Source organism: Nelumbo lutea, chromosome 3 (assembly GCF_056320005.1).
Source record: "Nelumbo lutea isolate HS-2025 chromosome 3, American lotus-T2T, whole genome shotgun sequence".
NCBI classification, from domain to species: domain Eukaryota; kingdom Viridiplantae; phylum Streptophyta; class Magnoliopsida; order Proteales; family Nelumbonaceae; genus Nelumbo; species Nelumbo lutea.
Genome location: NC_142686.1, coordinates 65,877,100 through 66,008,242, shown reverse-complemented (window position 1 = coordinate 66,008,242; position 131,143 = coordinate 65,877,100). Strand labels below are relative to the sequence as shown.

The 131,143-nt window shown below is 41.7% G+C and overlaps 2 protein-coding genes and 2 long non-coding RNA genes across 6 annotated transcripts in view; 3 read left to right on the top strand and 1 right to left on the bottom strand.

The window, feature by feature from the left end:
* Nucleotides 1-24,693: 24,693 nt before the first annotated feature.
* On the bottom strand, nt 24,694-59,357 carry LOC148865371 (uncharacterized). The gene is made up of 2 exons (XR_016109271.1): nt 58,699-59,357; nt 24,694-24,915 (listed from the first exon to the last, which is right to left on the bottom strand). It is a non-coding gene; the product is annotated as an uncharacterized LOC148865371 (long non-coding RNA).
* Nucleotides 37,893-40,098, top strand: LOC148865372 (phloretin 4'-O-glucosyltransferase-like). The gene has a single exon (XM_088981350.1). It carries the CDS (start codon nt 38,611-38,613, stop codon nt 40,024-40,026), a length of 1,416 nt encoding a protein of 471 aa, XP_088837476.1. The 5' UTR covers nt 37,893-38,610; the 3' UTR covers nt 40,027-40,098.
* A 21,104-nt stretch (nt 59,358-80,461) lies between the features above and the next one.
* Nucleotides 80,462-81,528, top strand: LOC148865370 (uncharacterized). The gene is made up of 2 exons (XR_016109417.1): nt 80,462-80,713; nt 80,800-81,528. It is a non-coding gene; the product is annotated as an uncharacterized LOC148865370 (long non-coding RNA).
* Nucleotides 81,529-128,717: 47,189 nt separating this feature from the next.
* LOC148865369 (uncharacterized) overlaps nt 128,718-131,143 on the top strand; it is a 3,597-nt gene continuing 1,171 nt past the window's right edge. For 2 of the 3 annotated variants that reach the window (XR_016109484.1, XM_088975976.1), the window contains exons 1-3: nt 128,718-130,268; nt 130,364-130,419; nt 130,503-131,143. The exon at nt 130,503-131,143 is cut by the window's right edge. Coding sequence is in view for 2 of the 3 variants with exons in the window: in XM_088975976.1 (XP_088832102.1) it covers nt 129,807-130,268; nt 130,364-130,419; nt 130,503-130,518 (534 nt within the window). In the remaining variant the exon portion in view is untranslated. The remainder of the gene's footprint in view (nt 130,269-130,363; nt 130,420-130,502) is intronic. The other variant, XM_088975977.1, reaches the window with a different exon arrangement.

The window sequence follows — 131,143 nt, the reverse complement described above, 5'->3', positions numbered from 1 at the left end:
TTTACATATTATCAATTTATTCTACCTGGAAATTGTGCTACAAAGTTGAACACACCCAATCCCAAGCCTATCTCGAGATGTTGGGCTAAGCTTGGGTTGGACCTGAGTTAGTAAAACCAAGCTTAACCATAAGTTGGGCCAAGCCTGAGCTCAAAATTTAAGACTTAGGATAGGGGTTCGGTTGACCCTCAACCCAAACTAACACACCCAAGTTGCACCCCTAGAAGCAACATTGTGACATTCCAAACTATATTAGTTTTTATTTTTATTAAATTGTTTTAACTTTTGCTAGTTTTTTATTTAGTATTATTTTTTGGTATTTTTAAATGGATTAGGGGTTTTAAAACTGATAGTAATTTAAGTTTAAAACTAATAATTTTTTTAATCTTTTATTTTTCAAAAATTTGTAGTATAATTTTATTTTTTAAATGAATATCAAATTGTACGATTTATTTTTAAATCTAATTTTTTCTTGATTTTTGGTTATTTTTATTAATGAGCATGTATTAATTTGTATAAACTTTATTTTTTAAATAAAACATACATTAATGGAAAAATATTAAAATATTTTTTAATAATTCATATTATTTTATCTAAAATTTTTATTATATTATTAACTTAATTAGTTAACTATTTGTTTGTGTTAATTAATTAGTTAAATAATTAAATTATAATTAGTTAACTAATTATACAATCATCTTATTATTTAATTAAATTTGTTAAGTTAATTAATCATATAATTAAGCTCCTATGTGCATACTTAATAGTTAGTGTAAGATTAAACATGTAGTACTTTTTTACTACCACATCATTCATGAAAGAGGGCTCACTTTGCTTAGATTTTTCCTTTTCTATAATTTTGTCATGTGAGCTCTGAGAAGCTCATGGCTGGCTTAAAAGACTCACCACCCATTTTTTATAGAAAATAGGCCATCGTTCTCAGCTTTGAAAATCAATTTTATTTTCTTGATAGTGACTCCATTCTCCATGGGAAAGGCACTCAACTAAAGAGATTTGTGATTCGAACGAATTGAGAAGGGAAGTTATTAGGCATCCCTCTCTCCAAACTACTGCTATAGCCGAATATGGGAGTTGTTTAGGCTTAAATTGTAGCAAAAAACTAATAAAATGTTTGCTAAGAATTCTTGAAATTTGGAGAAAAACACTTCAAACTTCTCTTAAAACTAATTTTGAGGTGATGTTATTAGGACTTAAGTATTGAATTCCTTGGGACCCTCGCCTCTCTACCTCTTTATTTTAGCTTAAAAGGAGTGGAGAGTGCAAATTCTCCAAGGTTACAAAATTTCAAGCAAACCAAAACCAAACTAAGAAAAAACGATCATGAATCTAAGATAAATGGTAAAGTGAGAGGTTTGCCTCTTGTGTGTGGCTTTCTCAATGAAATTGCAACAGTTGAACTAAATAAGAAGGGAATTTGAACAAGCTTCCGAGCTCGTGGTAAGTTTCTATAATTGAACTTTTAAGGTTAAGACAAGTCCGAAACTGTTATAAACTTGGAGATTTCTTGCAAATCTTGAACCTAAAACACTAAAGGTAAATTTGAAGTTTAAGGCTCAAATATTTAGGGATTTTCAGGAAAATGGTATCTCTAGAAAGGCTAGGAATGTTTCTGGAGATCTCTTCCTTTTTGTTGCCTCTGAAAAATCGCCCCTAGCTAGAGCTTGATTTCTACCCTATTTCTAGAGAGGGAAGGAAGGGGCAGGTCTAAAACTTGTCCACCAAGTGTCTAAAGTTTTAGAAAAGCCTTAACATGTAAGGAAACTCAATTGGTCCCGACATTTCAGATTTTAAAATGACCGGAAAATCGGTTCCTGGATTGGGTTAGAAAATTTTAAACCTGGTTCGGCCATGGAAAATATGACTTCTAACCCTTCCAACATTGTGAAGATGTTATAGTAACTATTATGGATTTCTTCTAGGGTATGGATCTCTGTTTGAATTACACTTGCATATATTTCCTTAATTCCTAAATGCCAGAACCCACAAAATTTTGTTGATTATAGACATATCAGTGAATGTAAGTTCTCCTATAATATTTTTTCCAAGATCATGGTTGATAGACTAAGTGGTCTTCTTCCCAAGTTAATCTCCCCATAGTAGGTCGGTTTTATCAAGGGCCAAATCGTCCTTGATAACATCAATCTTACTCAGCAAATGATATAGGAGATTGACCGTAAAGGAAGGGGAAACAATATTATCATTAAATTAGACATGGTAAAAGGCTATGATAGGCTTGGCTTTCTCTTCAAGATGCTGCCTAGATTCGACTTTTCTAATTCTTGGATGATCTAATTCGTAAAGTTGTCATCAATTGATGGTCTCTCTTAAAGTTGGAGACACTTTGCATGGTTATTTTAAATCTACCAGGGACATTAGTTAGGGAGACCCTTTATCTCCCTACCTTTTTATCATTGTTGAAGAGGTGTAGAGTCAAGGTAATTCTCATTTATTCATTACCAATCCTGAGCTTTTCTATCATGTACCGAGAGGTTATTGAAGAGGTGATGCTGCAGAAATTTACCCTTTGAAGCAACCCTTTGTCTCCCTACCTTTTTAGCAATCTACCCTTTTATTTATTTAAATAAAAAAAAAACAATTGAAAGTACACATCTTATGTTGGCAATAGCCAATGTTGGGCCACATTAACCATGCACCATGAATTAAGAGATTTCCAACTTGCAAATGAATGGGCAACTTATTCTTTAAACTATTTTATTATTTTTTAAAAAATATTTTAACCTATTTTCATTGGTTCAGTTCTTGATCATTAAGGTAGTAGAGGGTTTTCTTTTCCTTATTCCCACTATATGGTGGGTTAATTTTTCATTTCTGTTACCTTAAAGCCCACATCATTGGATGGCAAGATATCTGCAAGAATAAGTGATATTTTTTATAGAAGTTCATTGTAAGGTTTTTAGCGGTTGAAGGAGCTAAAGTTGGATTTATCATATAGAAGTTAATTCTTGCAAATGTAACAAGAATTCAAATAAAATTTTGATGAAGGTAACTAATAAAAATTATTAATTTCATTAATGAACCATAATAAATAAGAATAATAAGAATTTTATTAGTGATAAATAAGAATAATAAAAAAAATAAGAATTTTATTTATTCTCGTTACCTTTGCAAGAAAAATTGGAAATATATTATATACTATTATCATCAAAAAATTTGTCACATACAAAGCATTCACACAAACACTAGTCTAATTACAAGCTAATCCAATTTGTATTAGGACTTTATCTTTAAGTTATATCTTAACTAATCATATTAGTAATGGGATATAGGCCAATTTTCTTTAATGGTTCACATCCCAAGGTGTTGCGTTGGTACTGAATATTGTATAGCATGAGACCCACAAAGGTTTCACACAAGTTCATAAGGATTTGGCCCCACCTCTAGACGAGGTTAGGCCAAATTCATTGCTCAATGGCAATGAACCCCTAACCCAATCAGCTTGAGCTCATTTCTTATGCAACTATGCAGATAAGATATATGGACAAGAAAAGATGAAATTATCACTTGGAATATATGAGGCAAAAGGTGTAATTGAAATTAGAGTCACAAAATTTGGAGGAAATGTTTAGAGGTGTATCTAAAGACACTGTTTTTAGAACGTTATTTGCCCCCACTTAGTTTTATTGAGTTTTCTATTAGATTACCGGCAAATTTGCTCCCATGATACAATAGAGCCTTGGGTGAAAAACTGCGACCAATAAAGTTGAAGAATCTCCAAAGAAACCTTTAGTGAGATGGTAGCAGATTAAACTAACAAAGACAACAATAGTTCAGTAAGATGAATTGAAAAACTTGTGTGTCAAGCGACTTGGTTTACACCCTTTAAATAAAATCTAGTGAGTCACTTTGAAGATGGATGTGTTGCTTTGAAGGGTCTCTTTGTATAGTTACGATTTCAAACTTTGTGACTTCTCAGTTAGTTAACGTTTAGTGACCGTTAATGTTAAAATATTGTCCCTTGATCACACTCAATCAAATCATGATTGTTGGATTAAATTAAAACATCAACGGTCATGCTTAATCCTTCAAACCAAACACACATTTATGTGGCTCAAACTAAATGCACTTTTGAAATTTCATAAATTTTTACAATTTGCGATTTATGATTTTGTAAATCGCACATCTTTTGATTTGCAATATGACTTGCGATTTTGGAAATCACAAAGCCTATGAGTTGTGATTTTTGCAACTCGTAATGTCTATGATTTATGATTTTACAAAACTCATAGTCTGCGATTCTAAAATTGTAGTCTGCAACTAATGTGTCATTGCAAACCTTCTCATCATACTAAAAACATATTCAACTCTCACAAGCCACGTGGATGCGCAAAAAGTGCGAGCAAAGTGTGCCTCCAAAGCGCTTCATTGCAACACAAACACAGTAGCAAGCCTCTATACTCTTCTTTATAACTTTAATGTAAACAAACTCCTACTTAAAAGCTCAAATCAGTTTCAGTAATCTTTCAATGTGGGACAAGGCTTAAAAGAAGAGCAAACAAGTTAAAATAGAGTTTTTGTTGGGAATTTTAAAACCAATTTTCAATGTGTTCATGTGAAGTAGGATTTTCCATGTAATTTATCAATCAAACCCCATTGGATTTTAATCTTTTAGAGAGATTAAAGTCCATGAATCCCCCACTTTGATTGATCAATTACATGAGTCTCTCTCAGTCCAATTATTGTAATATAGTTATGCATACAAGAAGGTGTTTTATAACTTAAACCTTCAATTAGTACAGACATATCAAAGTCATGTCAAAGTTACCGGTGGTAAGACCTTAAACCAATTACTCTCAAGACAGATCGGAAATATCTTACACATAGAAATGTCTTGTCTGTACAAAATTTTCAAATTTTTGCTTAGCACTGTTATAGACATATTCTTCTTTCCTAGTTTCATGAACAATCCCAAGAGCAAATACAAGCTCTCATAAGAAGTGACACTACTTCTATGTTCACATAGGTGAAGTTCCACTATGTGTTTCGTTACTTGACACATTTTAGAATTTGATTAAGAGTTTAACTCAACCTTTCATTGTAACGGACAACACTATTTATGTTGTGATGTGAAATCTCTCAATGTTGTTATTATTATTATTATTATTATTATTACAAACTCGAGGTTGGTCTCAATCTTCTTCTTGTTATCTACAAACTCAACCCCATTTTTAATTTCAGTTACAAAGACAAGATCCTTGGATGTTCAGTATGGGTTTTGTTCAACTTTAACCCTGACCTGAAGGTACTCCAGCCTAACCAGAACCTGACTGAATGAAATGGAAATACACATACCACCCAACCCTATTGGATCATAACCAATTCCAACCCAACCTAACTCAAGAACAATAGCTCCATTCTTAATAATGGCTAATATATACACATTTTTTCAATGTCACTGTTACTTTGAAGTTTTGTGAATATTTCATTGTGAATAACTATCACTAGTTGTGCACACCTAAAGGTTTATGGTGAACATAATTTCAGGCTTCATTTAAAGAAAGAAACATAATTACTAGTAATAATGGAGCCCAAAATATTACACTTGTTTCCTGAAGTATCAGACCCAATCCCACCGAAGTAATCAGTTGAAATAAACCCTATATATATATATATATATATATATATATATATATATATATATATATTACAGCATGTAATCTCAGTACATCGCTCATATACTTCTGCATCCAAATATAAGACCGAATAACCAAACTCCCCCAAAAAAATCAATGTTAAGCAAAAAACTAAATGAATTTTCAGCAATGGAGAAGTGAAGATGAGAAATGCAGCACATGCTAATGTGAAGTTGTGATCTGTAAATACATAACTTGAGGAAGGAATATAATTCTTGACTTGTTGCTTCTTTCTAGGGACACCCTATCTTTTGTTTCAGGAATCAGGATTGAACCATCCCTACCACACCCTCTTCCCATGTGTAACCAACTGAACTCTTGCAATGTCTGCAAGGAGGAAGTGTTTCCCCTCAAAGAGCACCTGAGTTTGGGAAGTTACCCAACACAGATTAAGCTTGACATTGAAGGTAGTAGTGTAGGCAATCTAAGAAGATTATGTATAGGTGTGGTCTTTTGGCAGTTAAAGCCTTTGTTGTCATGAAGAATACCTCTTGAGGTGGTTAAATATTATTGAAGAGGGAATGGAGATTAACCTTGAACATTCAATGAAATTCTCCTAAACATCAATAAAAGTTGTTCTTAAATAACCAATAAAAACATCAATAAACAAATACTAATAAAACATAGGATTAATATATGTAATGAAAGTTGAGTTAAGATCTAAGATTAAGAAGTTCTACGAGATTTTAAGGGATGGGAGAAGGTTGGATTGGGTTGGGTTAGGGTTGAAGGAATTTATTTAGGGTTGGGTAGATCAGGTTGAAGGTCGGGTTGGTATAGGGTTAGGTTGGGGGTTTAGAACTTAGGGTTGGGCTAGGGTTGGCTTCAACCCGGCCCGGCTTGCAGCCCTAATTATGATCATCAACAGATTCTTGGTTGGATTTCCAGTGGACTAGGTATAATGTGGGGTGAATCATACAAATTTTTTGTTTGGTCTCAGTCATAAATTTTTCTCTATTTTCTCAGGAGGAAGAAACTAGAGAATAAGCACACCTTAGTTTTTTATCGAAGTGGTAATAGCATACTTGCATATTATACATTTGATCTTGAAACTGACTCATGCTAAGCTTCATGGCTTTGCATTTTCTTTAATATCATTTGTTTCATACATATGAATATATGCAAATACATCTAAAAGGGAGCCACCAAAATAATTTTCTTTTTTGATCAGTAACTGTGAGATTTCAATAATTAGAGAATGAAATTACAATTATGCAGAGCAGACTAGACATCCCAACCCAAACCAGAAAGATTACAACACAACACAAAACATTTGATCCCTGGAAATCCCTTGCTTGCTGAGGAATCTGTGAAACCATTAGCAAATTGTTTAACCCATCTATAAGTTGCCTCTATTTTATTAGAAATACACCATTTTCTCTTGAAGCTTGCCTCTACTGAACCCATACTCCTTGACTTTTACTATTGGGAAACTTATAAAAACTTTCCCTGAGTTTTCTATGTACATGTCAAGCAAGGATCTCATATTCTCAGTGTGATTACAATTTTGGAATTGAGCAAGAAGTCACTAGTCTCGAGGGAAGTGGTGCATTGTGGAGTGTAGTTTGGTTTTGATTATCCCCCCCCCCCCACCCATGTATTTTTCTTTCCAACTCTCTTGGAAATACAAGAGGTTAGTTTTGAATACCCTCTAATCCCGGCTAATGTAAAGCAAATTCTAGCAACAATAGATACCTGTACTACATTTCATGCCTATGGCCCCACTACAAGTGGAGCCCAATAAACACATTCAATCAAGAAAGCATCCTTGCTACCTAAATCTTGAAGTTGGTAGCTATCAGAGTATATGTCCACATGTATATCAGTTAGGATAGAGTCCATCCTTAGGATAACAATTATCCTCAGAGCATTAGGATAATTGTTATCCTAATGAGATGTTCTCTTAGGATAGTCATTATCCTAAGAGATAATCACTATTGTTTGTTATTTCTGAAGGACTCTATCTAAGATAGAGTTTCCATCTATGTAAATCACTTCCTATTATAAATACAGTTCAAGGCCAATAGCCAATTCACTGCGCCCAATTATTATTGAAAATCTTTAGTTTCTAACTTGGTATCAGAGCTCTGTCGATCCCATGGCTTTCAGCAGTTTCAGTTTTGAGTCACAACACTCAACAGGTGCGTCCACCTCCAACAACACAATAGGTTCGAATTCAACTCCTAATAGTGGGATTCACTATCTTCCCATTAAGCTCTCCAACGACAATTACTTGCTCTGGAAGGCACAATTGCTGCCGATCCTCTACACAAATAGATTAATGGGGTACGTAGACGGGTCAATTGCTGCACCACCACAATATATACCAGATCCGGTCAATGGTAATTGGATGATTCTCAATCCAGCACCTTCAAAGTGGTTTGAGAAAGATCAGCTAGTCTTATCCTGGATCATTGTGTCACTCACAGAGAACATGTTCGCTCAAGTTGTAGGACATCAGTCATCCCGTGATGTTTGGAACACTCTTGCCAAATCTTTTGCCAATTACTCATGCTCCAGGCTGCTTTAGTACAGGAGACAACTTCAGAGTCTCAAGAAAGAAGGTATCTCTATTTTTGAATATGTTCAGAAAGCTAAATCTATAACTGATAGCCTTGCAGCTGTCACAGAACTTGTGAAGAAGAGTGATTTGATTCTTTATATACTAGCTAGATTAGGTTTAGAATATGAATCTTTTGTTACTGCCATTACTAATAGGTCCGATATAGAGGACCTTGATATTGATGATGTTTTAGGCATTCTTCTTGGCCATGAAGGCTGGTTAGAACAGAATGCTACTCATGTTGATGCCACACCCCCTGTAGTTAATACTACTAATTTTAAAAACAAGAATCAAAATAACAATCAATATACTACTTCTGGGAACATCCACGGGAGAGGCAGGGAGCATGGTTCTTTAGACAACCGCACAAATAATGGTGGTTGAGAATGTGGCAGTCAAATTATGTGTCAATTGTGCAACAAAATGGGACATGGAGTGGTAAAATGCCGTCAGCATTATCATCTGAATTACAAAAATGAGGAACCAGAACCAGCCACCTACAACAGCAACACTGCTCCCATTCAGTCTACATTCGATCCAACTTGGTATCCAGATAGTGGTGCCACGCATCACATGACACCTAACACTGACAATCTGCAAGTTCGATCTGAATATGGAGGATCAAATCAAGTCAAAGTTGGGAACGGTTCAGGTTTGGAAATCAAAAACATTGGTCCTTCAACTCTTCATACTACTACTCATCAATTTGCTTTAAATAATAATTTCCATGTGTCAGAACTTTCCAAAAACTTGTTATTTGTTCACAAATTTTCTCGTGACAACAAATTATTTTTTGAATTTCATGGTGATTAGTTTCTTGTGAAGGATAATACAAGAAACATCCTGCTATGAGGAACTAGTAGAGACGGTTTATATCAGCTTCCAGGAGAGGTGACCAACAAAAATCAGCCTTCTGCATTAATTGAAGATAATGTTTCCATTAATGATTGGCACAAGCAGCTAGGGCATCTATCCATGCGAATTGTAAGGCAAGTCGTCACCTAGTTCGGACAGCCATATGAAGGTCAATTGAGTTTCAGTCCTAATTTAATTTGTGAGTCTTGTCAAGTAAGTAAGAGTCATAGGTTATCTCCTCCCTTGTCTCCCTCAGTTGTTTCTAGTCCTTTAGATTTGGTCTTTTCAGATGAATGGGGACCAGTCCCAATTTTATCTAATGCAGGGCTTCGTTATTATGTATTTCCATTGATGCTTATAGTAAATTTTCTTGGTTGTTTCTGTTACAACGGAAGTTGGATGTCTTTGATGTACTTTTGTCTTTTAAGCATCATGTTGAAAATTTATTTAATACCAAAATCAAGGCCCTACAATTTGATTAGGGTAGAGAATATCGGAAGCTTTCTACTTACTTGGACTCCATCAGCATTACTCATCGACTTACCTGTCCACACACCCATGAACAGAATGATTATGCTGAATAGAAACATCGGCACATCATTGAAGCAACCTTGTCTCTACTGGCTTCCTCGTCACTCCCCTTTTCCTTCTAGTTAGATACTGCCCTTACAACTGTTTATTTAATTAATCAGCTTCCAACTGGAACTCTCCAACACAAATCTCCATATGAAGTTCTGTTCGGCTCTCCTCCAGATTATCGGTTTCTCATATTTTTTGGGTGTGCTTGCTATCCTCTGTTAGACCTTACAATCGGCACAAGTTTGACTATCGATCTCAGCAATGCATCTTCCTTGGCTACAGTGACAAACATAGGTTATATCTATATCCTAGAACTAGGAAAGAATATATTTCTCGACATGTTGTTATTGATGAGCATCATTTTTTGGGGTACTTTGTGGCTTCTCCTTCAGGTTTTGTACAGCCAACTGGTGTGTATTTGCAGCTGCCTACCATATCTTCACCTTTCACTTCTGTTTCACCGGTTCCCACCTCACCGGCTCCCACTTCTCGGTTACAAAATGAGTACTGTTGGTTTGGCACCATCTGGCAACTCTCACTATTCGATAGCTTCATCCACAGGAATATCTTCCCCTGAAGTTGGACCTCGTGGAACCCGTCCAGTGCAGGACATTCTTGAGGCAACGGTTCTAGTTGCTCCCCAGCATTCTTGGCAACATACTATGGATACTCGTTCTATGGGCGGATCCCTTCCTCCTTGTTCTCATCTCATGACCAGGTATCCCTTACAAAAATCACTATTAGCTCAGTCACGAGATGTGTTAGACAGTTATGCCCTTAGCTCCAATCATATTGATGTACCTTTTGACATTTATTGTAAATGAATAAAGTACTAATTGATTCATGTCATTGTGGTGTGTTTCTGTGAAATACCCTTAAATTGGACACTTCATGAGACTCATGCTAGTTTAGAATCTATACAACTGTTGGAAAGATTTGGGGAGATTTATCCTGCCAAGGCTAACACTAATGTGCCACCCAGTTGGTTGGGGTCACTTGTCTGGGCTGTCAGGGTGAGACCTGAAGTACATGCAGTGTGGGCTTTCTTGAAACCCTGAACTAGACCAAAATTCTAGCATTGCCCTAGACCTTGGAGATAGATGGGCAAAACTGGAATGTTACACCTAACCCTAGACTCGATTATGATACTACACTAGGTGTTAGATTGGGCTGTCTTTGATATGCCAATCAGTGAGATCCTTACAGGGGGTCCAAACCTGGGTATGTTGGGACAGTCCGAGAATTCATCTGAGTGGGTAATCATAGTAACAAGATAAGCCCCTTTGTCGGACAAAGTGAATGATCGGGGATGCACTCTCTCTAATGGAAACCTAAAGTGTCGGCAGTTGATTTCAACCGTTGAAATTTGATTTTGCAAAATACATTGATATAGAGATATACATACATATATATATATTATGGTTTCAAAATGTTTGCAAAATGTTTTAATTCCCGGGATCCATGTGAGTAGAGAGTGCAGCACTGTACCTTGTAGCCGAGGGAGAGGTCCTCTCTTGTCAGGTAGTGCTTGATCATTAAGGGCTGAGAGGTTAAGTGTAAGACCATTGAGGGTAGTACCTGATGAGCTAATCTTGCATCTGCCAATAGTCCTTGGGTTTTTATAAGGTGGCTTGACCCAATGACCATTTAGTGTAAATGTTGGGCTCATTAAAAGCCCATGGTGATGGATTCAAGGGTTCACTGTCTCCAACAGTGAATTTGGCCAGACCTTGTAATAGAGGCTGGGCTGAACCCACGTGGCTGATGTATAGATCAATGTTTGGGTCCCATGCCATAAAGGATAGCCAACTGGGCAGCTGGTTAAGATGTTATGTGAGCACATAAACTTAATGGGCCTAAAGCCCATTCAATCTAGCTTAATAAGATTAATTAAATAAGGGGTGGTTCTGGGATTTGGATCAGCTGAGAGGATAAGGGATTATCCCTATCCACTCAAAGAGTCTAGATCCAAATAAAGATTTGGATCAGGAAACTCCTAATTTGATTAGGAAGGCTGATCTTTATCTATAGATAAGATAAGGGATTATCCTTATCTCTTAAGGAGAGTCCAGATCCAAATATAAGATTTGGATTAGAAAACTCCTAATAGGAATAGGAGAACCTCTCTTTAAGGCTATAAATAGGAAAGCAGGGCAGACCTCCAAATACACTCACAGTCTACTGAATTAAGAGAGAAGACAACTTACAGTTTGACTGCTCTTGTCTTCTGCTCTTTTCTTCCTGTTCTTGCCGCCACTACCCAGTTTGATCTTCACCTGTGGGAGTGATCATGAACCATTCTTGATATTGCTTTTTGCTAGAAGAGGCAATATGAAGTTGTGCTCACCAATCCTCTACTAAATTCTTGCTAATGAATTATGTTCTTGCTGAAGAACCGTCCTACTGGTTCTGCTTCACCTCACACCGTGTCATCTTCAGTGGGAACACATTTTGGTTTTCTCCTTGGGTGTGAACACCTTCATTGGGAGTTACTGTTACTCCGTATCAGGTATATCTCTCTCCTCCCTTTTGGTTTCAGATCTGGTCCGGTTTGTTTCAAGGTTGATCCTTGAAAATGCAGTTTTCTAAAATAGGGAATGTGATTCCCAGATGGGAGAGAGAAATTTTTGAAATTTCACCCAACCTTCCTGCAGGGTTTGGCCATCCATATGATGAATCTCTCATCCCTTCAGTGGTGTCAAAGTCAGGTTCAAATCTTGAACCAAGTTAAACCAGATCTGGATCTATGAAAATGGGCAGAAGGCGTTGTACCTGATTTGCACAGTTAATTTTTTTTTTGGGAAATTGGTTCCTAGTTTTGGGTGATTGATCTGAAATTAAATCTTTATTAATTCGATTAATATTTAGAACCGTTCTATATTTTTTTCTTGATTTTTAGGTTGTTCGTATGGTGGAGATCAAATTCTTTAATGGTGCAAGAAATCTACGCACCTGTTGTTCTATTCATTCTTGGTCTGTAATTAATTATTTTTAATTTTTAGACAGAATGCATAGGAATTTAAATCTGATGTAATATTAATAGAAAATAGGTTTTCTATTTTATTTCATTTGAAGATGAAGCAGAAAGCATAGAGGAGAAATTTTTGCAGATTTGGGTTCAACCAACTGTGATTTGCAATTTTGGAAACTGCATACTGCTATATAATCTTTGTTTTGCACGGTAACAGTCTTACGAAAAACCCTCCTACTGATTCTTGATTGTCTTGTATCAGTTATTTAATTTCAGATCATCTTCTTGAATTGAATCTTGAATTAAACATCAAACCCTAAACCTGTTCGAACCAGATTGGACCAAACTGGTTGGACCGAATCTATGGTTCGATGGGGGCTATTCTCAGCCCTAAAATTTCCAATATGGGTCGAAGAGTTGATGATTAATTGCAAGATGCAATTCAGCCCACATCTGTAAAACCCCATTTTAATCTGTTAAAATTGCTTTAGCCCAATTAATCATGAATTTTATATGGGCCAAACTGCTCTTTGCAGTTCAGCCCATATACCTAGATAATATTAATTAATAATGTTATGGGCTTTAAATGGGCTTTGCATATGGTTTTATAGTTATTTAATTGATTGGATCAATTATGGGTTTTGTGCATGTGATGTGTGGATGTGTGATGTGCTACGCTCATGGGCCATAAGTATTTGGCCCATGCGAACTCGATAGTGGCTCTTGTGCACACCATGGCTGAATGCACATCATTGCCATGGTGTCCTTAAGATCATTGGATGATCTCCCAGTATGGTGGGCCCCACAACAGCTTCCTCTCTAAGAGGAACCATGTGGAACCCTAGCCGTTAAGGGCTCATCTAAATCTGGCTTTATGAAAGCCAGTGGGAACCACTGTTAGACAATGTATGCCTTTACCTCCAATCAGATTGATGTACCTTTTGACATTTATTGTAAATGAATAAAGTACATAATTGATTTATGTCATTGTGGTGTGTTTCTGTGTAATACCCTTAAATTGGACACTTAATGAGACTCGTGTTAGTTTAGAATCTTCACAACCATTGGATAGATCTGGGGAGAGTTATCCTGCCAAGGCTGACACTGATGTGCCACCCGCTTGGTTGGGGTGGCTTTCCTCAACTGCTAGGTGAGACCTGAGGTACATGCAGTGTGGGTTTCTTGAAATCCCTGAACCGGACCTAAATTCCAGCATAGCCCTGGACCTTGGAGATAGATGGGCAAAACTGAAATGTTACACTTGACCCCTAGACTTGATTATGATACTACACTAGGTGTCGGATTGGGTTGTCTTTGATATGTCAATCAGTGAGATCCTTACAGGGGGTTAAAAGCTAGGTATGTTGGGACACTCCAAAAATTCATCGGAGTGGGTGATCATAGTGATAAGATCAGCCCCTTTGTCGGATAAAGTGAATGATCGGGAATGCACTATCTCTAATGGAACCTAAAGTGTCGGCAATTGATTTCAACCATTGAAATTTGCTTTTGAAAAATATATTTATATAGAGATATACATATATATATATATTTATTATGGTTTCAAAATGTTTGCAAAATATTTTATTTCTTGAGATCCATGTGAGTAGAGAGTGCAGCATTGTACCTTGCAGCCGAGGGAGAGGTCCTCTCTTGTCGGGCAGTGTTTGATCATTAAGGGCTAAGACGTTAAGTGTAAGACCATTGAAGGTAATACCTGACAGGCTTATCTTGCATCTCTGCCCACAGTCCTTGGGTTTTTATAAGGTGGCTTGACCGAATGACCATTTAATGTAAATGTTGGGCACATTAAGAATCCATGGTGATGGACTCAGGGGTTCACTGTCTCCTATAATGAATTTGGTCAGGCCTTGTAACAAAGGCTAGGCTGAGACTTGTGTTGGATTAGAACATTCACAGCCCTTGTGCTGTGTTTCTGTGTAATACCCTTAAACCAGACACTTATGAGACTTGTGTTGGATTAGAACGTTCACAGCCAGTGGGTCGGTCTGCGGAGACCTATCCTGATAAGGCTGACACTGATGTGCCACCAAATCGGTTGGGGTGGCCTGTATCTGCCACCAAGGTGAGACCCGAGGTACATGCAGTGTAGGATTATTTGAATCTATGAACCGGACCAAATTTCTAGTATTGCCCTGGACCTTGGAGATTGATGGGAAAACTAGAAAGTTACACCTGACTCCTAGACTCGATTATGATACTGCACTAGGTGTCGGATTGGGCTATCTTTGATATGCCAACAGTGAGATCCTTAGCGGGGGTCAAAACCTGGGTATGTTGGGACAGTCTGAGAACTCATCTGAGTGGGTGATCATAGTGACAGAATCAGCCCCTTTGTCGGACAAAGGTAATGATCGGGGATTTAGTCTCTCTGATGGAAACCAAGACTGCCGGTAGTCGATTTCATTCGTTGAGATTTGTTTTGCAAAATATGTTTTATATGAGATATAAAAGTATATATATTATGGTTTCCAAACGTTTGCAAAAAGGTTTTAATACCCAGGATCCATGTGAGTAGAGAGTGCAACACTGTTCCTTGCAGCCGAGGGAGTGGTCCTCTCTTGTCGGGCAGTGTTTGATCATTTTGGGCTGAGAGGTTAAGTGTAAGGCCATTGAGCGTAATACCTGATGGGCTATCTTGCATTTGCCCACAGTCCCTGGGTGTTACAAGGTGGTTTGGCCCAGGGACCACCTAGGGTAAGTGTTGGGCCCATAGAGCCCATGTGATGGGTTTCAGGGGGTGCACTGTTCATAACAGTGTATTTGGCTAGGCCTTGTAACAAAGGCTGGGCTGAACCCATGTGGTTGTTGTGTAGATCAATATTTGGGTCCCACGCCATACAAGGAAGCCCAACTTGGCAGCAGTTTGGAAGCCTAAGTGAGCACATTACCTTATTGGGCCTAAAGCTCATTTCAAACAAGGTTGATTTGATCAGTTAAATTAGGGGTGAATTCTGAGATTAGATTAGAAGATAGGATGGGGCCTTAACCCTATCCACTCAGAGAGTCCATATCTGAATGTGATTCAGATATGGAAACCTCTTAATAGGATTGGAGGGAGATGATCTAATCTGCAAATAAGATAAGGGTTTACCCTTATCACTTAAAGGGAATTCTGATCTAAATATGATTTGGATCAGCAACTCCTAATGGGATTAGGGCTGATCCTTTTAAGCTTGTAAAAGGAGGAAGGTGCGGCAGCCTTTAGAAGAAATACACATTCACATCCTCTTCAAAGCTGAAATCACAGAAGAAAGAATTGAGCACCTCTGTGCAAATTCTTTCTTGCCGCCTCCTTCCTGCCGCCGCCACATTTGCCAGTTCGATCTCCTCTTGTCAGTAGGAGTGATCAAGATAAGATCTTGATATCAGTCCTTTGTGAAAGGGCTGATTAGAAGTAGTGCTCACGTGTCATCTAGGTATTCTTGCGAAGAATCTGGTTCTTGTGATGAACGCTGCTAATTCTGCTCCACCCTGCATTGCGCCATCTTCAGTGGGAGCAGTTTTTGGTTCCTTCTTTGGGCGTGAACACCTTCATTGGGAGATACTATTTCTCTGTATCAGGTATATCCTCTTCCTATTGCTTCTGTTCAGATCTGGTTCGGTTCATGGTTCAAGATTGATCATTGAAAAATACGATTTTTCTAAAATAGGGAATGCGATTCCCGGTAGGGTAGAGAGAAAATTTTTGAAATTCGCCCATTCTATTCTACAAGATTCGGGCATCCATACGATGGATATGTCATCCCTTCAAAGATTAACTAAAAGAGTGTGGTTCTGGGATTTAGATCAACAGATAGGATAAGGGGTTATCCCTATCTACTCAAAGAGTCCAAATCCAAATAAAGATTTGGATCAAGAAACTCCTAATTAGATTAGAAATGTTGATCTTTATCTACAGATAAGATAAGGGATTATCCTTATCTCCTAAAGAGAGTCCAGATCCAAATAAAATATTTGGATTAGAAAACTCCTAATGGGATTAGGAGATCCTCTCTTTAAGGCTATAAATAGAAGAGCAAGGTGAACCTCCAAATCATCTCACAGTCTGTTGAATTACAGAAGAGAGACAACACAATTTGACTGCACTGTCTTCTTCTCTCCTATTCTTGCCGCCCTTCCAGTTCGATCTCCACCAGTGGGAGTGATTAAGAACAGTTCTTGATATTGCCTTTTGGTAGAAAAGGCAATCTGAAGTCATGCTCACCTACCCTCCATCATATTCTTGCTGAATAATTCGGTTCTTGCTGAAAAATCGTCCTGCTGATTCTGCTTCACCACACACCGTGTCATCTTTGGTGGAAGCAGTTTTTGGTCTTCTCCTTGGGCGTGAACACCTTCATTGGGGGATTATTATTACTCCGTATCAGGTATATCTCTCTACTCCCTTTTGGTTTCAGATCAGGTCCGGCTTGGTTTCAAATTTGATCATTGAAAATACAGTTTTCTAAAACAGAGAATGTGATTCCCACATGGGAGAGAGAGAAATTTTTTAAATTTCGCCCAACCTTCCTGTAAGGTTCGGCCATCCTTATGATGGATCTCTCATCCCTTCAACCACTTTGGTTTAACCTAAATTAAACTAGGGCATAGTCATTCGTTCCCTCCTGAAAATATAAGTGCATGTGATAGGAAGATTCATATAATGAACTCTCTAAAGGCCATCCATCATTACTGTGAAGGTTGACTGTATTGGTGGGTGGGGACGCACCATAAAATTGGGCTATCCATCTGCTAATGTAGTTGGCTGGATTACTTCATGAGATGATAGGGGCGTCATAGACCGATGTAGGAGGGGCCTATCCTAAAATGAAAGACTCTCTCACGGTACCTTCGCATTCACGAACATGATGGGTGAACACTTACTACACAAAAATGTTTAACCTAAAATGGCTATGAACCTTGTCTGGCAGAAGCCAAAGGGAAAGCTCATAAGATGAGTGGATGAGATCCTTCACAGAAGGTGGTGGGGTTATGCAGCTGAAACAGTTGGCTCCATGCACCCTATGTGATTTTCCACATTTTCAGAGACACAACTGTCTCCGTCATTGAGATTAGAGGGAATATCAAAGATGCCTAAAATGGAAATGAAACATAGATTCAAAGCTATATCTATGTGATGACATGAATCAATTAGGTTGTAGACTTGCAAATCTGCCTTGCCTTTACTAGAAATGGCAAACGGAAACTTCACCAAACTGTTGGATGACAACAAACTCAAGGGCCCTAATTATGCTGACTGGTTCCAAAACCTTATGCTAGTCCTAACATCCAAGAAATTAGACAAATTTGCTAAAAACCCTGCTCCAGATTGTCTAGGTGATAAGGCTTCTGAGGCCAGACAAAGGGAGTATCAAGAATGGGAAGAGAAAAATTCTCTTGCCCGATGTTATATTATGGCCTCTTTAGATAATTCGATACAACGACAATTCGATAAGATCGAAGTGTCCAAGGACATATTGGATAGTCTAAAGACTATGTATGAGGAGTAGAACTGTTCTATTCGTCAGAAGGTCTTAAAATTGTTTATGACTGAACAGATGACCGAGAACCAACAAGTTTATGGCCATTGTCTAAAGATGATGGGTTATTTCAATGAACTGGAGGCTCTTGGGTCAGGGCTGGACCATGACACCAAAATTGATGTTGTCCTCAATTCCCTATCTCCCTCCTTCAATCAGTTCATCATGAACTATAATAAGAAAAATCTAAATGTTAGCCTTCGGGAACTCAGCAATATGTTGCAGAGGGCTGAAGAACTGATTAAGAAGGATAAGCCAATAGCCATGCTTGTTGAAAGTGGCAAATAAAGCAAGAGAAAGTGGAAGGCTAAGGGAAGGCTCAAAAGAAAATTAGCAAAGCTAAGAAGCAAAAGAAGGATAAGGCATCAGATGTCTATCACTTCTACAAACAGATCGACCACTAGAAGAGGAATTGTCCACAATTTTTGGAGACTAAGAAAAAGGTAATTTCAAATCTTTTATCATAGAGACCAATTTGTTGGTCACTTCTGCTTCCTGGTGTATTGACTCCAAGGCTTCAAATCATGCCTGTAACTCACTACAGGGGTTCAAGATAAGTAGAATAATGAGTGACAGAGAAGTGACACTCTACTTAGGGACTTCTGCAATAGTTGTAGCTACAGCCATAGGAATTGTAAAATTAGTTTTCAGAAAAGGAACTATTGTACTTAAAGATTGTCTTTTCATACCCAATTTAAGAAGAAATTTGATTTCTATCTCAAAATTATGCATGGATGGTTATTCTATCTTATTCAGTAATGTGATTATTATTAAACAGAATAACAAATTCCTCGCATACGAAGAACATGAGAACGGTCTCTATGTTCTTCATCCTTCTATAGAAACAAACATTATCGAAACTACATTGAAAATAATCCCCAAGAAGAGGACCCGTGATACAGTGAATCCCATGTGCCTGTGGCATTACCGACTTGGCCACATTAATGTAGATCATATCACAAGGTTCGTAAAGGATGGTCCTTTGGATTTTCTAACTGTAGAAGATCTTCCAACTTGTGAACTTTGCCTTCAAGGTAAGATGACGAAACGGCCATTTACCGGTAAGCCTAAAAGATTTACAGGCACACTTGACCTTATACATACTGATGTATATGATCCCTTGAATGTTAGAACACGTAACTAGCATGTTTATTTCATAACCTTTACTAATGATCATTCACGGTATGGTTATGTGTACCTAATGAGACATAAGTCTGAATCTTTTGAAAAGTTCAAAGAATTCAGACAACAAGTCAAGAAACAGATAGAGAGAGAAATTAAGACCCTTCGATCAGATCGAGGTGGTGAGTATCTCTCTGACGAATTCATGGACTACTTAATGGACAATGGGATAGTATCACAACTAGCTCATCCTGCTATACCACAGTTAAACGGTGTGTCAGAAAGGAGGAACCAGACTTTATTAGATATGGTTTGATCACCTTTCGTACACTCGGAGCTACCCACATCCTTTTGGGGTTACGCATTAGAGACTGCGATATACATGTTGAACCGAGTCCCAACCAAATCCCTTCCGAAGATGCCCTATGAGCTTTGGACTGGTAAGAAACCAAGTGTAAGACACTTGAAGATTTGGCGTTGTCTTAAAAGAATGACTGATGACAAATTAGAATCGAAACCAATCATTGCCTATTTATAGGCTACCCCAAAGGCTCTGTGGGTTATTTATTCTATTATCCAAAAGAGCAAAAGGTGTTTTGCAGATGAAATGCCCACTTCTTAAAAGAAGATTACATCCTGGATAATCATCATCAGGAAGTTGTTCTTGATGAGGAGAGCCCAGGGGTAGTGGGAGATGTCCCACCTGTTCCTGAAAATAACCAACCTAAGAGATCTATCCGGGATTTTAGGCCTCTAGTTCGTTTCGAATATTACCAAGAAAGTTACTTAGTGGAAGCCACAGCTAGTGAGGAGGATCCCATGACTTATACGGAAGCTATGTTGGACATAGATTCCATGAAGTGGGTAGATTTAATGAGAGCTGAGATGGACTCAATGGAAACCAATGGAGTCTGGACTCTAATAGATCTGCCCCCTGGGGTAAAGGCAATTGGTTGCAAATGGATCTATAAGAGGAAGAAGGGCCCCGATGGTAAAGTTGAGACCTATAAGGCTCGTCTAGTGGCAAAAGGGTACACTCAGAAAGAGAAAATCGATTATGATGAAACCTTCTCGCCTGTGGCAAATGGATGTTAAAACTGCGTTCCTAAATGAAGATCTTAATATAGATACCTAAATGCAACAACCACAAGGTTTCATAGTTGTAGGTTAGGAACACATGGTATGTAAACTCAGCCGATCCATATATGGACTTAAGCAAACTTTCAGGAGTTGGAACATCTGTTTGACTCTACCATCAAACAGTTTGACTTTGAGCAAAATTCGGATGAGCCTTGTGTTTACAGGAAGACCAGTAGTGATAAGGTTATGTTCTTAGTTCTGTATGTAGATGACATTCTATTCATTGGGAATGATGTAGGAATGTTAACTACGGTGAAAGTGTGGCTTTCACAGCAATTCTCCATGAAAGATCTTAGAGAAGCCTCATACATACTAAGTCTTCGACTCTATAGAGATAGAACAAAGAAGATAATAGGATTATCACAGTCTGCTTACATTGACAAAATAATCAAGAGATACAACATGGAGAACTCCAAGAAAGGAAATGTTCTTTTCAGGCATGGAGTCACTCTCTCCAATGGTATGTCTTCCAAGACTCCCGAAGTGATTGAGGGCATGAAAGAGGTTCCCTATGCCTCAGCCATAGGGAGCATCACGTATGCCATGCTGTGCACTCGTCCTGACATTTCTCAGGCAGTGAGTGTGGTAAGCAGATACCAATCTAACACAAGGCAGGAGCATTGGACCTGTGAAAAACATACTAAAATACCTTCGAATGACAAAATAGTTTTATCTGGTATTCGATGGTAGTTCACTACAGATCTAAGTGTATACTGATATCGATTTCCAATCAAATTCAATTGATAGAAACTCTACATCTGGTTAATATCCGTAAATTAGCTTCCACTACTAGGGAACAAGGCATAGAATCCACTCAAGTGTCCTCACATGAGTATAAACACCCTGCATGGCATCCAGTCATACATTGAGTATATCTTTCCATGAATTTAACATTCAAGCATGGGAGATATTCTTATGTGCAGCTGGAAACCATGTTTTCAGGGTGTTTGCATGATTTTTTGCTTTTAGGAGATCCAAGCTGGTAGTAGGTTAGGGTGATGGTTCCACTAAGTTGATTGGGATTTTTAGTGGATTGTCCAAATGGATACCCATGTATTGACTTCCTAGTCCCAATTTGTTTTCCAAATTAGGTTCTTGTATTACATACATCCTCAAATCTTTCTAGATCAGTCAAAATTCATTAAATCTAGCTACTTACTGATTGCTTGAGCTCTAGTTAGAAAAGTACAATGACTGGGGATGGCCACACATTTGGCGCTCCCTTACAGTTGGACTAAGATTCATAATTAGAGTTTTTGTTTGGTTTTTCTTCCTCTCCCTTGGGAGTGAGTGACCAGTAACCTTGAGTATTTCTAACTCTTCATTGATAATAAGGCTTTGTAGATCTCTGAGAGAGGTCATACTTAAGTCATGATGGAGGTGTAAAATGCCTCATACTTTGTGCATAGTCCACCTAATGTTTTCGAAAACAATTGTGGACTACACTAGTAGAAAAAAATTATGAGCAAGGAACACATGTAGTTTGAAATGTGGGTGCATAAAGAGTAGAAACGAACGAGGTAGAGCAATCATGCCATAGACAAAAAGCATGCATTAACAGGCAATAGGCACCATGCAAATAGCTAAGTTAGGAAAATGCATATCTATGATTATGCAACCGTGTAGAAAGAACACTATCTATACATTTCATCACCCATATCTTAAATTGAAAATGTTGAAGGTCCAATAAATATAAGCCCATTGGCTTCACAAGCTAAGCAAACTAACCACACTAATAGAAAACCATAGCCTGGGTGGATAGCCCAAATATCAGAAGTGATTTTGAAAAGCATATTTTTTGTGAATGTCTTAATGCTAAGCTATTACCCTTTTCTAGAAAAGCCACCAATTTGATCCAACCCACAATAACTATGGGTAGGCTAACAATGATATAAAGGGGTAATTCACAACAATATGAACCCAAATGCACTTGGAGTAGGGCTTAAAATGCAAAATTTCTATAATATTATGATGAAATTGTTAGACAGCTTTGTATGCCCTTAGTTCCAATCAAATTTGATGTACTTTTGACATTTAGTGTAAATAAATAAAGTACATATTTGATTCATGTTGTGTGGTGTATTTCTGTGTAAGACCCTTAAACTGGACACTTAATGAGACTTATGTTAGTTTAGAACCTTCACAGCCATTGGATAAGTCTGGGGAGATTTATCCTGTCAAGGCTGACACTGGTGTGCTGCCAAGTTTTGGGGTGGCTTGTTTCAGCTGTCAGGGTGAGACTCAAGGCACATGTAGTGTAGGATTACTTGAATCCTTGAACTGGACTAGATTTTCAGTATTGCCATAGACCTTGGAAATTGATGGCCAAAACTGAAAAGTTACACCTGACCCCTAGACTCGATTATGATACTGCACTAGGTATCAGATTGGGTTGTCTTTGATATGCCAATCAGTGAGATCCTTAGCGAGGGTCAAAACCTGCGTATGTTGAGACAGCCTGAGAATTTATCTGAGTGGGTGATCATAGTGACAGGATCAGCCCCATTGTTGGACAAAGGTAATGATCGGGTTGAGAGGTTAAGTGTAAGGCCATTTAGAGTTGCACCTGATGGGCTAATTTGCATCTGCCCACAGTCCCTTGGTTTTTATAAGATGGCTTGGCCCAGGGACCACTTAGTGTAAGTGTTGGGCCCATAGAGTTCATGTGATGGGCTCAAGGGGTTAACTGGGTTTTCCAGTGAATTCGGCTAGGCCTTGTAACAAAGGCTAGGTCGAACCCATGTGACTGATATGTAGATCAATGCTTGGATCCCACGCCATATAAAGAAGACCAACTAGGCAATAGTTTGGAAACTTATTGAGCACTAATTACTTATTGGGCCTAAAGCCCATTTTGTCCTGGGCTGATATGATCACCCACTTAAGGGGGCGTATCTGGGATTAGGGTTAGCTGAAGGATTAGGGTTCTAACCCTATCCACTCTTGGAGACCAAATTCAAATGTGATTTGAATCTGGTAACCTTTTGATAAGATCAGGAATGGGCTGACCTAATCTGTAGATAGGATTAAGATTATCCCCTATCCAAATACAGATTTGGATTGGGATAGCTCCTAATAGGATTAGGAGATTTCTTAATCACTAAGAAAGGAGGAAACCCTAATATAGAATTACAAGAATTTGACCTAGGGTTTTGTAGTAGCAACTTCTGCAATCTGAGATAGGATCTCTTCTTCCTAAGCTGAAATCTACTTCCACGCCATTTTCAACTTTAGGAACTCCTCCAGCCGTTGCCACCTTACTGCTTGATTCGAACTCCTCTGAAGGGAAGATCAAGAAACTGGTTCTTGAGATCAGTCCTTGCTGAAAGACTGATTTGGTTCGGTGCTCTAAGCCTCCAACGGATTCTTGCGAAGAGTTCGGTACGTAGGACGTACACTATTGGTTCTGCCCCACCATCGCTGTGTCATCTTCAGCGGGAGCAGATCTTGGATCTTTCTTTGGGTGTGAAAACCAACGTTGGGAGATTTTGATTCTCCGTATCAGGTATTACCCTTCCCTTGATCTTTGGTTCAGATCTGATCTACTTTGGTTCAAGTAGATCTTTGAATATTTGATTCTAAAATAAGGGAATGCGATTCTCAATTGATTGAAGGGAGAAAAATTTTTGAAATTTGCCCACCTATTCCGCTGCTTTCTTGGCGTCCATACGATGGATTTCTCCCTCCTTTCAGAAATGTGAGATGTTTGTCTTATGCATTGATATCCAAGAAAAAAAATTAGCATAAGTAATTCATGCCCCTATATTTGGAGTTGCTTAGATAGTGATTTCAAAAAAATAGGGAAAAGAAAGAAAAAGAACAAAAAAAGAAGAAACAAAAAGAAATGAATGATAAATATTGAGTAAAAGTCTCACTAGTTAACCCAATCATACGTTAGAACTTCACTTATGAATATAGATATGTTCTAATGGCTCCCTTACTGGAGTTCACATCAGCGCCCCACAATGCCCCACAGCACATCCCAACCATGTATTGGGAACATCAGCCAATGATGTCCATCTCTTGTATTTATCATTGGAAGATGTTCCGAATACATGGTTGGGATGTTCCCAATACATGATTGTGAAGGTCCTTTTGTAGCATGTATATGGCTTACTTTTTCTTTTATTAGCAACACATGCAGATGGCTTACTTTCAGTAATTGTTCCTTATTGTTTGTTGTCTTCTTTTCGCTGATAACTCCTCATTTCTAAGACATAAATGCAGAAAAAACATGCTCAAGTAATCTACTGGTAATTTTCATCATTCCTAATGAATGCAACAATACTGGAATATAATTCCAAGTGCATGTTTCTAGTACAAATATTTAATTTGGATGACACAAAGTTGTATCAATATTCTATAAAGCTCTGAAGACAAAAATCTTCATAAATGAAGTCTTGTTTAAACTCAAACAGTCTGCTGAAGTTCTGTTATTCTATCGACATTCTTTATTCAATGGGCCCCATCCTGTGGTGTTGATTGAAAATTTCTTTACCAAACCATGTTATAATGAATGAATGAAAAAATAACCAGCGAAATTAATATTTAGAAACCGGTGGGCTGAATAGAGCAATGGATTTGAGGCTATAAATTATAATAATAATAGTAGTACAACTATTATGAACTTGGACTTGTACACTACAACCATCATATCAGAAGATGTGACCTCCATTGTTCCTATTTAATTAACAAGCAGTCAATGTCCGGATTCCTGATGGACCCTTGATTTAGCTAGATAAGGTTGTCATAGAAGAGCGACCATGTTCAATGCATATATAGATGGCAGCCTCAGAATCTACGTTAATTTGAAACAATCCAGTAATCAATTTTTTTCATTTTTTTAATTTTTAATTTCGGATTGGATTGAAAGGTGTAATGCTTTAATGGCTTCTTGAGTGGCTCCTTTTTCTGTCTTTATCTTAGGTTGGAAGGCTTTGCCATTAAAGTGCCGAAGTGGATAATGGCGAATAGAAAGCGAAGGACGGGTCATGTCAAAGGCGTTGGATCAGTTCCTCTGCCAGCCGGAGGAAGGGGACGAGGGAGGGGTAATATTGGGTTTTAAAAGAATTTCAATATCACTCATCTCACGTGTATGCCGGTTTTGATGAAATATTAATGGAAATTAACAATAGGGGTAGAGTTAGTCAATTATCAGAAAGAATAGGGGTAGCCTAATCAATTTTCAAATAGTAAATGTAATTAGTCAATTAACTAAACTATAAGGGTAGTTTAAAAAATTTACCCTTAGTTTATAGGAAAAATTATAAAAATCACCCCATATTTCTGATGAGAGAAAAGGGTTCCTAGAAAAATGGTAGTGGCTACGAAGGAGATGCTTCCTGGAAAAAGGGTTCCTCGTCTTTCAAGCATTTGATGTTGTTGCGGAGCTGCTTCCTAGATAAAGGGTTCCTCGTCTTTCAAGCATTCGACGCTGTTATAGAGGGAGAACAGAAGCCATGGTGTTTTGAATCTGGGACAAGGTGGTGGGCCGGCAACAACTACAGAGGTCGGAATAGGAGCTATGGTTTCAGGCATTCGTCGTCGTTGCATTTAGCGCCTCTCTCATTCTCTTCTCCAAAACCGCTGCAATTGCAGAGGTTAGAACAGGAGCCATGGTCTTCCAGGCATTCGTTGTCATTGCATTCAGCGCCCCTCTCATTCTCTTCTCCAGAACCGCTGCAACTATAGAGGCCAGAATAGGAGACTTACTCTTTCAGGCATTCATCGTCGTTGCATTCGGCACCTGTCGTTATCTTCTCCAGAACCGTTGCAATCGCAAAGGTCGGATGTAGAGGTCGGCGCCACTCCCATTCTCTTCTCCAGAACCGTTGCAACTGTTGAGGTCAGATGTAGAGGTCGGCACCCCTCTTGTTCTCTTCTTTGGAATTGCTGCAACTGCAGAGGTCGACACTGAATTCCATCTTCGTTTTTCTGCAAAGCTTGGTTCATCCCGCAAGCTACTTGTGAAGCTTTGTTCACCTCGTTTTACAAGGTTTTGCGACCTCACATAAAAGAAAATACATCCAGTCATCATTTTCCGTTCTCCGACCAAGAGAATGAGAGGGAGAGGATGAGATCACCAAGAGAATGAGAGGAAGAGGATGAGATCCGAGTAATGTATAGTGGAGAGTAAAATATTCATTTTCATATCTCTCTTGAGGCACATTAATGATTACGAAGGATTAGTCAATTGTGTATTAGCTAAATCCTAAGGTAGTTTTAAAAATTTATACTTTATACAGTGTATTATATCATATAATATATAAAATAAATTTATATACAGTTATTTGTCATTTATATATAATTGATGGAGGGTGATTTGGCCCGACCTCACAGCACGGGTACACGTAGGTGTGACCTTGCTCAAACAGTGACTCAACATGACAGCGCGACGAGCGTGAGCATAACTCGGAGGGAAAGTCCCATCGAGTTCAGCTCGGCAACTCGGCGAGTAAACTACTCGTCGGGAGCCGCCTTACCCGCACCTCCTCCTCGGGGTTAAGGCACTTTGGGGGGTCCTGAGTTCGGGGCGCCCTGACCCCTTTTAAGACCCGAGCTCCTCCCAATGGACCTTGGGCCACTCCTAGGCAAGAACGCACCGATCCTTCTCCGGACACCCCGAGGCCCAAGCACCTCAGGTCAGCTAGCTCAACACAATCGGCTGCAAGCGGCCTGTCACTCAAAGGATAACCCGACTCAGGGTAGTTCGGTATACCACAGGAGGACTTCCTGCTCGACCGCCGTACCTGACAAATCTGTGGACAGCAGGCATGTCCCTCTCGCCGCGCCTGCCACCTTTAGAAAGGTGTCCCACACCTGACAAATACGTACCCTACAATGATAGCCCCGCGTGTGCCATCTCAACCTTGCCTGTAATGGCTGTGGAAGACTGACAGTGGTTGTTATACCTGCCCTGTTAGAAGTCAGAGGACCTGAAGCAACGGAATTCGGTTATAAGGGGCTTATTCTCAAGGAACAAGGTATCTTTGAATCACCTGCGTAACCTGCACTCTTAGCCTTCGTTCTCCTTTTGCTTCTTGCACACGATTCTAACTTAAGCATCGGAGCATTCCCACCGGGAAACCCCCCGAGAGTTCTTCTTTCCTCTCGTCTCAGATACCTCTCAGGAGCCACGCGAGCACCAACTAGGAGTGATCAGATTGCGCTATATCATTTGGCACCATCTGTGGGAAACGCTTCAAAAGGCCTTTCTCTCTAAACTTTCTCAGTTCTTTTCTTCCTTGAAACAATCCAATGCTCATGGCTTCCTCTAGCAATGTCGGACGAAGCACGGAAATGGATAACTCCAGGGAACAACCCCAGCTTCCTACTATCTGTATCGGACAGTTCATCGTCCCCCTCTCAGTGGACGGAATCCCCAGCTTGAATGTGCCTCTCATAGTGTCACCTGTCGTTGCCCCACTCCCTGCTACAGTCGGAGTGATGTTCACCGAACCTTCGGTCGTGCCTCCAGCGGCTAGCCCAAACCAACTGGAAGAATTGATGCAGTGTATGCAGGCCATGCAGGCCCAAAGGCAATAGTTCCAGCAACTTCAGCTCTATCAACAACACATACTGCACTAGGTCTCCCAGTATCAGTATCAGCAGCAGTTCCCCTAGCTGCCTCAACCTCAACTTCAGCAGCTACAGTTCCCGCCTTGGCACCCAGCCTCGCAGCAAGCTAAGTCTCGCCGCTACGACGAGCGCCCCTCTAGCCAATGAGAGGTCCCCCAATACCTCCCAAAAAAACAAGCCTCCCCACGCAGCAGACGAGAGAGACCGGCTACCCCGATCTCACCACGGGCGGACAGGTTGGGAGGACCCCAACTTGCCAGGTCTTCGTCACCTCAACAGTCAAAGTTTGAAACCCCGCTCCTTGAGAACCGGTTTGAGGTCTTGACAATAGACTCCAAGCAGGACCCCTCTGTCCGCAACCATCACCAGCAGATCGGGCTACTCCCTGCACAAACCATTCCGGATAGTGCAGAGGTGAGCAGCACGAACGCTGAGCCCACCAAGAAGCAGAGACGCCGCCGGCGAGCTCGCCGATCTGTCACCCGCAATTTGCCCGAGCTCATGGGCAAAGAAGAGGTAAGCTCGGTCGAAGTCAAAGCTCCCCTCCTCTCGGTTCCATCCCCCTGTCTTTTGAACTCCTGGCAATCCCAATGCCCAAAGACTTCAAGCTCCCCACTCTTGACAAGTATGACGGGTCGTTTGACCCAAATGATCACGTAGATGCCTTTCAGTCATAGATGCGCCTAGCACGAGCCAGTGAGTCGTGCATGTGCGTGGCTTTCTCCACTACTTTTAGGGGAGCAGCCCGCACGTGGTACCAGAACTTGGCACTTGGGTCAATAAGAAGTTGGGCACAGTTCGCACAAGCCTTCACGTCCCACTTTGTCACCAGCAAACGGTGCCCGCGAAATAAAGAAAACCTCCTCAACATAGTGCAAAGAGAGGGAGAGTCCATCTGGGGCTATATCAAGCGATTCAATGATGATTGTATGTAGATACCATGCCTGGACCCCGTCATACGCCTTGCAACAGCCAAGAAAGGCGTGACACACAAAGAGTTCAAATGGCACATGGTTGTCAACCAACGAGCGACCATAACCGAGTTTCTGAAGCTTGCGGACAGGTTCATAGCCACCGAAGAGGAGATCAACAAAAAGGGCGAGGGCGCACCCGAAAAAAGAAAGAGGGAAGGAGAGCTTTCTAGTCAAGGGGACAACCGAAAGAAAAAGGACACAGCTCGGGGGGCAAGGCCGGGTCAGTTTTCCCAACCTCCTATAGCGGACTGAGCTGATTACACCCCACTGAACGTGAAGCGGGCTGAAATCCTGATGGTGATCAAGGATGCCCTGTACGTGAAGTGACCACTTCGTTTGAGGGGAAATCCCAATGAAAGAAATAAGAACCTGTATTGCAGTTTCCACAAAGATCACGGTCACAGTACTGAGAGTTGTAAAAACCTCCGCGATTCGGGCTATAACCAAATCAAGATGGACCCGGTAGACGAAGAAAAGACTGCCTTCATCACGAAATTTGGCCTATACTGTTACAAGGTTATGCCCTTCGGTTTGAAAAATGCAGGGGCAACCTTTCAAAGGCTTGTAAATAAGTTGTTTGTGCTGTTAATTGACAGAAAAGTAGAATGCTATGTAGACGATATGGTCGTCATAAATCAATTCTCACATGAATTAATACAAGATTTGCATTCTATTTTTGAAATTCTGCATAAGTTTAATATGAGACTGAACCCAAACAAGTGTGTGTTTGGTGTGACATCGGGCAAGTTCCTAGGATACATCATCAAATGGCGCGGCATCGAAGCCAACCTGGATAAAATTAAGGCCATTTTAGATATGAGACCACCCCGGAAGTTGAAAGAGGTTCAGAGGTTGAATGGCCGCATAGCCGCCCTGAGCCGCTTCATGTCTAAATCGACGGACCGCTGTCTACCGTTCTTTAAGGCAATTAAGAGCAAAGGGTTCAAATGGACCCAAGACTGTCAGCTCGCATTCGATGAGCTCAAGAAATACCTCGCTATTGTGCCAACCTTAACCTGACCTGAGGAGGGCGATGTTTTAGAACTGTATCTCTCGGCGAGCGACGAAGTGGTCAGTTCGGTGCTAATAATGGAAGTAGATCGGGTCCAATGACTCATCTATTATGTTAGTAAAGTATTGCAGGGAGTAGAGATGAGATACCTGGAAATAGAAAAGCTAGCATATGCACTGGTAATTGCAGCCCAAAAGCTCCACCTGTACTTCCAAGCTCATACTGTTATCGCCCTCACCGACAAACCTCTAAGGCAAGTATTGCTTAAGCCCGAGGTCTCTAGTCGGTTGACGAAGTGGGCCGTTGAGCTCAACGAGTATGACCTCCAGTACAAGCCACAAACTACCACTAAGGCCCAAGCCTTAGCAGATTTCATAGCCAAATGCACATTCAGCTCCGAAGTTCCCAGGCCGGTTGAGCGCAAGGCTCCCAGCTCGAGTGAGCCCGAAGCTCATGGGTCAGTCGAGTCCGAACCCCGTGAGGTAGCAGCCAGTGTGGCACCTCTCCTAGCTCGGCCAACCGCGAGCTGGGATGAGGAGCTCTGGATCCTCCACATAGATGGCTCCTCGAACCAATAGGATAGCGGTGCTAGAATAGTTCTGCATGGCCTAAGCGGTACGAAACTGGAATACGCACTACGCTTCAAGTTAGCGGCGTCTAATAGTGAAGCAAAGTATGAGGCATTGATAGTTGGACTAGCCATAGCCAGAGAAGTAAAAGCAAAGCACATTGTTATCTGCAGCGACTCCCACCTCGTGGTTAACCAGGTCACCGACGAGTATGAAGCTTGCGAGCCAACCATGATTGCCTACTCGACCAAAGTTAGAGAGGCCTTGCTCGACTTCCAGTCACACTTCATCAGATAGATCCCTAGGTCGGAGAACACTGAGGCTGATGCCCTATCCAAGTTAGCCAGCACTAGCGACATCACCATGAGAACCGTGTACATAGAGGACCTGTCTCGGCCTAGCATTCTCAAGGGGGCAGAGGAGGTCGCTCTTATCGTTCAAGCAGAGCCGAGCAGGATTAACTTGCTTGCGAGCTTCTTGCTACATGGGACCCTCCCTGTGGATCGCAATGCGGCCAGAAGGGTGTACCGCTAGGCAGCCAAATACATCATTATAGATGAGCGGCTGTACAGGAGATCCAACACGCTCCCCTATCTGCGTTGCTTGCGGCCTACCGAATCCGAACTTGTACTCCATGACACTCATGAGGGGTTGTGTGGCGGGCACCTGGGGGCAGGGCCTTCACCCAGAAAGCGCTTCGACAAGGGTATTATTTGCCAATAATGAAGGCAGATGCCATTGAACTCGTTAGAAAATGTGACAAATGTCAGAGACATGCCAATATTCACCACCAACCCGCTGCCGACCTCAAGTATCTCACCAGTCCGTGGCCCTTTGCACAATGGGGCATCGATCTACTCGGGCCATTCCCACCAGCAATGGGTGGAAGGAAGTTCTTAGTGGTAGCAGTGGACTATTTTACCAAGTGGGTAGAAGCCGAACCCCTCATAACAATAACAGCTCGAAATGTCCAAAATTTCTTTTAGAAAAACATCGTATGCTACTTCGCACACCCTCAAGCAAATAGTTAGGCAGAAGTCACAAACAGAGCCATCCTCCACGGATTAAAGGCATGGTTGGACCGGGCTAAAGGATTGTGGGCAAATGAACTACCCAGTGTTCTATGGGCATACCGGACCACTGAGAAGATTGTCACGGGAGAAACACCCTTCAATCTCACCTACGACACCAAAGTAGTGATTCCCGCAGAGATCGAAGTGCCAACGCTACGATTAGAGGCATACAGTGATCAGACAAATGAAGATGAGCTACGTACCAACCTCGATCTAGTCAACGAAGTAAGGGACCTCGCGCACATCAGGACAACAACCTACCAGCAAAGAGTAGCTCGGTACTATAACGCCAAGGTCAAGAAGCAGAATCTCCGCGTTGGTGACCTGGTCCTTCGTAAAGTTATGGTGCCTGAGCCCGGCACTGGCAAGCTTGGGTCCAACTGGGAAGGCCCTTACCGAGTGAAATGAGTGCTCGAGGAAGGAACATACGAAGTGGAATATTGTCAACCTAAGACAATACTATCTGTAAGACTCGAGTAGGCCACGAGCCACTCCCAAAGCCTAAGGGCCAGAATACCGAACTAATATGACCTCGGCACAACAGGACCCAGTCGCCTCTACGGCATGGGTAGACTCCGAGAGTGAGCCACGAGCTGCTCCTCCAACCTAAGAGCTGAAACACCGAGCTAATGAAGAAACCTCAGCAGCGCACAAAATTGAGTCACCCCATCAGCATGAACCAAGTACTTGCAACGCCTGAGGTGTAGGCGGCTCAGGCACGAACCTTACAACAAATAGCCCGCCCTGGCATGCAAAGAGTTGGACCCATTGAGGATAATAGACGACAACCTACCTCGGGTGCAGACAGGTCGGGCATGCGCCCTACTATGTCCCTCACCCCAACATACACAAGGCTACCCCTACTAAACAATTCGGGGCCACGATGGCCGTTAAGGAACACTCACTTCGGAAGTTCAACTCGACAGGTTGACAGCTTGGAGTGAGATAACCATCTCGACAAAAATGAATTGCGCAAACTTTTGACAAAAGGAAAAAATTTCTTCATTTCGGAAATTTCATTATATAAATTTCATTAAGAACGCCTTGATTACAAGAAAGAAAAAGGGAAAAGATTAAGTTACATGTATAAAGAGAAAACTATTTCGGGAGCTCGTTGCCTCTATTAGTAACCCCCCCGGGGACAATATCTGGACCAGCATCCTCTGCATCACCTTCGGTGCCCTCATCTTCGGAATCGGGGTCATCTTTTGAATGACGCACGATGTTGTCAGTAATCCGCGAAGTAGTGATGGCGCTCGTTTCCAGCTCGGGGTAGAGGTGCCTGATCAGCCATCGACTGAGCTTGAAGCCCTTACAGTAGACCTCCATCATCATGTCGTCAAACCTTGAAGAGTTGACATAGTCAATGATGGCCTGAGTCTTGGCCTCCTCGAGAGCACCCTCGAAGATTGCAGTCTTCTCTCTTATGTCTACCCGGAGGTACCCCACTTCATGCTCCAGCTTCCCCTTCGCCTCCTTGAGACCTTGCACTACAAGCTTCAAGGCATCCCATTTAGCCTTGAGACTATTCACCTCGAGCCCTAAGGTCTCCTGACCGACCTTGAGGCCGTTCACCTCGGCTCTCAGCTTGTCTTTGTCTCGGGCCAGCTCCCCCTTCTCTGCCATTAACGCCTCAATGAAGCTCTTCTGAGCCGAGGCACCACTCTCCAGACGGTGGACCTGACAGCGAGCTGCCCTTAACTCAGTATGGGCTGTGCAAGATGACTTCTCAGCCTCTAGAGCCCACCCCAAGTGCCGAATGGTGGTGTTAACCTGCAAAAGGGAAACCACTCAAGAGGGAAATTAAAAAAAAAAAAGGAGAGAGAGAGAAGAGGAAAGACTCACCACCATAGTATGAGTGGTAGCTCGGGCGCCGAGCTGACTAGGAGTGAGTCGGCCCACTCACTGACCTCCCTCGGGTATGCAGCCAGCTTACTCTTCTTCAGGCTACACTTGGGGTTCAGGACGGTTTGGCTCCCTTGACCCTCCGAGCTAGAAGTCGTCATCTCCACATCACGAGTGGAACTCTCAGAGGTCTCGGCAGCAGCCTCGGCAGGATGAGCCCCGGCAGCAACAACATTGGCCTAGGCAACGCTTTCACCAGTAAGTCCGGTGGAATTGACAGCAGGCTCGGTGGGCCTAACGGCAGGTCCCATTGACACCTCGGGCCCCTTAGGCACGGCCCCTTCTTCCAAGTCAATGACAGGCGCGACTACCACCTCGGGCCCCGAGGCTGAAGTCTGTGGAGGTTGGGGCTCGGTTGAAGCTCGCGGGGACTCAACGCACGCCTTCTTGGCTACGCGTTTCTTCCTCTTCATCTAGTGGAAAAGCTTCTGGTTGTCTATTTTCTCTGCCTCCATGGGACCTGTAGCAAAACACGACATCAACAACCCGAAGTAAACATGTGAACAAAAAGCCGAAGTGAAGGAAGACCTACCCGGGCTCAAGCTCGCTTGGACGAGCTTCTCCTCAGAAGTGAAGTCTTTATAATTCAACTCGAGCTGAGCCAGTGACTGGAGCGCCTTCTTGGTCTTCCCGTCAAGGATGACACCAGGGTCTTGAACGGCTATCCTCCAATCGGTGGGGAAGGGCCACCCCATACTGCTCCGGACTACAAAGTAGTTCCGCTTCCAAGCTGGGACTTTGCTCGGGAGCTTGTGCATGAGTTTGAAACCCGGGCGGGGGGACAGGGAATAGGACCACCTATGCCCAGGGAGAGCGCCCGAAGCGCTCTTCTTTATAGCCAAAATTGTGCTAAGAATATCTAAATCTATAGAGAGGGAGCGATCAAAGCAAAGAGAGATGGACCCCACCACATTCCGTATGGAGTTTGGGTGGAGTTGGTCCAGGGTGATGTTGAAGTGTACCAACACCTCAACGATTAGAGAGTGAAGAGGAAGTCGGAGGTCGGCTATCAGTTGTTCCCTGAAGATCATTATCTCGTTGGGACCATGCTCCAATGGGAAGTTACTGGTGGAAAGGCTATATGAGTATTCATTAGGGAGGTGGAACCTCTGTATGAAGTCCTGAAGCCTCTCCGAAGTCATTATATAAGGGCCAAGCTGGTCTGGCTCCCGACCTCATTGGGAGGTGGACGCCAGGTGACCCCAAGCCACTGGTACTTCAGGTGGCTGGGCAATAGAGGAGCCACCCCGAGCCGAGGTACCCACCTCGGGATCGTCGATAAGGCTATCTACACTAGACGACATAGTGAATGAAAAGGAATAAACAAATTGAAAAGGAGGGAGGAAGCTCGGGAGGACTCACCAAAAGAAATGCAACCGGATTGGGAGAGTAGGATGAACTGGAATACCCGAGCTAAGAGACTTCCGACGCGAGGTCAAACACTAAAGACAAGAGCTTTGCGACGAAGAAAATGGCCAAGGGGCCCCCTATTTATAGCCACAGTTGTGGGTTCCTCGAGGCGAAAATGGTTTAGCGCATTTTTTACGTCCACGAAGTCCAAATTGCGTGAGATCCGTGCGTAATCCAAATGCGACTCGAGTCTTTTCTGATCAAACCGAGCACCAGACAAGCCCAGCTAGACAGAGTGCGCGACAAAGCGGCATGAAAACTGACGCCAAATCCACCCGGCGCGTCATGACCTCCCCGCATTGGGTCATCGCCGCCAGTGCAAGGAGTGGGGGGCAATTGATGGGGGGTGATTTGGCCCAACCTCGCAGCACGGGTACACGTGGGCATGACCTTGCTCAAACAGTGACTCAACATGACGGCGCAACGAGCGTGAGCATAACTCGGAGGGAAAATCCCACAGAGTTCAGCTCGGCAACTCGACGAGTAAACTACTCGCCGAGAGCCACCTTACCCGCACCTCCTCCTTGGGGTTAAGGCACTTCGGGGGGTTCCGAGTTTGGGGCGCCCTGACCCCTTTTAAGACCCGAGGGCCACTCCCAGGCAAGAACGCACTGATCCTTCTCGGGACACCCCGAGGCCCAGGCACCTCGGGTCAGCTAGCTCAGCACAACCGGCTACAGGCAGCTTGTCACTCAAAGGATAGCCCGACTCAGGGTAGTTCGGTATACCACAGGAGGACTTCCTACTTGACCGCCGTACCCGACAAATTTGTGGACAGCAGGCATGTCCCTCTCGCCGCGCCTGCCACCTTTAGAAAGGTGTACCACACCTAATAGATACGTACCCTACAACGACGGCCCCGCACGTGCCATCTCAGCCTTGCCTGTAACGGTTGTGGTAGAATGACAGTGGCGGTTATACTTACCCTGTCAGAAGTCAGAGGGCCTGAAGCAAAAGAATTCGGTTATAAGGGGCTTATTCTCAAGGAAAAAGGTATCTTCGAATCACCTGCGTAACCTGCACTCTTAGCCTTTGTTCTCCTTTTGCTTCTTGCACACAATACTAACTTAAGCATCGGAGCGTTCCCGCCGGGAAACCCCCTGGGAGTTCTTCCTCTTTCCTCTCGTCTGAGGTACCTCTCAGGAGCCACGCAAGTGCCAATTAGGAGTGACCGGATTGTGCTATATCAATAATCTTTTATATATGAAAAACATAATCCAGAATTAGGCCCAACCCTACTAGGACCCTTTGTAAACTTCGACTCAGTTATATGTTAATCCTAGGCCTGGCTAAACATCAGCCTAGACTATAGCCCTTATCATAAGTGCAAAGCCCACACCAATTCAGCCCATGATGACCCGTAATTAGAGTTGAAAAATATAAACCTAACTTCAGAATATTGAATTTGAGTTGAGGCATTGGCCAACTTAGTCCAACTGGAACCTAACTCAACCTCTTGTTTATACATGTGGCATGTATGTAATGTGCGTAAAGAAGTTTGAACCTAACCCCAAAACATGTTCGGGCTTGGGGTTATAGTTCAGGTTGAGTTAGGGTTAATTTACCTAACCCAAGGTAACTCTGCCCTACTATCGCACCTCTTGCTTGGTCCAGGAATCCAATATCAAAACTGAAAAGCCGACCCTAATAAGTAAAAACAGATTTGATGCATGGTCGAATGAACACTCGTAATTGAATAACGCTCTACGCACTCATTGGCTCAAAATCATCTCAAAGGTAGGCTACTGCCTATACCAAATGAGGGGCCAGTCATTGGACCACCGGTCAATTTGAGCGGGAGACGGGAGCGTAGGTCAGGGTCTGTATTCTATGAACGACAACCCAAACTCAAATCTGGCCTAAAATATACCCTTGATTCCACCTTCCCAACTAATCTTCGGACTAAAATGGGCCGTATATTGCTGGTTCTGATTGCCTGTCTCTACGTCTCTTCTCTTTTTGATTGGTAGCTGTATCCGTACCCTTTTTTATATCTCGATCTTTTCTAGAATTTGTTTGGAATGGAACAAAGACGTGCCTATGACTTTGTCGGTCTTTGCAGGAGTTCAGCCTCGGTCAGGCAATACCCATCCTAACAGCCTTTACAGCCTTGCATCAGTAATATTTCATGGAGAGATATTTGCAGAGGCTTGTCTCTGTCCCTTCTAACTTTCGTACTTCATAATGGCCACATCTTATGGAATGAATTCGGCTGTGTTCCCCACCTTTTCCTTTAAACCAAATACAACAAGCTAACCCAAAAAAGCTAGGGTCACCATATGACCGTCTACATCACATGGAATTGGGATCTGTTGTGAGCGCCTCACTCCGACCTCACAGCCACATCAGTACAAATAGGGAAGATACTTTCACGTCGGTGTGAGGCATACGCTCGGTGAGGAGTAGATACGGACGGGATCATCACCTGAATCAGATAATCACACATCGCTTAGTCATAGGTTCATTCTAGCTTTCTATTGGCTGAAAGAGGAATTTGCTTTGGCATTTATGAACATATTATCAAATACCAAGAATAGATTTTAGAAATTTTCAGCATTCTGCCTTCAGGACCAATTCCAATAATACCACAACTATTCACTACAGTACCGTAGGGCAGGGCTAAAAGCGAAGTGGTCTCAACAAGAAATTATTTTATCTAATTCATCAAAGCAGGGCCACTTCAATGAATCAAATGCTTTGATTTTATTGTTTCAGCGTTTGTTATCAGAATGCATGCCCTAGCCTCCCCGTGAATTTTTGAATGGGAATGTGGTTGTATCTGGGTGTCTGCAGGGATACAGTATGGCGAAAAATCTTTAGCTCCTTTTAAAGAACAGGGAATGCATGTTTTATTCATCGAGATGTTCCTAATGCACGGCTGCAATGGGGACCAATCATTTGAGGAGCAAATCCCATTCCCTTTAATATCCAACAAAGTTCGGTTTAATTATGTGGATAACAGAAACCATAATTGTCGTAATCTTCAAAGTTCGGTTTAATGACGCATCCGTCTAGATTTCTTGTTCACCACGGGACGAATGAGTGATGGGGTTCTCTTCTTAATCTTCAAAGTTCAAACCATAATTGTCGTAATCGATAGTCTTTCCAACTCTTTCTGTGCAACACTTGCATTTATTCTTTATATCTGCCAACCAATATTCGTGTACTAGAATGTGATAATTTCCATCAAGTATCAACCAACCATTAACCATCACGAATCTTCTGGCATCGACGCATCATTAAGAGTAGTGGATCACAGACTTCTCCAAATAACTGTCAATTTCAAATTTGTTCACATATGCATGAAAGAACAGATAAACTTTTGTTGTTAATTTCAATTGTTTTATCAATTTAATGATCTGTGCGCTCATCATAAGTTCTACTGAGTGAAGAACACAAGAAAACAAGAGTCAATCCGTCACCACACACGTCATTACTGCTACAAGCTAGCCCATGTTCTGTTTAAACTCCGTGCTCTTAGGGACTTGCCCGCTATAACTCATCACAAATTTGTACAAAGCTCAAAGCTCAAATCCAATCCCAGCTCTCCACCATAACCACAGCACACTTGAATCTGCTCATCAAAATAAACCACACAAAGCACTTGAATCTGCATTCCAGGATCCAGGATCCAAGCTCTAGCTATGTCGCACCCCCACTTCCTGCTTGTGACGTTCCCTGCTCAAGGCCACATCAACCCAAGCCTCCAGTTCGCCAAGCGCCTCATACGCATCGGCGCTCAAGTCACCTTCGCCACCAGCGTCTCTGCTCACCGTCGCATGTCGAACGCCTGCAACCTAGATGGCTTAACCTTCGCACCCTTCTCAGACGGCTATGACGACGGCTTCAAACTCACCGACAGCGTCGAACACTTCCTGTCCGAGCTGAAACGCCGTGGTTCAGAGACTCTCAGAGAGCTTATTCTCAGCCTAGCTAGAGAAGGCCGCCCCGTTAGCTGCTTGGTTCACACCCTCCTCCTACCGTGGGCCGCAGACGTCGCACGTAACCTTGATGTCCCCTGGGCCCTTCTCTGGATTCAACCCGCAACTGTCTTCGACATCTACTACTACAACTTCACAGGCTATGGCGACCTCATATGTAACAACAAAAATGACAACTCGTATACTGTAGAACTACCAGGTCTACCACCACTCACCAGCCGAGACCTTCCCTCCTTTCTCCTTCCTTCCAATACCTATGCTTTCGCTCTTCCAGTATTCCATGAACAGATCGAAACCTTGGAACGAGAAACCAAGCCACGAGTACTTGTAAACACGTTTGATGCCTTAGAGCCTGAAGCACTGAGAGCCGTTGAGAAGATTGATTTGATTGGAGTTGGGCCATTGATTCCGTCGGCTTTCTTAGACGGCAAAGACCCATCTGATAAATCTTTTGGAGGAGATCTGTTCCATGGTTCGGCAGACTACATGGAGTGGCTGAACTCGAAAGCGGATTCATCTGTGGTCTACGTATCGTTCGGAAGCATCGCTTTGTTACCCAAGCGGCAAATGGAAGAGCTTGCAAGCGCGTTGATAGAGAGTGGCCGGCCGTTCTTGTGGGTCATCCGGAAGAATGAGAATGCTTCAGAAGAAAGGAAGAAAGAGGAAGAAGCGTTTCTGAGTAGGATCGAAGAGCAGAAAAGAGAAGGAATGATAGTGCCGTGGTGTTCTCAGGTTGAAGTTCTCTCACACCATTCGGTGGGTTGCTTCCTGTCGCACTGTGGGTGGAATTCAACGTTGGAGAGTCTGGTGACTGGGGTTCGGGTGGTGGCGTTTCCACAGTGGACGGACCAAGCGACGAATGCGATGTTAATAGAAGGTGTTTTCGGTACAGGGGTGAGGGTGAGAGCAAAGGAAGGAGAAGGAGATGGAGTAGTTGAGAGGGAGGAGATCATGAGGTGCTTAGATATGGTGATGGAAGGAGAGAATGGAGAAGAGATGAAAAGGAACGCCAGGAAATGGAAAGAACTAGCCAAGAAAGCTGTGAAGGAGGATGGTTCTTCTGATAAGAATCTCCGGCGGTTTGTGGAAGAGATAAGAAAAGATTGTTCGGTAGTTTAGATTGTATTGGTTGTAAATTTTGTCGCTTTGCGTGTGATAATGTGACACTAGTTTATGTGCTTTTCATCCAAACGTGTCTTAGACAGAAATTATTCATAATTTTATTATTTTTGTCAAAATAATTAAAAATAAAAATAATGAAAAATGAAGACGTAAATGAGTCCCAACTCCTAATACACTTAGTATTTCATTTTTTATTGTTTTTATTTTTAATTAATTTGACAAATAATAAAATAATGGATAAATTCTTTCTAACAGAGCAAAAACATTCGGATGAAAGACGCATTAACTAGGACATGTGTTATACAACTATTACATGTTCACTCATTGTGCTTACCTAATGTGCTTACTACCTCCGAACCCTCGACAGGATATATAAGTTAGTTTATACATCACTTTTTCTAATTGTAATTAATCTTCTTTTCTTACTTTAGAAGAGTTCTTATTCTTCTTGCGAAGAAGCTATAGGAATGGGAATTTTTGAGAAATCTGGTTTGAAGAAACTGGGTTGAAAGATCTTGATTAAAGGACCTCACATGGGGGACACTCTTTTGATTTTCAATTAGAATCTACTAAACAACAAACACTGCCATTAATTTTAATTTTATCCAACACCATCAATCCACTGGTGCATGGAAGTTGGAACCATGAGAGGGAATAGAGTACAAAGTGTTGAAAGATTTCCATTAGGCCATATGGCAAATTTCTCTATTCTTCCCATGGTTATAGCAATTAGATTGAGGGTGGTTTAACTTTGGCTGTTGAGTCTGGGCACGTCCTGGGCAATTCACCTATTCATGCCCATTTTTGGTTTTTAGTAAAAATAAATTAATATGTAATTACTAATATACCCATTCTCATGATAACGTGACATTTCTAGAAATTCTCTCAACAGTATAGGCTGTTGGACCCCAACATCTAAAGTTTTTCCAATTGAGGGTACCATCACTATCAAAACTTTATTTGGCTGGAACAACACAACATTCTTTCTGCATAACTAATCTAATAAAGTGGTGGTATGGTACAGGGGAAGTTGCCCAATAACATTAGGCAACGTTATTAAAACCATCTCGTTTAAAACCGAAAAGTTCATTGATTCAAAGCTATACCACAAAGACCATGAGAAAACCCAAAACTTAAAGTCCACCGACTCAATGATCAGTATATCCTGCCCCTGAAAGGATGAGAGATCCATCACATGGACGCCCAAAGATTGCGGAATAAGGGGCGAATTTCAAAAAAATTTTTTCTCCCTTCAACTGAGAATCACATTCCCTATTTAGAAAATCATATTTTCAAGGATAAATCTTGAACCTTAAACTGAATCAGATCTGAACCAAAAGGAATGGGAGAGAATAATACCTGATACGGTGAAGTAATATTTCCCAACGAAGGTGTTCACGCCCAAGGAAGGATCCAAAGACTGCTCCCACTGAAGATGGCGTAGTGTAGGATAGAGCAAAATCAGCAGTGTTCTTCCCAAGAATTCTGTCCTTCGCAAGAATCAGTAGGATAGAACGTGAGCACAGTTTCCTTTTCAATCCTTTCTCAAAGAACTGATGTCAAGATCCAATCTTGACTTCTCCCACAGCTGGATATCGAACTGGCAAACAGGGCGGCAAGAACAGGGAGGCGGCAAGAGAGTATTCGCAGGGTGCAGAATTCTCTCTTCTTGATTTCAGCAATAAAGAGGATCTGATGTGTTTCTTGGTCTCTCTAAAGGTTGCCGCCCCTTCCTTCTTTTGTTAACTTAAAAGATCAGCTCCTAATCCCATTAGGAGGTGCTTATCCAAATCATATTTGGATCAGCCTTCTCTTCTAGTGATAAGGATAAACCCTTATTTTATCTGCAGATTAGATCAGCTTTATCCTAATCCCATTAGGAGGTTTCTAGATCTAAATCACATTCAGATCTGGACTCTCTGAGTGGATAGGATTAAGACCCTATCCTATCTGCTAATCCATCTCAAAATTCGCCCCTTTAATTAACTAAATAAATAGCCCAGTTCGAAATGGGCTTTAGGCCCATTTAGCTTATGTGCTCACTTAACCTTCCTAACTGCTGCCCAGTTGGGCTTCCTTGTATGGCGTGGTACCCAAACATTGATCTACACATCAGCCACATGGGTTCGGCCTAGCCTTTGTTACAAGGCCTGGTCGAATACACTGTTAAAGACAGTGAACCCCCTGAAACCCATCGAATGGGCTCTATGGGCCCAACACTTACCCTAAAAGGTCCCTGGGCCAAGCCACCTTGTAACACCCAGGGACTGTGGGCAGATGCAAGATTAGCCCATCAGGTATTATCCTCAATGGTCTTACACTTAACCTCTCAGCCCTTAATGATCATACACTGCCCGACAAGAGAGGACCTCTCCCTCGGCTGCAAGGAACAGTGTTGCACTCTCCACTTATACGGATCCCGGGAATTAAAACCTTTTGCAAACATTTTAGAAACCATAATATATATACTTTTATATCTCATATAAAATATACTTTGCAAAACAAATCTCAACGGTTGAAATCAGCTGCCGGCAGTCTTGGTTTCCAATAGTGAGAGCGCATCCCCGATCATTACCTTTGTCCGACAAAGGGGCTGATCCTGTCACTATGATCACCCATTCAGATGAATTCTCAGATTGTCCCAACATACCCAGGTTTTAACCCTCGCTAAGGATCTCACTGATTAGTACATCAAAAACACCCCGATCCGACACCTAGTGCAGTATCATAATCGAGTCTAGGGGTCGGGTGTAACTTTCCAATTTTGCCCATCAATCTCCAAGGTCCAGGGCAATACTGGAAATCTGGTCCAGTTTAAAGATTTAATTAATCCCACACTGTATGTGCCTAGGGTCTCACCCCGGTAGCTGAGACAAGTCACCCCAACCGACTTGGTGGCACCACAGTGTTAGCCTTGTCAGGATAGGTCTCCCCAGACTGACCCACTGGCTGTGAACATTCTAAACTAACACGAGTCTCAATAAGTGTCCAGTTTAAGGGTATTTCACAGAAACATACCAAGGGAACATGAATCAAATATGCACTTTTATTCATTTACAATAAACTCATAAAGTACATCAATTTTGATTGAAGCTAAGGGCATACAAAACTGTCTAACAGCTCCCACTTGCACTTAGGTCCAATCAGGTACTAGCTGGAGTCCCATGCTTTCCACGTGTTTTTCAAACACTTTCTGTGTCAGTGGCTTAGTCAATGGGTCTACCACATTCTCCGCTGATGCTACTTCTTACTATCATCCTCCCGTAGGTCCAGTGTTGTCATACAACAATGGAATGGGTGATGTGCTAAATTCCAAATTCATGAATGAACACCTTCATTCATAAGGCAACCTCACTTACGGCAATGCGCTCGGCTTGGGTTGTGGACTATTAATTTGCAACTTAGGACCCCTGTTTGCTGACATTCAGGAAACAACACACGATCCTATCGTGAAAACATAACCAGATGTAGACTTTCTATCATCTGGGTCTGACTGGAAATCGGCATCTGTATACCCTTGGATCTGTAGTGAGCTACCGCCGAATAGTAGACAAAACTCTTTTGTCCTTCAAAGGTATTTAATTATATTTTTCACAGCAGTCCAATGCTCCTGCCCTAGGTTGGCCTGAAATCTGCTTACTACACTCACTGCCTGATCTATGTCAGGACGAGTGCACAGCATGGCATACATGATGCTCCCTACGGCAGAGGCATAGGGAACGTCTTTCATGCCATCAATCTCCTCAGAAGTCTTGGGAGACATCTTCTTGGAGAGAGTGACTCCGTGCCTGAAAGGAACAATTCCTTTCTTGGAGTTTTTCATGCTGTATCTTTTGACTATTTTGTCAACGTAGGCAGATTGGGATAATCCTATTATCCGCTTCGATTTATCTCTATAGAGTCAAAGACCCAGTATATAGGAGGATTCTCCAAGTTCTTTCATGGAGAATTGTTGTGATAGCTATACTTTCACCGTAGTTAACATACCTACATCATTCCTAATGAGTAGAATGTCATCTACATACAGAACTAAGAAGGTAACCTTATCTCCACTGTACTTCCTGTAAACACAAGGTTCATCCGGATTCTGCTCGAAGTCAAACGATTTGACGGCAGAGTCAAAACGGATGTTCCAACTTCTAGAAGCTTGCTTAAGTCCATAAATGGATCTATTAAGTTTACATACCATGTTTTCCTGACCTGCAGCAATGAAGCCTTGCGGATGCTGCATATAGATATCTTCAGTAAGATCTCCATTCAGGAATGCAGTTTTGACATCCATTTGCCAAATCTCATAATCATGGTATGCTGCTACAGCTAGTAGGATCCTAATGGATTTAAGCATGGCCACAGGCGAAAATGTTTCTTCATAATCGATGCCCTCTTTCTGAGTGTACCCTTTCACCACCAGATGAGCCTTGAAGGTCTCAACCTTACCATCGGGGCCCTTCTTCCTCTTGTAAATCCATTTGCAACCGATTGCTTTTACCCCGGGGGGGGATCTACTAGAGTCCAGACTCCATTGGTCTCCATTGAGTCCATCTCTGCTCTCATGGCCTCCACCCACTTCTGGGAATCTATGTCCAACATAGCTTCCGTGTAAGTCACGGGATCGTCCTCACTAGTCAAGGTTTCCACCAGGTAACTATCCTGGTCATAACCATAACAGACTGGTGGCCTGGATACCCGAGTGGATCTTCTAGGTTGGTCACTACCTGGAAGTTGTGGGACATCTCCCACTGCTCCTGAGCTCTCCTCATAAAGAACAACTTCCTGACGATGGGTGTCCAGGATATAGTCGGTTTCCAAGAATTGCGCATTACGACTACAAAACACTTTCTGCTCACTTGGGTAATAGAATAGGTAACCTACAGAGCCTTTTGGGTAGCCTACAAATAGGCAACGGCTGGTCTTGGATTCCAACTTGTCTGCACTCGTTCTTTTAACGTGTGCTGGACAACCCCAAATCTTCAAGTGTCTGACACTTGGTTTCTTTCCGGTCCAAAGTTCATATGGAGTATTCGGAACCGATTTGGTTGGAACCCGATTCAGCACATAAATCGCAGTCTCTAATGCGTAACCCCAAAAGGATGTGGGTAACTCAGAGTGTATGAGAAGCGACCGGACCATATCAAATAAGGTCCTATTCCTCCTCTCCGAAACACCGTTAAGTTGAGATGTAGCAGGAGGAGTTAATTGTGATATTATCCCATTGTCCTTTAAGTAGTTCCTGAATTCGTCAGAGAGATACTCGCCCCCTCGATCTGATCGAAGGGCCTTAATTTCTCTCCCTAACTGTTTCTCGACCTCTTGTCTAAACTCTTTGAACTTTGCAAAAGATTCAGACTTGTGTCTCATTAGGTACACGTAACCGTATCATGAAAAATCATATGTAAAGGTGATGAAATACACGTGTTGATTTCGTGTCCTAACACTCAGGGGACCACATACATCAGTATGTATTAGGTCAAGTGTGCCTGTACATCTTTCAGGCTTACCGTTAAATGGCCGTTTCGTCATGTTGCCTTGTAGGCAAGGCTCACAAGTGGGAAGATCTTCTACAGTTAGAAAATCCAAAGGACCATCCTTTACCAACCTTGTGATTCGGTCAACACCAATGTGGTCAAGTCGTTAATGCCACAGACACGTGGGATTAACTGTATCACGAGCTCTCTTCTTAGGGAATTAAACCGATGTAGTTTCGGTTATGTTAGTTTCTAGAGAAGGATGTAGAACATAGAGACCATTCTCCAGTTCCCCGTATGCGATGAATGTGTTGTTTCTTTTAATAGTAATCGTATTACTAAAGAAGACAGAATAACCATCTGCACACAGTTTTGAGACATAAATCAAATTTCTCCTTAAATTTGCACATAAAGACAGTCTTTCAGTACAATTATTCATTCTCTAAAAATTAATTCCACGGTTCCAATGGTCGCGGCTGCAACAGTTGCAGTAGTCCCCAAGAAGAGTGTGACTTCTCCTTCACTCAGCCTTCTGCTTACCTTGAACCCCTGCAGTGAGTTACAAGCATGAGTTGAAGCCCCGGAGTCAATACACCAGGATGCAGAAGCTACCAACAAATTGGTTTCTATAACACAAGTTTCGAAGTTACCTTTCTTGGATTCCAGGTAGGCAGGACAGTTCCTTTTCCAGTGGCCGGTCTTCTTGCAGAAGTGACAGGCATCCGATGCTTTGTCTTTCTTCTACTTCTTGCTCTTAGTGGCTTTCTTCTGAGGCTTCTTTGCCTTCCTCTTTCTCTTGCCTGTCTTTCCAGTTTCAACAAGCATGGCTACAGGCTCATCCTTTCTAATAAGTTCTTCAGCTCTTTGCAACATATTGCTGAGCTCTTGTAAGCTGACATTCAGCTTGTTCATGTTATAGTTCATGATGAACGGATTAAAGGAAGGAGGCAAAGAGTTAAGGATAGCATCTATCTGGGTTGCAAGGTCTAGCCCGGATCCAAGAGCCTCCAGTTCGTTGATGTATCCCATCATCCGAAGACAATGGTCGTGAACTTGTTGACCCTTGGACATTTGTGCGGTCATGAACTGTTTCAAGACCTTTTGTCGAGTAGAACGATTCTGCTCTTCATACATTGTCCTGAGACTGTCCAATATGTCTTTGGCAAGTTCGATCTGATCGAACTTCCTCTGTATCGGGTTGTCTAAGGAGGCAAAGATGTAACACCGGGCAAGGGAGTTTTTCTCCTCCCATTCTTGATAGTCTCTCCTTCGGGCCTCAGAAGCCCTATCACCCGGACGCTCTGGGGCAGGATTCTTTGCCACTTTGTCCAGCTTTTCAGAAGCTAGGACCAGCATAAGGTTCTTGTACCAGTCAGCATAGTTTGGGCCCTTCAACTTGTTGTGATCAAGCAGTTTTGCAAAAGATCCGTTTGCCATTTTCTGATAAAAGAGCAAACATCAGTCCACAACCTAATTTGATTCATGTTCATTTCATAGATATGGATTTTAATCTACGATCCATTTCCATTTATTCGTCTCTGAGATTTCCCTCCTCTCTCAGTGACAGAGACTACGGGTTGTCTCTGGAAATGTGGGAAATCACATAGGGTGCATGGAGCCAACTGTTTCAGCTGCATAACCCCACCACCTTTCTGTGAAGGATCACATCCACTCATCATATGAGTTTTCCCTTTGGCCTCTATCAGACAAGGTTCAGAGCCGTTTTCAGGTAAACCTTTCTATCCAGTGAGTGCTTACCCATCATATTCGTGAACGCCAAGGTACCGTGAGAGAGTTCCCATTTTCTGGTGAATCCCCTCCCACATCGGTCTATGACGCCCCTATCATCTTATGAAACACTCAGACAAGCCCAACAACAAATGGATAGCCCATTTTCTGGTGCGTTTCCTCATTACTGAAGGACCCATCCTCATGCTAATGATGGAAGGCCTTTAGAGAGTTCATCATATGAATCTCCCTATCACATGCACTCATATTAGCTGGAGGGAACAAAATTACGCCCTAGTTTGATTTAGGTCAAACCAAAGTGGCTCCCACTGACTTTCATAAAGCCAGATTTCGGTGGGCCTTGAATCGGCTAGGGTTCCGCACGCAACCTTTTGATGAGGTGTGGGGCCCACCACTGAGGGAAGTCATCCAATGACCAAAAGGGACACCATGGCAATGATGTGCATTCAACCATGATGTGTGCAAGAGCCACTGTCGAATGAGCATGGGCCAAGTACTTATGGCCCATGTACGCAGCACATCACACATCCATACATCACATGCAGGGATAAATTGATCCAATCAATTAATTATCTGTAAGGCCCATTGGAAGCCCGTTAAAATTCCATAATATTAACCATTAATATTATCTAGGTATATGGGTTGAATTAGGGTTACCCAGTTCGGCCCATATAGCTTTATCCTTTAAAATGGGCTTTTGCAGTTTTAACTATTTAAAATTGGGCCTTTATAGGCTGGGCCGAATTAACCATTTAATTAAGTATCAATCCTTAGGCCCATTAGTGGGAAATTAGGGCTGACTTTCAGCCTTGACTAAACCCTAGAATTGGTCCAAACAGTTTTGAACCAATCTTTGTTCGAATGGGTCTAGGGTTTGATTTTTAATTAAATCCTTAATTCAAGAAAATAATCTGAAATCAAATACTGATAAAAGGAAATACAAGAATCAGTCAAACAGGGTGTTCGCACAATCCTTCCTGCAAAATAGAGGTTAGATCACAGAATGCAGTTTCACAAACTACAAATCGCAGATAGCATTTATCTCATCTGCGAAATCTCCTTCTTTGCGAAATCTCCTTTTCTGCACCGCCAACTTCGATCCAAAATAAAAATGAATAGAAATCATATTTCTATTAATAATTACATCAGATCGAATACCTATACATTGAGTCTAGAAAATAAAAAAAATATTTACAAATCCAAAATAAATCAAGAACTGCAAAATCGCAAGTTCCCTGTGCAAACCAAGAATTCGATCTCCTCTTGTACGAACAGCCCATAAATCAAGAAAATTATAAAGAACAATTCTAAATAATAATCAGATTTATTTAAAATTAATTTTAGATTATTTGCCCATCTGTTTTGGGAACAAATTTCCCAAAAACCAAATCTGTGCAAATTGGGTAGAACGCCTTCTCCCTAATTGCGCAGGTTCAAATCTGAAACAGAATGATTCAAGATTTGAACCTGTGGCTCTGATACCACTGAAAGGATGAGAGATCCATCACATGGATGCCCAAAGATTGCGGAATAAGGGGCGAATTTCAAAAATTTTTTCTCCCTTCAATTGGGAATCCCATTCCCTATTTAGAAAATCATATTTTCAAGGATAAATCTTGAACCTTAAACTGAACCAGATCTGAACCAAAAGGAATGGGAGAGAATAATACCTGATACGGTGAAGTAATATCTCCCAACGAAGGTGTTCACGCCCAAGGAAGGATCCAAAGACTGCTCCCACTGAAGATGGCGCAGTGCAGGATGGAGCAGAATCTGTAGTGTTCTTCCCAAGAACTCTGTCCTTCGCAAGAATCAGTAGAATAGAACGTGAGCACAGCTTCTTTTTCAATCATTTCTCAAAGAACTGATGTCAAGATCCAATCTTGACTTCTCCCACAGCTGGAGATCAAACTGGTAAACAGGGCGACAAGAACAGGGAGGCGGCAAGAGAGTATTCGCAGGGTGCAGAATTCTCTCTTCTTGATTTCAGCACTAAAGAGGATCTGATGTGTTTTTGGTCTCTCTAAAGGCTGCCGCCCCTTCCTTCTTTTGTTAACTTAAAAGATCAGCTCCTAATCCCATTAGGAGGTGCTTATCCAAATCATATTTGGATCAACCTTCTCTTCTAGTGATAAGGATAAACCCTTATCTTATCTGCAGATTAGATCAGCTTTATCCTAATCCCATTAGGAGGTTTCTAGATCTGAATCACATTCAAATCTGGACTCTCTGAGTGGATAGGATTAAGATCCTATCCTATCTGTTAATCCATCTCAGAATTCGCCCCTTTAATTAACTAAATAAATAGCCCAGTTCGAAATGGGCTTTAGGCCCATTTAGCTTATGTGCTCACTTAACCTTCCTAACTGCTGCCCAGTTGGGCTTCCTTGTATGACGTGGGACCCAAGCATTGATCTACACATCAGTCACATGGGTTCGGCCCAGCCTTTGTTACAAGGCCTGGTCGAATACACTATTAAAGACAGTGAACCCCCTGAAACCCATCGAATGGGCTCTATGGGCCCAACACTTACCCTAAGTGGTCCCTGGGCCAAGCCACCTTGTAACACCCAGGGACTGTGGGCAGATGCAAGATTAGCCCATCAGGTATTATCCTCAATGGTCTTACACTTAACCTCTCAGCCCTTAATGATCATACACTGCCCGACAAGAGAGGACCTCTCCCTCGGCTGCAAGGAACAGTGTTGCACTCTTCACTTATATGGATCCCGGAAATTAAAACCTTTTGCAAACATTTTTGAAACCATAATATATATACTTTTATATCTGATATAAAATATACTTTGCAAAACAAATCTCAATGGTTGAAATCGGCTGCCGGCAGTCTTGGTTTCCAACAGTGAGAGCGCATCCCCGATCATTACCTTTGTCCGACAAAGGGGCTGATCCTGTCACTATGATCACCCACTCAGATGAATTCTCGGATTGTCCCAACATACCCAGGTTTTGACCCCCGCTAAGGATCTCACTGATTGGTACATCAAAGACACCCCGATCCGACACCTAGTGCAGTATCATAATCGAGTCTAGGGGTCGGGTGTAACTTTCCAGTTTTGCCCATCAATCTCCAAGGTCCAAGGCAATACTGGAAATCTGGTCCAGTTCAAAATTCAATTAATCCCACACTGTATGTGCCTAGGGTCTCACCCCGGTAGCTGAGACAAGCCACCCCAACCGACTTGGTGGCACCACAGTGTCAGCCTTGTCAGGATAGGTCTCCCCAGACTGACCCACTGGCTGTGAACATTCTAAACTAACACGAGTCTTAATAAGTGTCCAGTTTAAGGGTATTTCACAGAAACATACCAAAGGAACATGAATCAAATATGCACTTTTATTCATTTACAATAAACTCATAAAGTACATCAATTTTGATTGAAGTTAAGGGCATACAAAACTGTCTAACAGCCCCATCTGGTCTGCAACACTATATACTTGGTATGTGTTGGGTGTGGATCCAGACTATATAAGTGGTGATTTTTGTTCAGTTCCTTGCTTGAACCCTAATTCATCCTTTAGCATCTGATGAAACCATTCCGATCTCTCTAAATTATCAAAAACCGAAAGAACCCAAATCTCAAACCAGAATCCTCAAAATCCATTATTGAACTTGTTTGACCCCAATGGAATAGTTCTTATCAGACCCCACCTGCACCGTAATCATTAAATGATACAACCATCTCATTCAAAACCTTAAAATACCCATTCAGGTCAAATTTCATCTCTTAAAATAGATTTTAAACCTTAAAACCATTAATTAAATGATTTTAAACCTTAAAACTCCTACAAAATTTCATAGCTAAATTCCTTTTTTTGGCCTATAAACAATTCAAGATTCCATTCCCAAATCTTATATTGGACAAGCCAATGTGACCCAAGATGTTTTTATCCCTTAGATCTCCTATTCTACCTATCTAATTGAAAATTTGTTTTCTTCGTTAAACTCATGACATTCCAAAATACTTAACCACCAAATTTGAATTTAAAATTCCCTTATTTACCACTTTATCATATAAAGATTTCATTTCGAATTCGCTTATTGGCCGAAACACTTGTAATCTAGATTCCTATGATACCAACATCCCTTAGCCCATCGAGTACTATAATTAAATTATAGACATCCAAAAAAGCACCTACCCATCAAATATTAACTTAAAATTCCACCATTTATCCCTCCATCATATAAAGATTCTAGTCTGAGCCTTCTTAATGGTCGAGACATCCATCTTCTAGATTCCATTGATCCCTACATACCTAAGCCCATTAGGCACTACCATTAAACTCATGACATCCTAAAATACCAACCCACCAACTTTCATATCAAAATTCCTTCATACGGAGATTTCATTCTGAACCCTTTAATTGGCCAAAACATCCATAGTCCAAATTCCATTGATCTTAACATACCCGCACCCATCAAACATTTCCATTAAACTTTTGCCATCCTAAAATACATGTCTACCAAATTTTAGATAAAAATTCCCTCATTTACCTCTCCATTATATAAAGATTCAATTTTGAACCCTCACATTAGTTGAAGAAACACTTATAGTCCAAATTCTAATATCAACATGTCAAACCCATTAAACACTACCGTTAAACTCCTAACATCACAAAATACTCACCCACCAAAATTTATCTTAAAATTCCCTCATTTACCCTTCCATCATACAAATATCCCATTTTGAACCTTCTTATTGCTTGAAACACTCGTAGTCTGGATTTCCATGATCTTAATGAAGATCATGGAACAGACCTGAACCCATCAAACATTGCCATTAAACTCTTAACATCCCAACATACCTAACCACCAAATTCTAACTCAAAACCCCCCATGTTTATCCATCATTTGAACAACAATTCTATGTCGAGACTTTTTATTGGCCAAATATCAGCACCCGATTTTTCCTCGATCTTGTGGCCGAACCCCAAGTCATCCCTAGACAACCAATCAAACCATTATGATCTTTCTGAAACACTAAAAAACCCAATGTGCTCGAATCCCAACCCCAAATCCTTGAAATTCACTATTTAACTTATTCAACCCTAATCCGATGATCCTGATCAAACCTGCCAACACCATGACCATCAAACTAAACCCAACCATCTAATTTGGAACCTCGAAATACCCGTCAGATCAAACCAAAGATCCAAACTCCAGACTTCCATAAACCATCAAATACAGATTCCATTTTATCAATTCTAATTAACCAACAACAATAAAGCTTAATGATTGTTCAATACCACTTCACTGATTACATGAGACTTTACCCCTGGTCCTAGGAATGGCAATGGGGCGGGTATGGGGAGGAGCATCCCTTCCCATCCCTGCCCCGTGGCTAAAATCCCCTAACCCATCCCCGGTATCAGAGTAAAAATTCAACCCCCATTCCCGATGGATCCTGACATATCCCCGCCCTAGTGACGGTATTACTGTTCGAAAGCACATGATTGTTAGATACGAAAATGGCCAAATGAAGACCTAATTAAACAAGCCATTGATACAGACTTTAATTTAATTTGTGAACAAGCACATTATGCTGAAAGAACATGGAAACCTAATTAAACAATCCACTTATTCGACTTTAATTTGTGAACAAGATACAGATTTGCACGCTTGATGACTTGAGTGAGAAACCTGATTTTGAAACCAGCCATTTGGAATTTGGGTAGTGAATACAAGGAATGGCCGAACCCGGTGGACGAACGGAGGGATTTGTGAACAATTTCTCTATCTTCTCAGTTCTCACTGTTACAAACATTATAAAAGGGAGAAATCGAGAAACAGAGGGAGAAACTGGGCAAACACTGCGATGCTCAACGGTCGGCGGACGAACAAAGAGAGGAAGAACAAAGAGTGAATCAGGTTCCTCTGTGCTATGGCGGCGGCGACGGCACCCGGCGATCGACGACTCCTCTTCTCTCCAGTTGACAGGAAAAGTCTGTGAAGACCAGAAGAGTTGAAGTCTCGAAGAGTGAATCAATGAAGTCTGTGAAGAGAGAAACAAAACCTAGGCGGCAAGGAAAAATGTCAATAGACTCAAAACCTAACCTATTAAGTATTACCTAATACCTTTTGACTTTTTGTAATTCATAACCGGGGTCAAGGCGGGTTCGGGGATTTATATGCAGACCCCATCCCCTCGTCCCTGGTCTAGGGCAAAAGAAAAATCCCCGAACCCGACCCGTATACATTTTGTGATCGGGGAAAATTCGCCCCGTTTGGGGCGGGTCAGATCAGGGACCTGATTTTGTGGGTAAAATTTCCATCCCTACCTGGTCCTAGTAATTCATATTCAACCAACCTATAAGTTCTGTTTGGTTTGTGGGAAGATCTGTGTGGGATGGAAAAGTGTAAAAATTGAACTTTCCATTGTTTGGTTTTATTGGGATGGGATGGGAGAATGTAAAAGGGGATCCAAATGACACTGTTCACCTTCCTCCGTCGTTCGAGATAAACAGAGGCGACGACTAACTCCTTCATCTCCCACCTCTCCCACTCTCTTTCTCCTCTCTTCTTCTCTTCTTTTCTTCTTCTTCTTCTTCTTCTTCTTCTTCTTCTTTTCATTTCAACCTCTCTGTTTCCTCAACATACACATCGATAGCCTATGCTTAAACTTGGGGGTCGGAAATTCTTCCACCTCATCTAGCTTTAGTCTCAGCAATGATGTTTGGCCTTCCCTCAAACAATCAATGGTTGGCACCGACGTGACCCGTGCATCCCCATTGCCGGCTTCGGACATGATGCACAACACCCCAATACATGATGCACCTATTCTCTTTTGAGATACATGCAAAACAGAACCAAGAAATGCTGAGTGTGTGTCTCTCCTCGTTACTCAGCTTTGTCATTTCATCTAGCTCGGTTGAGTATCCTGCACTAATAATTAGTTGTTGCTCATAAGATCGTAGTTTCTAAGGATTTCAACTTGTCGAAGATGCATATGGGACTTTTAATGCCGAATTCTTCTATCCGAAAGGAGAAGTTGGTTTGGATTTTGGCCGTTGCAAAGGATTTTTGTTGTCATGTTGATTCCCTTATGTTGGCGGTGGCATTAGTGCTAGACACTTGCATTGGTGCCGTTGAATAGGACTGTGTTGCCAAATTTCTCTGGTTTCTGCTAAATTCATTTTGCAGAAACTTTTTGGAATATATGGGGTGGTCGTTTACACTGGCGGATTTCTCTGGTTTACACTGGCGGTTTTCTTCTATCTAAATCGGATTTCTCTGGTTTATGCTAGTGGTAACATGCATTCTGGAGCAAGGAATGTGTTGCTGTTAACGCATGTGGACCTTTGGTGTGGTCGTTTACGGGAGGAGGGAGATGGAAACTCGAGTTTTCTCACCGGGGTCGCACCGTTTTGGTACAACCCCGAATCCGTGATTTTGGGATCTCGCATTCCACTTTTTTCTCATCCCATCCCCCTCTTTCTCTCAAAACAAATATGAGAAAAGGGAATATTTTTGGAATATTCTTTTTTTTTCTCATCCCCATCCCACAAACTAAACACAGCCATAGAGTTTCACGGCATCCTATTTGACCCATAAATAATTAAAGATTCTGTTTCAACCACACTAGACAACTCCATGTGATGAAAACACCTTTAGAGCTTAAATCTATCATCTTACCCATCCGATTAAAGATCCATATTTTCTATTAAGTTCTAGACATCCTAAAAAATCTATCCATAAAATTTTACCCCAAAATTCCCTCATTTACCCCTTCATCAAACAAACATTCCATTTTAAGCGCTCTCATTGGCCAAAATACTTGCAGCCCAAATTCTCATGATCCTGACACCTCCAAGCCCATTAAACATTTACATTAAACTCTAGAAATCCTAAAATGCATACCTATGAGTTTTCAACTCAAAATTCCCTCATTTACCCCTTTATCAAATCAAGATTCCATTTCATACCTTTCATTGACCTTAACACTCATGACCCTAGATTCCTTTGATCTTAGTTCCTTTAAACCTATTAAACTCCTAACATCCTGAAACATCTACCTATAAAATTTCAACTCAAAATTTTCCCATTTACCCCTCCATTAAGCCAAGATTTCATTTTAAGCTTTTACATTAGCTGAAACATCCACAGTCTAGGTCTCATTGATTTCAACCACTTTGAGCTCGTTAAACACTGACATTAAACTCCATATGTCCTAAAACACCTACCCACATAATTTCAACTCAAAATTTCTCTGCTTACCCCTCCATTACACAAAGATTATTATGTTTTGAAGATTCCCATTAGCCAAATTATTCCCCCTCCAAATATGCCTGATTCAGGCCCAGTTGGGCCAATCTGACCCCACCAATTAATCTAGAATGCCCAAAATCCTACCTTGTCAATTTTCACTCAAAAATACTTTGGTTTGCTCCCTCAACTAAAAAGGTTCGATTTCGACCAAACCCATTGGCTTGCACACCCAAAATCCCTACTAACCAAACCAGATAATTAGACTATAGTTAAACCATGACCAAACCCTAGCTAGTTCCATCAAACCCTTAACCTTGTTTCCTCCAAAAAATTGGCCAAAACTAATCCAACCTAGGAACTAATGAACTGGTCCTAGTTTTGTATAACCACTCAATTTTATTTTATTTTTTTAAATTACCTTGTATGTAAACTTTTGCAGGCCATAATTTTGCACTTAGTTGTCCTATTGGGGTTATCTTTTTTTTTTTATTATTTTGAATAACTTTTTTCTATCTATGTGTTCCAAGATGTTGAAGGCACCTTACCATTGGTCTTGGTTTGGGTTTAGGTCTTTGGTCCAATACTTCCAAAGGCCATAATTAACTTTTTGCTTAGTTATCAAGTAACCTACTTTTTATTTTACTTTAGGTACTTTTTGTGATCTATGCATTACAATACTGTCCTAGAGCATGCCCTCAGGTTCGAGTTCAAAGCATCCAACAACAAGGCTAAGTATGAAAATCTGATAACCAAGCTTCAGCTCGCCCTGATCCTCAGAGCTAGGCAAGTTGAGGCCTTCAACGACTCTCAGCTAGTGGTCAAACAGGTTAACGACCAGTTCAAAGAAAGGGTGCCAACAATGGTGAGCTACTTACAAAAAGTGCAAGAGCTCATTCAATGACTTGAACACTTCACTATACAACAAATCCCTAAAGCCAAAAACATCCGAGCCGATGCACTTTCAAAGCTCACCAGTTCCCTATTGTGGATGCATTCGTAGGGAGGACGTATCGCCACCGACAACAGCAGTGAAGAGGGGCCCACATGGCAGCAGCTTATCTTATCAGCTCCCAGTAGCTTATCTTATCAGCCAACAGCTTATCTTATCTTATCTTATCCTTAGCAGTCTCTCTTATCTGTTCTTATTTGTTCTTACTTTATTTATTAGAAGAGTAGTAGGAGTTTGATTTATCTTAGGAGTTTGATTTATCCTAGGGAAGACTTATCCTTCCCAAGTAGGAGTCTTATCTATAAGCAGTTGAATTCAACAAGGAGTCTTCCTACAAGGAGGACTCTCACCTCTTGTAATCTCCTATTTAAGGAGCTACGATTTGAGAATAAGGACATCCAATTTTCAGTTAAGAAAAGAGTTGAGGAGAGTTAGGGTGATCTCTTGGACAAATCACCCCTTAGGTTGCCACGATAGGGTCTGCATGCAAGGGGAGGGGCAAGGGGAAGCTAGAGGTTCTCCCCGTGGACCGACCCATGACAAGATCCTATGCCCGGGCCCATAACATTTTGGTATCAGAGCCGAACGTCATGGGCAATATGAAGCAGTTGATGCCACCTTCGCAAACTTTAGGGATGCACTCTCCTCCACCCCCACGCTGTAGTTACCAAATTTTGACCTGGAGTTTACGATCGAATGTGATGCATCCGGTATAGGTATTGGAGGAGTACTACAATAGCAAGGACACCCAATAGCCTTCTTTAGCCGCAAACTGGCTGACCGGCATCTAAAGCTACCAGCCTACGAGCACGAGTTGATTGGACTAGCCAAGGTTGTGCAACACTGGAGGCCATACTTGTGGGGAAGATCCTTCGTCGTCAAGACAGATCACTATAGCCTCAAGTATCTACTAGAGCAGCGGCTTACCACTCTGCCTCAATAGCACTAGGCGAGCAAATATAGTCCAGAACGACCAACCTAAATTGGTCCATTCACGACGGGCTAACACTATACAAAGGACAGATATATCTCCCAGCCGACTGTTCCTTAATTCCCTCCGTCATCTCTAGCATACATAACTCCACACATGAAGGCATTCAGAAGACATTGCATCGCGTCCAAGCCGATTTCCATTGGCTTGGTATGAGGACTTCAGTTCGGGACTTCATCCATAACTGCTCCACGTGCCAACAACAAAAATGGGAAAACCTGCACCCGGCAGGCCTTCTCCAGCCTCTTTCACTCCCAATACAAATCTGGGCTGGTATCTCTATGGACTTCATTGAGGGCCTACCCAAGGTCGGCAGGAAATCGGTCTTATTCGTGGTGGTGGATCGCTTTTCCATGTATGCTCATTTCATTCCCTTGTCCCACCCGTATAATGCGATTTCAGTTGCCCACGTCTTCTTTACACACATTTCTGCTTGCATGGGCTACCTGAATCCATCATCAGTGACAAGGACCCGGTTTTTACTAGCACCTTTTGGAAGGAGCTGTTTCGGTTGTAGGGTACAACCCTAGCCTTTTCCTCTGCCTACCACCCTTAAACAGACGAGCAGACAGAGGTGGTAAACCGTAAAATAGAGATGTATCTCCATTGTTTTGTGGGTGACCAGCCACGGCATTGGGTGGATTGGCTTCCTTGGGCCGAATACTATTACAACACGGCCTATCATTCTTCTCTTGGCATGACACCATTCCGGGTCATCTATGGTCGGGACCCTCCCTGCCTATTGTCTTATGAACCCGGTTCGACGTGGTTGGAAGGGATTGGTCGTGGCCTACAAGACCACGATGCCCTCTTGGCCGAAGTCTCTCTCCGCTTATAGTAAGCACAGGCACACATGAAGAATGCCTATGATCAACACCATCAGGAATTAACTCTCGAACTCGAACAGTTCGTGTGGTTGAAGCTCCAGCCCTATCGACAACACTTCCTCAGATGCAGAGCTCCCCCAGAATTCCAGTATTGCCCTAGACCTTGGAGATAGATGGGCAAAACTAGAATGTTACACCTGACCCCTAGATTCGATTACGATATTGCACTATTAAACAGACTAGAAAAGCAAAAACAAAGAGATCACCATCTGTAAATCGAACTCTAGCCAATTCCATGAGAACAAAAGGGATGAAGAGGAGAAAAAAATACTAAGAATTTAACTTAGATGTTAAACACAGATCACCAAGGCATATTATTTTCCTTTGGATGCGTAAAATGATCTATTAATAGAATCATGGTTTGAACCTGAGAATTTCAAAATGAGAACTGGCTAGAGAATTACCGCATTACTCCTTGGGTTCGGTTGACTGCTCTTATCAGTCTCAGGGCGGAAAAATCCCTCTCCGACATAACTTTTTTTCTCAGAAGCCTTTTTGGTTGATAAATCCTCCGAAATACGATTCTTACTCTGTAAGTCAAACTCTGTTGCATTTTCTGTAAGTTCCTCCGCCTCAGACTTACAGAAGACATCAGTATCTGGGGGTGTAATCTGAAACCAATCTTCCCACAAGAAGTATTATTGCTTCCATTATTTTTCTCCTTTCCATGAAAAGACTCCTCATTCAACACCTCAGCTCCTGCCGTTTCAGACTCAGACAACTGGGGCTTTAGGACATCCTCGCGTTCTCCACTGTCGCCATTATTGTCCAACAGACAATCAATGGAGGTTGAAGTAGGAGAGAAAACCCGTCTGACCCGAAGACCCTTGATGGGAATGTGAGTAATTTCACCGAGGAAAATTTCTTCGCTAGATACTCTAGGGTTTCTCTGAACCCAGCTGGAAAACCGGATAATGATGTTGTGGAATCAGATCGAGTTCGACCGGACCTGTTGCAGTGGAGGAAGATCTCCGACTTGCTCCGAGTGCAGATCCCTGTCTTTGTGGCGGGAGTTAACGAATAGAGAAGATGGAGCATTGGAGGGAAGAGAAATTGGCGGCGCGGGGATCCGTGCGATGCACCAAATTTCTTAAATTAAAGATAAATAATAAAAATATTTTATATAATAATTGATAGGGAAAATATATGATGCGGAAAAGATATGGTATGAAAAGATCGACCAATCATTCATTCAGATATTATATATTTTCTATATCATAGTGGAATTCTATTAATAATCACTAGTGGTGATTCCTCGGAAAAATCTAAAAAATTTAATAATTTTATTTATCATTAATTATTATTAAATTAATAATCAAAATTTATCATTAATTAACTAAAAGTTTTCAAAGTTATTATAAATATCTAAAATTTTAATAATTGTATTTTTCATTTAATATTGATTTATAGAAAATTATTGTTAATTTAAAATGAACAAATATTTTTAATAAATTTAGTTTTATTAATAATTTGTAGTAATTTTAATAATTGTTATTTTTTTATTATTTTTAAATGAAATTTTGATTAACTTTAAATAAATAAGATAATTGCAAAAGATAATATTTTTATTAATTTCACTAATAATTTACAATTATATAGGAATGGCAACGGGGTGGGTTCACGGCGGGGCACCCCATCCTTGTCCCTACCCCCTAATCAAGACATTCTACCCCATCCCTGCCCTGTCCCCAGTGTCAGGCTAGTTCAAGGCAAGGCAACCACACCTCAATGTCGGGCGAGTTTAGGGGTAAGGCACCCCACTCCTCATAAAGGATGGGGGATCCTTGAATTTCCTCGCCCTGTCCCCAGTATTGGGTAGATTCAAGTAGAGGTGTAAATCAAGTCATGCTAGATCGACACGACACGACCCACATACAGCCTGCACAAAATGTGGCTTGTGTCGTGTTGGTCCATGGGGCACCCTGGGTTATGCATCCCTCCCTTGGGAAAATTTGGGGGGCTAGTTTGGCATGGTCCATGGTACAAGCCCGCACGGGCCTGTGTTTTGCCACAGGCCAGGTTGGTCGATGGGTTTAGCCTTGGGCCAGGCTAGGCCGCGAATTGGATCAATCTATGAGGTCCATTTAAAAAAAATGTAAAATGATGTTTAAATTTTTATTTCATATGATTTTTTATGTATCTAATTGTTTATATATACAATTAATCATATTCACGGGGCGAGTAGCGCAACAGCCCACCCTAAGGGCTTGAGCTCGAGCTTTCTCAAATAAACCTGACGCAGGCCCAAGCTCGGCCCGATACTATTACATATACAAGATAGTACTTATGTTATTGATGTAGTGCGATCTGGTCACTCCTAGCTGGCACTCACGTGGCTCCTGAGAGGTACCTGAGACGAAAAGGAAAAAGAAGAACTCCCAGGGGGTTTGCCCGGCGGGAACACTCTGATGATTAAGTCAGTATTCTGTGCGGGAAGCAAAGGAAAAATGAAGGCTAAGAATGTAGATTGCACAGGTGGTTCGAAGATACCTTGTTCCTTGAGAATCAACTTCTTATAGCAAAAATCGGTTGCCCTTGGCCCCTTGGCCTCTGACAGGGCGGGTATAACCGCCACTGTCAACCTGCCGCAGCCGTTACTGGCAGAGCTGAGCTGTCACGCGCGGGGCCATCACCGCAGGGTACGTGCCTGTTAGGTGCAAGACACCCTCTAAAGGTGGTAGGCATGACGCTGCCTGATGGGGGACATGGCTGCTATTACTAGAGTTGTCGGGTACGGTGGTTGGGCAGGAGATCCTTCTGCCCTCCTTCATGCAGCTTGTCGAGCTACCACATATTGGGCTACTTTGGGGTAGATCGGTCCTTGCCTCGAAGCACTGAGGTGCTCCCTCTCAGGTGGGGGAAAGCTTGCGGTTCCTTTGGGGGAGCCTGGGCTCTCTGAGCTAGGCGGGAGTCGGTCTCACCGAGGTGTTAGTCCTCAATGAGTTGTCATTCTTTGACTTGGCGCTTCCTTCCCGTCGGGTCGAGATCATGCTGCCAGGCTGGACCATTCACCAAGCCAGGTATGTGGACAGGGCCCCAGTGCGGGGAGTTCACAGTTCACCGGGTAAATTTGGCTCGGTTACTCACACTGTCGTTAGTCAGTTTAACGGCTGAACCAGTTGGGCATTCGGTTCTTTTACGGGGGGAACACCCACGTCTCGTGCAACTCACGCATGGACACCAGACACTTTATGCTGCGCGAACGCCAAAAAATGCGCTAAATTAAATTCGCCTTGAGAGTCCCGTGGCCGGTCTCTTTGAGGTCCGTTGGATTGATCCAATCTTGACCATTGGTCTCTGGGCCTCGCGTCTATAAATAGCGGGGTTCTGACATTCTCTTTGCTGCTAAGCATTTTTCGCCTAGAGCTCGCCTCTAAGGTCTCCAGCTCGGGTCTTTCAGCTTGGTTTCACCTATTTCCGGTGAGTCCTTGAGTCTTTCCTTACTTCTTTTCTCAAACCGTTTTCCCTTATGTCTAGCGAGAGTAGCTTTTCGGATGAGCCCGAGGCGGGCACCTCAGGCCATGGTGACCCTTCCTCGGCTTGACCTTCCCGCAAGGCACAGGCAGCCTCGGGTAAGTTGGCGTCCATCTCTCATCGAGGTCGGGTGCCAGATTAGTTCGACCTTCCCAGAGAGGCTTCAAGACCTCGTCCAACAGTTCAACCTCCCTTCTGAATACTCCTACAGTATTTCTACCGGCAATTTCCCCTAGGAGCACAGTCCGAACGAGATCGTGATCTTCAGAGAACAGCTCATCGGTGGGCTTTGCCTCCCTCTTCACCCCCTTATTCCCGAGGTGTTGGGGTGTTTTAGTGTCATGCTGGATCAGCTCCACCCCAATTCTATTCGGAATTTGGTGGGAACCATTTCCCTCTGCCACGAAAAGCAATTCTCCTTGGATGCGGACATACACTACTCCATACTACTGATAGAAAAGAGCGCCTCTAGCGCTCCCCTCGAGCACGAGTAGGTCTACTACTTGTCTCCTCGCCTAGGCTTTAAGCTACTACATAAGTTCCCGAGCAAGGTCCCGACTTGGAAGCGGGACTACTTCGTGGTTCGGGCCAGCACAAGGTGGCCCTTCCTCACCAGTTGGAGGGTGGCTACTCAGGCTACCAACATTGCCCTCAACCAGCAGACGTGGGAGACCTTCCATTCATGGGCTCAGGCTGAGCTCGACCATCAGGAATACATCACCAAAGAGAAGCTCGCTCAAGCCGGTTTGAGCCCGGGTAGGTTTATTTCTATCTTTTGGCGCTTCACTTTTACTCGCATGTTGTCTTTGGATTTACTGACACCAACTTTGTTGTAGGCTCCATGGATGAGGAAGAGAGAATCACAGCCACCAGGCTCCTCAACCAAATGAAGAGGAGGAAGAAGCGGACTGCCAAGAGGGCCGCCAAAAAGGGCCGTGTGGGGTCACCAAGGACTCCCTCCCAAGAACACGATCACTCCCGGGCTCCTGCCACTAAGGCCGAGGTCAACAATGCCCCTCCAGTGATAGATCTACAGGATGATTTTCCACCCCAAAAGCCTGAGGCTGCGAAGAGGTTGGTGAACGAGCCAACCGAGGCTGTTGTTGAGGCTCCAAGCTCTACCAGGGCGGCTGTTGAGGCCACCAAAGAGTTAGCTCACAATGTTGTAGATGCAGCGGCGTCCAGTTCGGGGACTGGAGAGGAGGAGTCCATCTTGGATCCCGAGGTCAGCCTCGGCCGAAGTAAGAGGGGGTCATCAATGCAGAAGTCGTGAGTTGGGCTGAACTCTCCCCAGGTTAGCTCGGGGGCCGCGCTGCAACCCACATCATGGTGGTAAGTTCACGTTCTGTGGGCCAACACTCTATCCCCCCCCCATCTTTCTTTCTTCTCATTTTTTTTTTTGCTGACCATTCTCCTTCTGTCAGGCGAACACTGTCATTCACGCCTTGACTCTACAATTTGACAAACACCTGAGGCGTGCTTTGGCTGCCAAGGAGTCGTCTCGCGTGGCTCATGCCGAGCTGAAGGCAGCACAAGACAAGGTCCATCAGTTGGAGGGTGCCGCCGCCGCTCAGAGGAGCCTGAATGACGCCTTAGCGCAAGAGAGGGAGGAGATGGCTCGTGAACGATACAGACTGAAGGCTGAGGTAAACGGGCTTTGAGTTGGTCAAGAAGCCCTAAAGCTCGAGGTGGAAAGCCTCAAAATGGCTCAGGCAGCTCGAGATGCAGGTCCTCAAGGAAACCAAGGAGGCCTTAGAGCACGAGGTGGAGTCTCTCAAGGCCGATATCGAGGAGAAGACGGAGATCTTTCACGATGCTCTGGAACAGACCAAGGTTCAGTCTGTCATCGATTACGTCAAGTCTTCAAGGTTCGACAATGTAATGTCAAAGGCCTATCGTAGGGGGTTCAAGCTCGGTTGATGGTGGATAAGGTGTGCCTACCCCAACCTAGATATAAGCGCCTTCACTTCTTTCAACATCACGGATGATATGGCACGTCAGGGCGCGGATGATCCAGACTCTGAAGATGATGGCGGCAACGGGGAGGCTGATGCCACCGATCTGACTGATTCCTCTAAGGAGACCCCTGAAGAAACCACGAGTAAGCTGATGAGCCTCCCAAATAATCAAGTGCTCCTTATATTTTGGGCCTGTGAGCTCGATCCCCTTCTCTTTTGTACTATACGTATTTAAGTAATGTAATGAAGGAATATTTTTTGCCAAGTGCTTGTGCAATTTGTTTTTTGCCGGAATGGTTGTCTCACTCCAAGTTGTTATCCTATCGAGTTAAATTCTCGAAGTGGGTGTTCCTCAACCGCCATCAGACTGAACCACCTCTTAATGTTTAGCAAGGGTGATGCGATAAGGCACACCGAGGTAAGTGACATAGTAGGGTACATGGCCGACCTATCTGCACTCGGGTTAAGTTGACATCAGTTGTCCTTGCTAGGGCGGGCTATTTGTTATAAGGTTCACGCCTAAACCGCCTGCACCTTGGGCACTACAAGTACTTAGTTCATTCTGATGAGGCGACTAAGTCTTGTATGCTGCCGAGGCTCGTCATTAGCTCGGCGTTTTAGCCCTTAGGCTGGGGGAGTGGCTCATGGCCCACTCTCGGGGTCTGCCCATGCCATAGAGGCGGCTAGGTCCTGTTGTGCCGAGGTCATGTTAGCTCGGTATTCTGGCCCTTAGGCTGGAGTAGTGGCTTCTGGACCATTCTCAGAGTCTGCCCATGCCATAGAGGTGACTGGGTCCTGTTGTGCCGAGGTCATGTTAGCTCGGTATTCTGGCCCTTAGGCTTTGGGAGTGGTTCGTGGCCTACTCAGTTCTTACAGATAGTATTGTCTTAAGTTGACAATATTCCATGCCTAAGTTACTTGTTTCCTTTCGAGAGTCTTGAGCATGTACGTTCCTTCCCCGAGCACACGTTTCACTCGGTAAGGACCTTCCTAGTTGGACCCGAGCTTGCCAGCGCCGGGCTCAAGTACCACAACTTTACGAAGGACCAGGTCGCCAACACGGAGGATCCGCTTCTTGACCCTGGCGTTATAGTACCGAGCTACTCTCTATTGGTAGGCTGCAGTCCTGATGTACGCGAGGTCCCTTACTTCGTCGAGTAGATCGAGGTTGGTACATAGCTCATCTTCGTTTGTCTGATCACTGTATGCTTCTAATCGTAGTGTAGGTACTTTGATCTCTGCAGGAATCACTGCTTCAGTGCCGTAGGTGAGATTGAAGGGTGTTTCTCCTGTGGCGGTCTTCTCCGTGGTCCGGTAGACCCATAGAACACTGGATAGTTCATCTGCCCACAATCCTTTAGCTCAGTCCAGTCATGCCTTTAGTCCACGGAGGATGGCTCTGTTCGTGACTTCTGCCTGACCATTTGCTTGAGGGTGTGCGACTGAAGTAAAATTCCGTCGGATTCCCATGTCTTGGCACCAGTCTTGGAATTTGATATCCTCGAACTGCTTGCCATTGTCAGAAATCAATACTCAAGGTAATCTGAAGCGGCACACGATTTTCTTCCAAAAAAAGTTTTGAACATTTCAGGCTATGATCGTTACAAGGGGTTCGACTTCTACCCACTTGGTGAAGTAATCCACTGCTACTACTAAAAACTTCCTCCCACCCGTTGCTAGCAGGAATTGCCAGAGTAGATCGATGCCCCACTGTGCAAAGGGCCACGGGCTGGTGAGATACTTGAGTTCAGTAGCGGGTTGGTGGTAGATATTGGCATGTCTCTGGCATTTGTCACATTTTCTAACGAGCTCAGTAGCATCTGCCTTCATTGTTGGCCAATAATACCCCTATCGAAGTGATTTTTGGGCAAGGGCCCTACCCCCCAAGTGCCCGCTGCACAACCCCTCATGAGTGTCACGGAGTACGAGCTCGGCTTCGGTAGGCCGCAAACAACACAGATAGGGGAGCGTGTAGGATCTCCTATACAGTCGTTCGTCTATCATGACGTATTTGGTTGCCTAGCACTGCACCCTTCTAGCTGCATTGCGATCTATAGGGAGGGTCCTGTGTAACAGGAAGCTCGCGAGTGGGTCAATCCAGTTCGGCTCTGCTTGAACGACGGGAGAAACCTCCTCTGCCCCCCCGAGAATGCTAGGCTGGGGCAAGTCCTCTATGTACACGGTTCTCATGGTGATGTCGCTGGCGCTGGCTAGTCTGGACAGGGCGTCAGCCTCAGCGTTCTCTGACCTTGGGATTTGCCTGATGAAGTGTGACTGGAAGTTGAGCAAGGCCTCTCTGACTTTGGTCAAGTAGGCAATCATGGTTGGCTCGCGAGCTTTGTACTCGCCAATGACCTGGTTGACCACTATCTGAGAGTCGCTGCAGATAACGATGTGCTTAGCTTTTACTTCTCTAGCTAGAGCTAGTCCAGCTATCAACGCCTCGTACTCCGCTTCATTGTTAGATGCCACGAACTTGAAGCGTAGCGCGTACTCCAGTTTCATGCCACTTGAGTCGTGCAGAACTATTCCGGCTCCACTGCCCTATTGGTTCAAGGAGCCATCTACGTGAAGGATCCAAGGCTCTTCATCACAACTTGGGTTTGGCAAACTAGGAGAGATGCCACACTAGCTGCTACCTCACGGTGCTCGGACTTGATCGGCCTGGGAGCTTTGGGCTCACCCGAGCTGGGGGCCTCATGCTCAACCGGCTTGGAGACTTCAGGGCTGAATGTGCATTTGGTGATGAAATCTACTAAGGCTTGGGCCTTAATGGCAGTTAGCGGCTTGTACTGGAGGTTGTACTCGCTGAGCTCAATGGTCCACTTCGTCAACCGACTAGAGACCTCGGGCTTAAGTAAGACTTGTCTCAAAGGTTTGTCGGTGAGAACAATAACAGTGTGAGCCTGGAAGTACGGGTGGAGCTTCCGAGCAGCAATTACCAGTGCGTACACTAGCTTTTCTATCTCCGCATATCTCATTTCTACTCCCTGCAATATTTTACTAATATAATAGATGGGTCGTTGGATTCGGTCTACTTCTTTTATTAGTACCAAACTGACCACTTCATCACTTGCCGAGAGGTATAGTTCTAAAATATCGCCCTCTTCGGGCCGGGTTAAGATCGACACACTATCGAGGTATTTCTTGAGTTCATTAAACATGAGCTGATAGTCTTGGGTCCATTCGAACCCTTTGCTCTTGATTGCCTTAAAGAACGGAAGACAACGGTCTGCTGATTTGGACATGAAGCGGCTCAGGGCGGCTACGTGGCCATTCAACCTCTGAACCTCCTTCAACTTCCGAGGTGGTCTCATATCTAAGATGGCCTTAACTTTGTCCGGGTTGGCCTCAATGCCGCGTTGGTTAACGATGTATCCTAGGAACTTTCCCGAGGTCACACCGAATACACACTTGTTTGGGTTCAATCTCATATTAAACTTACGCAAAGTTTCAAAAGCAGACTTCAAGTCTTGTATTAATTCATGTGAAAATTGAGTTTTGACGACCATGTCGTCTACATAGCATTCTACTTTTTTGCCGATTAATGACACAAACAACTTATTTACAAGTCTTTGAAAGGTTGCCCTTGCGTTTTTCAATCCGAAGGGCATAACCTTGTAACAATATAGATCGAACTCCGTGATGAAGGCAGTCTTTTCTTCGTCTGCTGGGTCCATCTTGATTTTGTTATAGCCCGAATAGGCTTCCAAGAAACTTAGCAACTCATGCCCTGAGGTCACGTCCACCAAGCAATCAATTCTGGGGAGCGGGAAGCAGTCTTTCGGGCAAGCCCAATTTAGGTTGGTGTAGTCGATGCACATGCGCCACTTGCCGTTGGCCTTCTTTACTAGGACAGGGTTGGCTACCCAGCTCGGGTAATGGACTTCTCTTATGAAGTCAGCAGTGAGGAGCTTTATGACCTCCTCGTTGGTCGCTTTCCACCGCTCCGGGGCTAGGTTGCGTTTCTTCTGTCTAACGGGCCTAACTACAGGATCAGTATTAAGCTTGTGAGTTATAAGGCCGGGGTCTATACCGGGCATTTATGCCGTGGACCATGCAAAAATATCCAAATTTTGAAGTAAGAAACTTACCAGTTCGGATTGTAGAGGTTCCTGGACAGAAGCACTGATTTGAAGCGTTCGAGCAGGGTCTGTCGCTGAGGTCGGGATTGCGACTATTTCTTCTATGGGTGCGGCTCATTCTTCAACTTGCTCCGTAGGCCGCTCCAGTTCGAGGTCATCGGCTACCTTGGTCTTTCCCTTCAGGGCAGTGACTTAGCACTTGTGGGACTCGAGCTGATCACCCCGCGCTACCCCCACACCGAAGTCTGTAGGGAACTTCATAGCCAGATGGTAGGTGGAGACCACCGCCTGCAGGATATGGGTGATCGACCGACCTATTATGGCATTGTACGGGGAGGGGGTCATGACCACTAGGAAGTCGTGGCTGAGTCTGACTATGCAGGGCCATGTGCCGACTTCCACAGGTACTGTTATCTTCCCAAGGGGCCGGACTTCCTCTCCGCTGAAGCCAACCAAAGGAGTGTCTGCATGCCTCAAGTCACTTTTCTGCAACTGAAGCTGGTCGAACGCAGCTTTGAAGAGGATATCTGTCGAGTTGCCCGAATCAACGAGTACACGCCTGACCTCAAAGTCATTGATCCTCAACTTTATCACAAGTGCGTCGTCGTGGGGGTAATGGACCCCTCGCACATCATCTTCCGTGAAGACAATCAGCTCTTCTGTCCTTGGCCACTTCGGAGGATTCTGTTCTTCTTGGGTGGCTTTGGGAACTGACGTCTGAGCTGCTGTTGAAGTGTAGTCCGCGACGATCGACCCTCCCACTATGACATGGATAGTGCCCCAGACCGGCCTCTCTTCCAAAGGCTGCCTCTGCGACTGCTCAGCCAGCCTGCTGCTGGACTCGGGAGCGTCCTTACCGTGCTCCCCTTGCCGACCTGCTTTATTATTACTATTGTTGTTTTGTACAAAGTTTCTTAAATATCTGCGACGGATGAGTTCTTCAATCTCGTCGCGAAGATTTTTACAATTTTTGGTGTTATGACCGTGATCCTTGTGAAAGATACAATATAGATTCTTATTTCTCTTGTTGGAATTTCCCCTCAAACGGGGTGGCCACTTGACATATGGAGCGTCCTTGATTGCCATCAGAATTTCAGCCCGCTTCGCGTTCAGTGGGGTGTAATTAGTTCGGTCCACTGCAGGAGCTCGGAATGACTGACCTGGCTTTGCCCCCCGAGCTGCATCCTTTTTTTTCGGCTGTCCCCTTGGCTGGAAGGCTCCCCTTCCCTCTTCCTCTTTTCGGGCACGCTCTCGCCCTTTTGGTTGATCTCCTATTCGGTGGCTATGAACTTGTCCGCGAGCTTAAGAAATTCAGTTATGGTCGCTGGTTGGTTGATGACCATGTGCCATTTGAACTCTTTGTGCGTCACACCTTTCTTAGTTGCTGCAAGGTGCATGGTGGGGTCCAGGCATAGTATCTGCATGCAAGCATCATTGAACCACTTGACGTAGCCCCGGATGGATTCTCCTTCTCTCTGCACTATGTTGAGGAGGCTCTCTTTAGTTCACAGGCACCGCTTACTGGTAACAAAGTGGGATGTGAAAGCCTGCGTGAACTGCATCCAACTTCTTATTGATTCGGGCGTCAGGTTCCGGTACCATGTGAGGGCTACTCCTCTAAAAGTGGTGGAGAAGGCCATGCACATGCACGACTCACTTGCTCTTGCTAGGTGCATCTGCGATTGGAAGGCATCTATGTGATCATTTGGGTTGAACGACCTGTCGTACTTATCAAGAGGGGGAAGCTTGAAATCTTTGGGCATTGGGACTGCCAGGAGCTCGGGAGATAGGGGGATTGAACTGAAAGGATGGGTGACTTGACCTCGCCCGAGCTTACCTCTTCTTTACCTCCGAGCTCGGGTAGGTCGTGGGTGGCAAACCGGCGAGCTCGGCGGTGGCATCTCTACTTCCTGGTGGGCTCGGCATTCGTGCTGCTCACTTCTGTACTGTCAGGAATGGTATGTGCCGGGAGCTGGTAATGGCTTCGGACAGAGGGCTCTTGCTTGGAACTTGCAGCTAGGATTTTGAATTGGTTTTCTAGGAATGGAGTACCAAGCCTTGAGGGCTGAGGCGACGTGGGCCTAGCGAGCTGAGGTCCTCCCGACCTGACTGCCCGTGGCGAGATCGGGACGGCTGGTCTTTCTTGTTTTCCACGGGTGGAGGGTTGGCTCCTTGGAGGGTTCCGGGGGGCCTCTCCTTGGTGAGATGGGTGCTCCTCCTATCGGTGAGACCTAGCTCGCTGTGAGACTAGGTGCCGAGGGGGAAGCTGTGATTGCTGAAGCTAAGGTTGAGGTAACTGGGGAAACTATTGCTGATACTGATACTGGGAGGCCTGGTGCAGCACATGTTGTTGATAGCGTTGAAATTGTTGGAACTATTGCATTTGGGCCTCCATGGCCCGCATGCACTGCATCAAGTCCTCTAGTTGGTTCAGGCTGGCCACTGGGGGCACGAACGAAGGTTCGATGAACGTCGCTCTGACTATAGCAGGGAGTGGTGCGACAACGGGTGCCACTGCAAGAGGCACATTCAAGCTGGGGATTCCGTCCACCGAGAGGGGGACGATGAACTGTCTGATGCAGACAATAGGAAGCTGGGGTTGTTCCTAGGAGTTATCCATTTTTTTGCTTCATCCGACGTTACTAGAGGAAGCCATGAGTGTTGGGTTTCTGGAGAGTGAAGAGATGTGAAAGTTTGGAGAAAGGCTTTTCGAAGTGTTTCCCACAGACGGCACCAAATGATGTAGCGCAATCCGGTCACTCCTAGCTGGCACTCACGTGGCTCCTGAGAGGTACCTAAGACGAGAAGGAAGAAGAAGAAGTCCTAGGGGGTTTGACCGGTGGGAACACTCCAATGATTAAGTTAGTATTTTGTACGGGAAGCAAAAGGAAAATGAAGGCTAAGAGTGTAGATTGCGTAGGTGGTTCGAAGATACCTTGTTCCTTGAGAATCGACTTCTTATAGCAGAAATCGGTTGCCCCTAGCCCCTTGGCCTCTGACAGGGCGGGTATAACCGCCACTATCAACCTGCCACAGCCATTACTAGCAGGGCTGAGGTGGCACGTGCAGGGCCGTCACTGGTTTAAATATGTATAAATTTTTCTAATTCTCAAGCAACTACTAACGCAGTAAAATGATAAGAATGGGTTATATCCACAAGGAAGCAAGGGAAAAATTAATATGTACTCAAATCTGAACAAGAGAATATAAGAGGGAAGTGCAGAAATATAAAAATTAATTAATTAAACTGAAAAAGATAGAATTTGAACATTGCAAAAATTAAAAGTGCAGAAAAGTAAATAAATGAAGGAAAAGAAATAAAAATGTCTATAATCCAATCAGAGGTAGCAGTATCTGGATCTCTCTTTTGACCCTCGAACTTCTCGAAGTAGGGCTTCTGTTTTACCTGGCCGAATTCTAGATCTATAGAAAAAGAAAACGAAATTTAAGCAAAATGAAAGTAAAATGCAGAAAAGTAAAAACAGAACTGGAAACGAAAAAGAAATTAAATCTAAGACTAATGGTTGGGATTTGATTCCAGAGGTGGCAGTAGTGGCTTTGGTGAACTAAAAGTAGGAACCCCTCCTCTTGCCTGGGCATCCTCCTCTTCCTCTACCCTTGAATTTCTCAAGATCAACCTTCCATCTTACCTGGGAGTAGAATCCAATCCTTTCTCAGGAGCTCTTGGGTCCTTTTTATAGAGAATGGTGGATACAATTGAGATTAGAGAGAAAGAAGGGGGTGGCAACTAGGTGGATGGCTGATCCTAATGCTGAGAATAGAAGGAGAGGGCACCCAATATTATGTAGGGCTGAGATTTGGGCACCCAGAAATAGATGGTGGAGATTGAGGCGCCTAGGGCTGAAAGGTGGAGATTAAAAGAGGTGGGTGGCGCCCTATAGTGGATGGCTGAGATAGAAAATGGAATGGAGGGCTGAGATCTAGTGGTTAGGGGCAGAATTGTGAGGGTTAGCAGTTAGGTTGTGCCCTAGGGTTTAAAAGCTACAATAAGAGTGCCCTAGAATGAGTGGAGGAGATCAGAAAGAGTGGAGGGTGGAGATTAAACAACTGGGGGTGGCTAGGGTTTGCTGAGGCGGAAATGAATAGGTTAAAAGGCGCCCTAGGGTTTGCTAAGGAGAGGGGAGCATTCTAATACAGTAGGTGGGAAGCCAAACTGGGTTTAGCAGATAGGAGGTGCCCTCCTATTCTTAGTTTTTCACAAAAATACCCCCTCTCTCAGCTGAACTTCACACCAGCTTCCTAAAAACTATAATTCACCCATGTAACTTCCCCCAGTCACAACATTGAATTTAACTAGGAAAAAGGCACACTTTGACTATTCTAAGGCCAAAATTACCCCTGAATTGATGCCCTTAAGGCATCAAAATGCAGAGTTATCATCCAACTTAGTAAATATTTACTTAGATGGCTATAGCGTTTCATCTTGACTCTTATTATAAAGATCGCATCATCATAGAGTTTTTATCTTAATTCATATTTACCAAGTTAGTGTCATAGTACAATTTCCGAATTTGTATTCTATTAGGAATTTCTTTTTTGAAGAAATTTAGTAGGATTATAATAAGGAGTGCTCAATTAGATTAGGAAACTTTCTTGTAGGAGCCAAAAGGGTGTAATGAAGTCTATATAAAGAGTAGGTAGACTAAGCTAGGAGGTTTTGTTGATTTTTTTTTTTAATTATTCAGTGAAGAATTGTTTTTCTTCCTATTTTTTGGCTTTAAATCTTCTCTAAATGTGATTTGTTTTTGAAGTAAACCATTTTATATCAAAGACAAGTTTGATCCTTCTTTGGATTTTGGTTCCTAAGAAGAAACAAGTGACTCACATCTTGGAGGAGGAACCCAATAACAAAATAGAAGAAGAGGTGGTAGAGTTGAGAAGACAAGTTGATGCACTTGTTCAAGAGTTGAAATCACTACATTCTCCTTATAAAACAATGGACAGTGACTCTGATGCAAGTGCATCTACTCATTCCTTTTCATTAGAAAGCAAGCAACCAGATTGATTGTAGTTGTAGGTGGTGATCATAGACGACGAAAACTGGTCTCAAGATTGAGATCCCGGAGTTCTATGGAGGTATGACTCAAAAGGAATTCATGGACTGGCTTTTCATGGTAGAAGAAGTCATTGAATTCAAAGAAATTACAGAAAACAAGATTGTGCCATTGATAACCACTCGGTTTAGGGGGTGTGCAGCAGCATGGTGGCATCAGTTGAAGGTTATGCGACACAAAAGAGGGAAGGAAAAGATTAGAATATGGGAGAATCTTAAGGCAAAGATGAAGTCAAAATTTCTACTCCATGTCTATACTCAATTACTTTACTAAGAATTGAAAATTTTAAGCAGGGAAATGATACAATAGATGAGTATACAAGAAAGTTTCACTTGTTAGTGGCCTAAAATGGGTTACCTAAAATTGATGACCAAGTAGTGGCTAGGTACATTGGTGGCCTGTGACCAAATATTCAGGATGCATTGGATTTATTTGACCATTATGATGTCCTTATGGCTCATCAACACGTTTTAACTATAGAAAGGCAAAACAATAGGCCTAACCCATTGGGTCGAGCCGAAGTTAGTGGACCAAACCAAAATTAGGTTGGTTCATTTGGGTTGAAATGTTACAAGTGTGGTGAATTGTGCCATAAGTCTATTGAATATGCATGGAATGATAAAAAGAAAGGAATGTTGTTTGAAGAAAATGAGGGGCAACCCCAAGGAGAAGTGTATGCCTTTTTAGCTCCACCTGTATTTAACTCTTATGGTAATGGGACTTTAGAAGGTGAATTGGTGTATGGCAAAGTAAGTGAAGCCTTAATTATACAAGGGTCATTCTTAACATCAAAGGATAAATCAAAGGATTGGGATAGAAATAGTATGTTTTATACCACCTCTACTATAGGGGGGAAGATAACAAACCTTACAATTGATAGCGAGAGATGTGAGAATGCTGTGTCAAAGAAGTTGTCAACAAGCTAAATTTGAAAACCCAACAACATTCTCCCCCATACAAGCTTGCCTGGTTGCAAAAGGAAAATGAGGTAATAGTTACACAATGAAGTTTGGTGGGATTTTCTATTGGCCAACACTATAATGATCATGCATGGTGTGATATTGCACACATAGACGCATGCCATCTACTACTTGGGCGTCCATAGCAATTTATTTATCAAGCCATACATGATGGATGGAAGAATACATGTTCTTTTGAGTTTAAGGGGAAAAGACTAACGCTTTTTCCTTCACAAGAAATAATACCTATGCCAAAACCCGGAAAGAGTGCTAGTCTCCTTAACATGACTAAATTCTCAAATTCCTTATAGGAGATTAATAATGTGTATACACTAGTTGAAAAGGGTCCTAAATTTAAGGGCATGACAAGTCCAAGTGTGAAACTGAAGAACCTTCATGAGAAAACTCATGACAAGTTAGAATCAATTAATGTCAAATACAAACAACACGTTGATGAAAGGAGAAGAAGAGTATTTGATGTAGGCGATTATGTTTAGGCCATTTTGATAGAGGACCATTTACCAGTTGGACAATGTGGAAGGCTATCCATCAATTTACATATCTATGATGTCTTCAATGTCAAGCACTTGGTACTATATGTTGGTGATCATGACTTGAATATAGGGACGAATTCTCTCCAACCCGGGGAGAATGATGCAGTAAAAGATGAGGCTAATAAGTTCTATGCAAGTTGAGACAACTACAAGACACATAAGAAGTGGAAGTGACGCCATAAGCTCAACTTAGTAAATATCTATTGAGTTTGTAATAATGATCTATTTTGATTCACATTTACCAAGATAGCATCATCGTAGAGTTTCTATCTTAATTCATTTTTATCAAGTTAGCATTGTAGTTAAAATTCCAAATTTGTATTTAATTAAAACTTTCTTTTTTGAAGAGATTTAGTAGGATTCTAATAAGGAGTATTCAATTAGATTAGGAAACTTTCTTGTAGGAGCCATAAGGGTGTAAATGAAGTCTATATAAAGAGAAGTTAAACCAAAGTTAGGAGGTTTTGTTGATTTTTTCTTAATTATTCAGTGAAGAATTGTTCTTCTTCCTCTTTTTTGGCTTTATTTCTTTTCTTTAAAGCTTTTCTAAACATGATTTGTTTCTTAACTACACCAGAAAGACCTACCCTTCAAGCAACATGTGCTTTTCCAAATTCTTTATACAATTGTCTATTTTTATTATTACAACTTTTGATGTTCTGTTTGTTAAACTTTTCCATTTTGCATTTTTTTCATTCTATTGAACCTTTGTTGCCTAAGGGCGATGCTGCACCTTTTTCTTGTTCTTCATGTTATTTAGACATCTTTTGGTTTGTTCCATGGTTGTTGGCATCTAGAGTTGAATCCGTCAAGAGGGAGAGGAAATGACGCTTTGAGATACCTATAAATTCTTGGTAGAGCAACTTTATCTCATTGAAGAACACATGACTCACACCCATTTTTAAGTAGTCCACATGCTATGTTTCTTAAATCTAGATCCTAGATATCAGAACTTGCAAAAAAGGAAAGAAAAATAGACATTATTTAAACGTATATTTTGTGTGGAGAATTTAGAGTACTGTAGGTTATTTGCCGAGATGTGGATATGCCTCATGTCCTGAAACTATCTGAGGAGCATTTCGAATGTATAGATTGTAGACTCCAATTGCATCTTCAAACACTTGAAACAATTTAGAGTTTATAGTTTTATTTTGATACCATTAATTGTTTTGTTGGTGCTTACATGAAGAGAGCCTCTTACATAATCTATGTTGTATTAAGAAAGGAAGCCATGGTTCTATTTGCAATGGCTACACCGGAATTGAGTTTTGATGCTAAAGCACCGAAAGTTTCAGATCTTAGTCTTGTTCTAACTTGTGTTTCTCAGTAAGCTAATGTAGAAATATACATTATTGGTGTTTGGTTTTTATCGGTGATCTTAATTTCTCATGTAGAAGTAGTCGTTGAAGCCTGGCTCAATGGCTTTTATTTAATTTCAGTATCTGAATTTCCTTTCGTTGTTTCATTGTGGATACTATTAAGACAGTAATTTTAAATTTTTAATACAATGAAATTGTAGGCCTAAGTAGAGAGAGAGAGAGAGAGAGAGAGAGAAGCATAACAAAATCACTAAAAATGATTAATCAAGTAAAAATAATTAAATTTAAAATTGTTAATAAAATAATAACATTATTAACTATTTAATAAATCAATTAAAATGGAATACATAGATAAAAGGTCTGGAAATTGATTAAAAAGTAAAAAATTATGTTACATTAAATATGACTATTTAAATAAGAAAATGACTTAACAATTAATGAAATTGTTAAATAATAAAACATGAATAAATATTATGTAAATAGATTAAAAAATTAATAATTTGATAATAGAAAATTGATTAATGAAATGAAAAATATTAAGTAATTAATAAATGGATAAAACTGGTAGATATGAGACGAACTTAAATAAAGAGCCATTATAAAGACTTCATATGGTGTGGGTCCAATTTTTTAGATGAAACAGGTTGGTTTTTTATATACCTTTCGAAATAGATGAAATAGGTTGTTAACTGCAAATCAAACCTGATTTAATTTTCTAATTAAATAAGAAACCAAAATCAAATTTATTGTAAAAGCATAAGTTGTGAATCTCAAATAAAATAATAAATGATGTGTGCCCATTCTTCTAGATAAAATATGGTAAGTTTCTTAAATCAAACAAAAAATCTATCAAAAAATCAAATAAAAAAATCTAACCTAAATTTATAATATAGATGATTTAAAAAAAATGAATTAATTCAGATTAGTGGCCCCATACTTAGCACGGGGATCATTCTCTACTGAATAAGGAATGGGAGAACTCGAAGTCTTTGTGAGCATTGAGGTGAGAGGTCTCTCAGCCTCCCTATAGGTACATTGATTACAAACCTTAAGGGCTCCATTTGGCATGAGTGCAAATTCAAATATGTTCAATGCAAAGGTTTAGAATAAAATTATGAATCATATACAAGATTTGCATTAGACATATTTATATTTGCACTCTTTCCAAATAGAGCCTAAAGGAGGGCTAGGGCTTTTCCCTTAAAAATAATCAATGCTCTTTTAATTGTTTCCATGGAAGTTTGTTAATAAATGCCTATAGATATTTTTATAATATGACACATATAGTTTATATTATATAATATATAAAATAAATTTATATGCATGTTATTTGTCATTTATATATAATCTTTTATTTATGAAAGACATAGCCCAAAATTATGCCCAACCCTGCCCGGGCCCTTGTAGACTTGGGCTCAGTTATATGTTAACCCCAAGCCAGGCTATGCATGGGCCTAGGCTATAGCCCTTATCATAAGAGCAAAGACCAGCTTGACCCGGCCCATGATCACCCCTAATATATATATATATATATATATATTAAAAGAAGGTCTTTAGGCTATAGCCTCCCATCATTTAAATATGTGGCATTTTCTGATAAATTATTGTCAAAGCCCACAACCCACTACTACCATTTAGATAACTGGCCTTCTCATTTTTTGGAAAGCTAGATACATGGCATTTTTTTAGAAGTTGTTGTTAAAGACCACAACCCACAACCACCATTCAGACATGTGGCATCCTATTAATTCAAGAAATATGATTCAAAAAGTGGGTAGTTTCTCTCCTAAACATTCTCAATAGACAATTATTTATTAGCTTAACACATGTTTATCTATAGCCTATTAAATGCAAATGGTGGGACCCATTAAAAGATTACCATAAACCATTTGTTTTTAAATGATTTTTTTTCAAAAAAAATTACTTTATTAATTACGAATTTGGTTTAACTTTTAGGAAGCAACCTAATTTAGCTTTTAAAAATAAATAACTCAAGATAGATTTATTAGATAAATAGTAAATACCAAATAAAGTGGGTTATTGTTTACTAATAAGATCTCATTTAATATCTTAAATCAAATTAAAGAAACATAAATTAATAGTGGGTTTCAAATAAAATAGGTCAGAATAGATTGTCAATTACAAAGATGTAAGACTCATATTAGTTTTTTTTTTTAATTTTATTTTTGATAACTAAATAGTAAACTTCAAAAATTAATTGTGCATTAAAGTTATGTAAATCACCAGAACTTAGTGTAGTTAAAAAAATCTATTATAACAACAATACTCAGTTAGTAATTAAATACTAAATATTAATAAAAGTATAAGAAAATAATCATCACCATTACTAATTAAAAATAGGGTAAATCTCTTAAACTACCCCTTCTGTTCACGAATTTGACAAATTGTGCCCTTATTGTTTAGATATTGTCTTACACTACCCTTAAGTTTTCTGACAATTGTCATCGTCGTTAAATCGAGACGGAAAAGTTCATTTTACATTTTTACCCTTCTTTTAAGTTTCACCCAGATTGAACCCATTTTTCAAATTACTTTCTTACCCTTCCTTAATGAGGGATTGGTTAAAGGCACAAATTGATATTATTCTCTCACTCGATAGTTTTTTATCGTCATTTGAGCATAGAAGGAACCACAGTCATCTTTATTGAATGTTGTTGCAAACTTCGACAGGTGGTACGCCGGTGCAAGGTTTATATGGAAAAGCCTATGTTTTCGTTATACTTTTTCGATGGAAGGGCGACATTTGTCCTCTCTCTAAGCTTGTTCTTAGAGTGTTTTCTTACTTCTGATTTATTGTTTTGCAATGGGATTCCAAAGAGGATTTGTTTAAAGGCCTATGTTTTCTGTCATAACAGAGGTATGGTCTAGCTTTTTATGTTTTTAAGTTGGGTTTTGGGGGACCACTCATAGAGATTCATTGACAAACCCTTCATTCGATCTGGGTAAAACGACATTTGGAATTGAGGTAGATAGCTAGGTTTTGGGGGACCACTCATAGATCTAGGTATATGTGGTGTGTTGGGGCCCACGTGTCTGCTTTAATTCATACACATGGGATCCACATGTGGATCCAAGTGCTCAACAAAATGCTTGAAACACTGTTTCCACATGAAACTGCCAAAACCAGTAAATAAATGTAAGGCCCATGATTTAATGTTAGAGATGGGGAATTTAGCTTATGTTTTAGCTTGTTTATGCTTATTATATAGTCGGTGTAGCTTAAAATATAGCCTATAGAGCTTATAGTGTATGTTATAAACTACAATTATAGGCTATAATAATTGTAACTTATAATCAGCATATTGTAGCTGTATTTGTTCATATCTATGATGTAGGTGATGGATGGGAGTAGATACATGTTCGTCATTAATTATGGTGGTCATTGGAAGACCACATATGGGAAATTATCATATGTAAATGGTCAGGTTGGATATGTGAATAATGTGGACAGTGACAAAATAAACTATCTAGACATCTTCAATGACTTTTGTTCATTGGCTGGTGTACCTTCTAGAAGCATGGTGACTATCAACTACAAGATACTAGGATGGGATTTAGATGAGCATTTAGGTGTTCTTGGTTGTGAGAATGATGTGATGGTAATGTTTGCCACCCACGGGGACCTCCGTGAGATAATGTTGTACATTTCTTGTACTGAGGCCAAGTGTGTTAGTATGGATGATGGGTGCAGTGGCAAGGGAAAGGACCAATTTCAAGATGATGATGATGTTTAATGATGATGTGACTGTTACGTAGGCCATGAACATGATGAGGGGATATGGAATGTGATGATGATTTTGATGATGTATATGGTCATAATGATGTTGACGATGGGGAATTTGAGGGTTTGTATGATGATTGAGGGTGAGGATTATGAAGATGATGATGGTGGGGATCATGAGGGTTTGGATTTTGATGTTGGGGATCATGAGGGTTCGTATGATGATGGTGAGGATCATGAGGGTTCGGATGATGATGGTGGGGATCATGAGGGTGTGGACCATGCAAGTGGGGATGATCATGCTGTTGACAATAAGGGTTTACAGGATGGTGGTAGTGAGGGTGTACATGATGGTGGTTGTGCTGATTTGTCTAATTATGAGCCTATCAGTGAGTATGATAGTCCAAGGTATTGGGGCAATACAAGGGATTTTCACTTTTCCAATCCAAGATTTCAGGTTGGTATGGAGTTTGCCACTTTGAAAGAGTTTAGGCAAGCATTGAGGCAGTATTGTGTGGTGGAGGGTATAGAGATCAAAAGAAAGAAAAATGAGAAGAGTAGGTTTACTGGGGTTTGTTCTGCAATTGATTGTGGCTGGATGATTCATGCATCCCTTAGCCATGATGGAGGCAACTTCATGGTGAAGACCCTCAATGATACAAATAGTTGTTTAAGGGTGACTACAAATAGGGAGGCAACAAATACATGGTTGGCAACAAAGATTGAAGGGTTGGTAAGGGTTCATCCTAACATGTCAAGCCATGTGCTTAGGTCTGAAATTGGGAGGATGTATGGGATAGATGTCTCATGGAGGATAATACACAGGGCTAAGCTTAAGGTTGTTGATAGGACCAGGGGGTCATTGGCTGAATCATATGCAGTACTCCCCCAATACTGTACATCCTTTCTAGCAAGCAACCTGGGTCTTTTGTAAAGCAATCGCCCACTTGCCTCAGAAGAAGACACATTTGGGGTTTTCAAGAGAGTCTTCATATGCCTTGTAGGTCCAAGGAATGAGTTCTTGGATGGCTGCAGAAAGATTATTGGACCGAATGATTGCAACACAAAGACTAGTGCAATAGGGGGTATAATACTCTCAGTTATAGGGATTGATGGAAATAATGGCATCTTTCATATTGCTTATTCTTTGGTGGAAGCTAAAAACAGGGACAATTGGACATGGGTTTCGGTTAAGAGATGCTCTAGGTCTTGATGACCCGCACATGTGGACACTTATGTCGGATAGGCAGAAGGTATGTACATATTTGTTTGTAGTTAATGCCTAATTTCCTTTGTTTTGAGTACAACTAGAATTAAAAAATGTGATGCTTGTTTGCAGGGCATTGTTGAAGCAGTATCATGTTGCATGCTTGGTGCAAACCGTAGGTTCTATCTACGACATCTATATAGCAACTTAAAAAGAACCTTCAAGGGGAAGGCATTGAAGGATGCTGTATGGACTGTTGGGAAATCATATACCCATACTAATTTTGTTCATTACATAGAAGTAATCAAAAGCCTATCTAGAGATGCACATGAATGGCTTAGCAGGGTCCCCCCTGACACATGGTACATGCATGGGTTTGATCTAGTAGTTAAGTCTAATGACATAACAAACAACTAGGCAGAGTCATTTAATGCCTAGATTAGGGAGGTCAGAGTAATGCCTATTGTTGAGATGTTGGAGGACAGAAGGAAATGAAAGATGCAGAAGATATATGATAGGCATAAGGCATCCATTACACTTGGGTCTAATTTGTTGCCAAAGGTGCAAGCAATCATTGACAAGAGAAGAAGGGAAGCTAGGTGTTGTTGGATTGAGCAGTTCACTGTACATGTACTTATTGTATAATGCATTAACAAGAATGTTAGGGTTTTCCAGTCATGACAACAAGTATCAAACACTAGGAGCTGTCTTGGTAGACAATGTCACGAAGATGGATGCAACGTCATGCACATATAAGGTTTGGATGTTAGACAGTTTTGTATGCCCTTAGCTTCAATCAAAATTGATGTACTTTATGAGTTTATTGTAAATGAATAAAAGTGCATATTTGATTCATGTTCCCTTGGTATGTTTCTGTGTAATACCCTTAAACTGGACACTTATTGAGACTCGTGTTAGTTTAGAATGTTTGCAGCCAGTGGGACGGTCTGGGGAGACCTATCCTGACAAGGCTGACACTGTGGTGCCACCAAGTCAGTTGGGGTGGCTTGTCTCAGCTACCGGGGTGAGACCCTACGCACATACAGTGTGGGATTAATTGAATCTTTGAACTGGACCAGATTTCCAATATTGCCCTGGACCTTGGAGATTGATGGGCAAAACTGGAAAGTTACACCCGACCCCTAGACTCGATTATGATACTGCACTAGGTGTCGGATCGGGCTGTCTTTGATGTACCAATCAGTGAGATCCTTAGCGGGGATCAAAACCTGGGTATGTTGGGACAATCCGAGAATTCATCTGAGTGGGTGATCAAAGTGACAGGATCAGCCCCTTTGTCGGACAAAGGTAATGATCGGGGATGCGCTCTTACTGTTGGAAACCAAGACTGTCGGTAGCCAATTTCAACCGTTGAAATTTGTTTTGCAAAGTATATTTTATATGAGATATAAAAGTATATACATTATGGTTTCTAAAATGTTTGCAAAAGGTTTTAATTCCCGGGATCCATATAAGTGGAGAGTGCAACACTATTCCTTACAGCCGAGGGAGAGGTCCTCTCTTGTCGGGCAGTGTATGATCATTAAGGGCTGAGAGGTTAAGTGTAAAACCATTGAGGATAATACCTGATGGGCTAATCTTGCATCTGCCCACAGTCCCTGGGTGTTACAAGGTGGCTTGGCCCAGGGACCACTTAGGGTAAGTGTTGGGCCCATAGAGCCCATTTGATGAGTTTCAGGGGGTGCACTGTCTTAACAGTGTATTCGACCAGGTCTTATAACAAAGGCTGGGCCAAACCCATGTGGCTGATGTGTAGATCAATGCATGGGTCCCACGCCATATAGGGAAGCCCAACTGGGCAGTAGTTAGGAAGGTTAAGTGAGCACATAAGCTTGATGGGCCTGAAGCCCATTTCGAACTGGGCTATTTATTTAGTTAATTAAAGGAGCGAATTCTGAGATGGATTAGCAGATAGGATAGGGTCTTAATCCTATCCACTCAGAGAATCCATATCTGAATATGATTCAGATCTAGAAACCTCCTAATGGGATTAGGATAAAGCTAATCTAATCTGCAGATAAGATAGGGTTTATCCTTATCACTAGAAGAGAAGGCTGATCCAAATATGATTTGGATAAACACCTCCTAATGGGATTAGGAGCTGATCTTTTCAAGTTAACAAAAAGAAAGGAGGGGGCGGCAGCCTTGAAAGTGAGAGACCAAGAAACACTTCAGATCCTCTTTAGTGCTGAAATCAAGAAGAGAGAATTCTGCACCTTGCGAATACTCTCTTGCCGCCTCCCTGCTCTTGCCGCCCTGTTTTGCCAGTTCGATCTCCAGCTATGGGAGAAGTCAAGATTGGATCTTGACATCAGTTCTTTGAGAAAGGATTGAAAAGGAAGCTGTGCTCATGTTCCATCCTGCTGTTTCTTGCGAAGGACAGAGTTCTTGGGGAAGAACACTACTGATTCTGCTCCATCCTGCACTGCGCCATCTTCAGTGGGAGCAGTCTTTGGATCCTTCCTTGGGCATGAACACCTTCGTTGGGAGATATTGCTTCTCCGTATCAGGTATCATTCTCTCTCATTCCTTTTTGGTTCAGATCTGGTTTAGTTCAAGGTTCAAGATTGATCCTTGAAAATATGATTTTCTAAATAGGGAATGTGATTCCCAGTTGAAGGGAGAGAATAATTTTTGAAATTTGCCCCCTTATTCCGCAATCTTTGGGTGTCCATGGGATGGATCTCTCATCCTTTCAGTGGTATCAGAGCCTCAGGTTCAAATCTTGAACCATTTTGTTTCAGATCTGAACCTGCGCAATTAGGGAGAAGGCGTTCTATCCAATTTGCGTAGATTTGGTTTTTGGGAAATTTGTTCCCAAATCAGATGGGCAAATAATTTGAAATTAATTTTAAATAAATCTGATTATTATTTAGAATTGTTCTTTATAATTTTCTTGATTTATGGGTTGTTCGTACAAGAGGAGATCGATTTCTTGGTTTGCGCAGGGAACCTGCGATATTGCAGTTCTTGATTTATTTTGGGTCTGTAAATATTTTTTTTTATTTTCTAGACTCAATGTATAGGTATTCGATATGATGTAATTATTAATAGAAATAGGATTTCTATTTATTTTTATTTTGGATCGAAGATGGCGGCGTAGAGAAGGAGATTTCGCAAATGAGAGAAATGCTATCTGCGATTTGCAGTTTGTGAAACTGCATTCTGTGATCTAACTTCTGTTTTGCAAGAAGGATTGTGCGAATAGCCCTGTTTGACTGATTCTTGTTTTTCCTTTTATCAGTATTTAATTTCAGATTATTTTATTGAATTAAGGATCTAATTAAAAATCAAACACTAGACCCATTCGAACCAAGATTGGTTCAAAACTATTTGGACCAATTCTAGGGTTTAATCAAGGCTGAATGTCAGCCCTAATTTCTCACTAATGGGCCGAAGGATTGATATTTAATTAAATGGTTAATTTGGCCCAGCCTGTAAAGGCCCAGTTTTAAATAGTTAAAACTGCAAAAGCCCATTTTAAAGGATAAAGCTATGGGCCGAACTGGGTAACCCTAATTCAGCCCATATACCTAGATAATATTAGTGATTAATATTATGGAATTTTAACGGGCTTCCAATGGGCCTTACAGATAATTAATTGATTGGATCAATTTGTCCCTGCATGTGATGTATGGATGTGTGTTGTGCTGCGTACATGGGCCATAAGTACTTGGCCCATGCTCATTCGACAGTGGCTCTTGTGCACACCATGGCTGAATGCACATCATTGCCATGGTGTCCCTTTTGGTCATTGGATGACTTCCCTCAGTGGTGGGCCCCACACCTCATCAAGAGGTTACGTGCGGAACCCTAGCCGATCCAAGGCCCACCGAAATCTGGCTTTATGAAAGTCAGTGGGAGCCACTTTGGTTTGACCTAAATCAAACTAGGGCGTAATTTTGTTCCCTCCAGCTAATATGAGTGCATGTGATAGGGAGATTCATATGATGAACTCTCTAACGGCCTTCCATCATTAGCATGAGGATGGGTCCTTCAGTAATGAGGAAACGCACCAGAAAATGGACTATCCATTTGCTGTTGGGCTTGTCTGAGTGTTTCATAAGATGATAGGGTCGTCATGGACCGATGTGGGAGGGGATTCACCAGAAAATGGGAACTCTCTCACGGTACCTTGGCATTCACGAATATGATGGGTAAGCACTCACTGGATAGAAAGGTTTACCTGAAAACGGCTCTGAACCTTGTCTGACAGAGGCCAAAGGGAAAACTCATATGATGAGTGGATGTGATCCTTCACAGAAAGGTGGTGGGGTTATGCAGCTGAAACAGTTGGCTCCATGCACCCTATGTGATTTCCCACATTTCCAGAGACAACCCGTAGTCTCCGTCACTGAGAGAAGAGGGAAATCTCAGAGACGAATCAAATTAGGTTGTGGACTGATGTTTGCTCTTTTATCAGAAAATGGCAAACGGATCTTTTGCAAAACTGCTTGATGACAACAAGTTGAAGGGCCCAAACTATGCTGATTGGTACAGAAACCTTATGCTGGTCCTAGCTTCTGAAAAGCTGAACAAAGTGGCAAAGAATCCTACCTCGGAGCGTCCGGGTGATAGGGCTTCTGAGGCCCGCAGGAGAGACTATCAAGAATAGGAGGATAAAAACTCCCTTGCCCGGTGTTACATCATTGCCTCCTTAGACAACCCGATACAGAGGCAGTTCGATCAGATCGAACTTGCCAAAGACATATTGGACAGTCTCAGGACAATGTATGAAGAGCAGAATCATTCTACTCGACAAAAGGTCTTGAAACAGTTCATGACTGCACAACTGTCGAAGGGTCAACAAGTTCACGACCATTGTCTTCGGATGATGGGATACATCAACGAACTGGAGGCTCTTGGATCCGGGCTGGACCTTGCAACCCAGATAGATGTTATCCTTAACTCTTTGCCTCCTTCCTTTAATCCGTTCATCATGAACTATAACATGAACAAGCTGAGTGTCAGCTTACAAGAGCTCAGCAATATGTTGCAAAGAGCTGAAGAACTTATTAGAAAGGATGAGCCTGTAGCCATGCTTGTTGAAACTGGCAAGACAGGCAAGAGAAAGAGGAAGGCAAAGAAGCCTCAGAAGAAAGCCACTAAGAGCAAGAAGCAGAAGAAAGACAAAGCATCGGATGCCTGTCACTTCTGAAGACCGGCCATTGGAAAAGGAACTGTCCTGCCTACCTGGAATCCAAGAAAGGTAACTTCGAAACTTGTGTTATAGAAACCAATTTGTTGGTAGCTTCTGCATCCTGGTGTATTGACTCCGGGGCTTCAACTCATGCTTGTAACTCCCTGCAGGGGTTCAAGGTAAGCAGAAGGCTGAGTGAAAGAGATGTCACACTCTTCTTGGGGACTACTGCAACTGTTGCAGCCGCGACCATAGGAACCGTGGAATTAATTTTTAGGGAAGGAATAATTATACTGAAAGACTGTCTTTATGTGCAAAATTTAAGGAGAAATTTGATTTCTGTCTCAAAACTGTGTGCAGATGGTTATTCTGTCTTCTTTAGTAATACGATTACTATTAAAAGAAACAACAGATTCATTGCATACGGGGAACTAGAGAACGGTCTCTATGTTCTTCATCCTTCTCTAGAAACTAACATAACCGAAACTACGTTGGCTAAAATCCCTAAGAAGAGAGCTCGTGATACAGTTAATCCCACGTGTCTGTGGCATTATCGACTTGGCCACATCGGTGTTGACCAAATCACAAGGTTGGTAAAGGATGGTCCTTTGGATTTTCTAACTATAGAAGATCTTCCCACTTGTGAGCCTTGCCTACAAGGCAAGATGACGAAACGGCCATTTAACGGTAAGCCTGAAAGATGTACGGGCACACTTGACCTAATACATACTGATGTATGTGGTCCCCTGAGTGTTAGGACACGAAATCAACACGTGTATTTCATCACCTTCACAGATGATTTTTCACGATACGATTACGTGTACCTAATCAGACACAAGTCTGAATCCTTTGAAAAGTTCAAAGAGTTTAGACAAGAGGTCGAGAAACAGTTAGGGAGAGAAATTAAGGCCCTTCGATCAGAACGAGGTGGCGAGTATCTCTCTGACTAATTCAGGGACTACTTAAAGGACAATGGGATAGTATCACAATTAGCTCCTCCTGCTACACCACAACTTAACGGTGTTTCGGAGAGGAGGAATAGAACCATATTGGATATGGTCCGGTCGCTTCTCATACACTCAGAGTTACCCACATCCTTTTGGGGTTACGCATTAGAGACTGCAATTTATGTGCTGAATCGGTATCCAACCAAATCGGTTCCGAATACTCCATATGAACTTTGGACCGGAAAGAAACCAAGTGTTAGACACTTGAATATTTGGGGTTGTCCAGCACCCGTTAAAAGAACGAGTGCAGACAAGTTGGAATCCAAGACCAGCCGTTGCCTATTTGTAGGCTACCCAAAAGGCTCTGTAGGTTACCTATTCTATGACCCAAGTGAGCTGAAAGTGTTCTGCAGTCGTAACGCGCAATTCTTGTAAACCGACTATATCCTGGACATCCATCGTCAGGAAGTTGTTCTTGATGAGGAGAGCTCAGGAGCAGTGGGAGATGTCCCACAAGTTCCAGGTAGTAACCAACCTAGAAGATCCACTCGGGTATCCAGGCCACCAGTCCGTTATGATTATGACCAGGATAGTTACCTGGTGGAAACCTTGACTAGTGAGGAGGATCCCGTGACTTACACGGAAGCTATGTTGGACATAGATTCCCAGAAGTTGGTGGAGGCCATGAGAGTAGAGATGGACTCAATGGAGACCAATGGAGTCTGAACTCTAGTAGATCCGCCCTCCGGGGTAAAAGCAATCGGTTGCAAATGGATTTACAAGAGGAAGAAGGGCCCGATGGTAAGGTTGAGACCTTCAAGGCTCGTCTGGTGGCGAAAGGGTACACTCAAAAAGAGGGCATCGATTATGAGGAAACCTTTTCGCCTGTGGCCATGCTTAAATCCATTAGGATCCTACTAGCTGTAGCAGCATACCATGATTATGAGATTTGGCAAATGGATGTCAAAACTGCATTCCTGAAAGGAGATCTTACTGAAGATATCTATATGCAGCAGCCGCAAGGCTTTATTGCTGCAGGTCAAGAAAACATGGTATGTAAACTTAATAGATCCATTTATGGACTTAAGCAAGCTTCTAGAAGTTGGAACATCCGTTTTGACTCTGTCGTCAAATCGTTTGACTTCAAGCAGAATCCGGATGAACCCTGTGTCTACAGGAAGTACAATAGAGATAAGGTTACCTTCTTGGTTCTGTATGTAGATGACATTCTACTCATTGGGAATGATGTAGGTATGCTAACTACGGTGAAAGTATGGTTATCATAGCAATTCTCCATGAAAGATCTTGGAGAATCCTCCTATATACTGGGTCTTCGACTCTATAGAGATAGATCGAAGCGGATAATAGGATTATCCCAATTTGCTTATATTGACAAAATAGTCAAGAGATACAGCATGGAAAAGTCCAAGAAAGGAAATGTTCCTTTCAGGCACGGAGTCACTCTCTCCAAGAAGATGTCTCCCAAGACTTCTGAGGAGATTGATGGCATGAAAGACGTTCCCTATGCCTCTGTCGTGGGGAGTATCATGTATGCCATGCTGTGCACTTGTCCTGACATAGCTTAGGCAGTGAGTGTAGTAAGCAGATTTTAGGCCAACCCAGGGTAGGAGCATTGGACTGCTGTGAAAAACATACTTAAATACCTTCGAAGGACAAAAGAGTTTTGTCTAGTATTTGACGGTAGCTCACTACAGATCTAAGGGTATACAGATGCCGATTTCCAGTCAGACCCAGATGATAGAAAGTCTACATCTGGATATGTTTTCACGATAGGATCGTGTGCTGCTTGTTGGAAAAGCAGCAAATAGAGGTCCACTGCAGACTCCACGACCGAGGCCGAGTACATTGCCGCAAGTGAGGCTGCCAAAGAAGCTGTATGGATGAAGAAGTTCATTCATGAGTTGGGAGTAGTTCCGTCCGACACATCACCCATCCCATTGTTGTGTGACAACAATGGAGCCATTGCTCAGGCTAAGGAGCCACGACCCCACTCGAAGTTGAAGCACATCGAGAGGAAGTACCACGTACTGCGGGAGATTGTTGGTAGAGGGGATGTCCTGATTCAGAAGGTAGCGTCAGCGGAAAATGTAGCAGACCCATTGACAAAGCCACTATCACAGAAAGTGTTTGAGAAACACGTGGAAAGCATGGGACTCCGGCTAGTACCTGATTGGACCTAAGTGCAAGTGGGAGCTGTTAGACAGTTTTGTATGCCCTTAGCTTCAATCAAAATTGATGTACTTTATGAGTTTATTGTAAATGAATAAAAGTGCATATTTGATTCATGTTCCCTTGGTATGTTTCTGTGTAATACCCTTAAACTGGACACTTATTGAGACTCGTGTTAGTTTAGAATGTTCACAGCCAGTGGGTCGGCCTGGGGAGACCTATCCTGACAAGGCTGACACTGTAGTGCCACCAAGTCAGTTGGGGTGGCTTGTCTCAGCTACCGGGGTGAGACCCTACGCACATACAGTGTGGGATTAATTGAATCTTTGAACTGGACCAGATTTCCAGTATTGCCCTGGACCTTGGAGATTGATGGGCAAAACTGGAAAGTTACACCCGACCCCTAGACTCGATTATGATACTGCACTAGGTGTTGGATCGGGCTATCTTTGATGTACCAATCAGTGAGATCCTTAGCGGGGGTCAAAACGTGGGTATGTTGGGACAATTCGAGAATTCATCTGAGTGGGTGATCATAGTGACAGGATCAGCCCCTTTGTCGGACAAAGGTAATGATCGGGGATGCGCTCTCACTGTTGGAAACCAAGACTGCCGGCAGCCGATTTCAGCCGTTGAAATTTGTTTTGCAAAGTATATTTTAACTGAGATATAAAAGTAGATATATTATGGTTTCTAATATGTTTGCAAAAGGTTTTAATTCCCGGGATCCATATAAGTGGAGAGTGCAACACTGTTCCTTGCAGCCGAGGGAGAGGTCCTCTCTTGTCGGGTAGTGTATGATCATTAAGGGCTGAGAGGTTAAGTGTAAGACCATTGAGGATAATACCTGATGGGATAATCTTGCATCTGCTCACAGTCCCTGGGTGTTACAAGGTGGCTTGGCTCAAGGACCACTTAGGGTAAGTGTTGGGCCCATAGAGCCCATTTGATGGGTTTCAGGGGGTGCACTGTCTTAACAGTGTATTCGACCAGGCCTTGTAACAATGGCTGGGCCGAACCCATGTGGCTGATGTGTAGATCAATGCTTGGGTCCCACGCCATACAGGGAAGCCCAACTAGGCAGTAGTTAGGAAGGTTAAGTGAGCACATAAGCTTGATGGGCCTGAAGCCCATTTCGAACTGGGCTATTTATTTAGTTAATTAAAGGGGCGAATTCTGAGATGGATTAGCAGATAGGATAGGGTCTTAATCCTATCCACTCAGAGAGTTCAGATCTGAATGTGATTCAGATCTAGAAACCTCTTAATGGGATTAGGATAAAGCTAATCTAATCTGCAGATAAGATAAGGGTTTATCCTTATCACTAGAAGAGAAGGCTGATCCAAATATGATTTGGATAAGCACCTCCTAATGGGATTAGGAGCTGATCTTTTCAAGTTAACAAAAAGAAAGGAGGGGGCGGAAGCCTTGAAAGTGAGAGACCAAGAAACACTTCAGATCCTCTTTAGTGCTGAAATCAAGAAGAGAGAATTCTGCACCTTGCGAATACTCTCTTGCCGCCTCCTTGCTCTTGCCGCCTGTTTTGCCAGTTCGATCTCCAGCTGTGGGAGAAGTCAAGATTGGATCTTGACATCAGTTCTTTGAGAAAGGATTAAAAAGGAAGCTGTGCTCACGTTCCATCCTGCTGTTTCTTGCGAAGGACAGAGTTCTTGGGGAAGAACACTGCTGATTCTGCTCCATCCTGCACTGCGCCATCTTCAGTGGGAGCAGTCTTTGGATCCTTCCTTGGGCATGAACACCTTCGTTGGGAGATATTGCTTCTCTGTATCAGGTATCATTCTCTCCCATTCCTTTTTGGTTCAGATCTGGTTCAGTTCAAGGTTCAAGATTGATCCTTGAAAATATGATTTTCTAAATAGGGAATGTGATTCCCAGTTGAAGGGAGAGAATAATTTTTGAAATTCACCCCCTTATTCCACAATCTTTGGGCATCCATGGGATGGATCTCTCATCCTTTCATTGGGATATAAGTGGCCTACCTTGTGCTCATGCACTTGCAGTGCTTACTTATACAAGAGGTAGGGTGGAGGACTTATGCGATAAAGCTTTCCACAAGGCCACCTATGCAAAGGTGTACATTCACTTTATTCATGCTCTCCTAGGGCAGAAATAATGGCAACAAGTGTAACACCACCTAATTAGACCTCCCATAGTGAGGAGGAGGCCAGGTCGACCCCCAACCAGTAGAAGAAGAGAAGAGTATGAATCATCCCCCATTATAACGTGCCCCACTAGAGCATAAGATAGTTGCAGGCTTGCGAGTTATCTCACTTGAGAGAGAAAAAGTGCACCGATGGCGACTACTGATACTGAAGATGATAGGATAGACGAAGAAGGGAAGAAGAAGAACTGAAGAAAGGTAGGGCTTTTAGTTTCAGGCATAGCCCTTTGTTCTTTCCACTTTGTTTGTTGAGTGTCTAGGTAGTAGAAGAGTCGAGAGACTCTTGACTCTTGAGAATTGAGAGTTTTAAGTTTTTGTCTTTTACACTTTTTTAGTTTTTGTTATTTGTGTAATTATAATATAATAATATAATAATATAAATATTATATAAAATAATAAATAATATTATATAAATAAATATATAAATCAAGGTCGGGGCAGGGCGGGGATTGTATTCCCCATCCCCGTCTTCGTACCCATCCCTGTCCCCGATCAGGGATTTAGGGGTGGCCCCATCCTCAACCCCGACCTCGCCAAGGTACCCCCCATCCCCGGTCCCTTCGGGTCAGGGAGCCCAGGTACCTGTTGGGGATGGGGAAAATTGCCACCCCTACTCTTTGTCATCTCATAAAGGGATAGTGGCTACTTGCACCAACACCAACCATCAAGCTTCAGCACAGGTAAGCACTAGGTACACAATCATCAACTTCCTCATCTCTTACATTGCAACTCAAGCTTCACATCAACATCAATATAATCATTGCACTACATCCATTATAGGAGCCCAGAGTCCCATACGCCAGGGGCTAACCCAACTCCCAACATCAAAGCATATCTTGGACTTCAAAGCCAAATGCCCAAAGAGCCATGTATATTGACTTGCCCATGTCAAAAGTGCATGGCTCAGGTGTAAGAACTTGTTAGATGTCTTTCAGTTATGCTTAGGAAGGAAATACATTGGAATGATTTTCCTACACTCAAAAGTTTTCTCCAAAAATGATTTTCTCATTTACAAAGGTCATCTTTCCTTTTTCATCTTTTATTTATCAAATCATGCATCCCAAAAAATCTCAGAGAATTGGCCAGCGACAGATTCTGCAATTCCTCTATTGCAGAGGTGATCATAGTCATAGATGAAGGGATGGGAGATCCATCATATGGATGGCCGAACCCTGTAGGAAGGTTCAGTGAAATTTCAAAAATTTCTTTACTCTCATCCGGGAATCGTATTCCCAATTTAGAAAACTTCATTTTCAAGGTTCGTTCTTGTAACCAAACCAGAACAAATTTGAAACCAAGATTAGGAAGGGATATACCTGATACAAAATCCACACAATAAGCTCTTCCCAACGCAGGTGTTCACGCCCAAAGAGTGTACCAAATCCTCCCTCCACTGAAGATGACACATCTTAGGATGAAGTAGGATCAAAAGGTAGTTCTTCACCAAGAACCTCTGATTCTTCAGCAAGAATCGAATGGGGTAGTGAGCATAGCTTCAGATTTGTTTCTTCTAGTAAGAAACAATATCAAGATCAAATCTTGATCAGTTCCAAGAATGGGAGATCAAACAGGGTAGGGCGGCAATAGTAGGGAGAAAAAGAACTAAAGGCAGAAACAATCAAACCGAGTTGTCTTTTGTGCTGTTTTCTTTTTCTTTTCATGTGTCTTTTTCAGATCTGCCTTGCTCTCTATTTATAGCCTTAAAGAGATGACCTCCTAATCTGATTAGGAATCTCTTGATCCAAATCTTTATTTGGATCTGAACTCTTTAAGTAATAAGGATAATCCCTTATCTTATCTGTAGATAAAGATTAGCTATTCCTAATCAAATTAGGTGTTCCTTGATCCAAATCTCTATTTAGATCTAGATCTTTAAGTGGATAAGAATTAACCTCTTACCCTTATCTGCTGATCCATACCCAGATTCGCCTCTATTTAATTAACCCAATTAACCTAGTTCGACATGGGCGTTAGGCCCATTAAGCTTTCAGGCTCACTTCCTTTTAATGCTAGCTAGCTTGGATCTCTTCGTATGGTGTGGAACCCTATCATTGATCTACACATCAGCCACATGGGTTCAGCCTAGCCTCTATTACAAGGCCTGGCCGAATTAACTACTGAATACAATGAACCCCTGAGTCCATCACTATGGGCTCTTGATGGGCCCAACATTTACACTAAATGGTCCTTCGGTCCATCCATCTTATGAAGGCCCAAGAACTGTGGGCAGATGTAAGATTAACCTCTTAGCCCTTAATGATCAAACACTGCCCAACAAGAGAGGACCTCTCCCTCAACTACAAGGTACAGCGTTGCACTCTCTACTCACATGAATCCTAAGAATTAAAACCTTTTGTAAACAATTTGTGTAACCATAATATATAAGTATATCTCTTTATAAATATATTTTGCAAAACCAAATTTCAAACACATTTGAAATCCAATGTTGGCAGTTTAGGTTTCCATCAAAGAGAGTGCATTTCCCTGATCATTCACTTTGTCCGACAAAGGGGTTGATCCTATCACTATGATCACCCACTCAGATGAATTCTTGAACTATCCCAACATACCCAGGTTTTGACCCCCTCTAAGGATCTCACTGATTGGCACATCAAAGACAGCCCAATCTGACACATAGTGTAGTATCATAATTGAGTCTAGGAGTCAAGTGTAACATTCCAGTTTTGCCCATTTGTCTCCAAGGTCCAAGGCAATATTGGAGTTTGGTTTGATTCAAGGTTTCAAGAAGACCTACACTATATGTACCTCAGGTCTCACCCTAGTAATTGAGACAAGCCACCCCAACCAACTTGGCGGCACATCAGTGTCAGTCTTGGTAGGACAAATCTCCTAGATTTATCCAACGACTTTGAAGATTCTAAACCAACACTAGTCTAATATGTGTCCAATTTAAGGGTATTACACAAAAACATACCACAATAACATTAATCGAATATGTACTTTATTCATTTACAATAAATGTCATAATGTATATCATGTTTATTGGAGCTAAGAGCATACATTGTCTAATATCTCCCACTTGCACTTAGGTCTAATTGGGTACAAGCAGGAGTCTCATACTTTCTATGCGTTTTTCAAACACTTGATGTGTTAGTGGCTTAGTTAACTTCTAAATCAAGACATCCCCTCTTCCAACTATCTCCTGTAATACATGGTACTTCCTCTCGATGTACTTTGACTTTGAGTGGGCTCATGGCTCCTTAGACTGAGCAATGGCTCCAGTGTTGTCACACAATAGTGGAATGGGTGATGTGCTAGATGGAACTACTCCTAATTCCTGAATGAACTTCTTCATTCATACAGCTTCCTTGGCAGCTTCACTTGTGGCAATGTACTCGGCCTCAATTGTGGAATCTGCGGTGGACCTCTATTTGTTGCTTTTCTAGCTAACTGGATAGGACCCCATCATAAAGAATTATCCAGATGTAGACATTCTATCATTTGGGTCTGACTGGAATTCGGCATCGGTATACCCAAGGATCTGTAGTAAACTACCATCAAATACTAGACAAAACTCTTTTGTCCTTTGAAGGTATTTTAGTATATTTTTCACAACAGTCCAATGTTCTTGTCCTAGGTTAGATTAGTATCTACTTACTACACTCATGGCCTGAGCAATGCCTAGCCGAGTGCGCATCATGGCATACATGATGCTCCTTACGGTAGAGGCATAGGGAACTTCCTTCATGCCCTCAATCTCCTCAAGTGTCTTGGGAGGCATTCCCTTAGAGAGAGCGTCTCCATGCCTGAAAGGAACGTTTCCTTTCTTGGAGTTCTCCATACTGTATCTCTTAACTATTTTGTCAATGTAAGTAGACTGACATAATCCTATTATCCTCTTCAATCTATCTCTATAGAGTCGAAGTCCCAAGATATAAGAGGCTTCTCCAAGATCTTTCATGGAGAATTGCTGTGAAAGCCATACTTTCACCGTAGTCAACATTCCTACATCATTCCCAATGAGTAGAATGTTGTTTACATATAGAACCAAGAATGCAACCTTATCCCCAATGGTCTTCCTGTACACATAGGACTCATTCGAATTCTACTCAAAGTTAGACTATTTGACAGTAGAGTCAAACCGGATGTTCCAGCTCCTAGAAACTTGCTTAAGTCCATATATGGATCGATTAAGTTTACATACCATGTGTTCCTAACTTGCAGCTATGAAACCTTGTGGTTGCTACATATAGATATCTTTAGTAAGATCTCCATTCAAAAACACAGTTTTGACATCCATTTGCCAAATCTCATAGTCATGGTATGCTTCTACAGCTAGTAGGATCCAAATGGATTAAAGCATGGCCACGGGCGAAAAGGTTTCCTCATAGTCAACTCCCTCTTTCTGAGTATACCCTTTTGCCACAAGATGAGCCTTGTAGTTCTCAACCTTACCATCAGGGTCCTTCTTCCTCTTATAGATCCATTTACAACCAATTGCTTTTACCTTAGGGGGCGGGTCTACTAGAGTCCAAACTCCATTGGTCTCCATTGAGTCCATCTCAGTTTTCATGGCATCTACCCACTTCAAGGAATCTATGTCCAACATTGCTTCCGTATAAGTCATAGGTCCTCACTGGCCATGGCTTCCACCAAGTAACTTTCTTGGTTATAGCCGTAATGAATTGGAGGCTTGGATACCTAGGTAGATCTTCTAGGTTGGTTATTATTTGGAGCTTGTGGGACATCTCCTACTACCCCTAAGCTCTCCTCATCAAGAACAACTTCTTGATGATGATTGTTCAGGATGCAATCTTCCTCCAAGAAATGGGCATTTCAACTACAGAACACCTTCTGCTCTCCTAGATCATAGAATAAATACCCTACAGAGCCTTTAGGGTAACCTACAAAGTGGCAACGACTGGTCTTAGATTCAAATTTGTTAGCACTTGTTCTTTTCACATGTGCTGGACAAACCCAAATCATCAAGTGTCTTACACTTGGTTTCTTACTGGTTCAAAGCTCATAGGGAATCTTCGGAACGGATTTGGTTGGAACCCATTTCAGCACGTATATTGCAGTCTCTAATGCGTAACCCCAAAATGATGTAGGTAATTTCGAGTGTAGAAGAAGTGGTCAGACCATATCCAATAAAATCTGGTTCATCCTCTCTGACACACTGTTTCACTGTGGTGTAGTAGGAGGAGCTAATTGTGATACTATCCAATTTTCCTTTAAGTAGTCCCTAAATTTGTTAGAGAGATATTCGCCTCCTCAATCTGATCGGAGGGCCTTAATGTGTTTCCCAAACTATTTCTCGACTTCTTGTTTAAACTCTTTGAAACTTTCAAAGGATTCAAACTCATGTCTCATTAGGTACATGTAAGCATTCCGTGAATGACCATTGGTAAATGTTATGAAATAAATATGCTGGTTACATGTCCTAACATTCATGGGACCACATATATCAGTATGTATAAGGTCAAGTGTGCCTGTTGACCTTTCAGGCTTACCGGTAAATAGCCATTTCATCATCTTACCCCAAAGGCAAGGTTCATAAGTTGGAGGATCTTCTACAGTTAGAAAATCCAAAGGTGAAGGGATAGGATATCCATCACATGGATGCCCAAAGATTGTAGAATAAGGGGGCGAATTTCAAAAAAAAAATTCTCTCCCTTCAACTAGGAATCGCATTCCCTATTTATAAAATCATACTTTCAAGGATCATTCTTGAACTATAAACTGAATTAGATCTGAACCAAAAGGAGTAGGGAGGGATTATACCTGATACGGAGAAACAATATCTCCCAATGGAGGTGTTCACGCCGAAGGAAGGATCCAAAATCTGCTCCCATTAAAGATGGCACAGTGTAGAGTGGAGCAGAATCAACAGTGTTCTTCCAAAAGAACTTGACCCTTCACAAGAATCAACTGGATGGCTTATGAATACAGCTCCAACTGGTATCAAGATCGAATCTTGATTACTCCTGTAGAAAGGAGGAGATCAAAGTGCTGAGGAGGTGGCTGCAGGAAGGAGGCAGCAAGAGAGTATTCGCAGGGAGCATAATCCTCTCTTCTTGTGATTTCAACTCTAAAAACAGGAGTTGTGTATTGCATGTCTAAAGGTTGCCGCCCCCTCCTTTTATAATCTTAAAGGGATCAGCTCCTAATCCCATTAGGAGTTGGTGATCCAAATCATATTTGGATTAGAAGTCCCTTTAAGTGATAAGGGATAACCCTTATCTTATTTGTAGATCAGATCAACCATCTCCTAATCTAATTAGGAGGCTTCCAGATCTAAATCTTATTTAGATCTTGGACTCTCTAAGTGGATAGGGTCTGGGTCCAATCCTATCAGCTGATTCATCTCAGAATTCGCCCCTTTAAGTGACTAATCAAATCAGCCCAGTTCGAAATGGGCTTAAGGCTCATTTAAGGTTATGTATTCACTTAGCCTTCCAACTACTGCCTAGTTGGGCTTCCTTGTATGGCGTGGGACCCAAACATTGATCTACACATCAGCCACAAGGGTTTGGCCCAGCCTTTGTTACAAGGCCTGGCCGAAGACACTGTTATGGACAGTGCACCCCCTAAAACCCATCTTATGGGATCTATGGGCCCAACACTTACCCTAAGTGGTCCTTGGGCCAAGCCACCTTGTAACACCCAGGGACTGTGGGTAGATGCAAGACTAGTCCATCAGGTATTATCCTCAATGGTCTTACACTTAACCTCTGAGCCCATAATGATCATACACTGCCCGACAAGAAAAGACCTCTCCCTCGGCTGCAAGGAATAGTGTAGCACTCTCTGCTTATATGGATCCCAGGAATTAAAACCTTTTGCAAATCATTTCAAAACCCTAATATATATACTTTTATATCTCATATAAAATATATTTTGCAAAATGAATCTCAACGGTTGAAATCGGCTACCGGCAGTGTTGGTTTCCATTAGTGAGAGTGCATCCCTGATTATTACATTTGTCAGACAAAGGGCCGATCCTGTCACTATGATCACCCACTCAGATGAATTCTTAGACTGTCCCAACACACCCAGGTTTTGACCCCCGCTAAGGATCTCACTGTTTGGTACATCAAAGACAGCCCAATCTGACACCTAGTGCAGTAATATAATCGAGTCTAGGGGTCGGGTGTAACTTTTCAGTTTTGCCCATCAATCTCTAAGGTCTAGGGCAATACTAGAAATCTGGTCCAGTTCATAGATTCAATTAATCCTACACTGTATATGCCTAGGGTCTCACCCCAGCAGCTGAGACAAGCCACCCCAACTGACTTGGTGGCACCACAGTGTTAGCCTTGTCATGGTAGGTCTCCCTAGACCGACCCACTGGCTGTGAACATTCTAAACTAACATGAGTCTCATTAAGTGTCTAGTTTAAGGGTATTACATAGAAACATACCAAGGGAACATGAATCAAATATGCACTTTTATTCATTTACAATAAACTCATAAAGTACATCATCTTGATTGAAGCTAAGGGCATACAAAATTGTCTAACAAAAGGACCATCCTTTACTAATTTTGTGATACGATCTATGTTAATGTGGCCAAGTCGGTAATGCCATAGGCACGTGGGATTAATTGTATCAAGAATTCTTTTCTTTGGGATATTATTCGACATAGTTTCGGTTATATTTATTTCTAGAGAAGGATGGAGAACATAGAGACCATTCTCAAGTTCTCCATATGCGAGGAATTTGTTATTCCTTTTGATAGTAATCACATTAGTAAAAAGAACAGAATAACAATCCATACACAGTTTTGAAACAAAAATCTATTTTTTTCTCAAATTGGATACATAATGACAATCTATTAATGTAATAATTCATTCTCTGAAATACAACTCTACAGTTCCTATGGCTATATTTACAACACTTGTAGAATTCCCCGAGTAAAGAATTATTTCTTCATCACTCAGTCTTTTGCTTGTCATAAACCCTTGCAATGTATTACATGCATGAGTAGAATCCCCAAAGTCAATATACCAGGAAGCAGAAGTGGCCAACATATTGGTCTCTATGACAAAGGATTCGAAATTACCTTATTTCTTGGTCTCCTGGTACTGAGGACAATTCATCTTCCAGTGGCCAGTTTGCTTGTAGAAGTGATAGGCATTTGATGCCTTGTCCTTCTGCATCTTAAGCTTGCTAGTTTTCTTCTAATGTTTCTTCTTTGACTTTCTCTTCTTCTTGCCCGATTTGCCACATTCAACAAGCATGGCTATGGGCTCATCCTTCTTTATCAGTTCTTTGGTCATCTACAACATATTGCTGAGTTCCTGAAGACTAACATTTAACTTGTTCATATTATAGTTCATTATGAACTGATTGAAGGAAGGAGGCAAAGAGTTCAGGATGGCATCAACTTTGGTGACATAATTTAGCCCAAATCCAAGAGCCTCCAGTTCATTAATGTATCCCATCATCTTAAGACAATGGTCATGAACTAGCTGGTTCATGGACTTTTGTGCGGGCATAAATTGCTTTAGGACCTTATGATTAGTAGAATGATTCTCTGCTTTTAGTGGAGGGAACAAAATATTATTCCTTAGTTTTATTTAGGTCAAACCAAAGTGGCTCCCACTGACTTTCTCAAAGCCAGATTTAAATGGGCCCTAAATGGCTAGAGTTCTGCACGGTTTCTCTTGGGGAGGAAGCTGATGTGGGGCCTATCAAATAGGGAGATCATCCAATGATCTTGTGGACACCATGGCAATGATCTGCATTCAGCCTTGGTGTGCAAAAGAGACATTATCGAATTAGCATGGTCCAAGTGTATATGGCCCATATACATAGCACATCACACATCTATACATCACATGCATGAAATAAATTGATCCAATCAATTAAAATGTCTGTAAAACCCTTAATTAATTAGATTAAATTAGTATCAGCCCAATAGAGCCAATAACATAACATTATCTAGGTATATGGGTTGTACTACAAAAAGCAGTTCGGCCCATATATCTAAAATAGGGCTGATGCAGTTTTAACATATTAAAGCTAGGTTTTTATAGAGGTGGGCCAAATTAAAACTTGAAGTGGGCCATCAACCCTCTAGTCGAAATTGAATTTGGGTCAGAAACACCAACCCCATCGAACCAAAAATTCAGTCCAACTAGTTTGGACCAAATCTGGAACAAAACAACCCAAGATTTGGTGTCTAGTTCAAGATTTAATTCAAGAATAATGATTTTCTTGGACATCCTGCAAACTTGCAAAGAACAATTAATCGCAGATTGCAGAATCGATATCTACATAATCGTAGATCACAGAACGTCTTTCTGTGAAATCTTCTTCTCCTCTGTTGCGTACTTTGACAATCTCCAGATGGAAATAAAATATAAAAACCTAAATTTTCAATTATTACATCACATCGAATTCTTATAAATTTGTCTAAAAAAAAAATAATTGCAAACCAAATTGAATAGAAAAGAAATAGCAGGGTGCACCAATCTTGGCACTAGAAAGATTCGATCTCCATCACCTGTGCGCCCAAATATTCAAGAAAAATTCACAGAATAGTTCTATAAATATAACAAAATAATAAATATTTATTTTCCAAGTCATTCGCCCATAATCTAGGAACCAATTCCCAGAAAAACGCTAGCTGCGCAAATCGGGAAGAAGGCCTTCTACCCATTTGCGCAAATTCAGATCTGATCTAATTTGGTTCAAGACTTGAACCTGGCTCTGATACCACTGAAGGGATGGGAGATCCATCATATGGTTGACCACACCCTGTAGGAAGTGAAAGAATGGTAGGATCCATCTAATGGATGCCATAAAGGTTGCGGAATGGGTGGGCGAATTTCAAAAATTTCCTACCTTCTCCCAATTGGGAATCATATTCCCTAAATTTAGAATACAATATTCAAGGATCCTACTTGAACCATAATCAAACCAGATCTGTACCAAAAGATAAATGGGAGGAATATACCTGATCCGGAGAAGCAGTATCTCCCAAAGTTGGTGTTCACGCCCAAAGAATGCTCCAAGATCCATTCTTGCTAAAGATGACACAGCTGTGGATGGAACAGAACCAGCAGGGTGCGTCCAATGCACTGGATTCTTCACAAGAATCCTCTGGAAACACTAAACACTGAATCCTTTTAGTCTTTGTTGCAAGACTAATGTCAAGAACAGATTTCTTGACTTTCCTTTTCTGCAAAGATCTAATCTCACAAAAATAGATGGCGGTGGCAGGAGGAGAACTCTAAAGGCGAAAAGGCTGAACTGCCTTTCTCTTTTCTGGAGTATGAATGAGATCCTATCTCAATTCGCAGGAGATATCCTATATCTCTTCAAGGTGGTTTGAAATCTGATATTTCTCTCTCTTGGTTAGGGTTTCTCCTCCTTTCTTCTTGATTAAGAATCCTCCTAATTAGGAGTTATCCCAATCCAAATCAGTATTTGGATAGGGGATAATCTTAATCCTATCTGCAGATAAAGTTAGCTTACTCCTGATCTTATCAGGAGGTTACCAGATTCAAATCTAATTTGAATTTGGTCTCCAAGAGTGGATAAGGCTAAAGGCCCAATCCTTTTACTAACATTAATCTCAAATTCGCCCCAAGGATGGGTGATCATATCAGCCCACCTCAAAATGGGCTTCTGGCCCATTAAGTGTTCAGTGTCTAATTACATTCCAATCTGCTGCCCAGTTGGGCTTCTTTGTATGATGTGGGACCCAAGCATTGATCTACACACCAGCCACATGGGTTCGGCCCAGCCTTTAATACAAGGCCCAACCGAATTCACTGAAAAACTCAATGAACCCCTTGAGTCCATCATATGTATCCTATGGGCCCAACACTTACATTAAGTGGTCCCTGGGCCAAGCCATCTTATAAAAACCCAGGGACTGTGGGCAGGTGCAAGATTAGCCCATCAGGTATTATCCTCAATGGTCTTACACTTAACCTCTCAGCCCTTAATGATCAAGCACTGCCCGACAAGAGAGGACCTCTCCCTCGGCTGCAAGGAACAGTCCCGCACTCTCCTCTCACATGGATCCCGGGAATTAAAACCATTTGCAAACAATTCAAAACCGTACATATATATATATATATAAATATATTAATTTTGCAAAACAAAATTCCAATGATTGAAATCAACTGCCGGCAGTTTGGTTTCCATCAGAGAGAGTGCATTCCCGATCATTATCCTTTGTCCAACAAAGTGGCTGATTTTGTCACTATGATCACCCACTCAGATGAATTCTCAAACTGCCCCAACATACCCAGGTTTTGATCCCCGCTAAGGATCTCACTGATTGGCATATCAAAGGCAGCCTGATCCAACACCTAGTGAAGTGTCATAATCGAGTCTAGGGGTCAGGTGTAACTTTCCAGTTTTGCCCATCTATCTCCAAGGTCCAGGGCAAGACTGGAAATCTGGTCCGGTTCAAGAATTCAAGTAATCCCATACTACATGTGCCTCGGGTCTTACCCTGATGGCTGAGACAGGCCATCCCAACACTTGGTGGCACACCAGTATCAGCCTTGGCAGGATAAATCTCCCCAGACTTATCCAACGGCTGTGAACATTTAAAACTAACACGAGTCTCTATAAATGTCCAGTTTTAGGGTTTTACACAGAATTAAACCAAACAACATGAATCAAACATGCACTTTATTTATTTCCACTAAATAACAAAAGTACATCAAATCAGATTGAAGCTAAGGGCATACAAAAAACTGTCTAACAGCTCCCACTTGCATTTAGGTCCAATCTGGTACAAGCCGGAGTCCCATACTTTCCACGTGTTTCTCAAACACCTTCTGTGTCAGTGGCTTAGTCAATGGGTCTGCCACATTATCCGCTGATGCTACCTTCTGAATCAGGACATCCCCTCTACCAACGATCTCCCGCAGTACATGGTACTTTCTCTCGATGTGCTTTGACTTCGAGTGAGCCCGAGGCTCTTTAGCCAGGGCGATCGCTCCATTGTTGTCACACAACAACGGGATGGGAGATGTGCTGGATGGAATCACTCCCAATTCGTGTATGAACTTCTTCATCCACACAGCTTCCTTGGCAGCTTCACTTGCGGCAATGTACTCGGCCTCGGTTGTGGAGTCTGCAGTGGACCCCTGTTTGCTGCTTTTCTAGCAAACAGCACACGATCCTATCGTGAAAACATACCCAGATGTAGACTTTCTATCATCTAGATCCGACTGGAAATCGGCATCGGTATACCCTAGAACTTGTAGTGAACTACCATCGAATACCAAACAAAACTCATTTGTCCTTCGAAGGTATTTGAGTATGTTCTTCACAGCAGTCCAATGCTCCTGCCCTGGGTTTGCCTGGAATCTGCTTACCACACTCACCGCCTAAGCAATGTCCGGGCGAGTGCACAGCATGGCATACATGATGCTCCCTACGGCTGAGGCATAGGGAATGTCTCTCATGCTCTCAATCTCCTCAGAAGTCTTGGGAGACATCTTCTTGGAGAGAGTGACTCCGTGCCTGAAAGGAACGTTTCCTTTCTTGGAGTTCTCCATGCTGTACCTCTTGACAATTTTGTCAATATAAGCAGCTTGGGATAATCCAATTATCCACTTTGATCTATCTCTATAGAGTCGAAGACCCAGTATGTATGAAGCTTCTCCAAGATCTTTCATGGAGAACAACTGTGATAGCCATACCTTGACCGAAGTCAACATTCCTACATCATTCCCAATGAGTAGGATATCATCGTCCACGTACAACACCAAAAAGGTGATCATATCCCCACTGGACTTCCTGTAAACACAGGGCTCATCCGGATTCTGCTCAAAGTCAAACGTTTTGACTGCAGAATCAAAACGGATGTTCAAACTCCTAGAAGCCTGCTTAAGTCCATATATGGATCTATTAAGTTTACATACCATGTGTTCCTGACCAGCAGCAACGAAGCCTTGCGGCTACTGCATGTAGATATCTTCACTAAGATCTCCATTCAGGAATGCGGTTTTGACATCCATTTGCTAAATCTCGTAGTCATGGTACGCTGCTTCAGCTAGCAGGATCCTAATGGATTTAAGCATGGCCACGGGCGAAAAGGTTTCCTCATAGTCGATGCCTTCTTTCTGAGTATACCCTTTCGCCACCAAGCGATCTTTAAAGGTCTCAATCCTGCCATCGGGGCCCTTCTTCCTCTTGTAGATCCATTTGCAACCAATTGCTTTTACCCCGGGGGGCGGATCCACTAGAGTCCAGACTCCATTGGTCTCCATTGAGTCCATTTCAGCTCTCATGGCCTCCACCCACTTCTGGGAGTCTATGTCTAACATAGCTTCCGCGTAAGTCACGGGATCCTCTTCACTAGTCAAGGTTTCCACCAGGTAACTATCCTGGTCGTAACCATATCGAACTGGTGGTCTGGATACCCGGGTGGTTCTTCTAGGTTGGTCATTACCTGGAATTTGTGGGACATCTCCCACTGCTCCTGAGCTCTCCTCATCAAGAACTATTTCCTGACGATGGGTGTCCAGGATGTAATCGGATTCTAAGAATTGGGCGTTTCGACTGCAGAACACTTTCTACTCACTCGGGTCATAGAATAGATAACCCACCGAATCCTTTGCATAGCCTATAAACAGGCAACGGCTGGTTTTAGATTCCAACTTGTCCGCACTTGTTCTTTTAATGTGTGTAGGACAACCCCAAATCTTCAAGTGTCTTACACTTGGCTTCCTTCCGGTCCAAAGTTCATATGGAGTTTTCGGAACTGATTTGGTTGGAACCCGATTAAGCACGTAGATAGCAGTCTCTAATGCGTATCCCCAAAAGGATGTGGGTAATTGTGAGCGTACGAGAAGTGACCGGACCATGTCCAACAAGGTCCTATTCCTCCTCTCTGAAACACCGTTGAGTTGAGGTGTAGCAGGAGGAGCTAATTGTGACACTATCCCATTGGCCTTTAAGTAGTCCTTGAATTCGTCAGAGAGATACTCGCCACCTCGATCTGATCGAAGGGCCTTAATTTCTCTCTCTAACTGTTTCTCGACTTCCTGTCTGAACTCTTTGAACTTTTCAAATGATTCAGACTTATGTCTCATTAGGTACACGTAACCATATCGTGAAAAATCATCTGAAAAGGTGATGAAGTACTGATGAGACCAAAACGAACACTAATTTTATCCCCTAATATTCATTCTTTTACATTTATTTAGCACTTAAATGGACTCATTACTCTTGTATTTCGATTTAGGGCAATAAATAAGGCAATTGGAAGAAAAGAGGACAAATCGGGTGATTTTGCACAGTTTCGGCGACAGTCAGTAATCTGGGCCTAACTCTCAATTCCAGACACCGAATTGGACAATTCAAGAAGCATTAGAAAGATAAAAGGAAGGCCCACAACTTTTATGTTTTGGGTTTTGACAGATTCGGCCCGCATCGAGTACGAAAACGAGCCCAATATTGGAGCAAGTTCGCAGCCAGACTCATTTCACAACTTAAGCCCAACTCGCAGAAGTACCTTGAAGCAGCCCAACTCGAATTCAAGAGTTAAGAGTCCGAATTTCGAATGTAATCTCCAAGGAGAGAGTTTTATCAGATCTAAAGTCTTGAATGTAATCCTAGAGAGATAAAAAGATTGAGATTAGAGCATTAGATAAGAGATAGGGTAGGATTAGTTCAAGATAAGATCAAAACTCCCTAAGGATAAGATGATCTCCTAGAAGGAGTTGGAAAACAGCCCTCTCCTTTGGCTATATAAAGAGGGTGGCGAACCAGCTCTAGAAATCGCTCAATCATTCAGCAATCAAGCATCAAGCAACTCAAGAAGATCAGTTCGGCCATGGAGAAGCAAAGCATGGAGATTGCGCAGATCATGAGCAGCTAAGCTTCTTTTTTCTGGTTCAAGGGGAGAGGTTCGATTGTGTCATTGTGAGGTTCTGTAGTTAATTTATTTTCTTGCTTTTTAATTCAAGTATTCATTGGTTTTTGTGCACATTTTTATTGGATGTTAATGTTAATTAGTCCGACAAACTGAATTAATGTTGATTTTCCTACTGCTATCCATGATTTCGGTGATCCGTAATTGTCACGAATAATGGTACAAGTAGCAATTAGGTTGTTATCTTTTTGGGTCAATTGTTCGTGACAGCCTTTGACCAATGTTTTAACATGGTTCAACCTAAAAGAATCGATGGAACAAAATTCAGTAATTGCAGCTATCTCAATTATTGTTATTTTGGTTTAACTGTTTTCACAAATCTTAATGCTATCACTGTTTAACATGGAACGCTATCGTACCCAGTTGAGTGGTGATAAGTGTTGATCGAATGCTGGGTTTGGTCAACTGAATTAGGAAAACACAAGGTTTATTATGGCTATCCTAATAAATCTAAGGTTAAATGCTTGAATTGCAAGAATGCTAAATTGTACCTAGGATCGATGGCCAATCGATTCAACCCGAACCCTTGAACCAAAATTCGGTAAGACTGATTTTCTCTTGTTTGTTTAGTTTGTTATTCTTTTAATTTTAGTTATTTATTTTTCCCACACAATTACTTTACCCATTCGGCTAAGAGATTATTGATTTGCTCCCTGTGGGATTCGACCTAGAACCACTTTTACTGCAAATATTTTATTGTGGGACTAGTACTAATTTTGAGGGCTTCGACAAACCCGTCAAGTACACGTGTTGATTGCGTGTCCTAACACTCAGGGGACCACATACATCAGTATGTATCAGGTCAAGTGTGCCTTCAGATCTTTCAGGCTTACCGTTAAATGGCCGCTTAGACATCTTACCTTGAAGGCAAGGTTCACAAGTGGGAAGATTTTCTACGGTTAGAAAATCCAAAGGACCATCCTTTACCAGCCTTGTGATTCGGTCAATACCGATATGGCCAAGTCGGTAATGCCAGAGGCACGTGGGACTTACTGTATCACGATTCCTTTTCTTGGGATTTTTGACCGACGTAGTTTCGGTTAAGTTAGTTTCCAGAGAAGGATGTAGAACATAGAGACCATTCTCTAGTTCCCCGCATGCGATGAATTTATTATTCCGTTTAACAGTAATCACATTACTAAAATAAACAGTATATCCATCAGCACACAGTTTTGAAACAGAAATTAAATTTCTTCTCAAGTTCTGTACATAAAGACAATCTTTAAGTACAAGTATTCCTTCTTTAAAAACTAATTCTACGGTTCCTATTGCCGCCGCTGCAACACTTGCAGTTGTTCCCAAGAATAGTGTCACTTCACCTTCACTCAACCTTCTGCTAACTTTGAACCCCTGCAGTGAGTTACACACATGAGTTGAAGCCCCGGATTCAACACACCAGGACACAGAAGTAACTAACATGTTAGTTTCTATGACACAAGTTTCGATGTTACCTTTCTTAGATTCCAGGTAGGCAGGACAATTCCTCTTCCAGTGGCCGGTCTGCTTGCAGAAGTGACAGACATCAGATGCCTTGTTCTTCTTCTGCTTCTTAGGTTTGGCAGCCTTCTTCTGAGGCTTCTTTGCCTTTCTCTTTTTCTTGCCCGATTTGTTAGCTTCAGCAAGCATAACCACAGGCTCATCCTTCTTGAGTAGATCCTCGGCTCTCTGCAACATATTGCTGAGTTCCTGGACGCTGACATTCAGCTTATTCATATGGTAGTTCATTGTGAACGCATTGAAGGAAGAGGGCAAAGAATTGAGGATGGCATCCACTTGCGTGCCAAGATCTAGCCCAGATCCAAGAGCTTTAAGTTCATTAATGTAACCCATCATCCGAAGACAATGGTCATGAACTTTCTGCCCTTTGGTCATCTGCGCGGTCATGAACAATTTCAGGACCTTCTGTCGAGTAGAACGGTTCTGCTCTTCATACATTGTTCTTAGACTGTCCAATATGTCCTTGGCTAGTTCGATCTGATCGAACTGCCTCTGTATTGAGTTGTCTAATGAGGCAATGACAAAGCAGCGGGCTAGGGAGTTCTTATCCTCCCACTCTTGGTAGTCCCTCCTACGGGCCTCAGAAGCCCTATCACCCGGACGTTCCGGGGCAGGGTTTTTCACTACCTTGTCTAACTTTTCGAAAGTTAGGACCAGCATATGATTTTTGTACCAGTCGGCATAGTTTGGGCCTTTAAGCTTGTTATCATCTAGAAGATTTGCAAATTGACCGTTTGCCATTTTCTGATAAAATAGCAAAATCATTAGTCCACAACCTTAGTTTGATTCATGTTACCTACATAGATATGGCTTTTAATCTATGTTCCATTCCCATTTGTTCATCTCTGAGATTTCCCTCCTTTCTCAGTGACGGAGACGACGAAATGTCTCTGGAAATGTGGGAAATCACATGGGGTGCGTGAAGCCAACTGTTTCAGCTGCATAACCCCACCACCTTTCTGTGACGAATCATATCCACTCATCAAATGAGTTTCCTTTTGGCCTCTGTCAGACAAGGTTCAGAGCCGTTTTCAGGTAAACCTTTCTGTCCAGTGAGTGCACACCCATCATATTCAGGTTACGCCAAGGTACCGTGAGAGAGTTCCCATTTTCTGGTGAAGCCCCTCCCACATCAGTCTATGACGCCCCTATCATCTTATGAAACACTCTAATAGATCCAACAGCAAATGGATAGCCCAATTTTATGGTGCGTTTCCTCATTACTGAAGGACCCATCATTGTGCTAATGATGGAAGGCCTTTAGAGAGTCCATCATATGGGTCTCCCTATCACATGCATTCATATTTGCTGGAGGGAACAAAAAAAAAACGGCCCTAGTTTTATTTTAGCTCAAACCAAAGTGGCTCCCATTGACTTTCATAAAGTCAAATTTCTGGTGGGCCTTAATCGGCTAGCAGTTCTGTACACATCCCTTTTCAGGGTTGTGGGGCCCACCAAGCAGAGAGGGGTCACCCAATGACCTTGAAGGACACCATGGCAATGATGTGCATTTAGCCATGGTGTGCGCAAGAGCCACTAACGAGTCTTCATGGGCTAAGTACTTATGGCCCATGGTCACAGCACATCAAACATCCAAACATCACATGTAAAGGAGGAATTGATCCAATCAATTAACTGCTGTAAAGCCCATCGAATAGCCCATTGAAAATCTAAGTCATTAACAATTAATGACTACTAGGTGTATGGGCTGAATCGCAGATAGCAATTCGGCCCATACAGCTTATCTCACAGTAATAGGCCTTTTGCAGTTTTAACCCTTTAAAACTGGGCTTTACAGGTGGGCCGAATTAATCCTTGTAATTGAACATCAGATTTGGAACAGCAAGTGTGAGAAATACAGACTGAAAAACAGTCCCTATCGAACCCCAGATTCGGTCCAAACAGTTTTGGTCCAATCTAGTCCGAGAGGATCCAAAACTGATTTTCAATTCAAGAATTAATTCATGAAAGATCTAAAATTAATAATTTTGATTTCAAACAATCACAAATCAAACTATGGACTGTTCGCACCACCTGCAAAACAGAGGTTAATCACAAGGGTTGCAGTTTCACAAACTGCAAATCGCAGAAAGCGATTTCTCCAACTGCAAATCTCCAGCGCCGCCTTTTTCTTTCTTCTTCTTTAATCAAGAAAAAATAACAGAAATCCTATTTCTATTAATTACATTCTTGATCAAATACTATACATTCAGTCTAAAACAAAAAAAAATTATTTACAAACCGAATATAAATAAATAGAAAGAAAAAGGGTGCGCAGACTATCTGCGCCAAATCTGCACTATGATCTCTAGGTTCGAACAGTCCATTAAATCAAAATAAAAAAAGAACAATTCTAAATAAATTTTGGATTTAATAAAATTAATTTCAGATCAATCGCCCTTAACAAGAAACAGTTTCTTGAAATAAAGAAAACAATCTGCGCAAATCTTGAAAGAACACCTTCTATCCATCTGCACAGGGTCAGATCTGATTTTCTTTTGGTTCAAGATTGTAACCTGGCTCTGATACCACTGAAAGAATGGTAGGATCCATCTAATGGACGCCATAAAGGTTGCGGAATGGGTGGGCGAATTTCAAAAATTTCCTACCTTCTCCCAACTGGGAATCATATTCCCTAAATTTAGAATACAATATTCAAGGATCCTACTTGAACCATAATCAAACCAGATTTGTACCAAAAGATAAATGGGAGGAAAATACCTGATCCGGAGAAGCAGAATCTCCCAAAGTTGGTGTTCACGCCCAAAGAATGCTCCAAGATCCGTTCCTGCAGAAGATGACACAGCTGTGGATGGAACAGAACCAGCAGGGTGCGTCCTACGCACTGGATCCTTCACAAGAATCCTCTAGAAACACTAAACACTGAATCCTTTTAGTCTTTGTTGCAAGACAAATGTCAAGAACAGATTTCTTGACTTTCCTTTTCTGCAAAGATCTAATCTTACAAAAACAGATGGCGGCGGCAGGAGGAGAACTCTAAAGGCGAAAAGGCTGAACTGCCTTTCTCTTTTCTGGAGTATGAATGAGATCCTATCTCAATTCGCAGGAGATATCCTATATCTCTTCAAGGTGGTTTGAAATCTGATATTTCTCTCTCTTGGTTAGGGTTTCTCCTCCTTTCTTCTTGATTAAGAATCCTCCTAATTAGGAGTTATCCCAATCCAAATCAGTATTTGGATAGGGGATAATCTTAATCCTATCTGCAGATAAAGTTAGCTTACTCCTGATCTTATCAGGAGGTTACCAGATTCAAATCTAATTTGAATTTGGTCTCCAAGAGTGGATAAGGCTAAAGGCCCAATCCTTTTACTAACATTAATCTCAAATTCGCCCCAAGGATGGGTGATCATATCAGCCCACGTCGAAATGGGCTTCTGGCCCATTAAGTATTCAGTGTCTAATTACATTCCAATCTGCTGCCCAGTTGGGCTTCTTTGTATGGTGTGGGACCCAAGCATTGATCTACACACCAGCCACATGGGTTCGGCCCAGCCTTTAATACAAGGCCCAGCCGAATTCACTGAAAAACTCAATGAACCCCTTGAGTCCATCATATGTATCCTATGGGCCCAACACTTACATTAAGTGGTCCCTGGGCCAAGCCATCTTATAAAAACCCAGGGACTGTGGGCAGGTGCAAGATTAGCCCATCAGGTATTATCCTCAATGGTCTTACACTTAACCTCTCAGCCCTTAATGATCAAGCACTGCCCGACAAGAGAGGACCTCTCCCTCGGCTGCAAGGAACAGTCCCGCACTCTCCTCTCACATGGATCCCGGGAATTAAAACCATTTGCAAACAATTCGAAACCGTACATATATATATATATAAATATATTAATTTTGCAAAACAAAATTCCAATGATTGAAATCAACTGCCGGCAGTTTGGTTTCCATCAGAGAGAGTGCATTCCCGATCATTATCCTTTGTCCAACAAAGTGGCTGATTTTGTCACTATGATCACCCACTCAGATGAATTCTCAAACTGCCCCAACATACCCAGGTTTTGATCCCCGCTAAGGATCTCACTGATTGGCATATCAAAGGCAGCCTGATCCAACACCTAGTGAAGTGTCATAATCGAGTCTAGGGGTCAGGTGTAACTTTCCAGTTTTGCCCATCTATCTCCAAGGTCCAGGGCAAGACTGGAAATCTGGTCCGGTTCAAGAATTCAAGTAATCCCATACTACATGTGCCTCGGGTCTTACCCTGATGGCTGAGACAGGCCATCCCAACACTTGGTGGCACACCAGTATCAGCCTTGGCAGGATAAATCTCCCCAGACTTATCCAACGGCTGTGAACATTTAAAACTAACACGAGTCTCTATAAATGTCCAGTTTTAGGGTTTTACACAGAATTAAACCAAACAACATGAATCAAAACATGCACTTTATTTATTTCCACTAAATAACAAAAGTACATCAAATCAGATTGAAGCTAAGGGCATACAAAAAACTGTCTAACAACTCCCACTTGCATTTAGGTCCAATCTGGTACAAGCCGGAATCCCATACTTTCCACGTGTTTCTCAAACACCTTCTGTGTCAGTGGCTTAGTCAATGGGTCTGCCACATTATCCGCTGATGCTACCTTCTGAATCAGGACGTCCCCTCTACCAACGATCTCCCGCAGTACATGGTACTTTCTCTCGATGTGCTTTGACTTCGAGTGAGCTCGAGGCTCTTTAGCCTGGGCGATCACTCCATTGTTGTCACACAACAACGGGATGGGAGATGTGCTGGATGGAATCGCTCCCAATTCGTGTATGAACTTCTTCATCCACACGGCTTCCTTGGCAGCTTCACTTGCAGCAATGTACTCGGCCTCGGTTGTGGAGTCTGCAGTGGACCCCTGTTTGCTGCTTTTCCAGCAAACAGCACACGATCCTATCGTGAAAACATACCCAGATGTAGACTTTCTATCATCTGGATCTGACTGGAAATCGGCATCGGTATACCCTAGAACTTGTAGTGAACTACCATCGAATACCAGACAAAACTATTTTGTCCTTCGAAGGTTTTTGAGTATGTTCTTCACAGCAGTCCAATGCTCCTGCCCTGGGTTTGCCTGGAATCTGCTTACCACACTCACCGCCTGAGTAATGTCCGGGCGAGTGCACAGCATGGCATACATGATGCTCCCTACGGCTGAGGCATAGGGAATGTCTCTCATGCTCTCAATCTCCTTAGAAGTCTTGGGAGACATCTTCTTGGAGAGAGTGACTCCGTGCCTGAAAGGAACGTTTCCTTTCTTGGAGTTCTCCATGCTGTACCTCTTGACAATTTTGTCAATATAAGCAGCCTGGGATAATCCAATTATCCGCTTCGATCTATCTCTATAGAGTCGAAGACCCAGTATGTATGAAGCTTCTCCAAGATCTTTCATGGAGAACTGCTGTGATAGCCATACCTTGACCGAAGTCAACATTCCTACATCATTCCCAATGAGTAGGATATCGTCCACGTACAACACCAAAAAGGTGATCTTATCCCCACTGGACTTCCTGTAAACACAGGGCTCATCCGGATTCTGCTCAAAGTCAAACATTTTGACTGCAGAATCAAAACGGATGTTCCAACTCCTAGAAGCCTACTTAAGTCCATATATGGATCTATTAAGTTTACATACCATAATGATCATACACTGCCCGACAAGAGAGGACCTCTCCCTCGGCTGCAAAGAACAATGTTGCACTCTCTACTTATATGAATCCCCAGAATTAAAACCTTTTGCAAATCATTTCGAAACCATAATATATATACTTTTATATCTCATATAAAATGTATTTTGCAAAACAAATCTCAACGATTGAAATCGGCAGCCGACAGTCTTGGTTTCCATCAGTGAGAGTGCATCCCCGATCATTACCTTTGTCCAACAAAGTGGTTGATCTTGTCACTATGATCACCCACTCAAATGAAATCTCAGACCAAGGATCTCACTGAATGGTATATCAAAGACAGCCCAATCCGACACCTAGTGCAGTATCATAATCGAGTCTAGGGGTCGGGTGTAACTTTCCAGTTTTGCCCATCAATCTCCAAGGTCTAGGGCAATACTGGAAATCTGGTCTAGTTCATAGATTCAATTAATCCTACACTATATGTGCCTAGGGTCTTACCCTGGTAGCTGAGACAGGCTACCCCAACCGACTTGGTGGCACCACAGTGTCAACCATGTCAGGATAGGTCTCCCCAGATCAACCCACTGGATGTGAACATTCTAAACTAACACGAGTCTCATCAAGTGTCCCGTTTAAGGGTATTACACAGAAATATACCAAGGGAACATGAATCAAATATGCACTTTTATTCATTTACAATAAACTCATAATGTACATCATATTGATTGAAGCTAAGGGCATACAAAACTGTCTAACAGCTCCCACTTGCACTTAGGTCCAATCAGGTACTTGCCGGAGTCCCATGCTTTTCACGTGTTTCTCAAACACTTTCTGTGATAATGGCTTTGTCAATGGGTCTACTACATTTTCAGCTGACGCTACCTTTTGAATCAGGACGTCCCCTCTACCAACAATCTCCCGCAGTACGTGGTACTTCCTCTCGATATGCTTCGAGTTCGAGTGGTCTCGTGGCTCCTTAGCCTGAGTAAAAGCTTCATTGTTGCCATACAACAATGGGATGGGTGATGTGCTGAACGGAACTACTCCCAACTCATGAACGAATTTCTTCATCCACACGGCTTCTTTGGCAGCCTCACTTGCGGCAGTGTACTCGGCCTCGGTCGTGGAGTCTACAGTGGACCCCTGTTTGCTGCTTTTCCAGCAAACAACACATGATCCTATCGTAAAAACATATCCAGATGTAGACTTTCTATCATCTTGATCCGACAGGAAATTGGCATCTGTTTACTCTTGGATCAGTAGTGAGCTACCATCGAATACTAGACAAAACTCTTTTGTCCTTCAAAGGTAGTTAAGTATGTTTTTCATAGGAGTCTAGTGCTCCTGCCCTGGGTTGGCCTAAAATCTGCTTACTACACTCACTACTTGAGCAATGTCAGGATGAGTGCACAACATGGCATACATGATGCTTCCTATGGCAGAGGCATAGGGAACATCTGGGAGACATCTTATTGGAGAGAGTGACTCCGTGCCTGAAAGGAACTTTTCCTTTCTTGGAGCTTTCCATGTTGTATCTTTTGACTATTTTGTCAATGTAAGTAGATTGAGATAATCCTATTATCCGCTTTGATCTATATCTATAGATTTGAAAACCCAGTAAATAGGAGGCTTCTCCAAGATCTTTCATGGAGAATTTCTGTGAAAGCCATACTTTCATCATAGTTAACATTCCTACATCATTCCCATTGAGTAGAATGTCATCAACATACAGAACCAAGAAGGTAACCTTATCTCCACTATACTTCCTGTAGACACAGGGTTCATCCGGATTTTAAATGAACTCAAACGATTTGACAGCAGAGTCAAAATGGATGTTCCAACTTCTAAAAGCTTGCTTAAGTCCATAAATGGATCTATTAAGTTTACATACCATGTTTTCCTGACCTGCAACAATGAAGCCTTACGACTACTGCATATAGATATCTTCAGTTAGATCTCCATTCAGGAATGTAGTTTTGACATCCATCTGCCAAATCTCATAATCATGGTATGCTGCTACAGCTAGCAGGATCCTAACGGATTTAAGCATGGCCACAGGCAAAAAGGTTTCCTCATAATCGATGCCCTCTTTCTGAGTGTACCCTTTCGCCACCAGACAAGATTTGAAGGTCCCAACCCTACCATCGGGGCCATTCTTCCTCTTGTAAATCCATTTGCAACAAATTGCTTTTACCCCGGAGGGTGGATCTATTAGAGTCCAGACTCCATTGGTCTCCATTGAGTACATCTCTACTCTCATGGCCTCCACCCACTTCTGGGAATCTATGTCCAACATAACTTCCGCGTAAGTCACGGCATCCTCCTCACTAGTCAAGGTTTCCACCAGGTAACTATCCTGGTCATAACCATAACAGACTGGTGGCCTGGATACCCGAGTGAATTTTTTAGGTTGGTCACTACCTGGAACTTGTGGAACATCTCCCACTAATCCTGAGCTCTCCTCATCAAAAACAACTTCTTGACAATGGGTGTCCAGGATGTAATCGGTTTCCAAGAATTGTGTATTTTGACTGCAGAACACTTTCTGCTCACTTGGGTCATAGAATAGGTAACCTACAAAGCCTTTTGGGTAGCCTACAAATAGGCAACGGCTGGTCTTGGATTCCAACTTGTCTGCACTCGTTCTTTTAACATGTGCTGGACAACCCCAAATCTTCAAGTGTCTGACACTTGGTTTCTTTCTGGTCAAGTTCATATGGAGTGTTCAGAACCGATTTGGTTGGAACCCGATTCAGCACGTAAATCGTAGTCTCTAATGCATAACCACAAAAGGATGTGGGTAACTCTGAGTGTATGAGAAGCGACCAGACCATATCCAATAAGGTCCTATTCCTCCTCTCTGAAACACCGTTAAGTTGTGGTGTAGCAGGAGGAGCCAATTGTGATACTATCCCATTGTCCTTTAAGTAGTCCCTGAATTCGTCAAAGAGATACTTGCCACCTTGATCTGATCAAAGGGCATTAATTTCTCTCCCTAACTATTTCTTGACCTCTTATCTAAACTCTTTGAACTTTTCAAAGGATTCAGACTTGTGTCTCATTAGGTACACGTAACCATATTGTGAAAAATCATCTGTGAAGGTGATGAAATACACGTGTTGATTTCGTGTCCTAACACTCAGGGGTCCACATACATCAGTATGTATTAGGTTCATGTTATAGTTCATGTTGTAGTTCATGATGAATGTCTTAAAGGATGGAGGCAGAGAGTTGAGAATAGCATCGATCTATGTTTCCAGATCCAGCCCGGATCCAAGAGCCTCCAGTTCATTGATATAACCCATCATCTAGAGATAATGGTCGTGAACTTGTTAGCTCTTGGACATCTGTGCGGTCATGAACTGTTTCAAAACCTTCTGTCGAGTAGAATGATTCTGTTCTTCATACATTGTTTTGAGACTATCCAATACGTCCTTAGCAAGTTCGATCTGATCGAACTGCCTCTGAATTGGATTGTCCAAGGAGGCAATGATATAGCAGCGGGCAAGGGAGTTTTTCTCCTCCCATTCTTGGTATTCTCTTCTATGGGCCTCAGAAGCCCTATCTCCCGGATGATCCGGGGTAGGATTCTTGGCTACCTTATCCAACTTTTTAGATGTTAAGACCAACATAAGGTTTCTGTTTGCCATTTTCTGATAAAAGAGCAAACATCAGTCCACAACCTAATTTGATTCATGCTCATTACATAGATATGGATTTTCATCTATGTTCCATTTTCATTTATTCATCTCTGAGATTTTCCTCATTTCTCAGTGACGGAGACTACGGGTTGTCTCTGGAAATGTGGGAAATCACATAGGGTGCATGGAGCCAACTGTTTCAGCTGCATAACCCCACCACCTTTCTGTGAAGGATCATATCCACTCATCATACGAGTTTTCCCTTTGGCCTCTGTCAGACAACCTTTCTGTCCAGTGAGTGCTTACCCATCATGTTCGTGAACGCCAAGGTATCGTGAGAGAATTCCCATTTTCTGGTGAAGCCCCTCCCACATCGGTCTATGATGCCCCTATCATCTTATGAAACAGTTAGACAAGCCCAACAGCAAATGGATAGCTCATTTTCTGGTGCGTTTCCTCATTACTGAAGGACCCATCCTCATGCTAATGATGGAAGGCCTTTAGAGAGTTCATCATATGAATCTCCCTATCACTTGCACTCATATTAGCTGGAGGAAACAATTATTACACCCTAGTTTGATTTAGGTCAAACCAAAGTGGCTTCCACTGACTTTCATAAAGTCAGATTTCGGTGGGCCTTAATCGGCTAAGGTTCTGCATGTTACCTCTTGATGAGGTGTGGGGCCCACCACTGAGGGAGGTCATCCAATGACCAAAAGGGACACCATGGAAATGATGTGCATTCAGCAATGGTGTGCGCAAGAACCACGGTCAAATGAGCATGGGCCAAGCACTTATGGCCCATGTATGTAGCACATCACACATCCCTACATCTCATGCAGGGATAAATTGATCCAATCAATTAATCATCTGTAAGGGCCATTGGATGCCCGTTTTAAATCCATAATATTAGCCATTAATATTATCTAGGTATATGGGCTGAAGTAGGGTTACCCAGTTTGGCCCATATAGCTTTATCCTTTGAAGTGGGCTTTTGGCAGTTTTAACTATTTAAAACTGGGCCTTTACAGTTTGGGCCGAATTAACCATTTAATTAAATATCAATCCTCAGGCCCATTAATGGGAAAAATAGGGCTGACTTTCAGCCTTGATTAAACCCTAGATTTGGTCCAACCAATTTGAACCAATCTTAGTTCGAATGGGTCTAGGGTTTGATTTTTAATTAAATATTTAATTCAAGAAAATAATCTGAAATTAAAGAACTGATAAAAGGAAATCAAGAATCAGTCTAATAGGGCTGTTTGCACAATCCATCCTGCAAAACAGAGGTTAGATCACAGATTGCAGTTTCACAAACTGCATATCGCAGGTAGCGAATGTCCCATCTGCGAAATCTTCTTCTCTACGAAATCTCCCTTTCTACACCGCCATCTTCGATCTAAAAATAAAATAAATAGAAATCCTATTTCTATTAATAATTACATCAGATCGAATGCCTAATACATTGAGTCTAAAAATAATAAAAAAAATTATTTACAGACCAAATGTAATAAATAAATCAAGAAACTGCAAATTTTGCAGGTTCCCTACGCAAACTAAGAATTCGATCTCCTCTTGTACGAACAACCCATAAATCAAGAAAGTCATAAAGAAAATCGGGTAGAACGCCTTCTGCCCATTTGCGTAGGTTCAGATTTGAAACAAATTGGTTCAAGATTTGAACCATGGCTCTGATACCACTAAAGGGATAGGATGTCCATCACATGGACACCCAAAGATTGTGGAATAAGGGGGCGAATTTCAAAAAAAATTTCTCTCCCTTCAACTGGGAATCGCATTCCCTATTTAGAAAACCATATTTTCAAGGGTCATTCTTGAACCATAAACTGAATCAGATTTGAACCAAAAGGAGTAGAGAGGAATTATACCTGATACGGAGAAATAGTATCTCCCAATGGAGGTGTTCACCCCAAGGAATGATCCAAAATCTGTCTCCACTGAGGATGGTGCAGTGCAGGGTGGAGCAGAATCAACAACGTTCTTCCAAAAGAACTTGACCCTTCGCAAGAATCAACTAGATGGCTTGTGAATACACCTTCAACCAATCTTTTCTTCAAAATATTGGTGTCAAGATCGAATCTTGATTACTCTTGTAGAAAGGAGGAGATCGAACTGCTGGAGGTGGTGGCTACAGGAAGGAGGTAGCAGGAGAGTATTCGTAGGGAGCTGAATTCTCTCTTCTTGTGATTTCAGCTCTGAAGACAGGAGTTGTGTATTGCATGTCTAAAGGCTGCCGCCCCCTCCTCCTTTTATAATCTTAAAGGGATCAACTCCTAATCCCATTAGGAGTTGGTGATCCAAATTGTATTTGGAATAGAAGTCCCTTTAAGTGATAAGGGATAACCCTTATCTTATCTGTAGATCAGATCAGCTATCTCCTAATCTAATTAGGAGGCTTCCAGATCTAAATCTTATTTAGATCTTGGACTCTCTAAGTGGATAGGGTCTGGGTCCAATCCTATCAGCTGATCCATCTCAGAATTCGCCCCTTTAAGTGACTAATCAAATTAGCCCAATTCGAAATGGGCTTAAGCCCCATTTAAGGTTATGTATTCACTTAGCCTTCCAAACTGCTGCCTAGTTGGGCTTCCTTGTATTGCGTGGGACCCAAACATTGATCTACACATCAGCCACATGAGTTCGGCCCAGCCTTTGTTACAAGGCCTGGCCGAATACACTGTTATGGACAGTGCACCCCCTGAAACCCATCTTATAGGCTCTATGGGCCCAACACTTACCCTAAGTGGTCCCTGGGCCAAGCCACCTTGTAACACCCAGGGACTGTGGGCAGATGCAAGATTATCCCATCAGGTATTATCCTCAATGGTCTTACACTTAACCTCTCAGCCCATAATAATCATACACTGCCCGACAAGAGAGGACGTCTCCCTGGGCTGCAAGGAACAGTGTTGCACTCTCTGCTTATATGGATCCCGGGAATTAAAACCTTTTGCAAATCATTTTGAAACCATAATATATATACTTTTATATCTCATATAAAATATATTCTGCAAAACAAATCTCAACGATTGAAATCGGCTGCCGGCAGTCTTGGTTTCCATCAGTGAGAGTGCATCCCCGATCATTACCATTGTCTAACAAAGGAGCTGATCTTGTCACTATGATCACCCACTAAGATGAATTCTCAGACTGTCCCAACATACTCAGGTTTTGACCCCCACCAAGGATCTCACTGAATGGTATATCAAAGACAACCCAATCCGACACCTAGTGCAGTATCATAATCGAGTCTAGGGGTCGGGTGTAACTTTCCAGTTTTGCCCATCAATCTCCAAGGTCCAGGGCAATACTAGAAATCTGGTCCAGTGTCAGCCTTGTCAGGATAGGTCTCCCCAGACCAACCCACTGGCTGTGAACATTCTAAACTAACACAAGTCTCATAAAATGTCCAGTTTAAGTGTATTACACAAAAATATACCAAAGGAACATGAATCAAATATGCACTTTTATTCATTTACAATAAACTCATAATGTACATCATCTTGATTGATGCTAAGTGCATACAAAACTGTCTAACACCAACCGATTTGGTGGCACCATAGTGTCAGCCTTGTCAGGATAGGTCTCCCCAGACCGACCCACTGGTGTGAACATTCTAAACTAACATGAGTCTCATTAAGTGTCCAGTTTAAGAGTATTACAAAGAAGCATACCAAGGGAACATGAATCAAGTATGCACTTTTATTCATTTACAATAAACTCATAAAGTACATCATCTTGATTGAAGCTAAGGGCATACAAAACTGTCTAACAAGATGACATCTGCCTCGACTACAAGGTACAGTTCTACACTCTCTACTCACATGGATTCCAGGAAATTAAAACATTTTGCAAACAATTTGTGAAACCATAATATATAAGTATATCTCTATATAAATATATTTTGCAAAACCAAATTTCAAACACATTTGAAATCTACTACTGGTAGTTTAGGTTTCCATAAGAGAGAGTGCATTTCCCCGATCATTCACTTTTTTTGACAAAGGGGCTGATCTTATCACTATGATCACCCACTCAGATGAATTCTTGGATTGTCCCAACATACCCGGGTTTTGACCCCCTCTAAGGATCTCACTGATTGGCACATCAAAGACAGTCCAATCTGACACCTAGTGCAGTATCATAATCGAGTCTAGGGGTCAGGTGTAACATTCCAGTTTTGCCCATCTGTATCCAAGGTCTAGGGCAATACTGGAATTTGGTCCGGCTCAGGGTTTCAAGAAACCAGCACTGCATGTATTTCAGGTCTCACCCTGGAAGCTAAGACAAGCCACCCCAACCAACTTGGCGGCACATCAGTGTCAGCCTTGGTAGGATAAATCTCTCCAAATCTATCCAACAGCTGTGAAGATTCTAAACTAACACTAGTCTCATATGTGTCTAGTTTAAGAGTATTACTCAGAAACATACCACAATAACTTGAATCAAATTTGTACTTTGTTCATTTATAGTAAATGTCATAATGTACATCATTCTGATTGGAGCTAAGGGCATACATTGTCTAACACTAGACAGCCACACAAACGTTGTGGGTGAGAGATTTCATTTCAAAAAGCCATTTTAGAAGATCCAGGGATTTGCCTGCATACGATAATTCTTCTATCTACAGTTAAAGTGAGAAGAATCCGTTCGGTGCCTCTCCTTCATCTCTGGAATGTATTAACAAGTTAATATATGACATCTTACTCAATTTTCATGCCTTGAAGTAGAAATGGTTTATTGTGTAACGTTCAACTCAGTTTTACAGTTCTATGTCTATGAAATCTTCCACTGCACTTATGACTGAAAGTTTTTAGATTTTATTATCATGAGCATGAAAATCTTTGGACTCAATTAAGTCGGTTTGTATCCTCTAGATTAATTCATCATTAATTGCATTAAAGAACCTCCATTACAATGATTTTGATCATCTCACTCCTTCTACCTACTTTAGAATTTCCTTTAGGTGCTTCATCTTAATTTGGTATTTTTCATAACTAATTTATTATAGGTAGATCTCCATACTCAGGTTTTTTAGCATTCTTAAGTACTAATATCTTTCTTAGGGTCCGTTTGGTTCATAGTTGCCTCCAGAATCAAAATCGAAATCCTCCAGAATCGGAATCGGAATGGTCCATTTCCATAGTCTGTTTGGTTCAGACAGGAATGTGAATGGGAATTAAAATCAATAGGAATGGGATTCTGATTGGCATTCTAGTAGGAATGGGATTCCGAGGGGCAAGGAATGGCCATTCCCTCAAATGGGGGAATGCCATTCTAGTAGGAATGGGAATGGGATTCCGATTCAACCCAACCAAATAGTTGGAATCGGAATAGCCCATTCCGATTTTGATTCCAAACCCCTATTCCTGCAAACCAAACGGACTCTTAGTTTTCTCCATTGGAGAAGTTAAACACATCATGTTAATATTTAAAACCAATATAGGATTTTCTCATCACATCATATTAGTGGTTAATTTATTTTGCTTTTAATAATGCATGTCCCATCATTCCCATCCTTTTCTTTAAATACTCTTAGTCTCGATGTTTCCCTACAACATCATTTCAATATATACCAATGAGATGCACTTTCCCAATAATCCAAATACTATCTTCTCCTAAAATTTCTCCTAAACTACCTCTCCCACTACCCCCACTTTCTCCAAAATTATCTCTAATTCCTATTTATCTTCTAAATTATCTCTAATTCCTATTTATCCTCTCACCTACTTTTTATCTATATCTATCTAAAGAAAAGTTTGGATTAAAAAATTTAAGAATTATTTAAATATTCTAACAAAATTATATAATAGCTTTAAAATATTGATGAACCTACAATTTATCTATATTTTATGAGGTTTTTGCATGAAATTTTATGATGGTTTAATTAAATTTTGCCCTATTTTAGCTTGATTGCAAGAAAGATTTCAGGGGGAGCCAAATCAACAAAAAGAAGGCAAAAGCAAGAAAAGAAAACCCAAAATTTATCAAGTTCAGCCCGGCCCAGCCATGAGAGCAAGAGAATTTCATTCGGCCCAAGAAGAGCAAGTGAAACTCTTTGGAAAATCCAAGGGAAGCCTAGCAAGAAGGAAATTTCGGCCCAGCCCATTTTTAGCCCAAATAATAGCCTAGAGTGTAGCCCACTTGAGCTCAAAAGCATGCTAAGTTGTAGCCCAAATAGCAGCCCAAAGGGAGCTAGGGGCGGCAACTCCTAGATGTTTCTTGAAGAGAAGGAGGGAGCACTCTAGAAGGTTCATGAGGGGTGTAATACACCCAATTCTAGAGACTTCAAGAAGGGGCAAGAGCCCCCTTGAAAAACTATATAAGGAGGCCTCTAGGAGGGGAGAGAGGTGTTCAATTGCTTGAGAGGAAGGCTCTCCCACTCTTAGAGGTTCGGCCACCTTGAGAGAAGAGAAGAGAAGAAGGCTAGGCACAAGGAAGAAGAAGAAGAAGGGCTGAAGGAAGTTCAAGACAAGCAAGCTAGAAGAAGAATGTGAGTTCGAATTGAGGGTTTGTGATTCAAAGATCTTTTGTAATAAATCATTTGTAGTTTCATTCTCTTTTGATTTGAATTCAGTTTCTTAGTTATATTTTCTTTCTTCTTTCTCCTTGTTTCCATTCTTCCTTGATGTATTTCAGCTTGTAAAATTTCAGTTCAGCAATCTAATTCTTTTTTATTCATTCAAATGATCATGGATTGTACTTGAAATTTCTTGAATAAGGGTGTTATTGCAGATCAATTCGGCCAACTAACCTTCAAAACTCAGATCTGAATTCTCAGATTTGAGATTGCAAGATCTAAATTGCTTGAAAGAGAATTCAGATCTGCAAATTTCAGATTGGGCGAATTAATCTACAGCTTGGAATTCCTAGAGTGCTTGAGAGAGACTCTAGGAATTCAGATCTACTATTCAAGAACTGAATTGAGTGCAAGGTTAGAGATAACTTGCACAATTCAGTTGGTGATCAATTCAGATTTGAATTGATGCCTTAGAAGTGTTTGAAGAAATGCATGCATGGGGATTAGATTCTTGCTAGAGATAGAAGAACCGTCACTCATGCATAGGATGAACATGCGCTTGAGAGAGGCTGTTCATGACCTTGGGGTTTCACCAAACCAAGGCTCAATCATGATTCATTCGAATGATCCAAATTGATAGATTGCTGAATTCTGAGATTGACATTTACTGCTTACTCTTCTAACCTGAATTGAAGGCAATTGGGCCAATGATTTAGATAGATTTTAATTTAGGATTTCTTAGCTTTCATTAGAGTTTTGATTTATTTGTTGATCAGATAAGAAGTGCTCAATTTAGTATTGGTAATTGTTTCCTAAATCCTCGTGGGAACGATACATCACTCTCTACTTTATTACTTGAACGGCTAGTGCACTTGCTAGTGTCACAATGAGCAACACATCAAATATTTGTTAAAAACATAAAAAATAATTTTATATTTTTACAAAATGTATCACGAAATTATGTACTAACAATTTAAATTATGTTTTTCCAAATTATCAATTTAAATGTTTTTAAAATATTTAATAATATGTAATAGATTTAAATAGATAAAATTCAAATAACAAAAAAATTAAATATTTTATAGACAATTTAACATTTAAATAACAAAATATTTATCATAACTAGATTTTAAATAGTTAAAACAACGAAATTATATAATAAGTTAAAAAAATCATCAAATTAGAAAAATAATTACAGCATAATATTGAAATTAATAATAATTTAATATATTACAAAGTTAATAATGAAATTATGTAATAATAGTATAAATTATGATTTTATGGATAATTAAATTCAATAGATAATTACTATTTTAAAATTTAAATACTTTACATATTATTTAAGTATTTAAATAACTAAATATTTTAAATAACAAAATATTTAACATAACTAGATTTTAAAGAATTAAAATAAAGAAATTATGTAATAAATTTAAAATAATCTGAAAAGTAGAAAAATAATTATAACATAATATTGAAATTAATAATAATTTAATATTTTTACATAATATTGTAAATAACTAATTTCAATTATATCAAGTTTTAATTTGAGAAAATAACTTTCAAAAAAATAATATTAATAATAGTAAACTCTTAATCTGTATTTATTATATAATTATATATACTAAAATTAATCAGCAATTATTTATTTCTTTTTGTGATAAATGTATTTTCAATGATTATGTATAAATTTATTTTGTTTTATTATTTAACAGAAAACTTTCAATAATTATTGGAGATTAAACTATTGTTATTTATAAGAGATGAGACTATTAATTTAACTGAAATTAAATTAATTGTTAAGTTGTATCGGTTTGAGTCAATTTTTTGGTTTACTCAATCGATTCAAATGATTTAAACTTAAAAATTTAATTTAATTTTAAAAATTACAATGCAATTAATAAAAATATATTTAAAAATTAGATTTATGATATAAAAAATTTTAGACTAAGATATATGAGAAAATTTCCAATTTTCATATTAAAAATTATATTTAAAATATAGAATATTAATTTATATCCATGGTTAGGTCATTCGATTTTGGTCAATGTACATGTGTCCAAGTGAAACTGATCCCACTTTGGTCGAATTGGGAAATTTTTTAACCAAAGTCAACCTTAAATACTAGAAAACTGACCAACTCGGGTTGAGTTGATCTGGTTGGTCGATTTCATCAGTTTGATGAATAAACTTAATTGAAATTAATTATTGTTATTTTTGTATTATAAAAAAAATTATTAAAAGTAGTTACAAAATATGATTTATTATTAATTATTTAAAAAGTAGAAAATATAAAACAATTGTATACTCTTGTGTTTCTATTAGAGTTATTTACTAGAACATACCTTATAGTTTTACATATTTACTTAAACCTTCCTTATAGTTTTCATTTTACTAAAATATCCCATATATTTTACAACTTATTTACTTAATCAACCTTTCATTAAGGAGTGTTTGTTTTGCCATTAAGCCATTGATTTTTTTATTCCAAAAAGACCCTTAACACTTTTTTGTACAAAAAACAAAATTGGCCAAATATAGCCAATAGAGTGGTTGCCCATGTCTTATTAAGGGAAAAATTGGTATTTTTATTTTTATTTTCTTTTGATTAAATTTATTTAAATGAACATTAGGGTCAATACTGTCATGTTCCACTATCATCTAGTGGAAGATTGATTAAATCCATTGCAAATTATAAGTGATGTTTTTGTAAAATACTAACTATAGGGTAGATTTTACTAAATCTATAAAACTATAAGGGGTATTTTAGTAAATGATCTTTTCTATTATTTAGCTTTTGCTTAATAAATCCCGTGCATCACACGAGGCCCCGCTAGTTCCACCTTAATACCTAACTCATTTAAGAAAACCTGCACCCTCCTAGGCATTACTCTTCTTTTTTAATTGGCATCGTCTTAGTTCGGATTTCTTATTTCTCTCTTACATACGTGCATTCTCATTTAGTTAAGTGGATTGATCATCATAAGTACCATTGGATAGTGGGTCATTTAATTCATTTACCGTTTTAGCTTTTAGTTACATTGATAATTACCTCATGTCCATTTTCATATTAATGTTTGATTATCTTTACTCTCTTTGGTTTTCTTTTTATAGTTAATCTTTATTTTCTCTTGGGAAGTTCCATTTAGATGTAAATTTATTCTTTTAGTTGTTAATCACTGATTTTCTATAGTTAGCCTTTGATTTTCTTCTTTTCATCTTCAGTTATTTGCTTTGCCTAGTTGTTAATTGATAGTTTTTCGTAGAACTTAGTGTGTAGTAATCTTATTATTTCAAGCCCAAAAGTTAAAAAAAAAATCTTCTTTGGAACTTTGGTAAAGTAAAGGTCGGTTTAACTGGGCACGTGTAAAGTACCTAACACCTTCCAACACTGTACCTTGGTCCCCGTACCTTAAGAATCTCCTCCCCTTTAGGCAATAGGCAACGAGTCACCAAGAAAAAAAAATGATTTTCTTGAAAAATTCCAAGTTTTCCTAAATTCCCATTTCCCAAAAATTTAGGTGGCAACTCCAAACTCCATATCCAATCCGTCCCTCCTCTGGGTCAGGTAGCCGCAGTTGTCTATTGGAAGATGTTGGGCTTCTCCGTTTTGTAGACTGCTATATGGATCTTCCCGGCAAGGAGGGGTGAAGTATGTGAAGCCTCTCTTGGAGCACTACTACTGCTGTACCCACACATTCATGGGTGCTTTTGGTGAATTCATCATGACAGCTGAAGATGTTGTTGCCCTGTTGGTGCTACCTATTGGTGGGTCTGTGTCTGCCAATCACATATAGTTTCCCCAGTCTCTCTCGACTGAATTGGCTGAGCTTGGTGTGGAACTTTTTAGTGAGACTGTTGCGTCCAAAGCTCAAGTAGATCGATCAACTACCCGAGGTAAAATTCCACTCAATACAATATTGGTTCGAGACTCATGGTGGTAGAGATGTGATGGTATGGGGCGCAAATAGCCAGTGTTACCTTAATGCTTTCGTGCTATACGTGGCATCCCATTTCCTCTTCCCTGGGTTGCCCGAGTATGGTCTGCGCATGGTATTGGTTCCTCTTGCCGTGCTCGCCGCCAGTGGTCATCAACTCCTGTTGGCTTCAATATTTTTGGGCTATTTGTATGAACAGGACAACACTATCCAATATGTTAGGATAATACGCTGAATTAGGACTCCGTTCAGTGTATATCTTCTTTGTATAATATCTTCTTATCATTTCCTTATCATGTATAGTTCAGATAGGAAAGATATGTTTGAGTCCCTATAAACTTAGGAGTTCTAGTTGCTCGCACAAGAAGAACTGTTCTGCGGCGGGGAGATCCGGAGATTGGTCATTTGTCTTTTGTGGCAATTCTACCACCGATTGCGGGCTTTCAAATACAATAGTCAGCATGGCTGAAATCAGAGAAAAAGGAGTAGGGGCAGGAAGAAAAGGTCATGGTGGCCAAGTCAAGGCCAATACAACCAAAGTCTCTATGCAAGGCAATGCGTCTCAAGGAGAATCAATTGATGCAGCCAAGATTGGGCTAAATGGACTGAGTAGTGAATAGTGGAACATGTTACTTAACCTTTTGAACACACAAAAAGAGAGGAGTTAACGACTAAGTGGTAAGCAAAAATTGTTAGAGTGGATAATAGACACAGGGGCCTCTCATCATATGACAGGAAGCCTTGCGTCGATGAAAGACATAAAGAATGTCATTCCATGCTCTGTCGGACTACCTGATGGGAAAGCGACAATAGCAGAGAAAGAGGGCACAATGCACTGGACGATCACCTGAAATTGACTAGTGTTTTATGTTCCTAGTTTGAATTGCAATTTACTTTCTGTATCACAATTGATTGAGGAATCGAATTGTATTGTCCAGTTCACTAATAAATTCTATGTGATACAGGATCACACTACGAGGATGCTGATTCAAGCGGGTGAATAGCGAGAGGGACTCTATTATTTCCGGAGCATTGCATCAGCAAGAGCAATGAAGACTACAGAGAGTAGCACATGTGATATTTGGCATCAAAGGTTAGGGCATCCTTCTTATAGAATTGTTAAGTTGCTGCCTTTTATTAGTACTAAGAATAATAATGACAGTATTAAGGGTTGTGACGTATGCTTTCGAGTTAAACAATGTCGAGAAGAGTTTGTTTCTAGTAATAATAAAGCATCCGATATTTTTGAGTTAATTCATTGTGATTTGTGGGGTCCTTATAGAATCACAGCTTCTTGTGATGCTCATTATTTCTTGACCATAGTAGATGACTTTTCTAGAGGCGTTTGGATTTATCTTCTGGTTGATAATAGGGAAGTGGGACGAGTTCTTCGAAATTTTTTTGCTATGGTTCAAAGGCAATTTAACAAACCTGTAAAGGTGATCCGTACTGATAATGGGACTGAATTTGTCTGCTTGACTAGTTATTTTGCTGAACATGGTATTATTCATCAAACCACTTGTGTCGGGACCTCTCAACAAAATAGGAGGGTTGAATGCAAGCACCGCCACATACTCAATGTTGCCTGAATCATACGCTTTCAAGCTAGCTTACCTATTGATTTTTTGGGGAACTGTGTCTTGACCGCATGTTATTTGATTAATCGGACACCGTCTATTCTGTTGAAGGGAAAGACTCCCTATGAAGTGTTATTTCGCCGACCTCCTTATGAAAATGTGTGTCTTTTGTTGCTTAGCATATGCGCACAATCATAGACATGGAGGAGATAAATTCGTCAGTCGAACCAGACGGTGTGTTTTTGTTGGGTATCCTTTTGGAAATAAAGGATAAAACTTGTATGATTTAGAGTCCTGATTCAGCGTATAATCCTAACACAATAGATGATGGATCCGAGATGCAAGAGGCACAGATCAGTTATGTCTTCACACTCTTCTTGTGTATGTTTTTGTGTGAGCATTTTGATCTCAGTGTCACATCCCGTTCCCTTTCTCCGGTGCACGTGACCATTGTGACTCTGGAAGGGGATAAGTCTGAGGATTAGATAATGGATGTCTGCAGTGCCAGGAGGCATAAGAAGTTCATCAGAGTATGTGAAATTGAGTTAAAACTAGCGTCCCTTGAGGGATTTGTATGGAGGCCGTATACCTGAGTTGTTTGTCACTCAATGTCGTTCTACATCGACACCCTTGTTCCAGACGACGGTGACCAGCAGTATGCCGTGGAAGTCAAACATCTCATTGCAGGCGTGGCACGGCTTATACTCTGGTCTGGTGTCATCACATACCTGGATCGCACCGGTGAAGCCCAATTAGCCGTCTACTGTCTAGACAGGGTCCTCCGACAATTCGGCTATGACGATATAGGCGCCTAGTACCTGCTATCCCCGGAAGAAGATGTCTTTTGGACCCGACGCCATGACTTGGCATTCCCGGGGTGCTCATGGCTCCCTGTTACAGGGTATGCGCGGGCTCAGACGTGCAGGTCTCTCGAGTTCAGCTACATGTGTTATCTGTTTGGGGGTTTGCAGATGTTTATGCAGTCAGACCCTCCCCCGCGCCACATTATGGTTCCTCCTGAGGGTCATGCAGCAGACCAGGAGCAGCCGCCAGTCGGTCCCCCACCGAGCTCGCTAGAAGGGGAATTCATGGGAGCCGTCCGAAAAGGGAAGCGACCAGTCCTGGAGAGAGGTGAGGGTAACTGCCCTCCTGCAGCAAAGAGGGCTAGATCAGCAAGGGTACCTTGGGTTTATTTTCGAACTGCCTCTACTATTAAATCCCGCCCAGAGTCAGACGTCGCGTCGTCCCGGGTCCGTGAAGATCAAGGTGGGCGTTCGCCAACAGAGTTGGTGCAGTCAGCAGTACCTATTCCTGCTAAGAAAGTCATCTCTATCCGCGTCTCGGGTGGACGTGTGAAGAAGATTGCTCCCCGTCCTCGGAGGAGGGAGTCTGAAAAAGTTGATTTGGTAAAAAAAACTTTTACATTTCGATGTATTTGTTTTGTTATTGTTGCCATTACATGTTCCTGTTATTGATTTGAATACTGTCCTTTGTTTTGAAGCGTGTGGAGGCTGAAGTGGTGCGAAGGTTGCACAAGTTCCGGTTGTGGGCGAGAAGGTATGTGTAAAGTGGCCGTTTGTATGATATCTGTATCTCGACTATCGTGATGTGCTGATTGCTTTTCGTTCACCTTATCGCAGAGGCCTTTCGATGTGAGCCCCACTACTGTACCTGTTCCGCCGATCATCAGACGGTAGGTTCACGAATTACATTCATCATGAACCTGTTCCTAATCCCCCAGTCAGGGTTAGGAAGTGACTGAAGATCCCCTCGGTGATCCTGTGGCTCCTAGGGTGACCGAGAATTCCACTGCCGCTGATGCTGCCCTAGCTGCCGCTACGCAGAGGGAGGAAGCCCCCACGGATGTACAAAGGGAGACCTCCAGTGGTCTAGTCGATCGGAACGAGGTTGCTCAGGAAGGGCGGCCAGAGGACTTGGTGCCGGAGGAGCCGGCACAGCCTGTCATGGAGCATCAGGGACATGTGCCAACCAATGAGGATCGCCAGAGAGAGCCCGAGGGAGTGATTGAAGCTGAATTATTGCAGGTTTAGAATCGTCTCTGACATCCCCTCGTCAAGAAGAGAATGCAGAGGTGGACACAATGTCATCGCAACAGCCTGACATTCGGAAGCTCTCTCACCGTCAAAGACTATGACGTTCGAAGAAGAACTTGTTAATGTGCGTGAAGAGCTTGAGTGGTATTGTGTTCTTCGCAAGGTGCATACGTTGGATTATTCGACTGTCGACCCTATCGTCATTCAGGGCGCCTCTAAAGGAGACA

Excerpts from the sequence above, each read along its gene's own strand:
- LOC148865372 (XM_088981350.1), top strand. The coding sequence starts at position 38,611 with ATGTCGCACCCCCACTTCCTGCTTGTGACGTTCCCTGCTCAAGGCCAC.